Source organism: Phalacrocorax carbo, chromosome 12, assembly GCF_963921805.1.
Source record: "Phalacrocorax carbo chromosome 12, bPhaCar2.1, whole genome shotgun sequence".
Lineage (NCBI taxonomy): Eukaryota > Metazoa > Chordata > Aves > Suliformes > Phalacrocoracidae > Phalacrocorax > Phalacrocorax carbo.
Window position 1 is genome coordinate 15,450,732 of NC_087524.1, and position 144,179 is coordinate 15,594,910.

Genomic DNA, 144,179 nt, shown 5'->3' on the forward strand with positions numbered 1-144,179 from the left:
CCTAGAGTCAGAATCTCTCTCTTTCCATTTATGGATAAAGAGACTGAACTTAGATGCCAGGACTCTTTACCTGTACCCAATCCTGCTGTCAAATAAGATGGCACTCACGGGAAGTTATGCAGTCTTCATGCTATCATCCCACAAAAATAAAAACTGAAAGACAGCTGATCAACAGTGAATAGTCAACAGTGACATCTAAACCACTACCAGCAACATTCAGTAATTTCAGCTTACTGAACGCATGCAAGAAAACTAAAACTTATGTCAAGGATTTTACAGTGATAGCCCAAGCAATCTTACAAAAGTCTTGGCGATAGTATGTAGGCTTATACTCACAAGTCTTATTGCCTTCACAACTTTAAACATCAGGGAATCACTGACAAAAACCCAGAAGTTTAGATTCAGAAATCTAAGAAGCAATCCTAGAGATAAGCCTGGTCACTTTTTTATTATTATTTTTAGACATAACATGAAAGCTACTAAAAATAGCAGAAAATTACCATCTTTGTTCCTTATGAGGCAAAAGGTATTTTCTGCCTTTGGGCTAAGTCCTGCTCATTTTGCTGATGGGAAGTAGAATTTTAAATCCCAGGGATGGATATCTGAGAGAGTAATTTAGAACATGGGTCTTTGGATAAGAATTTTGCCCAAGTATTCACTACAAGATTTTTCCATGTGTTTAACTGTTATTCTCATGTTTTAAAATGTTACAAATCTTAAACCGTATTAATGAACATGTTTCTATGCAAATTTTGCAGTATAATAGAATTACATCACTATCAGTACCCTATAAATAATCTTTGGTTCTGCTAAATGCTAGAAGCAGACTTTATTGCCTCATATACTACTCTTGACCACTTAATTAACTACCACAAAAGCTAATTAATTAGACATCACAGCCTCTAATCATTCTGGAATTTGGTCTATTATGTTCAGCTGGAATATCCTCTTTCCTCAACGGACCCCCTAAAGTTTAGATGAACACAATAAAGCACTCCAGGTTTTTCATTCTCATCTTTCCAGATACTCAAGGTTAGGGTGGGAATATTTACTGATTTTATCACAGATTTTCCCTATTTAAATCTCTCTTTATTACAATTGATATTTTTGTGAGCTTGGAAGGCTTCAGCCTGTTTCAGTGTTAGTGTACTAACATTTTAACATAACGCTGCCAAAAAATCATTCTTAAGAAGTCAAGAAGAATTCCGGCAGCTTAACTCAATGACTGCCTACTGCTGATACATCACAACAAGCATGTCACACACATAGGTATTTCATGAAGCAACTTAACAATTAACTCAAAAGCTGGTCCTCCAAAATTTTAAACTGTTGTCAACAAGATGCAGCCAGTCTGTAAAGTCAGCCTGTGTATCGTGGTGGAAAGAAAGTACCAATGAGAAACAAGCTGATAAATTGGTTTGACTAATCATTAAAACCCATCTAGTATAATCGTTTTAGCTGATCTCGTTTAAGTCATTCCGTGAAGCTGCCAAGAGAGTTCAGGGACAGGTCGATCTCCTATTCGCCCCATGCAAGGATCAGGCAGATAAAATCCGATCAGTTACCTGAGCATTCTTGCATTTATATGTAATTATTCCTTGTTGTTTTAAAGCTTCCATCTGGAGGAAAGAAATCTGTTCTGCTCCTGACCTTTTCAGACCTCATGTCACTGTATTTAGCTTTAACAGATGGATTCTACGGATCTGATATGAAGACAGAAATAAAAGATTGAAAACATTAAAAGACTGGAGAAGTATAGAATCATTAAAGCCTTGAATCATTGCTAACTGCAGGTCAGTGGGTGAATCTTCACTGGATTCATGGGTCATTGATCAGGCCTCACAGCTTGTTCCTGCCCTAAACTGCAAAAGAATTAAAAAGCCTCTATTAAGAAGGTGACTGGCACTACCTTCCTCTGATGTGCCAGTCGGTGAGAGCAGGAAGGGCTGCTAACACACACTGTATCTCCAAGGTCATGACTACTCCTAACAGACAGCTACAGTCTAAAATACGTACCAGTTCAGAGCAACACTCAGATCTATTTTATGAGCACAAGAGCAATTGCTCTGAGCAGTGCGGATTTCTGCAGAAAAGCAGAATTCTTCCTATCCATGCATGTCTTTCCTTCCTGTTGTTGATCAGACTGAGTAAATCAATCATAACTTTCTTGCAGATTCATATACAAAACACTTCAATAAAGGGGTTTATTCTTCCTCCATGAAAAAAAGACCCCTGGAAAAATTACAACAATCAATGAGATAATGAAAGAACTTCCCAGAACAATATACACATGAGCTAGCTAGTCACAAAGAAAGTTAGCAACTAAACTTTTGCAACAGGAACATTCAGCTTGGATGTGCATTTTATGCTTAAGGACTAAACTGATGACAAATCATTTCTGAATCTTACAAATGAAGAGGAAATTCAGAGCAAAACCTGATTCTCTGTCCTTGGTTCAATTCTCTTTGTCTACTTTATGAAGATAAACTGCAAGGCAAGATGCTTGGATTGATGAATGCTGCAGACTCATATAACCCCACATAGTTTGGAGTAACCTACAGCAGCATGAGTTTCTGGGCAGATTCCCAGAACAGTACAGTGCAGAGGAAATTTGCTTGTAGAGCAGCCTGTCCTCCCACATATCCATCTTAAGATGCATGATTTATATACATTTTAGGCCATTTGGTGTGCTGCAATATGTGGATATCATAAAGTAGTGAGACAGAGACAGATTTCAGTAACTGTCTTAAAAAAAAACAACACAAAAACAAACCCACAGAATTATTTTCACGTTTTTCTGCATTTTATAACTGTTTTCATCATTTGAGTAACTCCTCATTGCAGCTTCACCTTTCCAGAAACTGCAGTTTAACAAGTTAAAAATGTGTTTGGCGTGTACATTTTTTCATTAACTGATCTGTATGTTATAACATGAACAGCAAATAACACTTTTCAGTGTGCAACAGAAACCAATCACCTACTCTTTCAGACATACATGCATTTCTGAAAACTGCTGAGGATCTGCATATTTTATGACAGCAGACACCAAGGCAAACTACATATGAAGACAGAGGACAGATGCAGAAAATTGTGATTTGGTAGTATCGAATTGGTAATTGGTATTACCAGTGCACATTGGCATAATGCTTCATTGGAACTATCTGGCAAAAAGCCTGTGTACTCTCATTGTCACCAACTTTACAAAAACAGTCAACATCACTAAAAGAAGGCTAAAATTCTTTTGGACTGCAGGAAATTATTAATACAGAAAACAGCAAGCATTCTGCTTCATGCTTTTTGACTCCAAGTATCAATGAAATAGCTCTACATTCCTAATACAAGGAAAACTAACTTTTCAAAAAAATCATATCAAAAGAAAAAAACATCCCTTCTAGAAATTACCCTGTGGGCTTGCCACCCAGCCAGCCACTGTCCTGCATGCTAAGGTCTTTTTATGACAATGTAATGAAAATTGGATGTACACCACAAAGCCAGGAAGTAGATCAGGCAAGATCTTGACTAATGTGATTAATTTTATTTTCTAGTTAAATTTTCTCCTGAAGGAAACACATGTCCCACCATTACCTTCCTATTTTAATATTAATCTCCTTTGAAACATAGGAATATTGTCTTAATAAACTATGTAACAAGACTTTTAGCTCTCCCTATTTGGAATGTCTTGTTGCTGTAATAGTTGTCCTCATTGAAAATTATTTTTTATTTAAGAATTGGAATGGAATTACATTTCAGTTGTTCTTGCTCTCAGAAAGTACAACTGCCTCAGCTGTCAGTTCCAATTTTCTACTGTTTTATAGCTACAATTTTGCTGAATACAACAGAAGATTATTTGTTTTCTCAAGAGCTGAATTTCTTTTGAGTTGTCTTTTGGATCAGAGATAAGGGCAAATTTAAAAAAAAAAAGTGTTTAACATCATTAATAAGACAGGATTCAACTGTTTCTTATTATAGTCTTCCTGTTTTAAAAAAAAAACACACCCTATCATTATATTATTACTACAGCTATCAAGTGATATAATTTTCTTTACTGTTTCCGACCCTTAATATTATTGAGCAGCATTAATCAGTTGTCTGTTATTATCCAACTGCTCCCTTTTACTTCAGCAGTGGTTTAATTCCATAGAGGCCAAAGCAATTCCTGCACAGTGACTTTTATGTAAATAGGGAACAGTTAAATCCATCAGCTTAAACTCAGAAATCTGAAATCTAGTTGTAAGATCTGAAATGCAAAAATCAGATTCATCTTAGAATAAAGAAATCTAGTAAATTATTTCAACCTTTATCAGTCTATTGCTTTGTGCCATTTCTTGGTACAGCATTTTGAAATCCTGATTTATTTAGACAATGATCAGCAAAGTGTTAATGTTTGAAGGGCTACTTTCTCAGTTAGCATAAACTAGAACAACTCAGCTGAAGTCAAAGTGCTATTGATTAACCAAGTGAAGATACCCATTTTAAAAAGCCAATTCCCCAGTACCTTCCTTGATGATCCCATTTTATAGTCACTAGCTGACAAGACACCTAAAACTGGCCAACCATCAGAAGCACATGGCCATGTGTGAATATGGACAGTGTGCTTCTAAGAAATTTCTAAGGTGAGGTCAAAGGAAAACTATCTAATCTGGTTTTCTTGTTGTTTTTAAGAAAATACTTTTACTGCAGTAATGGTGAAATAAAATTTTAAACACCTAGGATATTTTTAATCATTGTGGAAGCATTTGATGTTTTTGAGGGTTACTCAGGGTGTTCTGATGGAGAAATTTAATACACATTAATAATAAGGAACAGGTTTGCAACAGAGAAGTAGAAAAGATTTTATTTATGGAAGGATCTGCATTTATTCCTTCTCCTTTTCATATCTGGACTGCCCAGTGCCTGGTTTCTGGAACCAGTGCTGTTTCTGCACCAGTGCCTAGGGTTTATCTGGGGAGGGAGAAGGACTGCTAATGATCTCTCAGAGATAAATGAAATTGCTGATTTAGTCAAGCTCATTCTTGACCTTGACACAAGACGGGACAGGCAAAGGGAAGAGCTCAAAATAGAGCAAGTAAAAGAAAGGAAGATCAAACGAATGCTCAGGTCTGGCCAAGACCCCCCCCCCTACATTCAGCTAACACCTGGCTGAGTTAGAAAACATGACCAGCCCAACCTTCCTGTTGGAGCCGATTGAAGCTGTCAGCTCCGGGCTTGTCACCCACTGCATCAGGAGGCCCCTGGGCTGCCACAAGAGCCCTAATTAGGCAGAAATGGCACTTCGGCAACTGACCCGCCAGGACCTTTGGCAAAGCATTTAACATCATTAGTTAACATTTTTATTAAAAAAAGTGTGAATGTAAATGAACAGCCAATGCATTTCAATAGGGTTTGTCGGTGGCATTGCACGCCCCCCCACTCTCCCAACCACACACACACTTTTTTGCATGAATAGTTCACTTGTTTTCTCTAAAGGGGGATGGGGATGTAGAGAATGTTTTTCCAAGGGAACTAGACATATTCAAAGCAGAAGCAAGGTCTTAAACAATCAGACACAAACTTCTGCCTTTTGGGGAGTGTGTTGGTGAGTGAACAAACAATTAAATGCAATCTTACCTGCAACATGCCTAAGGGGACATCTGAAAGCGAAAGTATGCATAACCCACTCTGGAACACAGAGATACACAATCACATATTCATCGGATTGTTCTAAGTGTACTCATTGTATTTTTGTTCTTTTCTATTACACCCAAGAATAGGTACCTAATCCAGTAAGCTTGCAACCCTCTGCTGGAGCTATCAAATGCTACAGGAATGTAAAAGGATGTACATCTAAGAATGTACCGTCCTCTTCTTTCCTTATAATTTCTTTAATTGTTGCAAATTATCTTTGACAGAAGATTATAAAAAAATACCACTCAGGAATATTAGGAACCTACATTAATTAAGTCTCCCCTGGCAGCAATTTATGTGTGAAAAGTTATTTATTCATACAGAAGACTATGCTGCCTTGAGACAGTTTATTAATACTCAATTTTTTCCTGCAGGTTCTTTAACTGAAGAGTTTCCATAATTTACCAATACTTGACCAAAAGCCTGGCACAGTTTTTTGGAGATAAGAGACACAAGAAAATTAAATCATTACTGACATACTTTTTAATAAAGAACTGGACAGGACTTGGAAGGGTGTCCAGTCCTCAGGTATTCTACATCTACTTCCCATGAACATGCCCCAGGCCATGTTCCTTTTATTTCCTTTGAACCCATTAGCTCCTTCTTCCTCCAGTGGCAGCTACAAAATATAGCACTGCGGCTGTTTCCTTAGGCCATATAAAGACACTGCCACCTTAGGGTTTGGAAATTGCTGCCCCAGTTTATAACAGCCAGATGTTACCAGCAACACTATTGTTCCACCAAAGAAAAGATTTTTTCATTTGTTAGGAAATCATCCCATTACATCGTAGCTGCGCAGACTATCACTTATGCCTTCTAAAATCAAGTACAAAAGTAATAAGAGATTAAAACAGATCTTCCTCATAACGTGCTTGGGATGAAGGTGCTGAATGAAGATGTTGGTTCAAAACCCAACTCATCAGACTTGCTCTGCAGCCAATGGAAGGTTATCCTCTTTCTCAGATCCACGTATTAGAAACTGAAATAACAGTGTTGCCATTTTCTCACACACTGGCATACCCAGAGGTTCTGGTCCCTGACTGTTTCCAAGCCACATAAATGCCATATTAGGGGAAAAAAATGCCCTTGGCATTGCCCTGTTCATTCCATTTGTTAAATAAGCCAACCCTCCCCCTCAACGCTGACCTCAGTACAAAGTGAGAAGCACTGCACTTCTATACATCACCTGACAGGGAAAACCAGAAGACCATACCTTCAGGCTACATCAGATGCCTCACAAATCATCAGTTCTGTGACTGAGGTACAGCAAAGTTTGTATTCAAAAAGCCAGAATAAGGCTATACCAGGACATACCTCTACCCCACAGTGCAGATGCAACCGTTGTTAACCTGTTGAGTTTCTTTTCAAGAAACTTCTATCTTGTGTTTGTGCTATGCCTAGTACAAAAAGGTCTAAATAATAAAAAAGCTCTGCGCTAATAATATTCATACACAATAACAAGATTTGTACAGGCAGAGAAAACAAAAAGAATGTTACACACATACATGGCACACATGAATATGCTCACACACACAAGGACCCTCCGTTCACAGGATGGGGAAAACCCTCTCCTGTGTAAATGCTTTGGGTTCTGTAGATTACGTCATGTAAGTTCTTACCCTCTTTGTGTGTGTGCGTGTATGTATACACAAACAAGTGCCTTGATTCTCTTTTTAAACGAGTATGTGTAGCCTTTGAGTACACTCCAGAAACATTAAAACAGCCTGGTTGTCTAAATATAGATTTTTAAAGCACAGTACCAAGTCTAGAAATCCATGTAGGAAGCCTGGCTTGGTCTTTTGACTCACCTGTGAGAGCAAGTGAGCAGCTAACTTAGGCACTATTCAAATCATTGTTTACCAGTGAATTAAGGAAAATAAAATCCATACCTTTCTTTCCAGAGCAGAAATAGGAAGCCATAAATATTAAAAAGATGTATTTGCTAACAATAATCAGAGGTCATTAGCTTGAAAGCAGTTTTAGCAAAAAGAATAAATGCTCTTTAGGAATTGCCCAAAAAGCTGAATCATACAAGGCTCAGAAAGTTGGTAACAGTGAGGTGTCTATGTCTGACCCCTTTTCCCATCATGTGACTATTTTCCAGTCCAGTTCTTCAGCATGGCTTCTCCCCTCCTGCCGGGAACTAGAGGGGTGGGCGAAGGTGACAGCTTATTGAAAAGCTCATGCTCCCTGCCTAGTTTTGGCACATTTTCTGCAGGTGCCTCGCACTATAGCCACAATAGGCTCTGGAAGAGAGGATTCAGGCCTGTCAACAGCTACAGGAGGCAACTCCACAGCTTTGTCTTACAGGCTAACTTCATTGTCTGCTGTTCTGAACCCTGCAGCACAGGCACCCGTTAATGAGATGAGCCCCTTTTTCCTCTGTTTGTTCCTCCCTCTGTTTCTCTTGCCTTTCTGTAATGGTTTAAGTTGATCGTATTGGTTCCTTTCTAGTGGGGATTGCTCCAACGATCAGATAAGATAATTGCCTGTAGAATACTGCTCAACAACAACTATTACTTCCTTGGCTGAAAATGTCAGAGCAATTGAAAGCTCTTAGTGAAGTTCAAGAACAAGGAGGAAAAAAAGAAGCAGCTCCTATATATGGATGTATCTGTGTATATATAGCAAGTTTGCAGTGGCCAGCTCTCTGCATGATCTTGCTTGATAAGCACCACTTTCAGCATATTTTATATTTTCATGACTTTATTTAAGAAGCTAAACAACATAAACACACACACCAATTCACATAAGGAAGTATTTCTCTCATTTACTTTGGTTTTGTATGTAATTTACTTCAGCTTTGCAGGACAACATTATATAATTGCCTCTTTTGCATTTTCCCCACTTCCTATTCCATTTCTTAGAAACCAAACAAATGCAATTTCATTTTTAATCTTAGAATATTGTCTTTTCACAGAAGATGCTGTGGAAAAGCCTGGAATGGCTTGAAGGAGTGGGTGGAGGTTTTGAATTAGTTCTGTGAGTGTAATGCCCATCTGATTTAGCCACTTGCTACCAACAGTGACTTGCCAAATATTCAAACAAGACCATGTTTTGTGCTCTGTAGCTTTATGAAGTGACAGCCGATAGAAAAACGCTATACTAAGAAAAGGTCATGTAACTATCACACTCTGAATCTAGGTGCAATTAAAAAAACTGAAATAGTCGGGCCAGTATTTAATTCATTTCTTTAGCTGAAACACATGCTGTCACTTTTAACAAACACATGACATTACGCACTGATGAACAATTCAAGAGTGCACCCAAAGACATCACGCTTTTTATCACTAAAGTGTGTAGGCTCTAGAGATTTTGTATGAAATCAAGATCTCCATTTATTTGACTGATGGTACAAATAAGCAAGAAAAGCCCACACTTGTAAAAATTTACTGAGAGCAAAATCAGAAAAACTGCATAAAACCTCATCCTTTATCATTTTCCGAATCACATTTTTTCTATACTACATAGCACTGTCAGCAATAATACACCATCACAAAGTCATAAGTCTCAAATCTTTTTACCACAAATTCCATAATGAATAAATAGCTTTTGGAAGCTTCTTAGAGTTTTGCAAAAAGGATGGAGAGCTGGATCAGCATCTGGGTCACTACAGGCTATTCATATGTTGAGCTGCTGAGGAACCACCACAGGGAAATTCCTTATTCTTTCGTAACGAACTCCAACATAGGCAACTACATGATGGCTGTTTTATGTAGTATCACAAGATTACAAGCACCCAAATTAGTGTGACTGATAAGATACCTGGAGATATCCAGGTGCCAATCTTGCAATATAATTGCACCAGACTTATACTAGTTCACTTACATGAAGCAGAGAACCAGATGCACAGGTTGTTTATACACTGAATTTCAGAAACTGAACTACTATTTTAGAGCTAATTTCATGGTCACATTTTGTTATACAGAGCTACCTGCAGTAGGGCTTGCTCCCTGAGAGGCTGAAAGAATTCTGGTACAGGTTTCCAAGTAAGCAGTGATTTCTAAATTCCGTTATATACCTCTTCAGAATCACTTTAAAGCTTTTGCTGGATGATACAATGTTTTACAGCAGTGAAGCAAAAGGATTCAGCAGATGTGTGAAATACCATTTCCTCTTACTGTTTTCACAAATATAGTTTGAAAACTCGATAATTGCTATAGGCTCAATTTTTTCAAATACACAGTCCCACAAATAATCAAAAAGACAGTGGAAATTCTATCTGAAACTTGAACATCAAGAACTGTGACATAGGGAATGGAGAATAACTGATCTCTGTGTCTGAAGCTTAGGCCAGCAGTCTGACTTTGGAGCCCTTGACAAAAACTCACACTTCTAGAGAAAAGCTGGAAGTGGTAATTGCTACTGATGCTTGTCCTGAAACAACACGGCCTTTGAGTGAACTTCCATTAAAAAGCAGTCTACTGCAGTAGCTTCACAAACACTTCATGGTAGTCCTGAAAAAATGACCATTTATAAGTAGGAAACACAAAAGAAAAGCTCTACAAGTAGCCAGGGAATTTAAGATGTTCCTGTGGTCTTTTTCTTGCATGTCATAGTCAATGCTCACAGAATATGGGTAGAATTAAAACACAAAATTTCTAATTAGGAGCTATGCTGTTCATTAAGATATTCTGCTGCAAGCAGGTAGCAATTCATCTCAAACTAAAGCCTAAAAACCTTTCAACTTGTAGATCATATGCAAAAAACAATGCAGTGTTTGGTATACACAGGAGGTCAAGAGCAGATGATCCAATAGCCCTTTGTGGATTTAAGCTTGTAAGTGCTAGGACACCATTTAGCTTCAAAATAGAGCAATAGTAAGAACTTCTTAAAATAATTTGTTATTTACTTCTACACAGCTTTGCATTGCCAGAATATTGTTCTAGGTTGTGCGTGATGAACTGCTTCCATCCCCGTGAATGGAGCCAGTAACGGAGTATTAATAAACTGGCACAGTCAAAAAAAATTAAGGTTTTACACTCTGACAAATACAGTTGTGTATATTTGGTACTACACTTGGCTTGATTACTAGACATCAGCAGCTGACAATAAATACATCCTCTTTCTTTCTTGAGGAAAGTGGTGATTTTTATGATGGATGTTTGGACACATTAGGTGTACTGATTGCTTTCTGGCTGAAGCATGATGAATTTTACATACCATCCTTCTCGTTGTTTTAGGTATATTTCACAAAACATACAATTGCAAATGCACTTTCTTCTTCCAGTTCTAAGTGTTTTTCTGTCAAAAAATTCTGTCTGTTCCTCTCCTCATGTTGCTTTCAAAATTCAAAACCTGACTAGACATGGCCCTGGGCATGCTTGAGCAGGGAAGATGGAGAAGATGATCTCAAAAGGTTGCTTCCAACCTAAGTGATTGTGATTCTGTAATTTACATGATAGAATAGCTTCAAGAAAGAAAGATTAAGTTTTGTGAAAACTCATTTGAAAGCCATATCCCTGTGCTCTAAGGATCTGAAACATTGGGTTAATATTAAACAGCATTTTCTTCTATACGTCATCATGTTAATTACCTTACTTATTTTGTATATTTCTCAATCATTACATAGAACCAAAAATGTTTTCCAAAACCAAATCACATTCAAAGCCAGAATATTTCAACATTTGCCCACATGTATTGGATTCTTGAAACTTGTTTTTCAATGTTTAAAGAAGGAAATAAAGGGAGGTTTTGTATTAGAAACAGTCACTATCTCTATATCTGCATCAGCCACTGCTTAATTTCAGAAAACAGGGATATTTGAAACCTGAACTCGTCCCCTTTTGCAAATGCACCATCCCTGACTATTTCCCCAATAGTCACATCTTTTCCAAAACACTGCAAGTTCCACCAGGCTGACCTCATGTTCATAGATCTATTTAATTTCAAGCTATGGATTTACAAGTCTCGTCACCTTTCAGTGGAAGTCAAAGGTGTTCAAGCTCACTCAAAATCTGCTGCTTTGAGACCAGCCACACAACTACGTTATAATACAATTCTATCGGTACACAGAATTTATAAAAACAGTATTTTGTGGATGAATACACCCCAAGCAGTAATGCCAGTCAATAGATTCTTTTCCTTCAAAATAAGGTATGTTTCATTGCATCAGCTGGATATTACTCAAACGTATGGCTGAATATCTTATATGAAACTGTGAATATTATCTATTCTTTAGAAGTCATATTCTGAAAAGCTTTTCAGTTTACAGTCACATCCAGCTTCATAAATGTACATATTTTTTAAGAATAGGTAGGAGCAATTTTTCCTTTTTTTTTTTTAAGTGAGCCTTGAACTGAAGAAAACTATTAAAGATAACAATGGAAATAGAGAAAATAGACAATTTTATGTCCACAATTCACACAGCATTTCCCTAGCCTCAGGGGAACTATTTAAATCTAGCAAAAAGTAGTATCAAAATGGTTGTAAATATAATACAACTTTCATACAAGATCTGAAAATTTTGGGGGTTTGTGCAAAAAATACCAGTAACAGGAAGAAAGCTTTTTGAAAAAATGACATTTTTTTTAATTAAGGAAACCTAAGTTAGTGCAATGGGAAAAATTATGTCAGTTATAAATTCATACGATCTTATGGGCTTATCCTGAAATGATAGTCAAGCTTTTGCTCCAGATGGTGCAATAGTGTTTGTGACATCCACTTTGAACTGCAATCTAGTTATGTGTCAAGCAGGAGAGTCCATTATTCACAGCATCAGTGCTGGGGAAAGAAGGTTAAAAGTTCAAGACATGCCCCAAGTGATTAAGGTTGTAAAAATCAGGAGATATACCATGGGGGAAAAAAAAATGCCATTCTTCCTTTTCTTCCATACTCAGTTTGTCCCCAGAAATGTGTTTAAGCAAAAAAATCACAGGATGCAGGAAAGCCCCAATTCTCAAGAGTAATGTAAAAAATACCTTTTTATTTGAACTCCTAAAACCCCTCAGCTACCAACTTCACTTTTCCTAGAAAGAAACAGAAAGGATTCTCTTAATATCTGTCAGCAAGTTACAGGACTAGAGAACTCAGTTAACACTATTTCTCACTCATTGCTTCAACTGTTACATACTTGTAAGTAACTTGGATTTCAAACTTATTTTTCATGTATCCTACAGATTACCCGTTCATCTGGACTGGTCAGGTTTAACTTCTCTGTCATGTAAGCCTTTGATCTGCTAACCAGTAACCGATAACCTACAGATTGCTTCCAATGGCTCCAAAAGTTTCTGTATTTGGAACTGCAAGTACTGCTGCTCAAATAGTTGAGCAAATTTAGGGGGTTTCTAATCCAGTATCAAAGGAGAGAAGACGACAAAAAGCCTGAAGGGTAAAGCTAAAAAAATATAGATTAAAAACTCTTCTGCAAAATTCTCCATAGTGAGAGTAATGAATTGAAAGATATATTTTTACAAAAAAAAACCAAAAAACCAAAAACAAAAACACACCCAAAAAAAGGTGCTTTAGTGCTCAGAACCTTTAAAAAGATATCAAATAATTCTTTTCAGAAAAGTGTCTCATTTCAACAAACAGGTCAGTAAAGTAGAAAAGATTAATTCCCTTCCAATATGTTACCTTTTCTGTCTGCTGTTTGAACTGGAGGTTCAAACTAGAATATCAAGAAAACCATTCTGACCACAAAAAAAACCCAGAGGATGAACAAGAATAAATTCTGCTGATTTATGTAAAAGGTAAGTTTTTCTTTAACGGTAACTACCTTGCCTCAGAACTAGAAAACTCAAATACATGTTGCCACTTTTCCAGCTCACTGTTCATCTCTGAGTTTGATTGCTGGTTTGTATAAATTGCAAATATATTATGGCCACGTTGCTACATTATCTTTGAAATTATATGAATGCCTCATATTCAGTGGCTGATGTATGAGCACAAATTTTTATTTTCATGTCATTGAAAATATTTAATATGAATTTCACAAAGCCTGATAACATTCAGACTCTGCATATATTTGTAAGTGTACTAACATTTCAGAGTATGATGTTGACAATACACTGACAAAAGTCCCTATAATCCATCATGCCAGGGTCCCTGAACTAGGGAGGCTTCAATAATTCCTTAAAGCTCATAACAGTTACTTCAAATGCATGCATCAAGAAATCACATAGTAAACTCCTGATACCCGAGACTAAACTTAGTGTTCACCAATAACCTGTGCTTTACATTAAAAAAAAAGTTCTACACACTGCGGAAACCAGTTATATCACAAAAATGTGAGGTCAATCTTCTGTAAATTCAAAAATCAGCTCAAAAACATCTTTAAATACTGTGTCTTCCAATTCACCTTTAGAGTTAGAATCAAAGCCTATCAGTTCTCACATTTTAGCGCAGCAGCTCCTCTGGAGAAGGCTACACTCACCCTCGCACAGCAGGAGCTGAAAAGACCCACAGGAAGAATCCTCAAACTTTAGAAAGAAGTTAGTACTGAAATCCACTCAACTTGAAGTAACCTTTGGAGCGGAGCATCATTACTCAAGGTAAATGAACTCTCATATGAATACTCTGGAAATTAAAATGATAATGCTGGGGGGGGGGGGAGGGAAAGACCTACATAATTATTAGAAAGTTCCTAATACCCAGTATACATATTACTCAAGTTCCTGGAAGTTTTTTTTATCCACAGTGAAAGCCCAATCTACACATTATGTTCAGCTAAGTCTCAGGACCTAAGCTTTTGTTTACTCTTGTATGTAAAGTTTTACTTTGATTTGTTACTGGAGTTTATCCTTCACAGAATACAGAATATCAAGAATGAAAAGAAACACTACAGAAACATGTTTGGTGTAAAAAGAAAAAAAAAAAGCTTTTTTTATTTAGGAAATTAAAATGCCTCAAATCCAGTAATGTACTTGTACAAGAGTATTTCTAATGCCAAGCTAAAAAGGTAATCCTGATTTTATTGGAAATGTCATGCAGTTTTTATGTTCTCAGACTTGACTTCAAAGAATACCCTGCCAGTGGAATGAGCACACAATACTCTTCTGTGAAACCCAACAAGAACGCAGATGGCAGTGAGACCATGATCTTAACTGATCGGCAGGACAAGTTTATATCTTTAAAGCAACGTTTTAGAACAGCAAAACGTAAATGCTTTATGTGACACTTAAGCATGCTGTATTCTACTTGGTTTTAGAGTGCCCCAGATTAGCACCACATATAAATACTCAAGTGAGAGATGAAGCATCTTGCAAAAAAAGGAAGGCGCACGCAATACAATATCATAAATGAGGAACAGCTGATCTTAATTTACTTACTGGCACTAGAGTTACAGTAAAGGCAAGAGGTGAACAAAAAATTATGTGCATCTGCTCTCAGAAGAAACACAAGGTCCATTTCTCTATCTACCCAAAATACTATACGATCTAAAAAGATTTTGGGAGAAAATCTGTTGAGAAGACATCAAAATATGGTGTTACTGGACACCCATAGCAAAGTAATGACTGCAAGCTTATACAGCTGGTTTTGTACATTTTACATGTACATGTTGATATAAATGAAATATCTTCACTGTTTAAAAACAAAAAAGAACTGCTATAGGGTGTAATTTGTGCCCAGTCATTTCTAGAAGGCCAGAGTCACACTAATCACAGGCTTTTCCTCACTGGGTTTGTTCCTTGGGCCTTGCTACATATACTTTGATTAGAGAGTTATTAATTACACTTTAGCCTGTTAGCACCATGGGGCCAATAAAACTAAGAGAAATAGAACTAAATTCTTTTCATTCAACACAACTGTTAACTAAACACCAATTAATTACACCCACACAAGCCTAATGAAGATAATGGGGTTGCAGAGAGTTCACGGATGGTATGAAGTGGCTTGCAGTATCCTAACCTTAATCAGTTAACTACTTCATAACAGGTAGGATCACAGGATAAGCCATCCTACGTGCTTACAACTACTATTACTGTTAATGGAAATTGCATGGCCAAACAGATAATTCACAGGACATTCACTTGATTGTGATTCACTGGATTCAATGACAAAATGACATCATTTATCATTGATCAAAAATGATAAATACTTGAGGGGAATCCTTACTAGTATTTCAAGGGGTTTATTAAAATAAGAGTGTGCAGTTATTAAATAAACTAGGTATCAATCTGCTTAAGCTTTCCTAAAGGCAAAGCCAACAAGTTTCTTTTCCCAGACAACTGATCAATACCCACAGAGCAATACGTGAAGCTGTTTCTCCATTATGCATTTAATTCCGGCTCTTTAAAAGGCAGAAGGCAGGAAACTGACTCAGAGGCACTTGAAATGGATTAGAAAGTACAGTTCTCGCATCAGGTTGCATTGTCTAGCGTATGATGATGCTCTCAGCACACCACACCAGCACTGTTACCTCTAGAGGTATGTTCTTCTGGGAATATTTGATTAAACCAGAGCTTTCTGGGCTAGGCACGTGCATGTGACACTGATGTGGGACTACTCCACTACTGTCACCTGGCCCGCCGACCACACGAGCCCCTCTTGAGCCGTAACATTCCCAAAGGAGCAGCCAACCTGTTCTGAACGGGAAAAATCTAACGAGATATTCGCTGCCCGCTCTCCTCAAGGAAGGGGTAGTGTCAGTTTAGAAACTTCTTCTGAGGAAACAGCTTAAAAAAAAAAAAAAAAAAAAAAAAAAAAAAAAAGAGGGTTTAACTCTCTAGAGAGGTACCTTACTATTTCTGAAGGATGTGAAAGGAAAAGAAAATGATTCAGTAGGGATTTTTCTTCATTATCACCCAACCTAGAGAAGCGAACATACAATGAGCAAAGGTCTACACATATTGATTTTAGAGCTGAGGAAGTGTGCAGCTAACAGCTTTTTAAGTATCTCCATTTTCAGTTACTTCAACAAAATTACCAATGAACAGTGTAACAAAGTGAAAGTTTTTGTAGCAAATTGCAGGCTAGAAATGATCATTTAGGTTGTGAAACGTTTCTTTTCATTGAAAGTAAAGGGCTTTTAAACGCAGCAGAGTTACTGGGGCATTTTGCAGCGTTATCCTCACTAGACATTTCGCAAACCATAATCTGTCTCTCTTTCAGGACGATAATCTTACACAATTTTGTTGTTCAGAGACTTTTAAAACTAAAGAGTACCTGCTCCAGGCATTCTGACTTGGAAGACCATAACCAGCCTCTGAGGGAAGCGGGAACACCGCACGGCATTAAGAAAACCAAACCGAACCAAACCACCCCCACCCCCACCCCCACCCCGGCTCTCCAACCGAGCCCAGCCCAGCAACGCAGCAGGGGCAGAATGATCGTTAGCGGCTCCGGGGGAGCAAAGCGCCGTTCACCGTGGGCCCCCTGGCCGCGACGGCGGCGCCCTGAGGGGACACAAGCGCCCTGAGGGGACGCCGCTGCCGCCGGGGCGGGGGAACCAGCGCGGCTCTCGCGAGAGCGCGGGCTGCCGCCGTCGCCTAGCAGCGGCCCGGCCCGCAGCCGCTGCAGCCCCGCCATGGAGTCCGGAGGGCGGCGGCTGCGGAGGCTCCAGGGGTCGCGGGAGGAGGCGGCGGCGTACTACCGAGGCCACCGAGTGCCGCAGCGGCTGGAGGAAGCGCTCAACGCCCTCTTCCCCCAGCGCCCCGCGGATATCTACGGGGAGCTGGTAGCGCGGGGAGGGGAAGCCGGGCGCAGGCGCCGGCTGCGGCTCCGCCCGAGGGAGAGCCCGCCGCGGCGGGCTGAGGGGCTGCCGCCCCCGGCGGGGCGAGCGGTGCTGGAGGGGGCTCTCCGCGGCGAGCGGCGCCATGCTTCGGGGGCGAGGAGCGGCATAGAAGGGGAGGCCCGCCGCACCGGGCCTTCCCGTAGCCCGCTCCCAGTTCTGTGCTCGCCCTCGGGCGAGCGGGGGCTAATGTGCGCCCTGGTGCCGCTTGCCCACCCCAGGGGTTTGATAAACCAGCAGGTTGATGCGAGGAGCACGATGTCTCTGTGATTAAAATGAAGCTTAGATAATTTCCTGCGGGCTCGGGCGAGGTCTGCGATGGCTTTGTGTTTGTGACCAGCGGCGCTTCGGCACCGGGCCGCACACATCTCCGCAGCAGCGGGGCTTCTTGTCCCGAGCTGGCTGCTCGCCTCGGCCCAGAAGCGGAGGGCGCGGGTGCAGGGCCCCGGTGAAGCCGCTGCTCGGCACAGCGGCGGCTGGGGCCAGCCGCAGCAAGGCACTGGGTGCTAATCACACTGCAGCTGTCCCTGCAGAGCACACGGGCCTCAGTGGAGGTGTCAAGAATCAGACCGATTTTATCTGTTCCCAGTTGGCAAAATATTGTAGGCAGCAGTCCTAATGAAACCTCCATTAGTGGTGATACTGGAATTGCCAATGCTGCAATAGTGAGCAGCTCCTGGAAGAAAATGGTCTCTAGTATGTTCTTTGATGTGAAAGTGGTGATGGAAATTAAACATTTCATTACATCTTATACCATCTCCAAGTGTTTCGATATCACCAATGGAAGGGACTAGGACTGGTAACACCTTCCCTTGCTTTGCTTGGTTTGGCAGGTTCCTCTTCTATGTAGCTATCAACGTTTCCATGTTTTCCCATTCAGTTAGCCATGGTTTGGTGACCCTCTCCAGTACCAGACTTGAAACTTGTAAGGAAGTATGTAGTAAACCTCAGGTAGCAACTTAATCCTTTTTTTAAAGCAACATCAGTGTCCATTAAATACAGACAGAGCTACAAATATATTCCTATAGTTGGGTGATGACAGCTCAACAGGCCCATTAAAGATCATGTTGGAAGAAGTGAGAACTCCTCCTGCCAGAAGTCCAGGTGTTCACCTTTCTCATAGGGCTCAAAGCTTGCTAACCTAAAATCCCAGATTCCCCATGGAGTAGTGACCCGTAGCTACATCAGCTGACTTGTGTCCTGTTACTAGGTGCAGCATGCCCACAACTCCTTAAAATTGTGCCTTCCTGGTTAGCTCAAGTTGGATCCAACCAAAACAACACTCCTGATTAGGAGAGTTTGGTCTTCTGTTAAATAACCCTAAAACAAGTATGTTTTGTAAGAGAGGAGTCTACAAAAGGTGCAGTTATCATTCTTAGTGAGGAGTTTGCTGACAAGCTTCTCTTCCTTCCACATTAAATCTTCTGCTGTGAAGATCTTTAATATTGCATCAGTTGAGTGTTGAGACACGCGAGCCGCTGTACACGTCTTTGATGAAGCAACCTTGAAACATTATTAGGTATCCAGGACATTAAGTCCATTCTATACCCAAGAAGTGCGTTCTGAAAATACTTCTTGTTTTTCCCCTGTCTGCAACACATACAGAAATTTATGTGTAACATTTCACATGAGAACTTTTGCTGAGCAGGAGGATTTTGGTTAAAGATTGTTTCTAGTATTTTGGTGGGGAGGAAAAAAAAGCTTAAGAACTACTTGTTAATGAAAGCATGCTACAGGAATTTTAATATAACATTAGGATCTAGTAGAGTTCTGTATGCATTTCTAAGAATTTTTCCTGTCCAGGATCTATCTTCTCTCATGAGAGAGAAGAGGCATGTATTTTTTCCAGATCTAATCCACAAACAAAATCACTGTTTTGTAGCAGCTCACCGCACAGGGGAGGTGGAGGCTATGTGAATTCTAATAGAAGTGAGTTTCATGAGTAGCAGGATGGCTGTTTTTGTTATTCAGTGCAAACCCAAGTAAGCTTTGGACAAATGCCTATTTTCTAGGAGGATTAAGGAGATTTTGATGCTCACCACTAACTTTGCCAAATAAAACACATGTTCATCTAAGCTGGATGTGGCTTTGGACTTCTATGCTTAGATATGGGTTGGATCTGTTCCCTGGAATCTCATTCTTAAGCAGATAATATAGGAGTAAATGTGCAGTATAACAAGTATTTTGAATACTGGGATGTATAAATGGATTTGCTCAATGGTGGATTTGATTTAAATATATTTAACGGAATAAAAACCTCTTTGCACAGAGTTTTACCTTTAATGAAGTTCTTTCTCCTTCATTTAAGGCTAACTACTTGTCTAAATTTTCAAAAGCTCCAGTAATATGCAAATTAGTTGGAAGAAAAGTTCTTGATGGAGTTGGTCAGCCAACATTAGAAGTGGAAATATACTGTAGAGTCAAAAACTATGAGAAGGTATGAGCTGCTTCTTCCTGATTTACTTATTTTAATAAGACAATATCAGGGAGAGGTACTGTTCTACTCACATCGTAAGGAATATTTTATTTTCCATCTTTAATGAAAGGGTATGAATCCCTGTGACTCAACAGTTGAGTAAATAGTGTTGTAACTTAGGAAAAAATCTTTCATGAAAAGTTAGAGGGTGGCAGCAACTATAATAACTTTATTTTCCATGAATTAGACAATACTTTATTTTTTGAGTAGGATGTGACAGTGGATCTTTGTATATTAAATTTTTGTCTGTCTTAATGATCACACAGCTTTTCCTTACACCCCATATCTAACCCTGTAAGTTCATTTTCATTTTACATTTTTCTTTTTTTTATTATTTTCAGAAACTTATATTTCTATTTGTGTGACAGTGCTTCAGAAAAATATAGTACAGGTGAAAAACACAATACAGGTGAAGGCACTTTTTTTACACTGAGCTAATAGGCCAATGTGGGTGATAGTTAAGTCAACCATATCTGTCTGGTACGTCCAATGCACAGCTGATGGTGCATTTCCATCTCTCCTCCAATCTGAAATATTCCAGATACTGTCTTTGCAACTCTAGCTATCGTGGAGTAATTAGTTATACTTTCCCTCAGTTAAACTATGGCTCACTTCATTCTTGAATTAAATATCATTTCATAGATATTCACAGTATGTAAAGTTAATAGTGTTAGTGCAGGCAACTCTGTGATATTTGTAAATGGTGTCTTTATTAAGTGAATTTTCTTAAGAATCGTTTATCCTTCAGCAGTACAGAAAGATATGCTTGAATTACCCAAGTGAGACAAAATGTAACTGATCATGAGGGATAGCATTAAGCATGGACGCTGATGAGTCATAGTGCACCAGGCTACCAACAGCTGCAGTAAAAGATGTCGTAATGACTGTATGGTCTTTAAAATAACTCCATTCTAGTATGATAACAAAATATATGCATCAAGCAGATCTGTCAGGAGGTTTTTGCCTAAATAGTTAGAATTTAGGTCAAGAAACTTGAATAACGTGTGTGATTACCAAAGTATAGGAGACTAGGAAAAAGGTGCTGGATGAAAAAAGACAAGTGGAGCAAACAGTAGATTTGGAGATAGGTACTTGTATGGGTAAGGACATATACTTCTTAGTCTTCCAAATGACTTTCAATTTCCAAGTTAGAAATTAGTGTTTTAAGCCTTTTTACATTTTTTTCAGAGGATTTGTTCTACTGTAATGTCTTCTCACTCTCAAATACCTGAAAATGCTTTACCTGAAACAACTGAAGCTGATGAGAAAGAAAGAAATGACTCTGTTAACACTGCTGTGGAATGGGTGAATGAATCACTGAACACAATGTTAAGAGACTTGAAGCCCACTGAGCAGTGTAAAGTTGATAAGATGCTTGGGTAGGTCTTGCATATTATGCAAATTTTTGCATTTGAAATATAAATCATTAATTCATATTGTAAATGAAAAACAGATTATTAAATATTTTCTAGGGGTTTTTTATATTTTCAGGATATGATGTCTATCGCAGATACATTCCACTGTATTATTTCCTGCTTTTTTTCATAATTATGATATGAAAGGCTTCATACATGGCATACAAAAATAAGGGTCTCTAAGAAAAAGATGCCTGAACATGTTCACAACTCAAAGGCTCAGTTTAAGAAACTCCTTCAGTGCCAGTTTAATGCAGTGGGGATGTTTTTTCAGACAGCAACTCCACTTCTTCAGTTCACCACACTGCAGAAAGGCCTGTGTGTGTTCTTCATTGAGCTAATCCACAGAAAACATGGATATAGTTTTCAGGTCCTGGTGGAGTCTTCTTTCTGAGCAAGCTACTCCAAAAGGCTTCTTACTTGGGGCAATTAGTGTCTTTGGAAGCAGTTTCTTTAGTAAACATCCATGTTTATTTCTTCTTACAAATATTTCTTCTTGGGATCATCCCAAAGTAAAAATAAATGGCTGTATTTTTCCATTCAAAGAAATATGACTGGTTTTTATAAGAAAAAAAGATGGAAGGTAAAGGCATCACAGATGTATCTGAATGTATTTTTATGGTAACATTAGAGGAGCTACCTGGCAGCAATTATGGTTTTCTTCACCCTGGAAGCAGTAACATGGTCTGTCATCCTCTTCTGTAGTTGGAAGTGTTTCTTTCAACTGCATCACTGAGGGGAATGGCACTTTGCTATCAGGGTGGCTGTTGGGCGGCCACACTTAACAGACTGTAGAAAACAAACCTAATTGCTTTCCACATGGATTAGCTTTGGGGAATAAGGAGCCAATGGGAAAGAAATTCTTCCAATTGTAGTGAGCCTAAATAAGAATTTAATGCATTGTTTACGCTACTTTATATATCTTACCTACTTGGTTTGTCTGAATTGGGCGACTGTGACCCATGTATGGAGTTTCTACTTCGTGCATGTAATTGAAATTCAGCCACTTCTGAGGTCGCAGCCACTTAGATAATCAGTGTACAAGTGGCCTGTTGGATTAGCAACCTAGGCCAAGTTGTTGTATGTCATGAAGTTGTGACAGGATCTGTTACTGCTCATGCAAAGCAAATACATCCTTCATGCTGATTGTCTGCACAGAGCTGGCTTTCAAACCAGTATGATTTGAAAAGCATGTGCTAAGGTTTATAATACTTGCCTGTGGTTCTTTTTCTTTGATCAGCACTGCAGACAACTACCAAAAAATAATGTCATTTATTGACTTCTCCAGGTTCACACAATGAGTCAATGGTAGAAGCTCAAATATATGTCCTTAATCCATCCCTTAGCATGTTCTTTAGCCTGTATCCTGTGTCTACTTGTTACATGTCTAACAATATTTTGAGGCATTGATCTTTATGCCTCTTCCCTCAGTGAGTACTTTACAAAAAAGGTAGAAGAAAAAAAAGAAACTCAAAAGCAAGAAGAAGCAGCAGAAGCCATTCTTGCCCTTACTTCATGCACTCCATCAGCAACAGCACTACCTGGGAAGAAAAAAGCAGCAAAACCAGGTTTTACTTTGATTTTAATATTTTCTGCAATACGGATATTGGTAAAGGTGCTAAAATACTTTCTGAAGTATCCCATAGAATACTTCAGACCATGACACAGTGTCTCATGTTTAAAGAGTTTGCTTACTCTGTCCTGAATCTTCCTTCTGGTCACAGCAGTTTTTACTGCAGAAATGAGAGAGGGGCGCCAATGATTGTAAAGCTACTTGTTGTTAGAGGAGTCCGGAAAGAGGTGGTGACTTCCAATAGTGGGCACTTTCAGAGGTAGCATCTGTGTTGTAATTTGTGCAGGTTACAAAGTAGTGTAGTGGAAAGAACCTCTGCGAAACACTGCAGTTTATCAAAGTTGCTCAGTACTTGATTACTAGTGTCTACGTGTGTAACTCTTCATCCTCAGTGTAAGAGGTATAGAATCTGTGTATAGTATGCAAATTATGTATAATCTAATCTGCATATCCAATTAAGGTCCTATTAAGAACATCTTATCATGAAATAACAGCTGTATCCTGTAGTATTTGTATTTTGTTGAAATCAAAACTTGTACAGCATTCTTATTGGGAACGAAAGTAGCTGGCCAGATTTACAAAAAAGTCCCCAAAGCATATGATTCCTGAGAGTCAGACCATTTATTTGGTTTCACATAGGTGCTTACTCTGCATGTTCATGCAAGAACAGTAGGCAATAAAAATGATAGTGGGAACTGCTGGGTTTCGAGCATTTTGTCAAAAGTTACTCTACTACATTTGAAAGGGTATTAAGTTCTTTTGAAAATTTAACAAGACAACACGTGGAATATTTAAAAGACCTATTTTCTCATTGGAAAATCCAACTGTAACAGGCCTACATTTTTTTCACACTCGTTAGTACAAGAAATCAAGTATGCGTACTCCCAATCAGCTTATAAAGTAATCTCCCAAGTTGTTTATGCAAAAGCTGAGCACATAAGGAAGACAATAAAAATTACCGAAATCAAAGGAGCCTGAAAAATGATATGACATTACTGGATATAAATAAAAATACAGATTTCAGTGGCTGAAAGATCTCTAAAAGAAATGGATTTGAAACATATTTGACACCAGAGTGGGGACAGATACTTTGCTTATTTGTAAGGTCATTTCATAGAGAAAAAATGACAAGATTAGGCTTAAAAAAAAAGATCTGATTCTTTTGTAATACTTTGAGTACATACTGAAATGACATCGCATTAACTCATGTAACTGTGATACATTTTAAACGAAGAAAATATTTAGCTACTGCTTTCTGTCCTGTAGGGAAGAAGGTGGCAGTTGCAGAGAGAACGATCCCACCTGCAGAACCTGCTGAATCAGTGCTTTGTGGCAGCTTAGCCATTGGGGGAACATCACTTGCTATAGCTAAGGCCGGTGCCACCATTAGCCGCATCCCGTTGTACTTACATATTGCACTGCTGAAAGGTAATCAGGTACGTGTGATTTCTGTCATTTTGTTTATTGTCACAATTATTCTACAGTTCTGAAGCCAGTAGTCCCTCGTAAATATACCTCATAGAAAACACCCTTAAGACCACTGTCCCCAGCAGTCTTTGAGTCCTGTGCCATAATTAAAATATATGAGAAATAATTCTTATTCTTAACATTTTTATTTTCACACGGTACTCCCAATTACAGGATTCACCTAAAGAAATTACTCTGCCGCTCCCAATGGTTACTCTGTTGAACTGTGAAAAATTCTCACCTGCAAAACTGAAATTAGTGAAAGAAGTTATGCTTATACCACCAGTTCAGTTATCACTCAAACAGGTACTGTTTCATTTTAATTTTTATAAATATATTCTAGAGACTTCACATATGTAGTGTATATGCACATAATTATATAGATCTTTTCAATATAGTCCTTAGAAACTGTATTTTTCATTTTCTGCTTACTTGCAAGGCCGAAGTTTTAAGAAATTCTAACACGATCATTAAAAGAAGTAAATAGATGAAGATTTAAAAGACGACACAGGAAGATTTCAAGTTAAAAATGTACGTGTTAGTATAGAGGAAAAAAAACAGTGCATTGAAGAAGATGTAGGGGAACTGTGTTACACACATAAGAGATTTTAGTTTTATTTAGAATGTGATTTTACATTAGTAGATTATAAATAGTATCAGTTGATAAAGCATACAGAACAAAACTAGCAAACTCACAGGAAAGCAGAAAATCTGTGGGAATAAATTGCTTTAAAAAACAAAACTGTGAAGATAGAAGGGAATACAAAGCAGAAGAAAATCTATTCAAGGGGCAAGAAGGATGGATGAGACAGACTGGATCAACCCTCTCTTTTTGTTTAGCCATGTGTTGCATTGAAGAATGTATCTGCACAAGATGCCTACATTAGGGCTGTGATTTCTACTTTGTATGCTGGTGACCTGAACAAATAGCTGAGCTCGATTCTCTTTCTTTTTCCTTTTCCTTTAACTTTTCAGAAGTGTTACCAAGAGCTCTTAATAAGGTTGCTAATTCTGTACCTTTCAAAGACGTAATGCCTCCTAGAGCTCATGGGAGAGTGGCAAGCTGTTTGCTGCAGTGCAAAAAACGTAGCCATTCGTCCTGTATTGATGCGTTGTCAGCTGTGACTGACTTCTGCCCCCTTCAGTATTCCTTTACAGGCACAGATTTAAGGAAATGTGAAATGTGATTTACAAAGTTAGAATTAAACTTTTACTAACTCAGCTGAAAAGGAAAAAGAGTCTTGTGTTAAAAGCAATGGATTTGTTTAGCTGTAGTGTTTCTCCATTCCCCAATGTTTAAAATTAAGACAGCGATTTTTTTCCCCTGCTTCCTGGAAATGTTCTAAAGGTAAATACATTCAATTTTCTCAGAGTTTCCAGTTAGGAAGTGTTAGATACAGTCACAATTGTGAATAGTGATTATCATCTTCCCGCTTCTCAGATATTACGCAGACCCAGATATTGCTTACTTGCTAGATTTGGGAAGGGTTCCCTTTGGGGAAGAAGAGACCACTTTTCTTGCCACCTCACTCGGCAGCATAGTCAAATATTCCTCTTCATTCCAGTGCTACTAACCTTATATCACTGGACACCTGACAGCATTTTGTGGTTGTGAGACGGTGTTAAGGAAGCCTATAATAGTTTTTTTTTTAAGAAGACTTAATACAAATATCGGCATTTAGAATAAGTGTTTAAGTGATTTAAGCTGCTAAAATGAAATAATTTATCTTTCTTCTGAAGATTACTGTTGTTTAATTTCAGGGCATAGAAAGAGTTCTGGATATTCAGAAAGAAATGATGAGACTGTTGGAGCCTCCAGGCAAAGCGGTACAATAAAAATGTGTAATAATAATGAGATGTACTTCATTTGGCCTTTCTGCTACTATTGTCTTTTTGAGCTTAAACATGGAACATTTAGCCCGTTAGCAGGTTTGGTCTTATGGCACAGGATAGAAGATGTGTTTCTCTGACAGTCGAATAAAACATTGGCCATTTGGTGGTATTAAATTAAGGAAGATAGAGTAAAACATTGTTCTAAACAGAGTAAGACTTTCTATTTGCCTGAAGAAGTACACTGAGTGAATGGTATCACATGCTCAGTCTCACACACACACAACATGTGTTATTCAAGGTACTGCTGCTGTAGTAGCCTACCATTCTCAGTATGTCCCCGTGCTTTTTGCAAAGCAAGGTTGTTGGGTTTCTCCATGTACAGAGTGTGGATTCTAAGATCCCCTGTATTTTTGATAGACTATGTGGGAATCTTTTGAAAAACAAATGATGGTTGGGGTGATGCCACATAGAAATAAACATTTGAAATGAGTTATCACCACAAAATAAAACTCGATAGATGCCAGTAGTATTCAAGATAAAACAGAAGCTATTTCCTAACTTGAATATTCGCAATCTCTTTGGACCAGAATTCAGTCACCTTTTTTTTTTTTTTTTTAAATTTTTGGACTTTCCCATGGAATTGATTTCTTTCTTTCACTCCCAACAGCCCAGTCCTCAGCTAGCAGACAGTAAGAAAGGCAGAGCACATAATACAGGGAAGAAAGCTCCGGTAAGAAAAGAGACTTTCATTTTAAGCCTTCAACAACGTATTAACAACAGCAGGGAACCAAAAATGTTCTTAAGAGACGAAACATTAATTTACATTACCATTTCAGAAAGGTCAAAGCAAGACTTTTAAATATTCCAAATGCTCATATTTTACATGATAATTTGGATTCTTCTGACTATACCTTCCCATCCTATGGAACAATAACATAAAGGGAAAATTGCACCAGAGTCTGATCATTTCTTTCATATCAAAAACCTGGTAAATTATCCAAATGAGCATTTGCAGGCCTGTAACACCAGCAGAGAACATGCCCTTTTGCTCACGTAGGCCATAAAACTATTACCTGTAACACTTGCATATTGTGTTGTTTGCTAACGCTGGGGGCATAACTCCCCCCTCGGTCATGCTGCACTAAGTCCCCAGTTCCTGTTTGGTTATAGATAATGGCAGATACGAACCAGTAGCTAAAGGGCAGCACTCACAATAGCGTGCAGCGTCTGAAAAACCTACAAAAAACCTGACAACAGACAGACACGTGAAATATCTGCTCAGTGCAACTCTGCTTGTGGCCCGCGTCCAGGAACACTGAGGCAGACACCTCCACACAGCTGTGCTAGAGGCATTTCCCCTCTATGGAATTTGTTCCTTCTAGATGTCTTGGAAGACTCTAGTGTTTCTTGAACGTTCCATAAAGGCAATATCAAAGTTGCAGTTGAGGATAAATGAGTAAAAACGGTTTAAAAGCAGAGAATACGTTTTTGTGGCAAAGGATGGTCCATAGCACTGGAAACTTTTATTTTGCATCCATAACAACCCAGTGGCGGTTAAGAGTGCCTTTACAATCTTTTTGTAAACCAGTCTGGCCATATAAGAGCGAGGACTACATGACAAGATGTATTTCCAATGACTATTCTCTCTCTACTCGTTAGCACTTGGTTACCCCTCATTCATAGAGAATTGTCCCTAAAGTTCCTAATCGATTTCTGAGAACAAATTCATATTTTTGTGACTAAATGCAGACTGAAATGCCAGTGAAAATATATGTATTACATATATACATGTGTGTAAATAAAGTGATTATTTTTGTTTTACTTTCAGCCACGAGCCTTAAAAAGAATATCACACATAGGTTGCCTAATGACAGGATGTGATAATCTAGAACAACCGCTACTCCTAATGCAAACAGCTTGCAACAATATAGGTCTGGAGCTAGGAACAGACATGTACTTAGCAATAAATTGTGCTGCTCATGAGTTAATGGATTACGTAAGTTATTTTAAATATCTATTTTGTTGTTTTTTTTAAAAGGAATGTAGCTATTTGCTAACATTATTTATTGCATTGCAAACTCACCTAGAAGCGTCTAACTCCATTTTTTAAGGTAGCAATCAAGCAAACAAAAAGACTTGTCTCTGCAGTTTTAAATTATGGTTGCACCAGTCCTACAAGTGTAGCAGCTACGTTATTGGATTGCGAGTGCAAGGGGCCGAGACATGCCAACCTCCTTCCGGTAGCTTGGTGCAGTGGGAGCAGTGAGAATGCATGTGTTCCTCCTCCGCAGCTGTACCAGCATACTGGTGGTGCACCTTGCGTGGGCTGAGGCTCCCTGGACCAAGGCAGACCCCCATTACGGCTCGTGTCCTGCCTACGGGAATGTCTGTTACTGTCATGATTTAACTTTTAGCATTCAAATGGTATAAGCCTGCCTGCATCAGCCAGGTTTATTCCTTTTCTCTATTAAATAAGATTTTTTAGATCAGTCTATGTCAAATATAGCAAACCGTTTGAAAGGGCAAACACCTACTATGTGCCCTATTTAACAAACCATCTTCATTTCACATTGCATCTCAGACAGTTTTGAGTTAAAGTATTAGGTGGCAAATCCTGGTAGGTGTTTTTTCATTTCACCACAAGGTATAAATGAAATAATTATCTTCTATCCACCTTGCTTTCAGGGATGAAGAACAAGAAATAATTTACGCAAGTATACTTCTGTACTTCCTTCACACCACCACATGCTTATTTCTCCATTTTGTTACACTACAGCTGTTGTTTTCTTCAAACTAGCGTGACCTTTCTGTGTATTTTTGCTATGGTATGTGTGCATACCCACTACCATTGATCTCACTGTGTATCAATGCTCATTTTTTAATTCTTAGTTTTCAAGATTTCTATTTGACAAAGTTTATTTATCTCCAGCTGAAGTCCTGAAGTTCTTGCCCTTTGTTCCAAGATCAATCACATTTCTCTTTAAGCAGGAAAAGAAACTTGCTATTCCATTTAATATATCATGAGATTTTGTGTATTTGGGTGTGCTACAGTGACAAACATTCCATTATTAGTATCTTTTGTGAAAGCAGTTGCTTTCCTGACCACTTGTGATATCTGCATCCTATGCCAGAATAAGCAAGATCTTAATCAATGAATTCTCAGTAATTCCACAACTTTCTGTTACTGAGCTGTTAAAGTCACTAAAGCAGTGGGTATTCTGGCAGCGTTCGATGTGTGCCCTTAATAATCCTCATACTCTGCAGTTTGGGCTTCTCATAATGATGAGACTAGTTTTAAACTAGGCTTTTTTGAAAGGGGAAAGAGGCAAGGGAAGGCAATATCTTGTTTTTGAGCACTGAGGATGTACTCCTTTCCCCTTGCAATGTTTTCTTTATGAAAATGTGGACAAAAAAATTAACCTTTTTTGGAAGTGAAAAGTGAGATTTTCCATGCAAGATTTAATAAAAATGTAAAATATTGCTAGCTTTATGATAAAGTTGTGTAAAACTGGCAGTGTCACCTAGAAAATGCTGAAATAGATCTCCCTTGTCTGGGGAGTGGCGTCTTTCAGAGACTTTGGCATGAGCCCACTGTAACCCAGTTACTTTAGGCAGAGTTTTCTCTAACGATGTGCTGACCACCATAGAGTAAAGCAGAGAAGTGAATGTGTCCTCATTGAAGAACACACGATCCACTGCCTTCACAGAGATCTGTATGCTTACCTTAGTACTCTGGGTTTTAAAGTATTACCTTCCTTATCTTTTATGCTTTTTACTTTACTTTCTAGGTTAAAGGAAAATATGAAATACTCACTGGAACATTCAAAAGTCCTGATGAAATGGTTGACATGTACGTGGAGCTGATTAATAAATTTCCTTTTATTATTGCATTAATAGATCCCTTAAGAAAAGAGGTAAGATACCAAAGTGCAGTCCTTGAAAAACTGATAATACCATTAAGTGGCATATCACTGAACTTTTCACATCTTTACAAAACATGAAATACAAAGCTTCTATTTTCAGTCTTTGGGTACAAAAATACCACTATAAAAATGCATATAACAGTCATTTGCTTCTCTGTAATTGACGATAACTCTAAATTTTGTCTCTACTTTTGACATAATTCCTGACAGAAAATAATCCTGGCATGAACAGAATATGGGCAGTACAAGTATTTTAAAAAACTACAAGAAAATGTTTTTTTTTTCCCTGATTCTACTTGCTAAACCATTGTCATTTTTATTATATTTTCCGTCTTATGTAAACAAATAATTCAAATTATAAAATCTAATTATAAAATTCAAGTTATATATAAATGATATTATATTATATTACATGGGAGAAGCTAAAAATTAGGACACAGTTCTATATTCCTTAGAATCACTCAAAGACAAAATTATTGCTGCGATTCTTTATGGCTGAGATTTATACCCAAAGGCAGAGCAAGCCTGTCACGGCAGCATTGCTCAGCAGAGTTTTTAAAGTGGTAGTAAGATACCATGTGTTTACCACTGTGCTCAAAGTTAGAGGAGTTAATTTAGTGTGGCCAAAAGACTACAGCAATCAAGTAGAATACATTAAGCATGTTATCAAGTTATAGATGGATGAAAGAAAGATTAAATATTAGCATTTATACATAGGATTGTGTTTCCATGTGTTACAAAAAAAGAGATAATACTTAATTGTAGCAGAACCTACAACTGTACACCTAGATTCTGCAGTTGCACATCTTAATAAAAATTTGCTCCTGCTGTCAAATTGCACACTTTAGCGTCTTTAAAATAAATACGAGGGTTGTTTTCATGCACAAAACATGAAGACCATGACTGAAGGGGGAAGCAAAGTGAGGCTGTTTTTGTGAATCTTCCCAGTGCCTGAACTGATAATTCTAAACCAGATGAAGTGAGAAATCCGACTGATTTTGTCCTCATCTGGAACTTTAAAAGTTCACCTTTTTAATATCTGTGTTTACTGCTCCCTCGCTGTAGTTATCCTTGGCTCCCTGCACTGTTTCAGTGCGAATTATTCCCCGCCCCTGCCAGGGCTGCAAACTTCCATGAGGATCCTTGGGAAGAAATGTATTTGCAATATGAAAATCTGCAGAATTACAACAGATAGTGAAGTACAGTTTGAATAGCGTACTCTTAAGGGACATGCCTCTCCTCCTCCTCCTCCCCCTCGCAAATCTACGAGGTTTACCCACGCCACGTCTTTGCCACAGATAATTAGGTCCTTGAGGATTAGCTCTGGTACCAATTCAACAATTCATGGCCAGACAACAGACCGCTTTAGTGCTTAAGTTTAAACATTTGTTCAGGTGTCAGAATCTTCATTTTCACTTACATGTGGGCTTGAAATCCTTCTAGGAATGGACCCGTATACAGAGCTGTAACTGTATATCGGTACAAAAGCTCATCTGAGCCGCAGACGAAGAATCATTACTGGCAGAATTAGTAACTAGAGAAGTTATGTTTTTAATGTAAAAACTTGGTATTCTCTGGACACAAAGAAAACAAGATAATTCACAAATTTCTTCTTTCAAATGATTTATATATCCTTGTCCTTTATTTATCCTTAAATCTCGGTACCACGTGGACAGTGCATTAAAATCAAGAAACAAAGACCCTAAAAAATTGGAGCTATGCTGGAAAGAGAGCACTGTATTCTGCTGTTCCTTACGGGCCAGTCGTACAGCTCTGAACATCCTGTCTTCGTATGTGTCATTGAGTCTATGGCTGCCTCCTGTTTCATTATTTTATATTCAAACAAATATTATGACACTTAAAATATTAACTCAAGCAGGAGTCCTCTGAAGAAAACAATAGAAAATTATTTTCTATTCCATTAAAATTAAATAAATCTCATGAAGGAAATCAAAATAGCAAACTTCTACAGTTAATTTAATTTTAAATATTTTAAACTGTACATGAATGCAACTAGCTTTGATTAATTCCAGCTTAGAATTTATGTTTTCTAGAAAAATCTTAAAATCCAACCAAAAATCTGGTGGTATTTTTTTCTTAGGTAGACAGATTTAAAATAAGGCATAAAAGATAGTAGTTTTATATGAAGGGTATCTTTAAGATTAAATTCACCTTTTTTTTTCTTTTAATTTTTGCCTCCTCAATTAGGGTTTTCATTCAGCTTAGGTTTTTGAAATTCCAGTTATTTACTTGCTTGTTTACGCAGGACAGACAACAATGGAATAACATATGTTGTAATCTTGGTTCCAAATGTTACCTGATTGCTGAAGATGCTGCCACATATCTTTCCAAACTTAAAACTGACCAAGATATAAACTTACCAACGTGCAGTGGTGTTGTCCTAAAATATATTAACCAAACCAAGGTCTCAGACCTCGTAGAACTTACTGGACTTCTAGATGGTGAGTACAGGGGGCGAAAGGCTGACTTTCAAAGCTTACAAGTCAATAAATAGTGTTGTTACACCTGTAAATCCTACGTCCTTTTATTTAATTATTGCCACTTGTAATTTAGAAAAGGCTTGCCAGAAGAAACTAGAATTCATGTTTTGATTCACAAATCTCCGTTCAGGAGCTTAACACAGCATTCAAGGCTTCAGCTACGGTAAATTAATACACTGTGGATGCTTCGAATGTGGGTGCCCTTTGCCACTGCAGCTGAGTGTCATACCGCTAGAGATGAGAATTAAACAAAATAAAAAAAGATGGAGTTGAGTAATCTGAATTTTGACTAATACTGTATTAATTATTAAGAAATCCAAACAAGTCCAGAATGTTTAAAATTGCAGTTTACCTAGATTATTGAGTGCATATTATTGAGCCTTTGTGGTAACAGCACTAAGAACTTGCGCAGTTTCATGCATAAGATTTCTCTTGGTATCAATTTTTCTTTATTCATTTTTATACCAAAGGAATAGATGGACAAATTTAATATATCTAAATCCCTTCCTTATTCCATCAAAAAGCCCAGAATCACTGTACCAAAGACAGTAAATAGCAACTTAAAGATTTCATTCAGTCATGATGGTAAATTCTCTTCTATAGTGAAGAAAAATCAGTACTATAGTAAGGAGCGCATTTAAAATAACTAGAGCAGCCTCCTAGCCTGCAGAATACGTTACCAGACAGATCAGCTAGCGACAGAAATTCGGGTAGGATGTTAGACATTCCCATAACCATGCTGAAAATAAAACATCATGTTAACGTAGGAAACTAATACAGTTTACATCCTTATGAGATGGGTTTCAGTGGTTTTACTCCTGCTTGTATTTACGCTTAGATAGCCCAAAGGTAAAAAAGGATGAAAAGTCCAAACAATTTCTGTGCTGATATATAAAACATACACTAATGAAGGTTTTACACTCCCGTTATATATAGGTCAAAGACATATTACCATATTAGGAAGTCCAGATGGAGAATCTTCTGATGACAGCCTTGTGGATCTGGTAAGTACTGAAAGCTGTTCAGTTGCACAATTGCCAGAGCACTGCTTTTAACGTGAACTATTTTTTGAGGAGAAAGCCTGTTTCTGCTTGAGAAAGAAACAACATTTTACAAAATGGGCTTTTTCTAGAGAGTTGCCTTTTTTTCCCCACAGAGAGTTAATCTTTGAGTATAAAGAGAACACACAGGAAATCTGCCAAAGCAGGGAGTACATTCAGAAGTGTGTATGATCTATTTGGTTGCATTAGTTTATATTAAAAAAAATGTGAGTTACTTGAAACATTTCTGAGTAGTAATAATATTTTAGGCAAAAATCCTTAACACTAATATAGTTAGTCTTTTTGTATTAAAGCTACATTTGCAAATAAAATTTCATTTCATGCGCCAGTGAAAATTATTGTTTGCATTCGACAAATCTTTCACTAGGAGATTTTATTTCTATTTAAAGGGGGGTTTTTATCTGCAGAAAGCTAAGAATGTTAAATTAGAAGTAGGATACCATGTTTCATAATTAAGAATGACTTCACTTCCCGAACCGTGTAGTTTTAAAATACGCACTTTCTCGTTTAAGGCTGTTGGACTGGGTGCCAGGTTTATCAAGTTGGGAGGTCTTTCCCGCGGAGAAAGGGTGACCAAATACAACCGCCTTCTTGCTATAGAGGAAGAACTGGCCAAGAATAGAACACTACGTATGAGCTTCTTTCTTACTTTGTTTTCAGCTTGCAATGAATACGAGAACAAAGATTGGAGGGAGAATGATTGAAACTGCACCACAGGAGGGAAGCGAAATCAAAAGACTATAAATAAGCGCTGACAAAAAAACCTAGGATAGCACATGCCACAATGTATATTGTTGTCCTAATGGATTATCTGTTTACTGAATGTTAAAATAGACCCCTTCTTGAGGAGTAGCCTACATTAAGCTTTTTTCCAGAATTAATTGGTTGGAGTTTTGAAGCCCACGGTGCAAAAGGAACAAAACAAAAACCATGCATATAACACGACAAAAAGCTGACAAAACGGAATTTTAGGCCAAATACCCCATCTCCCTCAAGCCCCTAAACATATATAGCTAACAAAACTTCATTTCACAACCCCCTTTTGTGTGTTACATTTCCAGCAAAATGTGTTTGGAAAGCTACAATTGCGTGGGTAAGCACTGAAAACCCAAGAGAAACCGAAGTTGACTATGCACATTCAGCCTTAGCCACTTGCATGCATCTGTCTGCATTTCAGGATCTGCAGCTTCTTTTTACACTATACTCTACTCTGTTAAATGCTTAACAGTTCATTAGAACCACTTCTCGCTTGTTCAGGTATCAATCAAGACAGAATAAAGGCATACAGTCCGAGGGGGAGGCAGAGAGACAAGGAGAGGAAGAAAGGAAGGAAAGGGTTTGCAAGAATTTATTGTGCTTAAGGAAAATGAAGGAGAATTAAGTCATTTTACCCTCTTGTTTCTACTCATTTTCAATCTCGTATACGTAGGACAGCAGCACTTGACACGCACGCTATAGAACAAAGTTGTTATTTAAAAAAGAAATTTATTGAAAATATTCTGATTGTTCAAAATCTCCCCCGTATAATCATATATAATCATTGTACAAAACAGAGACAGAAATTCTTCTTTGCTAAGGCAGTAGTTCCACCGAACGCATTTTTCAAAAACAAGACAGATAAGTATGAAGAGCTATGAACTTTAGCTGCCTCAGCAATATTAATATATTCCCTATTCAGATGGTATAGTCTAAACAAAGAGCTCGAGTTTGACAAATATTTAAACCTGTATCTATCTCATAAAATGAAATAGCAACAATTCCCGAAGCCGTTAATCGTTTGGCAGAAATAAAATCCAATAACTAAACCAACAGCAGGGAAATACTGAGCCAGCACGTCCGAGCTGCATACCAAACTCTCCATTCGGCTGGGCTGCGAGCTGCAGAGCACGCTGGCGGCGGGCTGAGGAGCCGAGGGCTCCGCCAGAGGCTGGCAGCGGGGAGGCGCCGCTGACCCGCCGCAGCCCCCGCAGGAGCGGCCCGCGGGGCGCGCGGCCGGGCCCAGCAGCGCCGCCACGGCCACCGGCCCCCCCTCGCTGCGAGCCCCGGGGCGCACGGGCGGCTCTGCCTAAGCGCAGCCCCCGGGCCGGTGCGCGGGCGGGCGGCCTGCGAGCCCCGGGGCGCGGGCCGGGCCCTCGCTGGGGGCGCCGCCCGGGCCCTCGCTGGGGGCGCGGGCCGGGCCCTCGCTGGGGGCGCGGGCCGGGCCCTCGCTGGGGGCGCCGCCCGGGCCCTCGCTGGGGGCGCGGGCCGGGCCCTCGCTGGGGGCGCGGGCCGGGCCCTCGCTGGGGGCGCCGCCCGGGCCCTCGCTGGGGGCGCCGCCCGGGCCCTCGCTGGAGGCGCCGCCCGGGCCCTCGCTGGGGGCGCGGGCCGGGCCCTCGCTGGGGGCGCGGGCCGGGCCCTCGCTGGGGGCGCCGCCCGGGCCCTCGCTGGGGGCGCGGGCCGGGCCCTCGCTGGGGGCGCGGGCCGGGCCCTCGCTGGGGGCGCCGCCCGGGCCCTCGCTGGGGGCGCCGCCCGGGCCCTCGCTGGGGGCGCCGCCCGGGCCCTCGCTGGGGGCGCGGGCCGGGCCCTCGCTGGGGGCGCGGGCCGGGCCCTCGCTGGGGGCGCCGCCCGGGCCCTCGCTGGGGGCGCGGGCCGGGCCCTCGCTGGGGGCGCGGGCCGGGCCCTCGCTGGGGGCGCCGCCCGGGCCCTCGCTGGGGGCGCCGCCCGGGCCCTCGCTGGAGGCGCCGCCCGGGCCCTCGCTGGGGGCGCCGCCCGGGCCCTCGCTGGGGGCGCCGCCCGGGCCCTCGCTGGGGCGTTCCAGTGATGGGGTGGGCGCTGGGCAGGTGGCGAACCAGGGAATTCCGTGGTGAGGGCAGGGAAGGGGCGTCATGGGGCTGGGAAAACCAGCAGTGGGAAGAGAGGCGCAGCGTTAGTTACGTGGGCTCGCGGACAGTTTTCAAAGGCCGGGGCAGGGACGAGGCGCAGCCGGGTGATGGGAACTTTTGCAAGAGCACCAGTGCAGAGGAGGACGGGCGTTCAAAAAAAGGGCAGCAAGGCGAGGTGATAAGGTGAAGGGAATGCAACAACCATCCCGGCTCGAGCTGCTGTGCACCGTGCCCTAATCCTGCAGTCAAAGTGCAGGGCTCTTGCTCGTTTTTCCTAAGGACCAGACTTAAAGGTGTTCAGAGACTTGTAAGCATCATGTGGCATTTTAAAGAAATCTGAGCGCACCAGAGAACATTACAAGAAATTGGATTACAGCAAACATGAGTTTCTTTTTTCTCTTCTATTTCAGGTGAAGCACATCTTGAATTTGTTGCTTTTGCCGAAGAGTCCCAGCCAGAAAAACAACTTTCTGACGTAATTCCTCCCCCAAAGCAGGACTCCTTGCCGCCGCAGCGCTCTCAGCCAGCCCTGCAGGTTCGCAGCCTGTCTGCTCCGCCCCCGGAGAACAGCACGCTCACCTAGGTTGTCAACATTAACTTTTGGATGAATTTCTAAAAAGAAAAAAATTATAGTAAGAAACCCATATATTAACCACTCTTTAATCCATTTATTTTCAAGCACTTTAGCTACACTTTTTAAAAAACGTTCAGATACTAGCTCCTCTTTTCCCAGGAGACCATTGCTTTCAGCTGCAACCAAGTTAACTGAGCAGCAGCTATAGTTTGAAAATACCACAAGATCCTGTGCTGCACTTACAAACTGAGAAAACAAATACCTCTGTGTTAAGTCCAAAAAGAAATGTTTGTTTTGGGAAAGTCAGAATCTCTCTCCATACAAAGAGCAAGCTATTGACAAACAGTAAAAAAAAACATTTACAAAAAACAAAGGCCTTGACTGTTATGCTGCTCCATCCCCCCACACACCCTCAATGCTGCTCTTAGATCTGGCCTACGAGGGAAGTTCTGCTCCAGTTCTAGCTAGCTATCAATACAAGCGCATCCGCGCAAACCCCAAATGTAGGGCACAAAGCTGTAATTGGCACCCCTGGGAAGCTTGCTTCACTCGGAGGCAGGGAATAACCAGGCAAGGTCTGGGAAACTTGTCAGGAGTCTTTTTAATAAGCCACAGTGAAAAGATAATTTATGTCCCAGGTAACAAACAGTCTAAGTAAAAGAAACACTTTTAAAAAACTTCGGGGTTTTGTATAATTTGAAAATTTGAACAGAGAGTACAGCAGCAATAATTTGAGGAAAAATACATGTATAAAATGTTGCATCTCAAATTCAGTGTAACAGATACCCAAGTGAAAAGTTAAGCACCAGAACCAACCGCCCCCCAGAAACAAAGATATCCATGAGAGACAAATTTCCCCAAGTTTAGGAATCATATGTAGTTCAGCAATTAGATCAAGTCCAAGATTTTCTTAGCAAACATGCAAAAAAACCACCAAAAAAGATGTGAAACTACCACACTCGTTACTATTGTTTTATTTTTAGGAAAAGCACCAGACAGTTGCATGCAGAGCCAAACCAACAAACGTGGAACATTCATCCTTCAGTACTATCACTGTTTCAAGTCATTAAATAAAAAGTAATCCAAGTGCATTCAAGTACTTGACCACCCAATTTCAGTTGCACCGATCTTTAGGTAAATCCCTGATTACATTTGTTCGTTCATTATAAAAGAATGAGACACTGTTGAATTTAAAAAGAGACCACAATGGAATGTGAATTGGCAGCACAGCAAATCAATTATGTACCTATCTCACTGTCTTCATAGGAAATAAGGGCTGAGGGAAACTGGGATTTGTGTCATCAAATACAGGCATCTAAACTGTTATCTAATGAAGGAATTAATGCCACCAGTGTGTGCCAGGTTCAAAGCAAAGCCTTATTTGTTAGGGCTGCGAGGTTTCAGCTGGGAGTCCTCAAAATGTTGATTCCAAACAACTTGCAATCCCAAAGGTTCTCCGTACTTGCGGGAGCCCAGGATGACTTATTTTTTGCAGCAGCAAATACAGACTGCAGTTGCAGCCTGTCCAAACTTTGCTCTGTAACACTGGAACAAAAACCAGGAGGGAAGTCCTCCTCCGAAAGCTTTTCATCCAAATGAGAGCACCAATCTCAACCCACAACCTTCTGACTTTGGCTATCGTTACCAAAACTCTTGGTACCAAAGTGACACGCTGCACTGCCTCTGCTTTTCAGCCTTTGGGCCATCCATCCACTGAGGGGTCTGAAACTGAAGGGTTATGCTTGTGCTTCTCATTTCCTCAAAAGAACATGCGTGGAAATGGCAGGAAGGAGACCTACAAGATCTTGGTTTAAGTAAATATCAAAATACTTCTAAAACAATGTATTTAAAACCCGATTTTTTCATTATTAGTAATACCCTCACCCTAAAGCTGATGTGCGTGTAATCACCTTCACAGGGTCTAACCCAAGCAAGGGCCTTCCGGCAAGCATCAGAACAGACCGTTAACAAGGTATCTCTTCTCAGCAAAAAAATAATTAAAAAAGCCTTTTCAAATACAGTTTTAAAGAAAACGTAACTGACAATATCAAAGAAAATATTAACCAGACCTGCGAAATCAAAATGGGAGAGGGACTGTGTGTGATACACAGTTATTTAACACTTTAATGCATGTAACAAAACCGCATACAAAAGACTATTTCAATCTATATTATTGAGCCTGGAGTACAGACCGCAGCCCCTAGTAACACACCTAAGCCATTTACATGTCCAGATAACGGCTCCCGAAAGTTACAGACTTTCAGAGTAACAATTAACAGTTAGAACTGTCTGTTTCTTTTATTTTCTCAGCATTCATTTCTTTATGCAGCGGCTCGCTTTTTTCTTCTTTCATTTTGTTCTGATTCAGCGTGTTTTCAGACGTCTGATCCCCGCTGGTAGAAACAGGATCTAAAACTACAATGGATTCTGTCTCTTTTTCACTGCTAGAAGCTTTGCTTGTAAATTCTGTATGACTAGTTGATCTAAAGGAAAAAGAATAAATATATGAATACAGATAACACGTCACACATTTAGGAAAAAGAATATAAACATACAGAAAAGCATTTCTACTATTAGTAGCACGTACGACCAGGACCAGTCTACTAAAGCAGTGAGTAGATGTCTATAGATTTGCAGCTGTTACATACGGATAGTAGTCCACAAAATGCAGCGGTCGCGTTGCCTCTCCTGAATCATTTGTTAAGCTAGCAGTGGAAGATATTTAACAGGAAAAACAAACTTACAAAGCACTGAAAAAATCCTTAGGCTACGAAAGAATTAGTTTGAAGTCTTAAGAATTTATTTTCTCTCTGCTCGCCTTGGAGCTGGAGGTAGGTTCCCCCATGTGCCCCAGAGCAGCTGCACCCAGAGAAAACGCCACCTGTTGCCGGGGTCCAAGGCTAACAGGACTGGAAGGAGAACGCGGCTGCTTCCCCACACCTGCATCCCCCGGCAGCTTGCGCAGGGCTTCCGCTGTCCCCACGCCCCAGCGCATGGCAGGGAGGCAGCGGCAGCGCAACCAGATCTTCCGCCGCGGCTCGGCACCAACGGGCTGCTGGTGGTCTCACTGGGAGCAAGTGCAAATGATTGCCGAACGCTCACCTACTGGATTTGCTGAAATACAGAGGGCGTTAGACCTACATTCTGTACTGCAGAAATGGGGTTACGTCTTGATTGCTTGCAGTGCAAGGATTCTTACAGATAAAAAGCCCTCTGAGCGGGGAGAGAGGAAGGAAAGGTCAGAGATACTGGGGTTATTTGTCGAGGCTGGCATCATGCTCTGAACACTAAAAGCACTTGTCTATATTCAAAAGCTTTGTTCGAGCGTTGAAAACGTGCAGGCAAACCCTGAGATGAGCTAGAATGCACCAGCAGAGAACAAGGCAAGCACGGGGAAAGCACGACCTGAGCAAGTCACAGACCAGGGTGTTTCCTTTGCCATCTTCACGCTGCCGCTGGGCAGGCAGGCAGGCAGGCAGCTTACAAGCACAGGCTTGCACCTCCTCCTGTCAGCCCCTGTGCCCGAGGGTCCGTGACCAGGCGTGCTTGGAGAGGGCACTCGCCCCTGGGTGCTCGCCCATCTCTAGGCGGGGCCTTGCACAGGGGTACGGACACGGCACAGACGTCCACGCCGATACCGCTGCAACCGCCAACCCAGACAGGTGCAAAAATCCCGCGTGCAGGAAGGTCCTACATGCAGCAGCGGGTGCGTGGCTCTGACCTCCCGGGAAGCCTTGCTGTACAGCTGCTGAATGCAACTGCATTTGCTAGTCCAGAGCCTTTTTTTCTTTTTTTTTTTTTTTAATTTTTCACGCTTACTCGTAAGGAACAGCCCTCCATACCACTAAGATGACACCCTTTAAAGGAAAAAGTAGAATCGGCTGGAGGCCAGAGAAAGAAATTCAGCTACCGGATCCATCTGCTATGAACTGCTCTTTATTGTGACAGTCTTTGTCCTAGGGAAAATGACAAAGAAAAAAGAGGTCACCCCCCTCAACAATTAGAGCACGGGGTGGAGAATGTACTGGCTCCCACCTGATGGATGGGGAGAGTAAATGTACAGGTTAAAAACAAATAAATAATCACGGAAAAAGCAGTTGTTGCACTTTCCATTTCAGAAAGAATTTACTTAGCTCGCTACTGAAGCGCTGGATATAGCAAGTGAAATTCCACGTTCAAGCTTTAATTACAAGAATTGTCTCTAACATTAGAACTTCGGTATAAGTTAATTAATGCAGAAATTGGCGCTAATAGATACAGTTTTAGACTCATTTGATTATCATCAGAAGCTAGTGATTTCATAAGGAAAATAATGCTTATTTTATGCAGAAGTTGCCAATCATTCCAGAAAATACAAGGTGGGGTATTTTGAATGTTATAGCAAATTAAAGTTTTTAAAGCAGTGTAACCAGAAGAGGGTTATTTTAAAAAGTGCTACCTCTGAAAAGCTGATTGCCCAACACTATAAAAATGGTCAAAGCCATAAATGCCAAGTTCATTTTTATTTCACTTTGGAGGTAACTATCTTTCAAATCCCAACAGCTGGACTATTTAATACAATCTGGTGAATCAAAGTATAATTCTTCACTGGGCTCACAGTGGGGAGTCTGCATTAGTGTATGGCAGCATTCCAACAACTGATGCACAGCCAAACGCTCTGAAGTCTGGTTCATTTATAACAAAAATGGATAAAACGGCCATCATATTTACCACCTTCAAATAACAGAAAAATGAAAGATGTCGATATAAAGTAGTTTAATGGAGAAAACCAGTGATTAAATCAGCGTTTCAAGCATAAAAATAAGAATTACTATTCAGACTTCGTTGCACTAGCATTCCCTTCTTTAAATCCTTCACACTGTTGCAGCACCAGCCTGACGGTGCTGCTGTTACAGCCAAGGTATTGTTAAAAATTATTAACCCTATTTATCAGGTATTCATAGCTCGTTTTCCATAGTTTGTCAAGAGCAGAATGCAGGCATAATAAAGTTTCAGTTCAAGAATGAACGTAATTTTGGTGCTCCCTTTCAAAAACCAGTTTTTACTGCTACAAATAAAGCTGGGAAGCAATTAGTACAGATAGAGTTAGCCACAGTTTTGAACAATTACAAATTTATCCAGCCAAGGTATTTGCATTTAGTTCTATGCAAAGCTCTTTCCTCATTAAAATTGTTGATGTTGTTATCAGTATTCCTGTTATTTGTCCAACCATATATTTAAGCCAGAAACTGAGAACCTAGTTCTTTTGTACTCATTCATACATAATTGTTCTTAAGTCTGCATGTATTTTTATGACTAAATGTAAAACCTGCACTGTGAAATCCAGATTTAGATGATAAATGTATTTTAGGTTAATTGGATGGGATATGCAAAGTCCCATACAGTACTGAGAAGGCCTGCTTGTGACATGAGAGTATCAAAAGCAATATATTCTATTCATACGGTTACAGAAGCTACACAAGCTGTAAAAATAAAGGGTTATACCTGACGGGCCATGGGTGAGCTAGTGCTGCTGTGCCCTTTGTAAATAATTTACAGTAGGAGTACACAAGGACAAAATAAGGATTGGGTTGTCAACTGAGACTTGGATTTTCTTTGTTTCCTCTGGTTAATATTATAGCCTTGGTATTATTTAACCTTGCTCGGTGCTCTCTTCATGAAATCATTGTAATATGTTTCCATTAGAAACCAGAATTTTATGTAAATGTCATGGAAAATTTTATTGGATGAAGTCCCATCCAATTTCCTAAAAAAATATGTAAAAGCAGAAGGCTAAAGGAAACCAAACAAGAAGCACTGTAGGAAAATCCATGGTTTTTACAGCATATTTAGAAAATATTGGCAAAAATCTATTCCAGCAAAGCCTGGTTTTGCAAGCATATAGTATAAGCATGGGAGACACCACGTAGATACACTGCCTGGAATCTGAGCTGGTACAAATGAAGTAATTTCTGCCACAAAAGCCAACACTTAACATGGCATCAAATTAGTATGCTCTGTCTTTCAGCGAGCTCCCTAATCTAGGAAGCTGAACTAGCTGCCATCTCTCTTCATAGCACAATTGCTTTCAAAACCAAAATAAAACTCTACCAGTGCTACTCCTTCCTCCCCCAAAAATGAGATTTGAAGCTGTAAGATAATCTGGCAGCTGTTCACCATCAGTTGCTTATATATAATGCTTAAAAACCATGCGCACATGCCAATTATAGCTTGGCATTTGCCTACCTACCACCCAGCCTGACCCCAGCATTCCCATTTTCCTACAAGATCCCCATAACCTCATGCAATGAAGTTCGTACTCCAACTGCTATGTCCTTTCCAAACTACCGCACTAGGAGGGTTTGCCAAATAACAGCAGCTCAGCTGTCCCGCCTCTGACCTGGATGAACCAGCCTGAAAAGGAGAGAGGGTCTCAGCTCAGCAGAGTGCCACCGCAGTCTGTTTGCTGCGTGCCAGACCACAAGAGGTGAGTCAATTTTATCCTCAGTCAAAAACTTTTACCAAGAGTAGAAGCTGTAGATGAGTTTATTAAATATTGCAGAATTTTTAACAAGGCAGGGGAATACAACAGACAGGACCAAAGGCTAATAACTGAACAACAGTAAAAAAAATACACCAATTCCAAGTCTTGAAAGTCTTCAATGAACAAAAAATTCCACCACACTACAGTATTTGTCAAAAGGAAATGAGAGGCAATAAAAACAGTGACACTAGTGAATTAGTCTGTTGGTTCCCTCCTCTGATAGTACCAGTACTAGACATCCGTGAAAGACGTGCAAGAAACCTTCCCCACTTTGGGAGCGCCCCTGCTAAATCTAGCTGAGCAGAAAGGTGGTCAACATAGCAGCGAGCAAGGGAACTGCAGACAATCTTCAGTATGCTGGATCATGCCACAGGAAATTGTGCTCATTTTTAGGTGCTTTATTTTGAAAATGCTTGAAAAGATTGGCAAATTCATTTAAATGAAGAAGCTTGGAGAGCTTCTACCTGCGCTGTGAGAGCACACGAAAAGTACAGTCCAAGAAAAATGTGTGACCGTAGCTTTTAAAACAGTTAAAATTGAGGAGACCTCAAACTTCCAGAACATCCCATTGTTTTGTTCAAAGTAAATTGCCCATGTTGAAGCTGCACTGGAAAACCTTCGCCGCTCTGTCTAACTGAGGCTGAGCTGCTTCCCGCAGAGCTGGTAGATGATTCAGGGGTACTAAGATTACAGCCAGGAGAAGGAGGACAAATCCTTTAATTGTATAAAATCATCAGATTAAGACTAACCCTCTCTGTGGTTCACTCTGTTAGCGGTGAACTCTGCTGCCCAGAAACAAAATGTTTACAAAGTGCTGGAAAAAAAAATTCCCCCAAAACCCAGGGGCAGAGCCAGACACACCTTTCCCTTCTGTGCCTGCCCACTGCAGGGAGTCACAGGAACTCTCTTTGCTCCCAGGGGAACTAAATTGTCACCTATTCTCTTCTAAGCAATTGTCACGGAATTACACTCATGCTGGGTTAAACATTTGGGAAGAGATTTGCAGAGGAAGTTACCTGAATGCTGAGGTAAGGCCTCAATTTCTCCATAGGACGCACATTATTGATGTCTTCCCCCTCAGCACCACCTCAGCGAAACTTCACACATTCCAAATCATCTGCTTAATGGCTTCAAACCCTTCTTCCAACAGTCTTCTGCACTGAAATAACACCTCACCTAGTGGTCTGAAACCCAAATTCTTCTTCCAAAGTAATCTCTCTGAGCGATCATCACTTAGTTTGATTACAGGGAAATTGCAGAATCATTGCGTTACGGCCCTTTTCCACAACCCCTCCTTTGGCAACTCACATGAGTGGCCCAGCTGATTCAGCTGGAGGCCAGTGCTCTGGTAACACGTAACCACAGGAGTAACCACGGTTTGAGTCCTACTTCAGCGAAAGACTGAGTACTAACCCCGTTAGTACTTGGGTTAGGTCGTCACTGAGGACAGGGGGAGGATCCAGGACTTTACTCAATGAGCTGACTTCTGTCGCATGTTGGTCACAGATACATTTTCAAGACTGGGTCTTTTTCAAAGGCGTGACCTTCTTTCTCCATGAGAACAGGTGTGCACAACTGTTACTCAACATCAATAAAGAAGTAGGAACAGGGCTGTTCACAGTTAAATGTGTGTATTACCTCCTCCTTCAAATTACAAGCCTCACTAAATGGATGGTGCAGGGAAGAGAAATCTCATGCATGACTACTCATAAGGTTTTCTGTAGGAAGCTGTACATAAATATCTAGGTGGAGAAAGAAAGAATAAACACCGCACTGCAAGAGACACCTGGTAATTATGAGACATGCAACCCTCTACTGTGCTGTAAAAGGTTGCTTGGCTGCTGCAAACAGCTGAAGCAGGTCACACCTTTGCAAGGTTTCAAGGAATTGCAAATGATGAGACAGCTGCATCCTTTTGCCTCAGGTATGAATAAGGAGAAGAGAAGCCACAATACATCTTTTGTATGCCTTTGTCATTTAGCGTATCTGGACAAAGCAGCGTACTGTTTGTTTAGTTAACACCGTCTCCTTAGGAAATAGTGTGGTGCACCAGCAGCAGATGTTTAGAGGGAAACAGCCTATGCTTCACACTGACGTCCTCATAACACACGTTTCAGCCGGGTTATTCACCGAGCTAGCTCTCATGTGGCCCCCAGGCCAGCCATTACAGGCTGGATCACGGCTTCTGGTTTAGTTTCACTCATCCAATGAATCCAGGGATCCAGGTTATGCACTAAGACCACTCCAGGATACAAATCAAAGCAGAGCAAATAGGGTCAACTGGGAGATTTGCTTTAGAAGTGCTCTGCAGATCCAAACTAAACAGCTAGCATGGATGTACCCAGGCAAGCCCAGAAAACTGCCTAATTCCAGAGCCAAGTTGTCAGACAGGTTAGACAAATGAACCCCCTTCTGATGTCTGCTTCAAATGAGCCCTGTTTCAAAGCAGCGCTTACACACCTTGGAGTCTGGAGGCTGCTTCTACTAACCATTGCTGCAAACACGACCCAGGAGAAAAAAGAAAAGTAATTGCACTTCGACATGGTATGAAACCTCTAGGTTATCTCTGCTCCTCCCTGCCAGCCCAGCGGCAGAAGAGTATGAGAGCCCCAGCACCTGCTCCCTCACTGAAAAACCATCCTCAGCAACGAGCCTTTCCAATTAAGCATGTTTACATCAGTGACTTGGCGCAAAGAAGCCCTGCCGCACTAAGGAATCTGGCCCACCACATTTGTTTTAATGCTTTAAACAGATAAATTGAAGTGAAATGTGTCTTTTAGGATGTCACTGAATAGGCAAGCTGAGAAATAAATTGAGCTTCACATATGCTTTTATAACACATAACAACTGTGACTGTCAACACAAGATCCTTTTCACTGTCAATTCACCACGCATTCTGCAAGACCTTAGGGCCTGCAATTATTTCATTTCCTTTCTTGTAAATGCAATCTCCACTTAGTTTGGTGGAATAAAGGTAGACAAAAGGTGGTAGGAGTTGCTGTATTTTCTGATTAAGGTTATCTGTTCAAAATTGTAGAAATCCACAGACTACAAACACAGTATTTTGCAGGAACAACCTCACCTTTCTATCAGGGTAGCAGTTCAAGAAAATGCAATGGCATTATTCATGTCAAATCAACTGTTGAACAAATCTTCATCTTTCTGATTAAATTAACATGAAGATTATCTTTCTTCTAAGGACACTTAAATGAAATAAAAGGGGAAAATACATATGATTGAAAAAGGCATTCTGCTTTTAAAACTCGGTGCGAATTAAATAAAACTGTAGAGCACAGAAGGAAATTGGGCTCTTTATCCATTCAAACAATAAATGATAGAAGTACCTGCAGGAGAGTGAAGTAAATATCAGTTCATAAAAATTGACGCAAACTGAATTTCCAGCTCATTTGTCATGACTAACTCCTTTGAACCAAGCAACGTAGACTTGCTACAATTGGTACGGGTGGTATTTTTTAACTGATAGAGCAGGAAAATCAGAGGTTTAATTAGCCATGATTACAATATTCTGCCAATCTGATTTGTCTCATCTATTTCCTTTTCTTGAAGTGACAAACTGACAAACAACCTGGCAAGGGAACTGAAGCAAGTGCACGGCCTAATTTCAAAAGGAGCTTGGTATTGTTGTAAAACAAGCCAATCCTCCACGGGATCTGTCTGAAATAAATATTTCTGAAGCAGGTTTAACTCTCTGATGCTTAAGTGGCACCTTGGGTCTTCAATCTGTCGTGACGGAAGATTCTTCTGCCCATCTGTGTAAATGCAGCACTAACTGCAATTTTTTTTTTTTTAAATCTTGATCTTGAGATTTCAAGGTAATTCAGAATGTCTACCAACAAATATTTAAAAGTAATAGTCAGGACTTGTTTCATTCCAACAGAAACTGCCCTGCACACCTGTATACAGACCAATATGACTTACATGATTCTATTTTTTTAAAATATTGTGCTAGAACTACCTTTTCTAAAAACCAAGAGTTAACTACGTAAGGACCATCCCTCTTCTCCTGAGGATATGAAAAAGAACTTCAACCTTGCTATTCCTCAAAAACTCTTGAGGAGTTGTTTTTTTTTTCCAGCATAGATGATGAACTTTTTTTTGAAGAATGTTCACAGATTTTACAGGAAAAGGACTTTATTACAGAGAATTTGATTTCTACCTCTATGTGAGATTGCAAATTATTTGAGGAGTCAGTGGTAAACAGCTGCAGACTGTACATTTACCCTGTTAACTAAAATTGATATCAAATCACTTTCAAAATGCACCAGCTAAACAGATCTGGTATTAAAATATATCTAGAAATCCATATTCTACTTACTGTAATGCAGGCTTGGAGCCCGTGACACCCTTAAGCTGGTTAGAGTCCGAACCTGAGTCAGGTACTTTGGAACCAAATTCTGTCTCCAGGTCTTTCTTGTTCAACGCTGCTTGTGCGGCACTGGCTCCTGAACCTAGCACAGGCAGAGATTTTGATTCTGATGTGGCCAAGATTCCGGTGGGACCTAAAACCCAAAGGAAGTTTAATACTTCTGTTATCCGGACTGACTGGTCTAGAAACAACACATAAGCACAGCAGAATTCAAGCTAACTGCAGAAATCAAAACAGAATTTTAACGAACAGTATCCAGGGCAGGGGCAGTATCAAATACCGTATTTGCAGCTCTGCTCTCCCCACCAAGATTAACCCTTTCCTGCACCACAAGCAGGGCTTGCTATGTTGACACGGTTGTGCACGCAAACCCCTTGCCTCCTGGGGTGGTAAGTCCTGCTGCCCACGCAGCACTACCAAGTCACAACTTGCCAGTGCTCTCCCAGCCTGAAGTGCAGCTGGAGCACGAGCCCGGCCAGTGACAAAAAAGCCTGTGCTCATACTAATGAGTAGTCAGTTAACTGTCTATCTACAAAGTCCAAGCTAAAACCATACAGTGACATTAAAACAAGCCACATCTGCATCGACTATGGCATGGACTTGTACTTGCACAGACCGTCCTTCTAACCAGTTTCTTACAGATGATGATAGTAAAGCATAGCTTAAAAACTGCAGAGCCTTGGTCTGCAGAGGAGGTTAATTCAAAACATTAGTCCTAAACCCTCATTTCTCTGGTTACCATTACTTTCAAGATTATTTTCACAGTAGGCTCAGACTACTAGCTCCAATAATAATGTCTGAGCTCCAGGCAGGACAGAGGAACCTGTGTATATAGAGCTGTGCGTGCAGAAAATCCCGACAAAGGCATCTCTTGGAGCAAATGGGGATGAAAAGCGACAGGTACGACGGGGGAGTGATTCACTGCAGAACTCAGCACAATTCTCCGTAATGGCTGAAATGGCAATGGTCTGGAAGAGAAAGTAAAGCTTCAAGCGTCACTTAGTGCAGGGAGAGGAAGAGGACTACGAAGGAGTCCAGCCACTTACTGCCACTGTCCTGGTCAGTAGTCACTTTCCGGCGCCGCAGAACTCGTTCCAGCTCAGTTTCACTGCTGTCTGTTTCAAGGGACTTCAAGCTTCGGGAACTAGTGGATTTGTTCAATGTTTCCTACAGCAAGAAACATGCATGAGCAGCTCTCTGAGGATATATGATGCCTTGCCAAACATCCCATTTGCACAATGTAAGAACCTTTTTAAACAGCAGAAAAGCAACGGCAGTCCTATACCAGTGTGTGAAGTTTGCTCTTTAGTATAACAGAGGGCACCTGGGGCTTGGCTCACGACTCCTCCCCTTACCTGGATTTCCCGCTGCAGGGAACCTTAGAGGGTTGATATCAGGCTTAAGAAAGATGCTCTGGACCACTAATGAACAAACCCTGATGTTTGCAGGGAACTGCCAACTTCCTCCATCTTAATATTTAAAGGATCTTAAAAAACTACTAGAGCATTACCATGCCCATAATTAACCTCTATTACCAAAAAGCCAAAGGTCCATACTTCACTGCTCCAGCATATTTTATATTTTAGCACAGTCCTGTGTTGCTGCATCCTGGTGTGTACATATATCTGCAGAAGTCAGTATGGACTAACTGCAACTGCAGCATGTTATTATATCCTATAATCGTGCTGATCTGGCATAAACCTGAGCCTGTGTTCATGGTTTCTCTTACACATAGGATTAGACCTCAAGTTGAAGCATTTCTTATGCATACAAAATAGAAATCCATGCTATGACTGCCTTGTGCCAAGGTCAGGATTTTGTATCAGCTAAGCTGCAAACCCAGCAGCACTTTTCTTAAGAACATCAAGAAAGAGACTTTCATCAAAGTCTGAAACCTCCCAAAACTCCCCACATTTTTAACACGCACATAGTGCATACTGCACACGTTTCCCAACTGACAAGAGTCAGGTACTAGATCAGCACCCACTTCACTACAAAATTTCCCTAAAAATGTTTAAAATACAACTGAAAATTTGGCATCCATGTGCTATTTCATCCTTCCTCTGAGTATTGCCATCTTTAGGAATCCCCAGGAATACCATTTATTCAGCCTTCCAAAATGTGTCGTATAGCATCTATCCAGAGCGTAAATAACATATTCTTAACATATTTTGTTGGCAAGCGTATAACTTCTGAGCAGAAACAGCAAATGACAAAAAGAAATGGCATCACAAATTGCAAAAGCTGTACTACTTTCAGCTACTAATTCTCTACCCCCACCCAAAAGTTAAAATCTTTTCTCTGGCAAATATTTGAAATTGAATTGAGCAGTTCTTATTAGAGTTCTCAGTTCTTATTTAGTTTCTATATTCTTATTTAGTTTCTATATGAAATAGATAAGTGTATATATATACACAGGCATATTATATACATACACACATTTATTATATTAAAATGTGCACGTATCTAGTGTATATATTTTCATATATTTATATATGTATGTATATACACACACACTCTATATATAACTAAATATAAGATTTCTTATTACTTATTCATGAATAGTATGCTCCAGATCTGTACGAATGTACATGCACGAAAGCAACTTGCACGACAGAGTCGCTCGAACTCTGCAATTTACAGAGCATAGATGTGTTTTGTTTGTAACAATTATATGGAGGTCTACATGAAATGCATAATTAGCATAGTAACAACAAATGTTTACTCCATCATATCCAACCCCCACGTTTGTTGTCTGACTGTGCATAATGACTGGTCTCAAGAATAGACTGGAATTGGATTTTATATTGTTTGTCTTATAATGCAAATATCCTGAAGGGCTCAAAAGCAACAAGCTAGATACAGAAGTACAGTGACTGTGGGTTTCTTCAGTGGGTACATAATCAAGTCTCCCCTGATGACAGTGATACAGTATCAAAGAAATAAAACAGCTATTAGAAAACGAAAGGGCCTTCGGCAGGACCGTTGAGCCCAACCCTCACTTGTCCAAACAGCACACCATATCAAACTATTCATGTACTTACAAGTTCCATTTAAAACAATCTCTGTGTTGCATTTTATTCCTTTCCTATTTACCTCCACATTTAATTACGTGTCACTCTAATTAGAGCTTGGCATTAAGGTCGGTAGGCTCTCTAGATCATTTCTTCCCTTCCCTGCTTTCATGTGACTGGAGAACAGTAAGTTTAACACGTCATTGGTGCCACACTCGTGATTTTAAATCACAGCGCAGGCTGTGGCTATGCTCTGCTGTACTGTCTTGCATCACCCCACATAATACTGAAGTTATTTTTATAAGGCCTGTTTAGGTGACATCATGGATGATTAGAATGATTAGCCTTACCTTCTGTGGAGTGGTTGTGAAGCATTTTGCTTCGATATGGGCAGAATTTCACAGTATTTCACGTTACAAAGGTGAAATTTCCCTTGATGTGCCAAATTTCCACTTCACCTTTAAAAGCTTCAGGGTCACAGAAGTCAGGGAGCAAGAACTACAGCTCCTTCTGACTGTTTGATACAATTTTAGCACTTGTGCAAAAGAAACAACCGGTTAACTAAACGCCATATATGAGTAAAGGACAGACCAGCAGCAAATAACACATTGCTCTGAGCAAGACCAAACACACGCCTAATGTTTTCAGTGATAAATGGGTATGTGGACAGCTATTCAGAATCAATTTTTCCACATATAAATGTAGACAGACTAGACACCTCTTGCTGTATTTAGGCTATTTCTATGCTGACAAGAAACTTGGTGCCTCAGTAGAGAGCAGGAGTTCAAACAGTTGAGAACCCTACATCTACTGTACATGCAGTTCAGGGTTTTTACTTTGGACTAGATTTATTCAGCTGCCTCTCCCTCCCCCAGCATCTCTGCTGCGAGCACCTGGAAAGTTTCCAGAGGATCTATGGCAGGTGCAGGCTATAACATCCCCTCTAGTGGTACAAATCTGGAGCAGAGTTAACAGGCTAGTTTTCTCCAAAATAAATTCTGTTAGCAAGACCAAAACCAGTCTTTTACTCAGACCAAAGTCAGAACTGGAATCGGAGGGTTCACTCCAAAAATGCTCTACAGCTTCAAACCAAAACACTAACGCAGAACTTTCAAATACTCAGCTGTTTTGCACAGAAGGCCCTGTCACCTCAATGAGAAGAAACAACTGGAACATGCGCTACAAGTTTTCTTACCAGAATCCCTTTTAATTCTTTCATTGCACTTTCAGAAGGCTTTGGTGTTTCTGGCTGTAAACAAACACAACACACACATGTTAAAAAACACAGGAAATGGACCATGACAGACTGTGCTAGAAGACAGACATTGTACAAAGGTCTACGGCACAGGCGTGCAGTCATATTATGTTCCTCTGCTCTCTCCTCTCACGGGCACGTCACTAACGTTCAATCTATTTTTACACAGGGAAGGGACTTAGCTTGTTACAGTGAATTGCAGCCTATACGTATAGAAAGATTATGCTTTTGTGAAGATGGTAAGCAATATTTTATAGTACCCACATTCATGTATTAGTGCTAAGTGTTGCATAAAAGGAAGAAATACTGCTAAATACAGCCTACTCAATCACCCTCTTTACCCAACTCATTCATTCCCTGTGTTCTTAGTTTCTCAGTAGCTGTTTGTTTACAAGATGCTTGCTTTCAGTTCCTTTCCATGTCAAAGAAACTGGGCTTCTATTTACTTATTGTTGGCTTCTCTTCTTTTTCTGTTCTTCAGATATATGCAGCTGTAATTCATTTTATTCAAAAATCAAGCAAAGCAAATGAGGTGAGTGAAGCAAATGTATTCTTTTGAATGTTTTATAGAAAGCTTGATTTATTTTCAGTGTAAATTACTGTACTTAGCTGATATTATTGCTCCATTATTTATTCCAAACCTTTGTTTTAGGTCTGCTTGACTGGTTGACTGGTCTCAGATGAACTCCCTTTTTAATTCTGTCCATCATTTCCTCAACAGCTTGTCTCTTGAGATCCGTAACTTCTTCACCTGTTCCAAAAATCAAAGAACATATCATATTCCAGAGATGAACTACAGAGAAATAGTCCAAAGGAAAAAAAACATGGTAAACAACCTCCTAAACAGCCTGCTTGGCATATATAGCCAGTTACCATAATCATAATTTAGTTTTAATGATGAAATGGCATTTGCATATACGATGTACTTAGTTATACTCCCTGCCTGTATGTGTGATGCGTATTGCTCATGTACTATCCAAATCCATGCTTTTCCTCAGTTTTATTAAAAATGCAAATGATAAGCATAAATACGTAGGCTTATTTTTCTCCTCCTAAGTGGGCTGTTCACAGGGTCTTTCTTACCACTGCCTTACTCTTAATTCTACCCACCACAGAGGCACTTGGCCTTACACTACATACATTTAAAAGGTGTTCCCACTTTCTGCACAGTAGAAGAAACCAGCAACCTCATCTCTAGTTATCAGGAATTCTAGTTTCTGAATTCAGCACTACTAGCAAACTTTCCTATCTGCTGAACTGTCACAGGCTCTTCAAGGACAAAATGCCAATCTACACACATTATCATAGAATCATTAAGGTTGGAAAAGACCCTTAAGATCATTGAGCCCAACCGCTAACCTATCACTGCCAAGTCCACCACTAAACCATATCCTCAAGCACCACGTCTACCCTTGTTTTAAATGCCTCCAGGGATGGAGACTCAACCACCTCCCTGGGCAGCCTGTTCCAATGTTTGACAGCCCTTTCGGTGAAGAAGTTTTTTCTAATGTCCAACCTAAACTTCCCCTGGTGCAACTGAGGCCATTTTCTCTCGTCCTATCGCTTGTTACTCGGGAGAAGAGACCGACCCCCACCTCGCTACAACCTCCTTTCAGGTAGTTGTAGAGAGCGATAAGGTCTCCCCTCTAAACACCCTCAGCTGCTCCTTATAAAACCTCTAGACCCTTCACCGACTTCGTTGCCCTTCTTTGGACACGCTCCAGCACCTCAATGTCCTTCTTGTAGTGAGGGGCCCAAAACTGCACACAGTACTCGAGATGCGGCCTCACCAGTGCCGAGCACAGGGGCACTATCACTTCCCTGCTCCTGCTGGCCACACTATTCCCAATACAAGCCAGGATGCTGCTGGCCTTCTTGGCTGCCTGAGCACACTGCTGGCTCATGCTCAGCCAGCTGTCAACCAACGCCCCCAGGTCCTTTTCCTCCAGGAAGCTCTCCAGCCACTCCTCCCCAAGCCTGTAGTGTTGCCTGGGGTTGTTGTGACCCAAGTACAGGACCTGGCACTTGGCCTTGTTGAATCTCAACACTGAGGAACCATCCAGCCGTGGACTTCGCAGTGCCTGCAGAAGTTTGGAGAGAAGCAGGACCCAGATCCTGTTTGGGAAGTGCAAAAACGTGAAGTTCCTGTTTGGGAAGTGCAAAAACTCAGTGCTATAGGCTAAAGCACCCAGGACTGAAGAATACGCCCCACTTCCACTGTGTCTCTTCACTGTGTGTGGCTGAGCAGATATTTCCCCAGCTTCACTGACACAGGACAAGTTGATAATGCCCCATGGCGAGGCCTATATGCAGCCCATTACAGGACTAGCAAATGTGTCTTGTATTTCATATGGGTTTAAGAACCTTGCTGAAATGATACACCAACATCTGAGACACCATTAAAGAATACTGTACTGCATTAAAGGGCAAAATTTAAATACCACGAAAGGAACCTGCTGATTTGCAAGAAAATCAGTATCCGAACTGCAAAATATTCAGATGAAACAGGCAACTGTGTGATGAACCTAAACAATACCTGTTAACTTCTCAGTGTTCTGGATAACATAACAAAAAACACTTAACGTGCCATACCAAAAAGGGAAAATAAAAGACTACTTAAAGCAAATACATGGAGAAACTCGGTTGACACTATTCAAAGCTACAGTGTTGTTCCTTATACAACAGGAATTTTAAATATAATTTTGCTCTCTCACTTGTCAGGGTACTATTGATGATTCATAGAAATGCAGTTTCTGTATTGTAAGCTGATTTAATGTCAGGCTTTAATTTCACAAACAGGCTATTTCAAATATAAAAGCTTAATTGGTGGTATGGGATAGAAACCACTCACTCATTCTAAGTCCTTAACAAGGGTCAAAACAAGCCTCAAGTTGGATATAACAACTCGATCAAGAAAGAACTTTCCCCCTTTTTTATGTTTATTTTAAGAACAGCTCAGCTATTAAGAGAAGAAGGAGTTTATATGTGATTGAAGAAAGGTCAGAACTGTTAAAGTTTGCTAATAAATAATGAAAGAATAGGGTGTAGAGAACTTACAGCGAATTTTATAGTATTTCCTGCAATCACTGTTTGTAACAGTCTCAACAAAAAGGTGTAATCAAAACATCTAGGATGCTTCAAGGTAAAGAAACTTGATAAATGAAGGCAACATAATTGAACTTTTACTGAAAGATAAGATTGACACTTCATCAGAGATCTCAGTACAAGGTCACTTCTCTAATTATTTTACCCAGACCAACAACCTCATTTCTCTCAGACTGGTAACCAGTTCCCAAAGATTCCCTCAGGGACCTGCCCAAGTCAGCCCGTTCCTCACCTTAAAAATGGGAGTGGTAACACTTCCTTTCCCCCACTTTCTGCCTGTCGGTCCCATCCAGCCATGCTTACATACCACTACAGTCCGCTAACAGCAATTTTTTCTTTAACAATTATATCCTATACCTATAATTTCAGCCAGGTTTCCTTCTGCAGCCCCCTTCTTTGTTTAAGTGGCAGCAACTGAGTTAAGCAATTCACTGCAAACAAACTCCTGCTGTTTCAGAAGCGAGAGAGACACAGCGAGGAAAACCTTGGTTATGTAACTGGCAACACTTGTCTAACTAGCTCTGACTCTTCAGGCACTCATGATCATTTGTAAATCCATACTTAACTCCTGTTCTCAACCTAAGTTTCCAGCTTCCATTAACAACAATAAAATGCAATTTCAGCTGTTACTTTGCATGCAGAGCCACCTTAGCGCAAGATTCTGTTTTGTTTTAGGTTTTCAGCATTATTAAAGGATTAGCATTAACAGTCAACTCTAAGTGGTAATTTTGTAAGATATGAATTGAGGGATGAAAACTGAAGCATTTAACAAAATAGCTCTGCAGAGAGGCTCTGGATGGAAGAAATCACAAACAAGCAGCCATTTGGAAGTTGGAAACTTCCCTGCATTATTCTGTGTATGACCTGTTCTCAGCTTAATGCTTGTCAGGTTTGTTCTTCTGGCTCTTCCAGGAAACCCGAGGAAGTGCAAAGCCCTGGACACACTGTAGCTGCAGCTACATGCTGTACAGGGTAGAGACACAGGCCGAGCCTCTCAACGCTGCTATAGTGCAACTGCTACAGGCAGTTCCAAGCTGCCCGCGTGCAACTCAACAGGCTGCACAGAGTCAGTGTAACCGCACGGAGCCTAAATTAAACCATCCTGTCCTTCCCATCCACCCAACCCAGCTAAGAGCTTATCTCGTCAGGTCCTTCTGTGAGCCTGAAATAAACATGACCACCCTCTCCCCAAGAGGAAAAAAAAAAATTAACAACAACAAAAAAATCTTTCTGCCACATCAGTGAATGAAATCAGCTCAGTGACGTATCTGATAGGCGTGAGAGCCAGAAGTAGGAAGACAAATTTTTTTCAGTTACAGCAAGTGCTAGGTATTCCCTTAAAGTTTTAATCTGCTGCCTCAAAGATTGTTTATACTAAAATCCATTTGGAAAAAATAAACTGGATGCTGATCACCAGCTCAGCTGTGGGGGCACTGATGGCTATGAGGGCTATGCAAATTTGCTAGGGATCTCAAGGAAGCTTGGAGTACCAAAGCTACAATGCCAAAGATACCTATTCCTATCTCAAAGCACATATGACTGCGCTGCAATCACATTTCTGGACTTCAAGGCCCAGGGACACGCTGGGACACAGACAGCAGTTGTTAATGTTGACAACCAGAAGCATTTGCATCACTCTCTGTACCCTGTACCCATGGGTCATTTTCTCTAGCTTTATCTGCAGTACCTAGTGAATAATCCGCATGACTTGGGAAAGGATGAGCCATACCTGACTCCTGCTGAGGAGGTTTCTCCTTCTTGCTCACGTTGGTGTTGTGAGATCTCTTGCGAATCATTGACATGAGAGACCTTTAGGGAAAATGAAACTGCAGATTGTCATTCTGTCCTGTATTACACACTGTTAGAATGAACTTGAACATGACACACAAACAGCTTGCTTACACCTGATTATACAGCTACTTACAAAAGACTCATTTAACAGTTCTTGAATGCAGATGTATGTACTGAATTACCCCCCACAATGCCTCCCATCAAAATGCACCAGAGAAATTTATTTAACAGACATTAAGCACAAATCAAAACACTCCAAGATTTGAATACTAAAAGACAGTGTCTCATTGTGACACATGACAAATTGAAGCTGCTCTGGCATAATAAAAGGAAGGAAGAGCTGTAGATATTGAAGCAAAGTATTATTCTCCAGAGGACACTTAAATATGGTGATCAGTATCTCCTCATCAACTCCAAGTTTGTAATCTTCTTAAAATGTCAAATAATTATCCCTTCACTATAGTCAAAACGTACAAGTCCAGCCAGGCAGGGAAACAATTCATCTTAAAGGCCAAATATAAGCTCCTGTGCACATCTGATGTGTCAGTGGGGCCTATCATTCCCTACTGAAGATTGCTCCTTACGGAGTAGAACGACCTCCCTGACATAAAGGGTCAAAACCTGGTGCCAGAAAAAAGCAGCACCCAGTGCCTAGGCTCTGAAACAACCTCTGTGCACATAAACGTCACAGTGCATGAAGGAAATACTCTGATTTAGCTACTACAGGGTTTAAAATTAATAGTGTTATCTATTCCAAATAGTAAAGGGCAGAAACTTAAACAAAACAAAAAAGCCACAACATCCCCACACAGTTAATTCACGCTACACATTAGTGAGAAATAGGCAAGCAAGCCAAATGAGTTAATAGATGTAAAAGGAGCAAAAGACCAAACACAATTGTTCAAAACATGTTTACTTTAGATTTCTAAAACAAAGCAAAATGCACAAAGGGATGAATTCTCCCTGCTAATCATCTCTTTTCATATTTTTAACACAGCAGTTAGCAAGACTCTTGTATGTAATTTCTATTACAGAAGGTTAGAAAGTGTCAAAGTCCATTTATCTTTAAAGCCAAGCAGACAACATGAAGATTAGCTGAGTTCCTAAAATTAACTAAGCGCACTTTAGAGCTTAGTTAATTAATTTGGGTCTAATGCCCAATACATCATATATTGGTCAGCCTCTTTTACAGTCCTTTGCAAAAACCAGGCTTAATTTTGATAATTTCACCCAAAACTGCTTGGTGATGAGGTAGTGGTTTTCTGGTTTTTGTTTGGTTTGGGGTTTTTTTTTGGTTGGGCTTTTTATTTCTTTTTTTTACTTATGCAAGCAATTGTGGGAATGCAATGGAGTCTGCATTTTCATCACCGGTATCTGACAGGAAGGGACATGCAGTAATCCAACATATCTTTTGGTTCAGAGGTGTTTTCTTAGCAGTAGATTCAGACAAGCATTTCACAAGTCTATAATTACAGCTATAAGGTGAATAGAAAAAAATAATATCCTAAATTTGGAGGAGACAGGTATCCCTCCTCCTCCAAAGTCACGGTCTATACAATTCGTTAGACTTGGCAAGGCAGGCACGGTTCAACATCAATCAGGGTGTTAGTCTGTTGGCAGGTGAGGCACAGAGTGTGTCCTGCTGGTAAAGAGCCCAAGACAGATGGAGAAAGCCTTTTTTTCTTTAAAGGCACTCTTCCTGCTTAGATGCAAGCTCATATAATGTGTCCTGCCTCAGCAAAGCATTAATGCTGTGACCCTTGATTTAGGCACTTACCGTATAGGGTTAGGAGGAGGGGGAGGAGGAAGAGGAGGAGGTGGCGGTGGTGGAGGAGGTGGTGCAGGATTTTCAGACTGCTGTATTCGTTTTTGAAGTTCATCAACTGCGCAGGAGCAATAAAACAAACGAGAGTGAGTTCTTGGTTTCTCATATCTGCTCTAAAAAACCAACTCTGATGGTTTAAGCAAAAAAGCTACTAATTAACTAAAAAACAAACAACAAGATTAAACCACACAACTGCTATGAAGTCCTGGTTTTGGCAACATTTTCTACCAAGAACCACGTCCTACATGCACAGTATTCTCATTAAACCTGTCACCTCCACCCTGAGTTACTTTTGAAACTAAAATGACACTCACTCATACAGGATCCTTCATCTAAAATGATAGAGCAGGGAAAAGTTTATCACATTCCTGGGACGGTCTGTTTAAGGTTGCATTTGAGAATGAACTAAGAAGAGATGAAAGAAGTGAACAATTTCAGCTTCCAGACTTATCTCCATCTTCCAGATGGTGTGGGTTTTCCCCATAAAAATGGCCAAAACTGGGCAGTGGGCAGAATGGATTCTTTGTCTCCTGTTTTTGTGTCAGATATAGAATGTGGAAATTACTTTTTGGCACTTGAAATGTTCTCAAATGCAATTAACTGGGGAAGGGCAGAAACAGAAAAAAAATGTCTTAAATTCCTTCTAGTTACAAAAATTTTTAGCTATTGTTCTGAATACAGTAGGAATTATGGCAGAAGTACAGAATACGATTTCCAAAGTGGATATGGTTCTTTGTTCTCATAATGATGGATTCAAATTAAAATTACAATCTTTAACATTTACTTTTAAATTTAAAAAGGAAAAAAAATTAACTGAGTGACTTTAAATTCCAGGTACAATCTTTATGCTGATTAATTCCTTCTGAAGGACAAACAAGACTGGAAGGAAAGAATCTACTGCAAGGGTTAGATCTTTTCCAAGGCAGCTGAGAAGAACTCATAAGCTGTCTGAGCTTATTTTTAAGGCTGGGTACTGTAAAACTAACACAAAGCAGGTCTTCCAAGCAAGACTACTAACAAGCTTAAGGATAATCCTCTTCTTATGGATATGTTTCAGAAAAGCATGGCTATAGTGAAGTCTTAACTAAGGATAAGGACTTTGGCGTCCTCTGACGGGGGCTCAAATGCTTCTCTGACCAGATATCATACTTAAAACTAGCACTTCCTTAGGCCTTAAGCTGAACGAGGACTGAAGGCAAAGGCACATGCAAATAATTAACCATAGTCCCACATTCCCTATTGTGAGGCCACACACACCAGGGGCCCTTTTTAAAAATAATTTTTCAATAAAGAGCATGAGGTCAGAAATTTCCTCATTCAATAGATAGGATGCTGCAGACAAGCTAGGCACCATCCTGACAGCAATAACTGTATGAACACCTGCACTGCAACAGTTTTTCCCTTTAACTGTTCTGTGAATCTTTTCTGCCCATATACTTTGGGAATTAGTTTAAATCTTAGAGACAGACAGACAGACAGACAGACACAGTAGCTAGCAAGGCTATTTCCTTCCTTTCAGTCATCTGACATGGAACAAAAAATTTGACTACAAGTAAGAGGTTTAGACATATCGTTCTCATGGATATGAACCACAAAAGCCCACCTGATTTGTTTTGCTAACTCCCTTTGTAGGGCTCTGAAGGCAGCACTTATGTTTTAAACACCTGTTTAAAAAAAGAAAAAAAGAAACACCTCCCCCAGACCCTCTCACATCAGCAGAAACTGTTTTCTCACATGTCAATATGAAGGGGTAAACCATATCTTTATTTTCACTGGTGTCTTCTATTGCAAGACTATTAAATGGATGAGTAGCTTGATAATTATGGGGTATTTTTGTAAAATTCACAGTCTGATAAATCACTCGGCATCTTTGCCAAAAAAAAAAAAAAAAGAGCAGAGTTATCCCATTTTATTTATTTTGAAACTAGGTAAGAAGGTACATTTCGACTGAATACAAAGAATTGTGTCTTTCAGACAGAAACACATTCACATGTATATGTCCATCTGTAAGACTCAGGGCAATCTAATAACAGGATTTTTATACCTTACATAAGTTTTACAAGGTTATTCTTTCACACACATTCTGGACACCACTGTTCTGTGGTTGGAGGCAGTTGCTGTTCTTTGTCTTGTGAAGCACAGATCTGGATCTCAGCTACACAAAAGCTGTTGCTTCTGGGGTCTCAAATGTACACAAATAATTCTATCAGACGTGCAGTACTCACAACCCTTCTGCAGTACCTCTAAAATGAAAGTCATGTGATTTTACCTGAATGCTTTAGGTCTCTAACTTTTTCTTCTGAGTTCTGACACTTAAGCTCTAGTTCCTTTTTATCTTCTTCCAAAAGTTCTAGTTGCTGTTTAAGACGACTGATCTCCTTATGCAGTCCTTGATTCTCTAGCTGCTCTTCCAATTCCTTAATCTGCAGATGGCAAACAATAGCATTCATTACAATAAAAGGTATTTTCTGTCCTTCCTTCTGTTCTTCATCAGAAATACAAGAACATTGACATTTTTGTTCTCTTACAGACTGCTTCCACTGACAGGTTGGTTATTTAAACTCCCTTGTCTCAACACATGCAGACACCTGGGGAAGAATTATGGAACATCAGGTTTAGAGGCAGCATTCAGGTGTAGAGTAGCAATGACTTCCCAGCTCCCTAAATATATACATTTTGCTCTAGACTTCAAGGAGCCAAAGATGCAGAGATTGTCCATGAACTGGGAGTTATTCTTGCAAAATACTAATTCAGAAGCATGTGAGATTACATATAGTCTTAGTATTGCTGCGTTGATAAAAGCACAGGAACTGCCTACCTATTCCTAGCATTCCTCTATTGCCAGAGTTTTAAGAACAGGCCTCACAGCTAAAGGAAAACGCGTTTTCAGGCTCGTATGTGAAGCAATGGTGATTCCTCCCAGTTAGTGATTGACCTAGTCCAGTTTCAAAGAATGTATCTGTCTAGATCCTAGCACTTTAGATCCTATCACAACACTTTGCAGCATTCACCTAACATTTCCCTGCTCCAGTGTGCCTGGCTCTTCCCCACGCATTTCATCAGCAAGTGACCATACTACTAATGTGAACTGCCTGCCTCTCACCTCCTGGTCTTCTTAGCTTATCCCCCAAAAATACCCTTTTTATTACTCAATGTCCAAAATATTTTCGTGTGATCTCTTCTGCACTTAATGGATCTTGACTTAATGCTTGTAATTGCATTTTACTGACATCCAGAAAAAAATGCTTGCCTAAACCAGAACCTTCAGGCTGAAAAACCTTCAGGTTTTGTACTCATGCCTTACCAGTGACCCAGAAGAAGGGAATCACACTCTTCCCTGAAGTTTAGTTCTTAGTTTGTGACTATTATGGGGACAAGATCTCAAATAATTCTGAACATAACAAATACGTGACACTCCTTAAATTCAGGAGGTTTTCAAAGACTTCTGCGTGAGATGAAAAGTAACCCGTTTTACCTTTTGTTGGTGTTGAAGCCTCTCTTCTTCTAATGTGTGGGTTAGCTTAGCATTGTCATCTAAAGCCTTCAACAGCTGTTGATCAGGAGCAGAATTTTGCAGAAGCAACTGACTTTGCCTTTTCATCTTGTTTTGTTCAATAAACATCTGCCAAAACAAAACCCACCCCCCCAAAAAACCAACAGTTAAGCACAGCCTAATGCTATCCTGGGAAAAGTGGCAATTGGAAAGAAAAGGAAGGCATTAACATCGTGTTAATATGGTAGGGATAATGAGGAACAATGTGACGAGGAAGGGGAAAGGAAGTTGGAGAGTAAAATTTGCAAGGGCTAAGCTGACACTGAAAGGAACCAGGTGTTTGCTGCTATACCTCAGTTACTCCTATGTTGGCAGCATCCAGAATTTAAATGCATCTCTGAATTTTGTTTCCTGGAAATGGGAACAATCTAATCTGCTCCCTATCGTGAGCTCTGGAGATGAAAAGAACTCTCGGGTGGAGGAAAAAGTACCTGTGAATTCACAGGCTACCTTCCTCAAACACATCTGCAAATCTTGGTATAAAACCCACTTATCTGAGGGTTACCTGGACATATTAATGATGGAGAGTCTTCAGGAAATGAATTTCAGTCAGTCCATATTTGTGTAATCAGTGTATGCTTTTGCCCCAGGAAAAGGCATTTTAGAGCAATTTCAGCCTTTTAGTTATGATCCTTGTGTTCTTTCCTCTTCCCCAGTTATATTTTCGATATGGGGAATGAATACATTAGGGGGAAAAAATCAAATAGTCTAGAGACTTGACACTGATAAAAATACCACACAATTCTTTAGGCTTCACCTAAGAGGTGCAGAGGCTGTCAGCACATGTAGTTTCTATAAGACAGATCTGCTCTTTCCACACTGTTTAGGAACTCGGGGAAAAGAAAAGATTGCTTCCTGCCAAAAAAACCTCCTAGTGAAATTTACGCTGCATCTTGATCTCTCTTTCGGGCAGAGGGCTGCCCCCAGGCAACAGGGGCTTTCACTCTTGACAAACTCAGCTGTGCCTATTATTAGAGCAGAAATAGGGACTGGGTCATGCTGAGGTTTCAGATGAGTGTGCACAGGTCAGCAAAGCATGGCACTTATGGCAGGAAAACAAAAAACAGCCTGAGAATGCAGACGCTCCCTCAGACTGTAAAAACACTGTTGTTTAGCACAGCAAAAGCAAGAAGATATTTTAAGGATAAAGTACTAGAAATACAAAGAATTCCATGAGATCTTTTCAGGTTCCCATACTGTTTATTCACAAACCAAAATTACAGACACAACATATGGTTTCTGCCCATCCAGTGCTACTGCAATGCTACGTGATTTCTTTTTTTTTTTTAATAAAATTGTATTTTAAAGAAATATCAGCTGATGCAGATTCATGGCAAGCATTCCACTCAGGGCTTTGCACAGACACTTCAACTGAGTCTTCTTAGCAAGCAACTCTCTCTCTAGCTGTAGGTACAGACCCAGAAGCCTGCTGACTGTGCTGAACTTTTAACTCACAATGCAGCCTGCTTGACCCTGCGTGCCAAGAAGAGTCAATTGATGCAGCCTTAATACTAATAAAACCTACAATGAACACTTCATTGGGCAAAGCTGTGCCATGGGGGTAGGCAATAAAGGACTGGAAGTATTCAATGAAGAGGAAACAATGAATACAGGCTCTAGTACTATACTTTGTTATAAAACAAACAAAAACAAATTTACAATACACAGGCCACTATGGCGCTGTGCAGATGTGGACATCAGCTCCCTGTCCCAAAATTCTGCCAGTCTAACCAATTCTGCTTGTGTTACCTCACGCTAGTAGGGTTATGGCAAAAACAGTTCAAAGGCAAAAGAAGTTCAGAATCAAAGCTACTCCCCACCACCTGTAAAGGTTTGCCTTGTATCACAACTCATCTATTTGATTAACATATCTTCTTAAGAGAAACAGCATCTTTGAAACATTATACCTTAGAAAGGCCTCTGAATCACTGCTAAAGAACCCAGTGCTGCCTCAAAGCCCCCTGCTTTCCTATTAAGTCAGTCAAAAGTTATTTAACCCTGACAGAAACATCATCTCTTTAGATGCCATCTTGAGCAAATATCGTAGTTTACCTACTGTGAACTTTCAAAGCAAAGTGAAAACTTGGGCTTCATTTTTTTGGAATCTGAAAAACAGTTTGAGGTGATAATTCCAGATTTTTGTTCCCTGAGTTTCTGCTACTAAAACCAATAGAACAGAGTTGTTCCAGCCTGGGGGAGCAGAAAGCTGCCAAAACAAGAAGAAATCAAACAGAGCAACTTGATTTCTTCAACTTGAGCAGATACTTCACCAAATGTAGAAAATTCATATTCACTTTGTTTCACAGTCCTCTGCAATAAAATGGAAAAAATCCTTTTGAAGAACTGGGTGAAAACTTTTTCATTCAGAAATCTTCACATGAAGTCCTGCATTTTCAATTAGCTTTATAAATTGCTTTCACAAAATTGCAAATACGTTCCTGCTTAGAACATATGTGAAAGTGTCTTCACCCCCACAAAAAACCTTTGTTGCTTATAACTTAATGATGCCATCAGATACATGGAAATCAATTTCTCATAAAGAGTCCCATCCATTTCAGAAGTTACTTACACATGTCCTTGAAGTACCAGTATATTCCAAAAGGAAGAGACAAAACTAGACAAGATGTTCACAGCAGATAAAGCAGAAAGAGAGCTGATGATGAACTGATTGCAAGTTTTTGAGACGTCGCTCTGGGTGTTTGACATGTGACAAAAAAGACCCTTAGAAATTAATTTTAGATTAAAATTAAAACAATCAAGTCCTGCTTCAGCAGGGCAGAAACCTGACTGCCTGCATAAGCCTGAATATTAATTAAAGTGACTGCTGAAAGGGCAAAACAGCTACTAACAGGATTATTTGGACTAGGTGGAATTTAACCAATTGATGGATTAGTTCCGACTTTGCCACCTGCTAGACAATTATCTGCAGAGTATCCCAATCAATGCTAGAAACATAAGTCGATGCTGGAGGAATCTACTGAAACCACGACTGCAACTAAAGGCAGATCACAAGGGACAGCAGTTTGTTTACACTTATTTTAATTTTTAAAATTTCCAAGCATTGTGCAAACTGGCTACGTATCTTTCCCCAGAGTTTACAAACAGAAGCTCCAAAGCGCAGAAAATCTGGGGTTTGGCTACCTTCCATAAGCAGAGTTTGCACAAAAATTGGGGAGGGGGAAAGAGAAGAGGGCAAAATCCTGAAAATAATAGAAGTTTTTCCCTTGACCTTAATGAGGCCACACCTCATTCTGAGACCCCTGCTCCAACCATTACCCTACAGAGCATTCGCTGCAGCTGGTTTTTGTTTACACCAGAGCTGGAAAAGGAATTCTTCCTCATTAAAAAAGTTAGAAAGCAACTCCGTTAGTGTCAAGTCCCTGGGAACTTCGAATCTCGTTCAAGTAGCATTCAGGGTATAACTGGGTGCTTTCCAACTAACTCCTCTCCCAGGGGCAAAATGAGGCCAAGGGAAATGTTTTAATATCCATACGTTGTTACATTTCCATCTGTACATTGCCTGGGTACTCACTATGTGGAATAACTTTTTTGTCTTAGCTACAGTTTAAAGGGAGAAGAATGTCTCAATACAGCAGCCCTGTTACAATAAGGTAACCATTCGTTGCATGAAGTAAAATAAACATCAGTAGCAAACACTACCCACTACGAATAGAATAACAAAAGGTACGTAGCAAGGCAGAGTCAAACTTCAGAAGTCTCAAACAGAAAAGAGAAGATCAATCAACTTGACTTCAATCCTTGGCAGCACTGCTACATCCCCTCCACACCCTAGTTAAAAATCAGTAAGTCATCCTGACAGAGTAGTAAACTATTCATTTGCATTTGTCATAGTTTAGAGGAGCTGATGTCTTTTGCATTATGTGTACCCTGAAGCCTTACAGCCTTGTGTTCAGACCTAATATAAGTACCTTGGCCCTACCTCTCTCAAATCTCCCCAAAAGAGCAGAAGGATTTTATGTGATGGGGGGACAGAGTGATGTTGTCTGATTATGGCTTGACAGCGCACTAAGGGGTTCTAAACTCAGGAATTATTCAGTTTAAAATATAAATCCAGGTATGGATTTCAGTTCAGGCTAATCAGGAAAAATATATACATATACACTCTCTAACTTTGTAACTGCTTAACTGTACTGTATTATCAAGGACACCTGGGCTTGTGGGCTTCACTGCATATAAATATTACATCAGGATACAATGGCTATTGGGGTTTTTTTGATGGAAGAGTTAAGAAACAGTCTTATTAAAACACAGTAAGAAGCACACCCATAGTTTGGACATTGACCTAGAAATGCTCTCTGTACCCTCAGGCTCAATGCTGTTCGTCAAGCAATGATATCAGCCTTGTATGAGTTTCAAATCCCTTGTAGTTTAGTGGATTCATAGGTGTCTGCAGTGCTACTCAGGAAAAAAGCTACAACAAATAGATGGGATCTGCAGCTAGGACGCAGTCCAGAAAACTTTCTGCAGCACAAGCTTAATTTTAAGTGCATGTGGCATTACTCTGACCTGAAAATTTTGTATCTGGTGCTTATACTTTTCCCCACCTGGGAACTACTTCTATGGAAAGCAACTGTCATGTGACATCAGACAGAAAATTACCCAAATGTCTAACATCAAGGGCATGGAGGGCACAGAACAAGACTCTTCTTTAATTAAAAAACAAAACAAAACAAAACCAAAAACCACAAAAGCAAACACACACACACAAAAAACACCAAACAAAAAACCCCAAAACAAAACAACAACAACAACAACAAAAAAACCCAAGCGTGAAGCATGGAAAACCAGAGTGATGCATTTCTGGCAATGTATCATGACCTTCATAGACTCCCTCCTTGAGAGGGGCCAAAGACTAACCCTAGTTGGATTTTCAAACTGCCACCAAAAACTGAGCAACACGATCATGAAAAAGGACATATGCATAGTAATAGGCAGCCAAGGTTCACTCCCCACTCTCCAGATGATTCATAATAGTTTACAGCTAATATTTTTGTTGAGACCTGCATCACTTTTAGACTAATAAAGATACAATACAGTTGCTTTAGTTACCTGGCCAACTGCCAGACAACTTCTGAAGGGAGAATTTCTAAAGAGCTACAAGATGTAGCATTAGTAAGTTTTGTGACTCAAGAGGTCTAATTTACTCAGAATGGGGGAACTGGAGTTAACCCTAATTTCTTGTCCATCGTTTGCTTCTCACCGCAGAGGTGCCTGGAGCATGTGTTTTGAGCGTGAGAAAACTGAATCCCTATCAGCATTGTGACTTCCTTAAAAACACGGTATTATTTATTTTAACAGCCTCTTCTGTACAAAAGGGTTTGTCAAACTACAGCACTCATTCTTTGCTTATAAGGCATAACTGCCCAAGGCCCAAAATAAAGGGGAGACAAAAAAATCTCTGTTGTTACTTATTTCTTTGCTTCCTGCAGTTAACAGTTTTCTTTTTTCCCTGGAAGAAGTATAGTGATACATTCTATAACACTCACAGTCTTACAGCATTTAGACATCATCTAATATATTCAGAAACAGATCATACACCACATGAAAAAGGAGGAAACCTCTCCACTTTTTTCCCCAATAGATTAATTTCCTGAACAAAAAAGAGAAGAGGGGTGGGTGGAGAAAGAAATAGAGACCAAAGAGAGAGTTTCCTAGAGCATACATCTGTTACCATTTCACAAGCCTGTTCTTGGGAAAAAGCCTGATGAAACATATCAGTGTTGCATCATGCTTCAAAAGCGGTAACATTCAAGCTCAGGAGAATTCAAGTACTGATCACTTACCATGTCTCTAATTATTCTTTTGTATCAGGAATAGCGTGGCCAGCAGGAGCAGGGCAGGGACAGTGACCTGTGCTCGGCACTGGTGAGGCCGCACCTCGAATCCTGGGTTCAGTTTTGGGCCCCTCAGGACAAGAGAGACACTGAGGTGCTGGAGCGTGTCCAGAGGAGGGCAACAGAACTGGGGAAGGGTCTGGAGAACAAGCACGATGAGGAGAGGTTGAGGGAACTGGGGGTATTTAGCCTGGAGAAAAGGCGGCTCGGGGGGACCTTATCACTCCATACAACTACCTGAAAGGAGGCTGTAGTGAGGTGGGGGTCGGTCTCTTCTTCCAAGTAACAAACAACAGGATGAGAGGAGATGGCCTCAAGTTGCACCAGGGGAGGTTTAGATTGGATATTAGGAAAAATTTCTTCACCAAAAGGGTTGTCAGGGATTGGAACAGGCTGCCCTGGGAAGTGGTGGAGTCACGTGTAGATGTGGTGCTTAGGGACATGGTTTAGTGGTCGACTTGGCAGTGCTAAGGTTAATGGTTGGACCAATGATCTTAAAGGTCTTTTCCAACCTAAATGATTCAATGATTCTATGATTATTTCCAGTTCAGTCAACTGGACTGGATATTAATTATCTTCAGATACCAGTTCCTGTTGAATCCTTGGTAATGCACAGACTGTGCAGTATCCACTCACAATGTGGCACGTTAAGGCAAAAGTCCTTACAAATTAACCCAACAGGTCACAAATGCATCCGAGGAAGAGTTCATGTCATCAAGATGACCAAATCCACTGCACACAACCTCATGAGTAGTGCAGACATCTGTTAAGAATGACAATAATTTCTCCTTAGTCTTATGATAGACATCTTTTATCTTTCAATCCAGGAAGATTCAGCCCCGATTAAGCCATGTCAGTTTTACACTGGCCCAGGTACAGGGTGGTGGCATTATGAGGTAAACAAGTTAAATGCAAACATGTTGTCTAATAGTTATGTAGAAACACAGACATAGGTATAGTATGCTGTTTAATGCATCTGTAAGTATTGAGAATTGGAGGGAAAGTTAAGGAAAAGATGAACGATGCACATTACAAATTCACTCTAATTTTTTTAATCCATTTGGATCACAGCTCCTCTGAATGCAGCCTTTCAACCTCTCAAATCACAAACTATTTTACAGATGACCATAAGCATTTGGGAAAGTTTTTTTTTTCCAGTTGTGTTTTTTCGGAAAAAGCCTACGCTAGCCTCAAAAGCGAGAGGAACCCCAACAAACCTGCTCAGAAGTTTGACACTTCATTTCTATTTATCCAAGATACAGAGGGCAAAAAGCAACAACTCAATGCTAACTTAGAGAGTGTGCTGCCTCTTCTCCAGGAGGTTTCTGGAGTAACTTTAGGTGCAGGGGTTGTCTCCATGCCAGCACACAAGACAGTAATAAACCGTTCACTTTACAAAATATTGTTGCAAGGCACGATGTATGCTTAACAAACCATTTACGCCAGATTATTTTGTTAAACTCCTGGGATTTTTACATCACTAAGACTTTCAATTTACTTCTCTCACTGTGTTCCTCCCCTTTTGGCTTGCTTTGGCTGTATGTATTGTATTTTGCTCATCTTTGTGGAAGAGTGCTTTTCAGGGATAGCCTCTATATTACTGCGATGGCCTTCAAGATACTCTCTGCCTTCCTTTGTTTTCTTATAAACTGCTCCACAAAGAGCTGAGAGATCTTAGTGTCTCTTAAAACATGACACTAGAATTCTGGTTAAGCTTGCCAAGATTCCCATGTTAACAACCCTGTTTTATTCAGGTAGGTACAGATTCTTCCATGCTCCCGCCCCTTACACACTCTATTTATTTAGTTCTTTTATGCAGATTCCTGTACCTTTCATAATGGATTGTGACTCACTTCAAACCCTCTTTCTTCTTCTTTCCCCCTCTCTACACCATGGCTGACAATATTTACTCAGTTTCTTTAGAACCTCTAAGAGGCATGAATTCTAATGTTTGAAGTTGGATCATTTTTGATTAATTAAATATATATTATGGTGGTGCCAGCAGCATGACTATAATTAAAGCTGTATTGGATTTTTTTTTTTAATCAAAAGCTCTGATTTTCAAGTGTTCGCTCACTCCTATATGCACTTGCTCCCTCCCTCTCTCGCTCCTTGTCTTTCCTCTCCCCCCCATCTGCATTCGCTTCTGCACACACGCTCACCCACCCATTAACTCTCACACCTGCATTCCCAATTGCTCACGTTCTGTGGCAAATCTTCCTCACTTTTCAGAAGGGCAGGATGCAAAGGACATCCCTTCAAAAAGCAGTCCATGCCAGTCACTCATCTGGTCTCCTCACATCACAGCTGCAATGCAACCCCAGGAGGGCAAAGCTAAAGGATGAAGCCCTGCTATGGGGAAAGGTGTTCCTCTGAATACATGGGCCAACTTCCCCATCAAGGCAAGCTTCAGATACCTCAGCCCCTTAGAAAGACAACTGGCCCACCACCAAACAATCCCCTCCACAGGCAGTAAGTTCATATTTCAGTGAGCTAAAAGCATACACATCTAGGCTGTTTGAGATGTCACAAACAGTAATATGAAACACTAAAATGTGCCATTCTAAAGTCTATGCCGTGGTGCAGCAGTGACACCCACGTTACTCGGAGCCTATTTCCTTTCTCAGAGTCTTCCAAACAAGTCAAAGCACAAAGCACTGAACACACGGTGTTGCCCTTTACTCAAAGGTATTCCTTGTCTCAACACTGCCCAGCTTATCACAACCAACCATGTGGCTTCTGCAAAACTCAAGCAAAAATCCAGCAAGATTTGTTTTTTCCAATAAACATTTTATTGGGACAGAGAAAACGTGGCTGATGAAAGAAAGAGAAAGCAGAAAATCCCTGCACACCCTTAGCGTAACCCAAACAGCTACTGTAACCACATCCGAGAAACCTCAGCTCTCTAAATACAGCTGTGACCTTGTAGCATGATCCATGTGAGAGGATGCTCATACAACCTCACCCAAGAATAAAGCTCTGTTGTTGTGGATCCAACTGTGGGCCGGAGCCTGTCACTCTAATGTCTCCAGTCACTCAAGGGACACCATGAGTGTGAAACCAGGCCAACAATAACAGATTTTTAAAGTCATTTGAAAAGCTACCAGTTCCCCAAACACAAATGAGCAATGCCTTTGCTGTCACATGCTCCTGTATTTTAAGAAAACTTTCCAAAAATCCTTCTGAATAGCATGATACAAAGGGAAGAGAAGAGGTACACAAAGGAAAGACTAATGCAGGCCTGAAGCTCACTGTTGTAATGACTCCACTTTGGACTGCAGAACTTCATGGAATGAAAAGACCCAACTAAGGAGCTACACTGTCAATCTGCAACAACAGGGGCCTGTATTTTTGGAAGAGACAACAGCAAAATAATGACAAAAACCAAGCAAGAAGTACTTGTTTGCAAATAATCAGCATTTCTTTGGCTCTGTACTTAAGAGCTTGCCTGTCAGCTTGTTATTAAAATACAAAAAGTACTTTAAATAACCTCTTTCAAAATGTGTAGTAGTTTGAATATTACAGTTATGAATCTAAACAGAAACAACATTCTGGGCCCAGAGTATCAGATGATACTCTTACAATCTGAAAACCAGCTTAACTATGCATTTATAAATTACTCATTTCTGAGAGATGCAAGACCTTCATGTACAATCTTCTGTTGTCAGTTAATGAACAAAAGCACATAATTGTTTTGTACTTCAGAAGATAAAGCAAAACAACAGTATGAGACTCAAGACAGATACGGTAATAACGCATGCTAAGTGAACACGCTAATCACTCTTAGAAATTTGTTTTCTAAAAAAAAAACCACCAACAAAAACCAAACAGTTCTGCAGATATTACAGTCAACCAACACCACTAATAAAACAGTAATGCCTGCACTGTCTCAGGAGGTTTAAAAAAAAGCTGCATTAGAAATCTAGCTATCATAAAAGTATGGGAATGAACAAATCCAGGTATCCTAAAATTTAAAAATTGTTGCAAGAAGGTAACACTTTATAGCACGTATTGGTGAAAGTCTTTAAAAAAATCCAAATGAGTACTTAATAAACATAGGCAATATTTTGTTTAACCACCCTTGGTCACTAATAAATGCCTCTATCTTTAATAAATTTGAATGGAATTTGCAGATCTCAATTTTATTTCTGAAATAAATTTTATTTCTGAGCCTTTGATCAAAATGTAAATTGCCCAAGGGCACTGAAGCCATGGCAAAAGGGGGAGTCCAGTTCTGCTCAGCAAAGGAACTTGGGCTCCATCCCACAAAGCTCTGTAGAAGTGGGGTTTGGAGGAGGCTGCTTGTGTAGCCTCTGATTTCAGAAATCACTCCTCTTGAGTGATTTCCCACATCTCTTGACTCTAACAGCATCCTGAAAAGTCCATTTCTATACTTAAAATTTGGGAGTTCACATGACATTTTAATAATTAGTAAATAATTTGCATTTCTATAATTTCTTATTCCTTTGGGGAGAATGTGTCAGCTGCTTTAGCTTTGCCTGAAGCACAGTTACATTTTCAATACATGGCAGACACACTGACAACAACAGACAGGAGGCTGCAGGCATGTATATATATACAACCTACATAAATTTAAATTTACTTAAATTACAAGTTGGCTCATCAATTTATTAAAGCTTCAGCAGTGGAAGCGATAAGCAGTAGTTTATCTAAAGCTAGGTTATACCATATACCTGTATGAATGAAAGAATCTGCCAAAGCTTAATACACTTGAATTTGCAGGTACCTTTATCCTTTAGGTTGAGCACCCAACCCTGTTACCTAAATGCAAACTTTCCTATTAACAGAAAGAGAAATTGATCTGTACCTAGAAGTTACTATATTTCTGCCAAGTTAGCTCCTTCAATGGGTTTCCCAAAGGGTCAACGGTGTGACCTTGCAAAGGAAAGAGCAGCAAAAGGTGGAATGAAGAGAAAGAGAACCAGTGCCCTTGTCCCAGGTGCCCTGAAGTTCTCCAACCTTTGTACATGGCACAGAGAGAGCTCTCAGGCATGAAAGAATGAGCGCGAGCAATACCTGGGTCTACTTCCTCATCCCTAGCTTCCAAATTTTCAAATTTGTTTACAGCTTATCTCAACACCCACTCCCCACCCCCGCAAATTACTTCATTTAAAATGTTGCTATATGATTCTGTTCATATACAAAACACTCAAATACCCTGCAAAAAACCACAAGATTAACAGAACACAGTAAGCATACTCACTCTTTTCTACACAGGTTCAAAATGTACACGTCCTTGCTTACAATCGCTGACTGAATGCCTTGGGATGCACAGGAGTTGTCAAATACTTTTTTTTTATTATTTTTTGAGAGAAACAGCAGCAAAGACAAAAAGCAAAAGAGCTCTCTATTCAGACAAAGCTGACTTTCTGAAGGCTAAATATCTGCTTGCTGGCAGCCATGGTTTCAAAATCCCAAATCCGCTTTTGTATCAAATGTTTCCCTTATTTACAATATTACAATACTGATGACTCATGTAATTTTGATACATTAACAGTTTTCTTTAAAGCTGACCTCCCTGAAAAATTATTACTTAGGAAGCCCAACTTCTATTAAAGAAAATATTGAGGCATGGCTTGGGATAGAAAAGCTTGGAAATATAACCCAAGTGCAGAGCTCTCAAAATCCAGAGTGCAAACAGAAAAAGCACGAGAGAAAAACCAAAACAAAAATAAACTCATGATTTTATAGGGCTTTGTTCTATCAACAGAATGAAAGAGTTTGTCAGCATTTTCTAAGGCAAACATTGCCAGTCACAAGCATCACAGCAACCACCAACCACTCCATAATACCACCCAGTAACTTATTTTATTTGGTAGTTTACACCTTTTCTAGAAAATGGAAACAATTTTTTTCAGCCTGAATGCTCCCTGCAGTACGTTATTCAAAAAGCATATTTTAAATAGCAGCCAAATTTGCACAAACCTCAACTAAGACTGTATTTTTCTTTTTTTGTGAGTTCACGTATTATTCAGGAAAAACACAGTGCTTCAAATTATATCACTACAAAGGCAGCTAATCCTTCCCAGATCCAACCACTACATATACCACAGTGAAATGTCGTGGCTGACTAAGCCCATTATAAATTTAAAGCCTCGCTTTAGAAGGTGAAAGAGGTAAGACTGCATGGATAATTCTGAAGTGCTTTATAAATGCTGTTGAAATCGTAAACCCATTTTATGGATGAAGTACAGATGTAAGCTAAGTAGTACGTGGAAATTCAAAGAGATCTATTGTACAAGAGCTGGGAATTGAAATCAAATCATCTAAGCTGGTAGTTTTTGCACAGTTACAATGTCTTCATTTTACAAGATCTTCTTCTTGATTACTCACCTCTTGTGCAAATGACTCTGCTTTCTTCCGCAAGTTCTTTTCCAGTTCAAAGTTTACATGAAGTTCTTCATATTCCTCTACTGCCAGCACAGACACTGTTTATAAGAATAAAACAAGATCAGAAGTAAAAGTGGAATGGATCAAAATAAGAAGAAAGTACTGATTGATTTACCCAGGTAAGCTGTTATTCCCCAGCACCATGAATCCTTGAATGAAGGTGTAACCTAGTTTTACATTTTCTCCTACAGTCCACTTCGCAATATTTGTCCCGTTTGCTCTAAAACCCATGGTATATAGCAGAGATCATATTTTGCCTCTTTGGGTGTAAGCTACCAAAGCCTCAGGAGGGCCTTGCTGAATCTCTCAAAGATTACTACATTATTTTGGAGGCACCTGTATTTGCCTACCTGGTTTGAGTGAGGCTTGATGTACCCCTTTACAACAGAGATTCAAAGGAGCCTCAAGAAGAAAGCAGTGCAATTTTGTGTTGCCTCTATTTAAACTGTGCTCACAAAAGCGAGGCTCATATGGCTGACTAAAGCAAACCATGGTGCATGCTTCCCCAAACCATTCTGAACAGGCCTCACTCCAGGACAGCAAGTATCATTTGTAAGTAGTCAAGTAGTATTTATTCTTAACATGTCTCAGTAACCACCTGCATTCTCTTGGTAAGCTTTAACACTTACTGGCTGAAGACCAGTTTGCTGGATGATGACACTGGATTTCTAACACTGTCATACACAAGCTCCTTGGTTTTTTGGAGACAAGCATAACAGGTTTTAAAACCATGTACAGTAAATGGTACTTTAGACAGCGGGATACATATCCCAGCCCACCTGACTCTCAAAATGAGGTTAAAAAACAACAACAAAAATCCCACACACCACAAACAACCCACACACTTAGAAAGATTTAAGATAAATTCAGCAACTCTGACTGACATGTATTGATTACACAGCTCCAAGACAGTGCTGCATAGACACAGAATATAGTAGGTACTGAATAGATACTTTGGTAGCTTATTTCAAGCATACAAAAAGACCTTGCTTTATGCTGTCTGTGCATTAGGACCTAGCCTGGTATAACTCCTTCCTGGAAAACAGGCAAATGTGAAATAAGGGGTTGTTCTTTTGATCATGCTTAGAAAAAAGAAAACTTTTTCATCTACCATACTATCACATCAAAAGCTTCTTCAAGCTGATCTGTCTGATCAACCTATCTGAAGTTTGGTGTTTTAAGAGTCGTCAAGTACTGCCTGTCATAAGCTTAAGCAATGCAGACACACGGAAGAGGTAAGAGATGAACACTTGGTAGAAGCTTACAGGATATGCCTTACCGTACCTTGGCCAGACCCATTGTCTGCCATTTCAGGAAAACGTGAAACTGCCAACAAGACTTTTCACCAAACCATTTTTAATTTTACAAGGCTAAATAAGCAACAAGAGAAAAGGGCACAGTAATCCAAGGCACTAAAATCTTTCCTTTCCCCTCGAAATTTTTTTTGGGTCAGCTATTTCTCATGTGGAAGCACTCGCCTTCATTAAGCAAAAGCTTTCCTTTTCTGAGGTGTATCTATTTTCAGACTTTCCCTGCCCTGGTTTTACCTCTCACCTCTTTCCAGAAAAGTCCCTGCTTTCCTTCCATAACTTGAAAATCCTATTTACCTCATTCCCAGCACCCTTGCCTTTTCCCCACCACCCTCTGAACATAAAACAAATTTTTCCCAAGCTCCCAAGTCTTTAGATATTCAAAATTATGAGCTGTGTCCCAACTAAAAGGAAGGCTGATGTGATGATTTTGGAAAACAGGAGATTAAGGTTTAAACTCCATCTCTGTGAAGGACTGCCTTCCTGCCCTAGTCTGCCACTTGTGCTACAGAGCAAAAAGTTTTCTTATTCTCCCATTCAACTTGCTATCTATGCTGTCACATTTTCCTGGAGTAGAGATAGTCTAGAATAGTCCATGTGTTTATGCAGTGCCTGCAGCAACGAGGCCAAGTGTCCAATCTGGACCACAGCCACTGTTCTGTAACCTGTTCTTTGTACTACAACATAAAAGCTCTGAAGCCTCTGCAAAGGATGTAGCAAATTGTTCGAGAACCTGCTGAGACCACAGACCTCTGTTACATTTCTCCAACAGTTTTTGCTGCTTATTAACTTCTGCTGTCAAAACAGCCTTTTCTTCTTTCACTTTATTCACCTAGAAAAGTACAAAGAATGAATCAGGGTATTTTAGTTAGCAGCATAAGGCAGGTAGCAAGACATAATGCAAGCAACGTTTTGCTTTCAGTAATTCTGTTTCTTAGGTTTGGCTTAATCTTAGGGTTTCCAGTGAGACGGAAAGTACTTTTACCGTAACTTACAGACCCCATAACAGATGGCATTAAAGGGTTGTGAACTAATCCCTCACATGGGGCTCCCATGGCCCATTTGCGTGGCACGTACAAGTCACAGCTGCAAATATAACATCTTTGGAACCTTTCAGGGTAAGCACTTCATCGAAAAGTTACTAGCTTGCCCTTCACTGTTTGCTTTTTAATATAGTCAGGCTGCTGTTTTGGTTTTTTTCCTGTGCTCTGTTTATTGTCTAAGAGCTGTCAGCTGTGACTTTCTGAATCCAAGTGTTGCATAGACAGGAAGAGCCACTAACTCCTGATTTGTATCAGTACATGGCTTATCCAGTTTTCAAGCAGGAATGAAACTCTGCAGGCTCAAAAAGCCAATTTGCTGGTCTAATTACCATGACAGCGCACTGCCAATGGCTAAACTCAAGGATATGCTCAATGAAGTAGCACCTGTGATTAAACTGGACATTCTCCAGAAGTATTTCTTGCACATCCACAGGTTTAAGGAAATTAAAAAAAAAAATCCCTGCAGGCTGTGATGGGTGAGGGGCTGTGAGGAAGGGGAGATGAGAGTAATAATATGGGCATTAGAACAGATCGTGAAAAGTCACGTGCCAGCAACCACAGCAGGCTGGACTCTGATGTAGAAGGCTCCTTCTAGGTGTATGCCCTAAGCTCTCCATCACGTGGGCAGGCTGGCAGGACTTGCGATTAGATAGTATTCAATTAACTTCACAACTGAACGTTTTTAGCAAAATTAGATACAAAAAGTACTGACTACACGCTAACGTGGTCTCGCCTTCCATGGTACGATACATACTTCTTCAATTACTTCTACAAGTTTGCACCTCAGGTTTTCCAGTTCAGTGGTTAAGGTCTTCTTTTCCTCATGGTCAGATATGATTTGATCTCGCAGCTCTACAGTTTGAGGAAGGAAATGAAAATATATTTTATTCTTGGAAGAAAACAACAAAGGAAATGTCATAGCAATGCAAGTACAATTGAGTATGAAACACCTCAACTGCATACAAAGCATCAGTTGTATTCAAGGTACATCCTCAATAATTTAGGAACTTGCATAAGTGTCAAGTAACAGATCTATGAGTGGGTCCCAGTTTCAGATTTACTTTATTGAGGTAAGCTGCCTTGTTCAGTACTGCTGTCTTTATTTGCATTCTGAATGATTCATTTCCAGCTATACCAGGGCCAATCCTGCCACCACAGAGTATGCTCAGTCTTACTCAGGAGACTGTCACATCGCAGAGACTCTAGTACAAAGGTAGCAGAAAGCAATTTTAATAGGCGTCCTTTAAAACAAATTAATGCACTTCAATTCTTTTTAGATCATGAGTTCTTGTCACAAGGGAAATAAACAAAACAACAGGCAGTTAATACTTAGGAGGTTTTCACTGAAGAAATTGTCCTGAACAGCTGCCAATTTATAGTCTTTGTAACATTATGTGAACAGAGTCAGAATATAACCTTTACTGATGGAAGAGCTAATGCTTGTAATTTTCTCCTCAGAATTTTTGTTCCTTAATTATCAAAATATGAAATAAATTAAATTCACAATGGAATAAAACATTTGATTATAATCACTTCTTAACGGGAGATCAGTTTGCATACATAATATATCAAGGTTTAGGTTAACATAACACCACAAAAATATAAATTTATTGATATATATTAGCTTTCAGTAAGTGCTCTCATTCCCCACCTGCTTCCAGTATTTCATAGCACTGCTGTTCGTTGAATACCAGCCACGAGTTGAGAAAATTGTTGCTAATCAATTGCAGATGATGATGACATGCTGGATGTCATTCTGTTTGGTCTCATGTCTTGAAAATGTTAATTCTACCACAGGCCCCCGCCCCCGCCCCCCCCCCCCCCCGATTCAGGAGCCTCAGATTTATTTTCCTCTAAATTAAAGGCACACGTATTCTAAAGTGAATAAAAAGACCTGTTTTCCTAGAAGATTCTTGAACCAAATTGTGTTTTATGGATTTGTGCTTTCCAGTAAAAATAACGGGGGGGGGGGGAGTGGCACTGAAATTTACAGTAACTGGATTAAGTCAGGTCTTACAATGCATATATCAACCTCATTATCCAGAAAAGAAAGCATATCTATATACCTAAAGCCTTATAAATGTGTACAAGAAATGTACAGATTTAAACAGATGTAAAGAAATTTCAGATACAGGGTGTGCACTAAACTGCTTGACCAACACAGTTGAGCGTTAAGACAGAATTTTATCCCTTAAATAAATGAGAGGGTGTTAATCAAAGAGCCTCAGACTGTACTACCTTATCTGATATCCTTACAGAAAAGTGGTGGGAGGGAAGGGATAATTGCAAGAAACATCTAATATGGTGAGAAGGCTAAAAGACTTCCAAGATCCCCAACACAAAACACAAAAGTTTGGAATCATAAACACGCAGAGAAGAGCAGATTTCACCTTGGGCAACACCACGAAGTATTAAGGAGAGTTCTGAAAACACCTCTTTCATTGCATATGGTCTTTCACTTAGCAGGTAATCCAAGATGTAACTTCAGATTTCTCCCTGAATACAAATGCCACGCAGCTTGGCTTAGGCTAGAGACACAGGCTAGGGATACAGGCTGTCATGCTGCCTTTTGGTACATGTTGTCAGATCACTCTGCTACCATACACACGCACACTTTCTCCAGGCACAGGGATGGAATATCTTTAAATAGGATGCCAATGCTTTTAAAAATACTCAGCACTTGTAAAAGTAAGGTCATTAACATTTAGTAATAAGGCCAGAGAGAGGAGCAGAAGCCAGGAGTTCTAAATCCTTTACAACATGCCATATTTTGTTCTTTAATGAACTCTTCATCAAGACAGAAAGCATAATGCATCGGAGCCTTTCTAAAATATTTCTCTAATTTGACCCTGCCACCCTCCTAACCACGTCCTCTTATCTGCAGCCAGTCTTCACTCTCTTTAAATGTATCCTTGACATTTTTCTACAATAAAAGACAGGAGGAACTCCAGAGTCTTATTTTCAATTGAGATGAGTTGCATGCCGTGGATCACACCGTTCTCTGCCTCTTTTCCTACATCTATATGATAGAAAACTGTATTTTTTTATAGAAGGGTACTATGACATCTTATTTCTTGGGTGGGATTTTTTTAAAGCATTGTTACAACAGCTGTTCTTTTTTTGCAACGATACTTTGTACCACATCACTGAGGCTGCTGCATTCAAACAGAAAACAATTAACAAGGTCAGGCTGAAAGTTCAGGACAGTTGTACTTAGATATCATATGCTATTATAGCTTACTATCAGAAAAAAAGTGAATCACAATCTCTCTCTCTGTGTCACCAAATGCCGAATGGGGGCATTCGCCTTTTTTGGAACGCATACAGAATCATGTTGACTTCATCACAGAGTGAGGTGAGAAAGCAGGGTAGATTTTGGATTACAGAACTATGAACTGCCTTTCAAAAAAGAACCCGAAATTTCAATAAAGTGTGTATTTCTCTTATCAATGTATTTCCATGTTTCCAAGCTTCGCTGTTTTACCCAGTACAACAGTCCCTTTTTAAGGTGCTGTTTGGTAATAGCTTTGGAATATGAATTAAGTTTGTACACACAAAGATACATAATGGAAATAGAAATGGAGAGCCCTGTCTTACAAGCTTTGAAATACTGACATTGCAGTTGAAGCAATACCAAGGTCACCTTGTCCTTCTGCTTAACTTTTACTTTGTTAAGGATCTGCAGAAATATTTCTTTTACCAACTCAGTAACATTGAGCTCCCTCAGCTGTGTAGATCTCATTTTCCTCTTGCACTGTAACTTACTCTGCAGGCTGTATATACACCATATATATTACACAGTATCACTCCAAGCCTACTATGTTCCTACAGTCTTTCCTGGAAATACTCTGATGACTGTAGCAAGGTCTGCTGTGACAGGACAAGAGGTAATGGTTTTAAACTAAAGGAGGGTAGATTTAGACTGGATATAAGGAAAAAAAATTTTACTGTGATGGTGGTGACACACTGGCACAAGTTGCCCAGAGAAGCAGTAGATGCCCCATCGCTGGAAACATTCCAGGCCAGGCTGGACAGGGCTCTGAGCAACCTGATCTAGTTGAAGGTGTCCCTGCTCACTGCAGTGGGGTGGGACTAGATGACCTCTAAAGGTCCCTTCCAACCCAAACTATTCTATGGTTCTATGGCTACTCTCAGAAGCATGACTTGGAGCCAGACAGATCTCTGGTCCAAACCAATATTGCCATTCTTTAGACAACTTTTGCCTTGTACAGTGGCGTAGGCTCAGCAACAATGCTCACCTTTTATTTGCTGCTGACAATGCACAGAATTGCATGACCCAGAGTTAGCTTCTGTATCTGTGGATGAATCATCTTCGTCGATGTTAATCTCTTCAGTGATAATTTCTGGGCCCAGTTTTGCCATATAAAGCATACTAATTCTCTTCAAGGTCTTATTTTCTTTGTTCAGCTGAAAGTTGAGAAGCACAAACAGTAAGAAGCTAGTCAGTCTGTCTTTAAGCTGCTGTGCAAGAAAAAAAAGTCAACTGTATTTTTTTTCTCCCTTACCATTAAAAGATCTAACAAACAAAGATGACAAAGTGACATTAGATTAAATGCTCCATTCAACATTAAAATGGTCTGAAGACAGGAAGCTTGTAGTCTTTCACCTCTGAGGAAGCTTGAATTAATCCACGGCCGCCTTTCCTCTCTGGTACTTCTGACTAATAAATACCTTGTGTAGGTTCAAATCAAATCAAATCAACTACCAGGCTTACTTAATGCTACTGATTCCTTGTGATAGCTGCTTCAGCTCCTTACCCTTAAGCACATACCAGTATCAACAGGAGCCCTAACTGAATGACCTGAAGAAGGGCCGGTGCTCCTGAACGCTCATCTGGTTTTGCCAACTATATCATTTGGTCAAATAAAAACTCTTACCTCCTCCTATGCCCTTATTCTGCCTATAAAGTACAAACACCCCAACTATTGTACTCCCAGTCACAGCAGATGTACCTCAAAAGTCTTTTCAATTATTTCCAATTCTTAAGAATTATTACTAGTACAGTCAATGTATGTAAGATGAAAGCCATAAACCAATTCTTTATGGGTCAAACCACAAGTCAGAAACCACTCTGGGCTGGATGCTTAAACGCATGACTGGTTGGTGGATGACACAGAAGAGGTTCTGTAATGCACCTCCACCTTGATCAAGGTGCCAGAAAAAACTGAACAACAGGGATGGCTGCAAATGTTTCGCTGTTACCATTTCTTTCACTGTCCTGCATCTAGACACCCCGTGCTAGCAGCTCTCAGCAAGCTTGCTACTATCTCAGGGGTGTTCAGGCCTATGTTGAGGGGACTGGTGACCACCCACCAGCCAAACATGCCCTGTATTCAGGTCTAAGAAGGACATTCATTTTTCTACTAATGATGTACAACATGCTGAAGTCAACATGCACATCCAAAGTCCAATATCTACCTTGAAATAAAACACATACTGAACAGTTAGGCTGACCCTGAAGTTTTACCTAAGCAATCTTCTTTGATCCCCCCCTTTCCTCAGCCCCCCGACTACAGGAGACTTACTTAAGTAACAACTTCATCTCATTCCCAAAGAATGAAACTGAGCAAGCGGGAAGGGTGGTGTAAGGAACCTTATTTAGTCAGCTCACAGGAACAGACAAATCAGTTTTGGCAAAGCAGTCCAATGGGGTAAGACTAGTCTTTGAACTGCTTCTCTATGTGCATTACAGGAGAAGTGCAAAGAAGAAAAGTTACATAAATATGTTCATTTTCTTACTTATATGCTGATTGTCTATCTTATGAATTCTAATATAGTGTCATTATGCAAACAATTAAGTAAATACCTCCAGAAAGTACATTGCTAATGCATCTAAATTAAACTGATTTCTTGCTGGTGTGATTTTTACCATATCTAAGGATGTACTTTGGGCGGGGGATGGGGAGGGAGGGGAAAAAAAAAAAAGAAAAAAAAAGGCAGTCAGCATTGCTAATGAAATTTGGTTCGAAATTGCTGTAATCCATTTTCTGATGAAGTGGCTCAGATGCATTTTACACAACCAAAAATATATAACAGAGAGATAAAAACATTCTTTAATAATAATGCACTTCTGATGAGATGGAATATAGAAAATTACACACTTGCTAAATTCATCAGACTAGACGCAATCAACAGAGCAGCAGAGGTCACCTTTCCCCTGCCCTCGCTTTGCTTTCATAAACAATCACCTGAAATGTAATGCAGTGGTTGACTTTTTCCATTTGATTTAGACACTGAAATGCTCATTATTGTTTTATATCTCATGCAGGACAGTTCTAAAACTTGTTTTCCATTTAACCTGAATGCATATAAAAACTAGATATCAAGATACCAGTCCATGACTTACTGCTCCAAAACAAAAACTAAATTAAAATGCTTATTTTTTTCTTTAAAAGAATGAATTGTATTTGGATCTTGCATATAACTTACAGTTTTTGCCACTTGAGAACAGTTTCACAGATCTGCAAGACTACAAAACATATATGGGACATGTACGTAATCTCAAGTTAAAAAAATAAAAATAAAAAAGAAATCAGATGAAACAGAATCACCATCATTCTTCTCACCTTAGAAGCTAGAGCCTCAGCACTTTCACGGCACGTCTTCTCAATTTCAAGATGGTTCTGAATACAGTTTACTTCCTCAATAACCATGTGAGAAACTAGGGGAAAAGTTTAAAAATTAGTCAGTATTTTCCTGCATTTGACACGTGCATTTGACACATGCATCCCATAAGCAGAAACTTTACATCTTTTTCTGTTAACTTTCTATGCAAGCATTTCAAATACAGGGAAGTACGTACTTAGATAACCAACATGGACAGGAACTGTTTAGAACATTGAATATTTGGTTCATTGCTTTAAGCAACGCTCTCAAGTCATGTCTGCAGCATTAGAGTGGGAACTGGAGAACTGAGCATAAAATTATGGAAGTAGAAGACCAGCAGGAGCCTCCCTGACCATCACCACTCACCATCTTTATTTCATTACCACTTGAAGAATCAGTCAGACCACTAGGACCGACCCTTCAGATTGCCATCATAACCCTCTTGAAAATTTGGTATGGACACCTGTTTCAGAAGACTGGAACCTTGACATTTTTAAACAGCAATGTTAACTCAGGTATCTTACAAAGGTTATTTTCACCTTCCAGTCTTCAGGTTTATAAGGTATTTTAAATACCATCACACTTGCTAAACACGCTGTATGAGAGCAGCTGCAGGATGGAGATATAGCACAGGTCTGGGGCAAGTTTACTAGGAAATGGAGAAAGGATTTAAGTGACCCAAGTCTCCACATTTTGTAGTGCCTCCTACAGCACAAACTCCACTGAAGCCAAATCATTAGCATGGCACAGTTCCTTCTTCTGGTTCTGCCCCATCAGCTTCAATGCTAGCTGCAGCTGCTGGGATACCCCCTGATGAATGCAGTCCTGATGGAAACTCAACAATGCTTGCACTGCCCCATTTCTGACAACCTCAGCTGAATAACCCAAGTTCCATATTACTATATGGCTGTAACGTCTGAATTGTTTATTTGAAGTCTCTTTGTGCTTGAGCACACCCTAAAATAAGCACCGTGGTCTCACACCCTGCTTTCACAGTCCTACACAGATTCAGACACCAGCACAGACACATGGCCACACACAGTCTTCCATGAGACCAGGGCCGAGAGCGAGCTGCCTGACTGCACCTGTGCTACTGTATTTGATGTCACAGCTGGAAAAGCAAGAGACTTTGCACTTACAGAATCCCTATTACCACAGTGGGTCCACATCACTATACCAAAGATATGCAATATTCCTACAGTGACCAAAAAGTTATGGAACAAATCTTATTTTGTAACATAGAATACCAGTGTGGGTTAGAGGACATTTAAAAGCACAGATGCGTTTTGGCATGCAATTCCTCTCAACTTCCAGCAGTACATGAGTACTTAACAAGTGTTGAAAGTGATCTTTTAAGTGACAAACTTCAAGTCGCACAGGGGATCTACAGCAAAGCAGGAAACCCAACAACAGTTTCCCATTTCTCAGGCTAGCATCTTGCTCATTGACGCAACTCCTCTTTGGCTCCTGGCACCCTTATTCATCCTAAGCAGCGGCCTGGACCCTAATTCTGCAAGTCATTTCATGGCAGATTCCTTTTCAGCCCAGTGTCAGGATTTCAATGTGTAGAAAGGACTATTCGCAGCTGAAAAATACTTTGGAACTGGAACAAAGCTAGAAGAATATAGTGTAAATATGGAGGAGGACTTCTAGTATGTCCTTTCATTTTCATGAAGATAAGCTTTAAAAACTAGTGAATTCATACCACTGGGTAGAAAGTCCCTCCCACCCTCTTCCAAGACTTTTGCCTAAAAACTGAGGAAAGATACTTAAGTTCTCTTTGATATTCAGAGGTCATCTTAATGACTGCAAAACAGGACTTCAGGACAGCAAAAAGCAGGCTGTTAACAAGTGGTTTTATGCAGCTTTATTGATATTTAGTCAACATTAACTAACATTTTTGTTAATGACATAGGAAACGAGCAATGCATTGGAGTTTGCTGTCCAATCGGTAGCTGCATGCAAGAAACAAGTTCTACAAAATATGAGCGGGCAAAAAAAAGAGCAGGGCAGAGTACTGGGAAATCTTGGTTCAAAAGTTATTTTAACATGAAGTGTTCCAACAACAGAGCAACCACATCTCTCTCTTTGGTTGTCTTTTTATTTCCATTTTTTCAGATAATTTGGAGAAATTATCTGCTCCAAGCATGCCGTACCAGCTGCTGCATTTAATTTGAGAAAGGAAAAGCTTCAGGTAGCACATTTCCATATTTCTTCTGGTTTTATTCTACCTAGCTCTGGGAATTTGGAGTAATGAAATGCTTTGGACAGGATGAGGGAGCAGTGGAGATACAGAGCTGCTCCCATTTTACAGACAGGAATCTAATGGCCTCAAGCAAGACTGAAGTTAGGAAACAAGGATTGGGCTCACATGGCAGAACTAGGGATTACTCTTGGTTCATTTAAACTTAATTAACCTGCAATTATGATTAACTCGGGAAAAAAATCTTTCCAAATTAAATACAAAAATATATTATTTCCTAAGTCTGTCCAAAGTTCTTATTATGTCAATATTAAAATTCATAAAGCAGCACTAAGTGGCCTGAAACATCTCTAACCTTGACAGTTTTTTTTCAGGGGTAATAATAATCTGCAGCAAATGCAGGCCAACCAAAAACCACTTAACTAATTAGTAGTTGCAGTCACCGAGAAAACATGAATCAACACTGTTATTACAAGTGGCACATTTGAGTGGCATCTAATTATGACTTGATGAGCACGATACTTGCATTATCAACATTACTACTGCATCCCATCAGGGACTAAAAGCCGCTGATGGCATTGACTGCGAGAAACTCCCACTCAATGGTACTGCAGCACCCAACAATCTCCTTGGCAGGGGCACCCTCACTAAATGACATGTTAAGCGTAATTACTGGTAGACATTGTAAATAAACAGGATTGGAAGTGAAAATTGTACCAAGTGCATAAGACACAATCTGACACATTGGAAGTGGCAGCCTTAATTGAGAGTTTCTTTGACTGCTCAAGATCATTTCAACTGCATTTCTCGGAGGACAGTGATTATAACTGTGGAGACAGACGGCATAATGGTATCAGCACTGCTGACAGAGCAGTGAATTAAATTGTATCTGCTGTTGTGTGAAAGCCTTGATGAGAGGTACAGATCCTTAGTGGTCTTATCATTATAACACAATGGTCATGTTGTCATCAACCTTGCTGGCTCCAATTGAAAAGAAATGATTGTGTGTTGAAGCTTTCCCCCCCACCACCACCTTCTATCTCTTGTGCTCAATAGAACCAATTTTCAGAGAGCTATGAAATCACGCAATAGGGCCTAAAATGCAGCTGCTTGGCATACAAACGGGGCCCCATTAAACTGGAATCACACACAATATGTGTTTATGCCAGGAGAACAAATAGAAGCTGAGTACAGGCCAAGTTTATTCACAGACACAAAGCCGATGTAGCTCTTCATCAATATAATTGCCTTTTATATTGTCGTTTAAATAATGGGCTCTATTATTGCCTTAAAATCCTAATATTCCTGGCATTTTATCACTATGTTTACAAGGTATGTCCTTTAAAAATGTGAAAGGAAGATAAAAGAAACCTATAAAATTTTACAACATCAAATATTACTTCAAATTTTAAGTCTTAACTACTTGACATTTTCTGCCACACTCTGGTATTCCTTGTATCATAACAAAAACAAAACAGGCTGCAATTTTTTCCAGAGGAATTAGACTTCTTAGAGAATATTCTTGCTTCACAGAACAGTTATCAAAGATCATTTAAGGCAGAGGATGATTCCTGTTGATTTTAGATTATTTTCCATAATTGTATCATATGAACAATTATAAAATAGAAGTGAGCAAATTCCTCTATTAACACAGTCACACGAAAGTACAGACCATGTGATTTCCTTCTCCTGCATTAACTTCATCCACATTTCTGATGCTTCATAGTGCAGTTCACCGTACTGGCACAAACCAGACAAAACAGACCACAATCCTATTGTAATTGTCTCTTCTAAGGAGCTACTCCACTAGGATACTTCCACTCCCATTAGATGTGCTTTGTTGCTTCCAGACACCATACAGTTTCAATAGAACCATTACCATAAAGGTGTAAAACTGAATATTGACGTTCTCACAGCCCAGACAAGACAGAACTTGCTTTAAAAATTATCAAGAGACAGCAGTTCATCCGAAAAACCTCTATTGGTGTGTCTAGTCTTAATTTTACTCCTTCTTCATGAAAAAAAATATTATCATCATTAACAATCTCAGCAATAGGGTCAAATCCCCCTCAATCCAAGCATATATGATTTTAAAAGTCACTTGCAGAATCCAGGTGAGATAGAGCCAGATTTGTACCACTGTATTTTCACCACTTTGCACCTTAAGAATGGCTACCTGTGTTGGAGCGTATAAATGCTGTGACAGCAGTTAGTCTGACAATGGTCAAAGTCTCACCGGATTATCTCCTTGAAATAAGGCTTTGAAGGAGAAAGAGCAAGTGGACCTGAATCTCAGCATTCTTAACACTGCTGTGGAGTACGCAGAGCAACTTTCATAGCTCTCTACAGCAAAAAAAATCCCAGTAACATTATCAACTTACTTTTCTGAAACTCCTCCAGTTTTTTGACAGCCTCATCTCGTTCTTGCTTGATTTTGTCACACTGTAGGAGAAGAGAAAATTGAAATGAAACACTGATCCCAGTTATTTAATTAGCAGTCAGTCACAACATGCAAAATCAACAAAGATCAATTGCTGGCACAATAACATACTGAAGCCTATCAAAGCATCGTTTCTTTTTGCTCTCAGTCATGTAAGATTGATGGACACTATGCGTAAGAAATTCATTACCCAGAGTATTTCCTAAGCAAACTGGCAGGAAGTACTTGATTTTAGGTTTCAATTCAGAGCTACTCCGAAAATATTTCAGAAGTGCCACGTTATCCAAAACTGATGTAAATAGTCATCCATGTTCCACACAACAGCGAAAGCAATACTTTGTATGTAGGAATATGCTTTAAGTCTAGCTTCTTTAACACAAATAGACTTGGAAGAGAAGCCTACATTGCTATACCTACCATGTGCAAGGAAAACCTCAAAACCATGCTGTTCAGTTTCACAGCATCAAGAGCAAGTTTCAGCCTTGAAAAGGGGAGGACACTCATTCTCCTACTTTGAGGATTTCCCATTACCCCAGTCTTATTAATTTTGGGGTTAATGCTAATACTACACAGGGCTGCAATCACTGATCTTATGATGGAAAGGTTTCTTCAAAGAGAAAGAATAAAACAGACATTAAATAGACTTCTCTAAGAAAATCCCTTCTATAAGCAACTGAAAGAACTCAAAGAAATGAGTCAACTTCACAAGAGACACAGTCTGTGATTAACCATGCTGTGAAAAACACATGACCCGGGGGGAAAGTATGAGTGGCACACAACGTGTCTTACACACACAGCATACCAGACATCCTTCCTCACACGCAGCTGTGTATGTTCAGAGTAATAAATCACCGCAAGACCATGAGTTAACTTCTGGGAGAGATCTGTGTGACTGAGTTGCTTACAGTGTAACTGCAATTACTAGGATACTGGGAAAAAAAAACCTGAAATGATTCTGCTCGATTTTCAGTTTTTCCACATGAAGACCCACTTTGAGTTAGCTGGAAAAGGAGCCTGCTGTTAAGTAACAAGAATGGGAAAAGCGCAATTCAAAAGCAGCCAAATTCAAGAGAGTCCTTCTATCAGCTCCAGAGGATCCTGGATGAGGCCCAAAGAAGGATCTGCTCTTCAGCACGGAGAGGATGCCATTGGTGTCGCCTCAGGGGCGGCCTCCATGGAGGCTTTGGAAGCCACTGCTGATGGCTATCTGTGGGAGCAAAAGGAGCTGCACTCAACAAGCAACCACTTCTCTCGTGGCACTGGGGTGATGAGGCAAGGACAACTGCTGAGTAGGGACAAGTCAGTCCCTAGCTGCTGTAAAGGTCTGTGAAACAAGGAAGAGCTGCAGAAGGAGCAAGACATGCTGAGCAAGTGGCACCGGATGAGGACTCACCGTTTCATCTGGTCCTGTTAACAAAGGAGCTGTTCAGAGGATCTTGCACAGGAGAGGTGGGGAAAGGAAATCTGTGCATGAATCTTGCTGCCCTCCCTCTCAGTTTCCTCAGCAAAAATTTGCCTTACCTTACTGGCAGAACTGCAGTCTAGGAACAGAAGGCAGTAAAAGACGCAGAAAGATTTTCTGATTGTTCCTGCAGAGCACAGCTGTGCTGCAAAAGGGGATCAGTGTGAGCTGTTGCCTTTTTGTATTTCACAAGGGAGACACTGTAACCACACTGGCATACTTCACCCACGGATTTTTCTGCATGCTGCAAGCTTTCAGCCCACTACACATTAAGTGAGCAAGCGCTTCTAATGCTCTGTTTAAAAACCAAAAAGATTAGCATTTTAAGGATCTGGTCCATTGCCTGTGGAAGTCAACAAGACACTTTCCTACCAATGGAAACCTTGATGTAGATGATGCAGTACACTCCCTATCCCAATGGTTGGAAAAACTCCCTTTGAAATACTCCAGCAACATGCTCTAAGGCATAAAAGCTTTCCCTCTGCGGCAAAACGGAAAGTTAAATGACCTATTTCACTTCACCTTGAGTGTTATTTGCAGAGAGTGCTCCATTTGGACCACGGCAAGCCGACTGTTCTCCTGATAGCTACACGTTTCTCTGCACAATCAGGGTCTGTAGGTTTGGGTCTCTGCAGAGTAAATCCTACTCCCAGTTGCAGCTTTCTGAATATTTTCCTTTTGCTGCTACTGTGCTTCAGAATGAAAGAACAGGAAGAAAAGGAGAGCAGGAGATTGTTGCCCTTGCTGAAATGATCAATGGAAAGCACTTTGCCTTTTGTCTTGCAATCAAACCCGTCAAGCAGAGCTGTTACAAGTCCTACCAAAAAAACCCTAATTTATCTCCAATTTAGCTAAGAATTAGAAGAAGTTGAGATTGTCTTTAATTATTTGTTCTGTTTCAAACTGGAAAGTTATGCAAATAAAATATTCATTTCCAGCAATTAAGTTTCATAATAAAAATATATTGTCACCCCTTAAAATAAGTTTACCTTTAAAACAGGAAATTTTAAAAATACCAAACTTTAGCAGTGTTAGCTGCTCTCAAAAAGCTGTACAGAAGCCTTCAAAATTCACAGCCACCTCACTTTTCAAAAAAGCATTTTGAGGCATATACAGCAGAATTGTTAATCTACAAGAATATCACTAATCCTAAATGTTAAAAGGCAAATACTATATTACTATAAAATCTACTGTTCACTTTTCATATCCAAGCACATGCAACTGTTGAAGAGAAACTGTTTCCAAGTATTTGCTAAGTCTCCCCTTGTCAGTATTAACAGATATCTCCATACTCAAGAGTACCCTCAAATGGAAAAAAAAAGAGTTGATAACTCCTAGATTGTCGGTCATTTTTCTGTTTTTAACTTTATTTTGTTAGAAGTTCCAGCTTCTCTGTAGAGGAAAATAAGCATTTATACCATTTATTTTACTATATTTTTAATATTTATATCACCATTACCCCAATAAAAATCAAAGGTAATAGACAATAATCCCATTCCAGTCCTGAACCAGCTATAGGAGTCAACAATAATTTCTTGGCAAAAGACATTGCACCTATATTTTTAGAAACAAATAAATTCAGTTTCCAAAATTTATTTTGTGAAAAACTCCTTACAATATTTCACCTTTGCAGGAGGAAGTTCAGGAGCTTTGCCATTCCCACTCAATTTCAGAGTTTTGCCTTCTAGGGACACAAGATACGCAGCAATACTTTCATTTCTAGCACAGAGAACTGATACACTGACTACTTACAAGTAAAACACATAAGTGTCAAAGATCGGTGTTCAAACCAAATACTGCATAGCGAGTTGACTACCAGTATGTGAATTTGGCCTGTACTTGGAGTTTGCACAATACCGGGACAGTACTGTGCCACCACAGGAACCTGACACTACAACGTGATGTTGGGAAATCGGTGCACACAAACACCAGGAAGCCTGTGGATATACTGGTCTCCGCACACCCACTCCCACCAGCCTAATAACTCTTGGCCACTAATTCTGGGGAAGCCTGGGTTTCTTGTCTATTCTCTTCTAGCAGGCTTCTTTTTTGCCAACTGTTTTGCACATAAGCTCCTACTGACTTCAGTAAAGGGCCTTCAAAGGGCAAAAACAAGGAGGAGATTGTTCAGTCCAGATATTAAGATGCAAGAAGTTCCCGTAGTAGCCATATAGTCAATTAAGCCATTGCTAAGTAACACAAGATACATTCTTTCCCATTTAGACAGATTGTGAAATTTATGCAGATTTAATGCTTGTTCTAAAATTATGAGTTTGCTCAAAAGTATCCTATGACATTTGTGGTACTCTGCTTACAGAAAGAATGAGCACGTCATCAAGGCAGAATCCCTTCTCCATCCCCACGTGGTGACAAAACATATAATCCATTCTATACATGTTTACCAGAGCAAACACCATGAACTATCAGAGATACAGTATTACACCTACTGCTTTGGAAAGCTGTCTTAGCTTCCCCCCCCTACTGGCAGCATGACAAAACACTGTCAAAACCAGTGTTCAGAGTCATTTCTGTCTGATTAGCAAGTAGTCAAGTATTTATTCATGATCTGACTCTGAATACGTCAGAACTGCATATTAAGTTACCTACACTTGCGTGCAACAGGATGTTAGTTATCTATTTTTGGGGGACCAGTATGCATGCTTAGTTGGCTACTCCAATTAAAAGGATGACCTAAGAGAAGTAATCTCCCAGTGTCATTTTTGCTCGTTTTTGAAAGTATTTAAAAATACTAATAAAAAATATGCTTGCACCAATTTTGTCAGAGAGCCCACCAGAGGTCTCCAAATTGGCAGTTTGGCAAGGCAATAGGGAAGAGACACTGCAGACCAAAGATCTTCTATTTTGCTCCAGAACTTTCACGGTTATTCACATCCTTTTGAGCAGCGGTGCTTTGAACAATGTAACCTACGTAAAAGTCAATTTACTTTCTAATCTTAAGAAAAAAATGTGAAACAAAGACCATAAGTTTTCAAAAATTAAAATTACACCTTATTTTAAGTTAGCTGCCTGTTATGCACCAATTCCATGTTTCTAATATAAACTAGGATAATTTCTCCATGACACAGCTCATCGTTCAGACCCATACAAGTGTACTGGTGACTTGGTAACTTTGAAAAAAATTCCACCAACTGAATCCAAAGCACATACATAGAGTGCTGTCTGATTCCTGTGTGGTACTTCCCACAAATAATCTACAAATCTTTTTCTAAAAAAAAAGCAATGCTCTCTTTCTCCTGTTGACGCAATTATGTGACCACAATTGATACAGAGGAAGCCCTTTGCTTACACTCATACTGACAGACAGTGGCAGAAAGTGGAACAGAAGTCGCCCACAACTTCCCAGCCCCACAGGCAGAAATAGCCTGTGTTATACTTCCTCCAAGATCAGGTTTGATCCTGCAAAGCATAAAGCAAGTTACAAAGTTAGAGAGACTAACTCAGCCTCTCTGTTCAGTTCGGGAATACCCAGCCCTGCAATAACACGAGGAATCATTTCTTCCACTATCGGCACTGTAAGCCAACATAACCATGAACTCTGAATCAGTGGATTCTTTTTTCTGTAAAAGAAATGCACTTAGGGCCTCACACTTAACCACTTGAGCCAAAGCACTTAAACAATTAGGCAGGACTGCTTATACAAGCACACCGATTTGCAGGATGAAGATTCTTGGATGAAGAATACTTGCGTAACAACTGAAAATCCTCTAACCCTGAGCACGTGCTTAACTAATTTGCCTGACTGGAGATATAATCCCCATGTGCTCAGTGTTGGAGGATTTTCAGTTGTGGTGCAAGGATTCTGAAAAACATCATACCAACCTTCCAAAGAAACACACAAGTGGCTAGAGATATGCAGTTACATGAAAGAAGTCTTGTGAGGAAGAGGAGCAAGGAATAAAGAGCAGAATGCAAGAAACAACCTCAGAACATGATTTCACCTCAGTTTTGGCAACAAAATTTTTCATTGGAATTGCCTTTGAAGAAAAAACAATTTTCAAAATAAAAATGCAGCTCAAGAAAAGCCTCCTAATTCCCCCCACCCCTCAACCTAAACAAAGCTTTGTTGAAGAAAGACCAAAGCTAGCAAGACTTGGGTTCAAGGCAAAGCTGGGGGGCCCACTTTTCATGCAATTGGCAGTCCTGGTGTGGAACTCCTCACATGTGACGGAAGCCAACAATCAGCACAGGCTTGGGAGGCGGGACAAATTTGAGGAAGAGAGCTGTGGAGGGCAGAACACGCAGAAACCACATGCAGCTGAGGAAGTCCCCAGGCTGCAAGTAGTTTGGAGACTAGAAAAGTACTCTGTGGAGGTGTTACACATGCTCGCACACTCCTCCTTCTCTGCTGCTGTCAGTGACAGGTACGGGGCTAGATGGACTCTTGGTCTAATTCAGTTTCATTCTCCTTTTCTTCTGAGCACTAGGAGGTGAACTGCCACAGTCCTCCAAGCAGTGAAAATAGAGGACAGATTTCCTGGGACATCTGAGGCTCTGGTGTAGGGCTGCAGAACAGGAATGCAGCAACAAGCACAGTAACAAGGACAAGGTGGTCAGTGGGGAGCAGGGAGTGAAGCACAATATGCTGAGCTCTGTGGAAATACACATAATCATTGCTGAAGCATAACATGAAGATAAGCTTCAAGTTTGCTTTAATAATGAGAAAGTAGTTAAGGACAAGGTCTTCCCAATGCAGCCCTGAACTGCAACATTTATAACAACTGGGTTAAACTTGACCCTTCAGAAATGACTTCACAAAAAGCTAAACTAAACCTCCATGCCTTAGCGGCTAACAGGGATTTGAGAAATAACATGTTTCTTGCATCTTCAGCTCACCGATACTGGAGAAAGGAGAATCTTCTGCTTACAATACAGTGCAGCACTGACTCCTCTGCCCTCCTCACTACCTGGAACTGATAAGAGGCTTTTACTGGCCACAGTTTCTTTTGGCAGGTATCTGCTAAAAACCTTTTGCACGTTGACATGGATTTATGCAACACAACACTGCCATCAAATCTCTCATAGTTCTCTGTTCCTGTTGGCTTCCTCGCAGAAAGCAGGTGTGCTGAATGAACAAGAGCCATGGGTGGGAAGAGCTACCTAACCAAATGTGCTTAATTTTACTACTAGGAAGACAATGTATCATAATTAAAATAAACAATCTAGAAAGAGGTCATTATTTCCTACTCCAGTATCTCTGAACATTAAAAAACGAAGCCTGCAGTAATGTATGACGTTCAGCCCATATATTCAAAGCCTCTTTTCAAGTTGCACAGGCACACAGATTTCACAGAAGGATATGTGATATGCTGCAAATCTGTTCTGTGCTGCAGTACCATTCTGCAAATTGAGATAAGACATCCTGCTCTCCTATTAAAAGTTGGGGGGTTTTGGGGAGATGGGACAGGGAGAAAGACTTTAAATACCTTCAGAAATCATATTCCTACACTCTGAATTTTCAGAAGGGCTGGGTGAGGGGAGGAGTTGTTCTAATTTCTTTTTCATATTGTGCAAATCAAGTTGTAATAATAAAACAAGGTTTAGGTCCAAGAGAAACAAGTTTTCCTTAGAATATCTAAACACTTGAGTTGGTCTATGCTCACATTGTAACCACATGCAAACTAGCTATAGCAGCAATCATTTTATATATATATATATTTAGAGCAACTTTTCTGGAGTGGGGCAGCTAGGATAGCTGCTGGGAGTTGCATTCATTGCTCCTCAATACCTATAGGTATGCAAGTAGTATTCTATGAGTGACACTGTTGTAAGTAATCAGCTGAGCTCGCAAAAGCAGAGAAGAACCTCCTATAGCCGATAAGGTATTCTGACATTTAGCATTTTAGCATTAAAGAAATAATCAATAGATACAAACCTCCTCTTTCGTTTTCTTATTCTCCGCTCTAAGCTCTTCATATTCACCAATAGCTATACAAGAGGGAAAAAAAAAAAGAAAAAAGTTAATATTGCAGCACCTCCTTTACACAAATTAGCTCTCCATTTCATTCATTTTAAAGCTCTTCTGGCTATTTACACAGATGTCTTAAATAACCTGGATCATAAACTTCATTAATAGCCTATGGACGAACTGGATATCCTTTTAGAATTGAAGTAATTGGAAAGTGTCTGAAAAAGATGGTGGCTCCCAAAACAATCAATTTTTGATCAATGGAGAGTTAAACAACCTTATTGATTGAGTTCAAAAATTACAAGGTGAATGTACTGGCTTGCAGTCACCATTTTAAACCCACACTGGCTCAGGTTACAGATCAATGCTAGATAGCATGGTTAATGCAATACTGTTATACATACGTACCTCCAGAGTAGCTGAGCACCTTTATTTATTTATTTGTTCGTTAACATTTTCTTTCAACAAGAGTCTATGAGAGATGTTTGGTTTTTTTCTTTAAACTCCATGGTGGAGACATGAAAAGATTGTATTATTTACCCAAGATCACACAAGAACTCAGCTGCAGGGATCAGCAGGGAAGGGATCAACCTCCAGGATGCTGGAGGTCCGTTGTTTCAAACCAGTAAATAATATGCAGAAACAATCAATCAGCTATCAATTAAGCTTCCAGTTTACTGTGTATTCTTGTGTGCCCTTCTTAAAATTTTTATTTTACTACCTTAGGAACTTGCCATCGTTGCCCCAACTTACCAGTTCTATCAGTGTGTCCCATATGGGCTGTTTGGCCTTCAAGGCCACAGAAATTTTATTGTCACTAGGAAGAAGCTGAATACCTCTCCAAACCTTAAAGAAACAAACCTTGCAAGAAAGGAACACTTTTCAGTCTTTAAGATGCATACTACGTGCTGATGCAGTTCCTCTAAGAAAGGGCACCTAAAGTGAAACAATGTTATTTCCTACACAAAAACGTAAAAGCTATGTCTCTAGATCACTGTTCCACTTCTAAGCCATTTACCTGTTCCCTTTAGGAAAACAAGGGAAGAGATTTCTAGCATCCAGATGCAAGAAAAGGAATGAAAACCCTATCAACAGATCCAATTCAAGTTTATTCATACTTGAAAACTGCTACTGTTTGCTCACCCTTAAGGCAAACTCATACTCACTATTCTTTATAAATGACTGAAAAATGTAAATGCAGATTTGCCACACCCTTGACAGCTCTCCTCACGTGCTAGGTGAACCAAGAACTCTGAATCGTCAGCCCTTAAGGCATGGATATAAGAACAAGTTACTCAAAAACAAGGATATGAACTTACACAACACTCCAGCAATCCCCAGTAAGGGCTCACATGTGTAAGACTGGAAATTAAACTGCCTGTTCAGGGTAGCCTTTCCCTCTTTTAGTGCGGATGGTAATCCAAGGCACGTTCACCATGGAATGCAAACAAATTCATCAGCTACTCCACACTGTGCTCACACAGCACCTTCCTTCAGTGCCTTTTTACTGTGCCCATCCCCTTACTGTCGCTGCAAAACTATTAGTTCTCCCTTCAATAAAGCTAATACATAGTAAGGATCTGCTATCTTAAAACAAGATTGTTCTTCATGGATGGCAACCTCTAGATGCTCCCATATGGATCCCATTATTCAGATTTTTGGGTATGGATTTATTAACACTAAATCTAATTAAGAAACTGCTGTTTTTATCAGGCCTGGATACAGAAATAATAATTAAAAAATGGCTACGCACATTTTCTGCTATATATCAGATTCTCTGCGACAGCAGAAGACAACTTAAAAGTTATGAAGTGTGACTGGGAAGTTGGTGGGTTTTTTTTCTTTGTTTGAACACTGGGAGAGGGGGTTCTTGGGAACTTTTAAAACAAAGTTTCCCAAGTGTTTTATGTACAATGAAGTTTTGATGCCATAACCTTCACTGAAACACTAAATGGCATAAAGGTGACAATGACCTCTGCTCTAAAACTACCTTGAAACAATTAATACCAGCAGCACCAGGCAACACTTTACATGTTCCAAATCTCATGTAGATTATTGAGCCTTAAAGCCTCTTTGATAGATTAGGAGGTACCATTGCCACCCATTTATAGACTGACAATCCAGAAATCATGCTGTATGAGGACTTCCCTAAACCTCTGAGAGACAAGACTATTTTTTCTCCTTCACCTGTGAAGGCTCTCACACAACATACAAGACAACAGCACCTGAGCACCTGAGCATCTCCAAACTTCTTACATTTCCCCTTGCCTCAACAAGATTATACTATATATAAATTACCCTAGAATAAAGATATCTCTTTCCAATAAATTAGTGGTGAATGAAACAAACAAGTGAAGGTGCTTACTCCAGGTGCTACTAAAATTCCAGAATTATATTAAATCCTCTCAAAGAATCAATATTGTAGCATGCATTTATAGTAAAATGCCTACATTGTACTCATTAGCCTCCAGTGAATCCCAAAGAACTGGAATAAATACATATCAGAGAACTCGAGATACTGTTGCTGTCTGACGCTTACTGAAGTTTATCCTTAATAGAATTATTCCTGATATACAGCAGTGTTATATAAACAATTTATCAGGATACAAACCACATTTCTTTGCTTCTGGCTATCTTCATGCAGTATGAGGGCAACACTACAACTTCACTTCAAGAATAAGGAGAGGAAAAAGCTGGAAAAAGAAGAAACTAACAGAACATTTTGGGCTATAGCTCTTAAGCCACCCAAAACATATTCCCAGCCAACCCTGCTCTTATTGTAAAAGTCAAACCACAAAGTAGCCAACGTGAGTGAACACAACATGCTCCTTCCTAACATGACCACGCTCATTCACCAACTACTCACTCCACAGCTCAGTTGGCCAGAAAGGACTGTCCTGCCAACACGTATCCATGTACTTTATCTGTATTGAATTAAGCAGTTAACTTTGTATACAGAAGCTCTTTTAATTATATCGTAGTCTTTTGATTTTTAGTTGTGAACCTGTGTCTCCTGAACCTGGACTTGCTAACAAATGATGTGTATTATCTAAATTAGATGTTTTATATATTAGATATTTATTATGGCTAAAAAGCTCTTATTGGTAAAACAAGGTCATAAGGGTAAAAGTATATAATGACTATAATTCATAGTGAGCAACAGAAAAGACACCTTCATTTACACAGAGTGAGGTGGTGAGACTCCTCCTACTCTTTTTATTTCAAAATTCATCAACCCCTTTTCTAAAGCAGTATATTAAAAAATAAAACTTAATAAAACCACCTTAAAAATACTACATGCATATAGTTTAGCATTTATATTGTAAACCAGGGTGGCCTTCAAGTAGATTGAGAGCCCCTCCATGCCAAATCAATGAGTAATGCCACTTCAGCATCTCAAACCTACTTATTTAACCAGAAAGTAAGTAGAGCTGTCAAAGGAAGGAACTGTCATTCCACTATTTATTCTTCTAGACTACGGACCAGGCATGCCTTTAATGGTACAGAGAAGAGAAAGAGCTGACAGCAGAAGTAGTCCTTCGCTCTAGATGAAACAAACTATCCTAATGAAGTAATTTTTTGTTGGTAGAAGTTATCTAACACCTGGCTTTTTGCAAGTTCTGATATGTAAGAAAGAGAATTACCCCTGACAGCAACACTGCACTAGAAGCTTTAATGGCACTGCTGCCACCACCCTCCTCATCCCAGTGTACCTGGAACAGGAACAGTCAGGCCAAGCCTGTTGTGCAAACCATCTCTCAAATAGCCACGGTCTCCCTACAAGCACAGCACGCACAAGACCTGCGATTTGCTGTCAAGAGTATAAACAAAAGTGAGAAGGGCTCAATTTTTCTCGTTACCCATTTTAGTCTCAAAGATCCCTTTCACTCAACCCAGTCAATCTCTATTTCAACGGGATGCAGTGTGGCATCGGCAGCACCAGCCACATGCAAACTACTCCAAACCGATGCCTGGGCAGCATTCTTAACATCTCCTGGGCGTCCAAAAAAGAGATGGAGTTGAGGAACAAGCGCTAATCAGCTTGTGTAAAGGTGAAGATTAGTGATGGCATTATATCTGCTACTTTACAATGACTCCAAATCTTGAGTCAGAATACATAAACCTGTTACTAGGCCCTAAGCTTACATGGCCAAACCAAGCTTTTGGTCACATACCAGCTGCACTAGCTGATATCTACAAGGTTCAATTACCAAACAGTTCTTAAAAAAAATAAGCAAAAATAATGTGTGTTTGTATACAAAGGTAAGCGTTAAGTACAGATACTATAAGTCAGACCCTGCATCTGTGTTCCCACATGCTTTGATTTCACTCAAATCTGTAAAAGTGTGTACAAATAATTTTTTTAATGAGACCCCAAATTTGCATCCTGTGGTCTTACAGCTTCCTGGAAACTGGACGGGGAAATTAAACACACCACTGCCTGATACAGCCCAACCACTGAGCTCACACCAAAAGATTTGCCTTCACACGTTTCTGAAAAACAGGTACAGTCCAACACAAGAAGCAGAAGTGGGAAACACTTTTAAACTCTAATAAATTAAGAAAACATTCGAGTAGGATGGCTTCTGCTGGGGAATGATGACCACTGTGTATGAATACCCACATACACAGGTTACACGGTGGGGGGGATGGGAATAACCTACAGGGGGAAATGGAGCAGCCAACAAGATATCCTACCCTAAATGCAGGAATTCCTCTGGCCATAAAAATTACCCCTTTGCCACACAGGGTAAATTTGTCAAATCACATTAAGAGGTTATCAAAAACATATACTTAAGAAATACTACTCTGAGATATTTATGGCAGATTTGCAGTCTGTTCTTTAGAAGATACACAGTATTCCCTTATTCAAAGTTTCCAGCACTTTATTCTTTTAAAGAGATCAAACAGATCATTTAAAAAAATAATGATACTGAGCCACAGTGCTTAAGACTAGAAACTGAAAATAATCTCATTTCATTAAATCCAGCCAACAAACAGATAGGAAGATAAGACCTTTAAAACTTATGGCAAAAATTCATGCAACATAAACAGGTTCAGTATATGTGTAGTTAACAGGAGTTGTTAACCACTGTAATTTAGAAAAGTGACCAGAAACATGACTGTGACAGTGGCAGCTGAAGTATAATTTTACCTCGTTCATAACTCCAGAGGTTTTGGTTGCTGACTCCTGTTTTCAGCTGAAAAAAAAGTGTCCGCAGCAGAAGATGACTCTCTCCTTAAGGGCAAAGTACCAGCAGTGCCAATAAAGCTAAACAAGGCAATCTCCCAGGCAGGTAACTAACCGCTGTTATGACGCAGCTCTTAGTTGGTTTGCTACAGTTCCTTCAGGTTTTACAACCAACCATTAATAACGCAAGATTTTGCCCACTTGATTTTGTTTTGTTTCAATTTTAAGTTTTACCCAAAGGAATTACAAGTGCCAGTTGAACAGAAATGTGCACTGCTGGAAATATCACTTAGAGTACAGTTAGGTAACACTAATATCTGTAGCGGATCTGCTTTATCTAACACCAAGCCACCTCAGAAAGCTATTCACAGGATTAAAACTCAAAACAATACTTTTAAGTCCTAAATACCATCAATACAGAGATCGTGTTTCTTCATGATGCTCACCTTAAACTTGGTAATGGAGCAACTGAAGAACGATCAGTATCAGGTATCTGAGTCTAACATAGAGGACTTGGAAAATTCAGCATGGGTGAAAGATGAGCATATCTTGCACACACAGAGCTTTGGTGTCCTTTTCACCATTCAGAGCTCTGCCTAACAGCCAAGTGAATTTGCTCAGACACCAGTCAGCATCACAGCTGCCACTGAGAACTGAGCGGGCAGCTACCAAAACCTGCCTCAGGTTCAATCTACTGACCTTGTTGAGGGAAAGTACAAGCAGTAGTTGAAACGTGACAGCAATCAGCCATGTACATTGCTGTTTGCCTTCCCCTCTGCCTTTCGCATCACTTCTCGGGCAATTTAGTTACCTGGTGCCAGGCAAGCTTATCAAGACTTGGAAAGCACGTACTGAAAGAGAAATCAAACAAGGGCTACTGAACAAACGTTCTCTGAAACCCCTTCAAATCAAAGGGTGTTTTTCAGAAATCTGACTACAGACCATAATGTTACAGTAATCTGAAGCCATATGCCACTTTGAATGCAATAAAGGCCGGTCTCCTGAAAAGCATGGACACCCATTACACCAAATATTCAGAGACTCCCATTTTCATGCTGCCTCTGTTTAACAGAGCATCCTAAAATTACTTGAGGAAAATTGTTAGTATCTAAAATAGTCTTGTTTTGTTATCAATAAGAATGGAGGGGAAACTGTATATTCAAACTTACAGCGTATAAAGAGGAAACAAATTTACTTTTAAATTACTTTTAAAAATTGTTACTACAGTAACAGCATCTAGGTCATTACTGTTAAGATAACTTTATGCATCTTATTACCTTTTCATCACTTGGGCTCTTTACATTGGGCACATCAGACTTGTCAGTTAACATAATTTAACTACTAATTTAACTATGGTGTGCTACAATAATTTTGCATTGGTTTAGATGCCAAACAGCGTATAGAAGCGTATTTTCAAAAGTTCTCCACTGGCTAACTTTCCGCCAACCATACAATCACAAAACACATTTGTTAGCCTCACAACAACATACTACAACCCCCATGTTTGGGGACAAACATCCACCAAGAACAGTGCCTTACAGGACAGGGTCTGCCAAGTACAGTTTTTATTTCAACAGCGTAAGTGGATCTGGGGCAGCCAGTCCTCAAGTTACAGTAACTTTCCCTTGAGCTAATTGCTGCAGTCCTGTAAAGTTTCATTAGACATTAAAGGGTACTCAGCCTCCTGGAGCAGAAGACTTTTAGACGTTGGAACTGAAGCCCCAGCCTAACCAACTCCAAAAGGCTCAGGTTTCTTTGAAGAATAACCCAACTTGCCTTTTTTGCAACCGATCATTGTCATTTTAGCAACTGTCCTCTTGGCACAGACAAATCCTCTGGAGCCAACAGTACTGGAGGGAAGCAGTCAATCAGCAAAACACCCCAGATTTTTAGCCTTATTTTTTGGTCCCATATTATCAAAACACATATCTATACGATTATAATTAATTTTATACCCACTAAAATCCCTGTAAGTCAGAATCTATCCACTGCAGCTGGTAATAATGGATTTACAATGTTGACTGTACAGGAATAACCCAAATATGAAGTGCCAAAGCAGGTCATAAAAGTTCATAAATATCCAGCTAAAATTTGGTTAAGAAAAGCTTCTGCAATACAGCAAAGGTGACTGAGTGCATTTATGGTCAAAATTAATGACAGAAAAAGGGGCGCTGATCACATCCCCATAATTTCACTCTTCTACACAACTTTGTCCGACAGGTCCTTTCCAAGCAGCTCCTCCCAGGCTCACGGCAGACCAGAAGGCAGCTGTGGGAATTACCAGCTGCAGGAATTACCAGCTGCGAATTACAGCATTGGTACTCTGCACCTACTGCACATGATGCTGCGAGACAGGAGGCACGCCGACCACTTGATGCATACCCACAAGAAGGTGTCCACAATTCAAACAGCTGGTAACGCTACTTCCTCAGATGCTGCCTACCTATTTAACCGAGGCAGAAACTCTGCTGGGCTAACCTGGTTCGGGGACAGACCGCCCAGGGAAGTTAAAAAATGGCTGCGTTCTCCACGCCCCTTCTTACAAAATATGAAATGTTACAATATTTTTATTTCTAAGCCGAACTATGCGCTCATGAAGCTGAACATCTACAGATCTGAAGGACTGGACTTTTCCACAAAAGCATCAAGAGTGCTTCGCAGAGGGAACCAAACCAACCCAGGCCAAGTGCTTCCTTTCACTTACTCTGGAACAACAGAAGGCTCTGCAGAAACTTATGGCTTATCAGGGCGAGCCCCGAGCTATCGGCAGGAAGTTTGCACACTGATGGGCAGCGGTGCAGAGGGTGTTTGACGGGTTGGGTTGGTGCTGGATTCTGCAATGCAGAGCAGGAGCCGTGACACAACGCCAGGCTAGGTGCAGCCAGGCACTCCGTGTGAAGCTCAGCTCCACAGAGACAGCGAGGCAGGCGGACTTTCACCCCCTGGAGCCAGCTGGAGATCGCACTCACCAGTACTGCCAGTCGGGGATCAATGCCAGTGGAGCGCCAGGCCTGGGGCTAGACCGAAGCCGGGAGGAAGGTCGGGGCTGACAGCAGCGACAGCCCGTGTGCCAGGAGGCCTCGGCCTCCCGCTCTCACCCCGGCGCGCCATGGGCCCCCGCGACGCCTGCGCTCACCCAGGGCGCCTGCGGGGAGGTGAGGCAGCCGGGACAAGTGCCCACCAGGGGAGCAGCCACAACGTTTCACTTCCCCGATTTATTTTATTAAGGGTGAGTTGTTTTCTTTTTTCTTTTTTTAATTTTCCCCTGCGGGGACAGAGAGAGGGGCCTGGGAGCGAGAGGGGACCCGACGGCCGGGCCGGGGGACGCCCAGGCCGCAGCCGCCCCCTGGCGCAGGCCGCGCCCGCCCTGACACGCCCCGGGGAGCCGCCGCCTCCCGCCACCCCGCAGCGGCCGCGCTCCCGCCGGCCGAGCCCGGGCCCTCGGCGGCGGCGGGAAGCGGGGGAGCCGCTCTCTCCAGCGCCGGAGGCGGCGACGGCACCGCCCGCCCCTACCTTGGTCCTTCAGGCTGGCGAGGAGCTCCAGCTGCTTCTCCTCGTCGGAGCTGTTCATCCTGCCCCGCCGCCGCCTGCCAGCGGCTGCCCCGCTCCGCCCCACCGAGCGCGGCTTCACCTGGCAGCGGCCGGCGGCTCCCGCAGCCCCGGGGCGCGGCGGGCGCGGCGAGCGGCCCGGCCCGCTCTGCTCTGCACATGCCCAGACTCCCGCGGCGCCCCAGTGAGCATGTGCGGGGTGCGGGCACGGCGGCGGCACCTGGGCCCGCGGGCGGGAGGGGCGGCTGGCACACGGCCCGGCACACCGGCACGGCGCCCGGCACACGGCTCCTGCCCCCCCAGGCCCTCGGAGGGCTGCTCCGCTTCTCAGCGAGTGGGCAGGAGGGGGAAGAGACCCCACCAAGGGGCCACCGGCCAGAGGGGACACCTGTCCCCAGGCACAGCGGGCCGTCAGGGCCTTTCCCTCCAGCCGCCCGGGCAGAGGTCTCCCATGGGGTCGGTCCCCCGTGGGCCGGGAAGAAGCCCTCCCGCACCACTCCCCACGGGGCTTTGGGTGCATGCGGTTTTAATAAGCCCTTTTGCAGGATTTGTGTGGGCAGCTTCCCACTTAGGATCTGTGCGCTGCCCTGGGGAGCAGTGGGAGGGCAGAAAACTGGTGTTTGAGTACCAAGATACAAAGAAAGCAAAAAGGTGTCAAAAATTAATTGCAGGGTTGTGTTACAGTTTGTGAGGGTCACAGAATCACAGCATGCCAGGGCTTGGAAGGGACCTCTGGAGATCACCCCGTCCCACCCCCTGCTGGAGCAGGCACACCCAGAGCAGGGGGCACAGGAACGCATCCAGGCAGGTTTGAATGTCTCCACAGCCTCTCTGGGCAGCCTGTTCCACTGCTGCCCACGATCCGAGGGAAACAACTGCGTGCTGATCCCAGTGTCCAGCGCTTAATCATAACTTTAGAACAACATGAAGGTAGAGGGCTTTGACAGGGACCCCTCTCAGCAGAACACAGTTCTCTCTGCTGTTCTCTGATGATGCCTGGGTGAAAAAGGAGGAGATCCAGTGATGCTTTTTGTGTTAAAATGGTTACCTTACTCAGCCTATCCCAAGGCTGCACCAAGTGCACTGCAGAATTTGTTTCCACCTCTTGTTTTTTGCTGAGCTTTGGTAGTGGTCATCTGAGTGGCAGCTATCTTCAGATTTGCATGGGCAAAGGTACAATTCATGCACATCCCTCCCTCCTTCTTCGGCAAACACCCACTGTTTAATGTGGCAGACAGGTCAGAAAACACAGCATTGCCACAGACGTGGCAACATTAGTTAGAAATATCTGGGAAGGAAAGGAAAAAGACCTCACTACAAAGAACTGCTTAGTCCTCCTGCCTCCCAGGCTGCATCCTCTAGTCTTCTCGTCTTGACCCAGTAAACCTTTAAAACATGAAGATACTCCACATTGATGCTTTATGGCATTATCTGTCCTAGAGGTAGTTAATAACACCTGCAGCATCCTGGAAAGAAGCCAGGAGATCCATGTGGGCTATACCTGTGTCTAGTAAGTGTGATATGCTCATCTAAGGCAAAGGAGGCCATGCAGACAAGTTCATAAGCTAATTGGCTTATTTTGAACTAGTCAGCACAAAACGCATTTAACTGTACCAAATGCACATGCTTCTAGAGGTGGAGTCATATGCAAAGAATGTGAAATTGTCTTGGAAAACGAAGGCTCTGTAGAGGAAGTGAGAGGCAGTGTGCAAGCAATTACATACGTGCTGCCAGTGAGGTACTGCAGCGAAAGAATGGGATGTACACTGACAGCGGGGAGAAAATTTCTTCTATGACATTGACAAGACCAAAATAAAGTTACTGTATCCAGTCCTTCAAGAAATGGTACAGAGGCATTTACGGAGAAAGCACAAGAGAAAATAAATTACCTAAGGTATGAGGAGAGTGCTTTGCAATGAGAGGCCTCAAACCCCTTATCTTTTTAATTGAGCAATAAGGAAACAAATTATTTGATCATGTCAATTCCACAGGAGAAAATCCTCAATACCTGAGGGCTTTTCAGCCTAGTGGAAAAGAGTCAACCAGAATCTGTGTCTGTAACCAGAAGCTGAACGTGAAAACTACAAATAAAGTCACACATCAATAAATGCCTCCATCTGAAGGAGCACAGAGGTCCTATTTAGGTCCCTGGAGTTCTGGGCTGACCTTGGTTTCTAATAGTCCCCACTTTAAGTCAGAGCACTTTTGCCAGTGTTTTACTTTCTGGCGTCCTTTCTTGGGCTGCCTGTTGGCTTCCTCTCAGCCACAGGTCTCATTCCAAGCCCCTCTTCCCATTGCTGATATCACCCCTTTCCGTTTCCAAACCAATTTCTTTCATGCAGCGCAACAGCTGGATTTGCAAAAGAGTCATTGTAGGGTTACTTATCCCTGCGCTGTGCCAAGACACAGGACATCTTCGTCTTGCAACAATGTTCTGTCTGTTGTACACAGCCAGACCAGGGCATAAAATCTCTTTGATATCTGCAGCGACAGTAAGCCAATTCTTCCATTATTTTATTTATTTCTTCAAATTAAAGTATTATGGCTCTGTCAAAAGAATTCCTTTCGATAATTTCTATATTGGAGCTTCATCATTGTTCCTATTGTTATTACTCATTTAGACCTACATCAAGGTACAATACCTTGAAAAGTAGGGAATTTAAAGCAAGGATGTCTTTGTTGCAAACACTTTTGGCTGCAACATAGGATGGGTGCCACTACAACGCTGTTCCTCAAAGGTATTAATCAGCTGTGAATCAAGTGTTGCTTTTCTCCTCCTAAGTTAGCAGACAACAGAAAAATTAACTCCATTACTAAATTTGCTAATGGATCCCCCTGTGCTCTAAGGATTTAGCATCCCCAGAACCGTTTCCCTGGATCAATGTGGTTCATTGTTTCAGGGTTATTTTAATTAAGAGTTAGGCTGTAATGCCTATTTCTATGTAATATAGTGTCTACACTGTGATTTGATAGCTGATGCTGTAAACTGTTAAGATCATAAAAGGCTTGAGCAGGTGATATAAGCATCTGACGTGGAATTTCACAATGTTTAAATAGGGATTGGGTAGCGATTGCTTCCTCCATCAAACAAAAGCAATATTGTACTTTTAACATACATAACCAGTTTCTAGTGATAGCAGTTCAAGAATACTGTTTTATCTTTTTTAAATGGGAAGGCTAAAACTAAAGGTGTCTGAAAACCTGTCCAGTATACGGTCACTACCAGTGTTGGGAAAAAAAAATCAAGGACTGAATCACTTTCTACTGGAAAATCCATGCCAGTGGATGGCATATCATGGATAATCCATGTCCTTTTTGCGAGGAAAATTCAGATGGATTCACCATATCTTTAAGGTTCATCCATATGTGCTGTCCTTCCAAGACCTGGGACAGCTTTGTTGCACACTGTGCAAAGTTTTGAGAATCACAAATGATACTTGGTAGGAAAATTGAAGGCAGGCTTGGGAAAGGCTAGAAGCACTGTAGAAAGTGAGATTGAAATTCAGCTCTTGCCCAAGTGGAGCAGTGATTTCAGCTGAGTGTCATTCTACACAATGCTCTTATGCTACACATAAAAAGCGATAATCAAATACATCAGTACAATAAGTACATCATTTCTGGAATTTTGCATAAATGAAGGTAATATGTCACTGTGAAAAAAGACAAAATCTGGAATTTTAATAAGCACATAAGACGTGGTTTCCTCCTGCTGTGCTTGGCTCTAGTGAGACATTGGGCAGAATAGCACGCCAGCTCCTGCTACCGCGCATCGAATAGAAACACAGACCTGTTGGGGAGAGTCTGCAAAGAGCCTGTGATGAGAGTGATCAGTTCTAAATGTAACCTGGCTGTGCAAGAAGAAATAAAGGATGTGTTTGAGGGGATTGTCTCCTGTAGAGAAAGCCCAGGGAAAGAATAATGAAGGTCTTGATATCATTTAGGGACTATCACAAAGCTGTTAATAAGCTGTCGTCAGTAACCACTGGGTTCGAGAATTAGTGCAGGGTTTAAACTGTAAGAGGGGAAAGCAGGTTAGGTATTAAAAATGGGTTTATTAGTGGAAGCACTGGAACTGGCTACAAAAAAGAGAGAAGGTGAAACCTTCAAAAGTTTCTGACAGGTCTAGGTGACCTGTGAGAGTCTGCCCTTCTGATAATCTGTGTCAGTGACAGGACTGAGAGCAAATATACCGCTCCCACTCCTCTCTGCCTCCAGTTCCCATCATCCACACCAAGGCTAACTTCACAAGAGGCCTCCCCTGCAAACTTTCCAACTCTTTGCAGGCAATTTTATATCTCCAGGCAGGTCCATATATACCCAGGAACTGGTGATGGACTCTAAGCTCTGAGAAGGATGGGAGAGAAAACTGGAGCTGAATGGGAATACCTCTTCCCCACTGAATCTCTCAGCATACTAATCCAAACCAGGTACTTGGAAGGATTTGCAGAGCCCTGTGTTTTGAGGGATGATTCAGCCTTCCCATATCTCTGCTCCCACTCCCTGTTGTTCACAGATGATTATGTTTATAAGCTTTATTGGAAATAACACTCTGGCACATTTGTTCAAACCCCTTGGTTGTTGTTATTCTCCTTGCAGCAAGACAGATTTATTCTTTGCATCTGCTGCTCCCTGAGCCATGGACAGGCCTGTGCAGGCTCACCTGTGGAAATGGGGTATGGCCACGGCTCCGCAGCTCCCGGGGTGAATGGAGAGAGGCACCGATAAACAAAGAGTCACAATGTAGGCACAGCATCCAGGGCAGCATCTCTGAGCAACAGTAGTGGAGGGCAGCAGCTCCAGGTGCTATCTTCAGAACAAAACATGGCTGCGGCCCTTCCTTTTGCCTGCCCGGCTGTGTGCACTGCCTCTCACCTGCTGGCAGCTGCTCGCACTGGTCACTTCTTCCTTAGGATTTCCAGAAGCAGAGCTGGTGCCAATATGCAAGTGAAAGAGCAGGTGATAAGCAAGACAGCCTCAAACTCCTCCAAAGAGACAAGCCTGTCCCTGAGCCTGCTGATTTATGAACAGAGTAGGTCTTATGTCTATCCAGAGAGAATAGGAGGGACAGCACCAAAGAGCTAGGTGCTTCTGAAATGAGGATGCCACTCCCAGAGAGGCTGTTTCTTTTGAGGCCGTATGTGAACTCTCCTAATCACAAGATAGTTTGGGACCTTCGTTATTCATCATTTCATCCTGCTACTATCAGGTTTTGATAATATTTTGGGAGGCATTTCCTTACCATCTTTTGGAATTTTTCAAATTTTCATTTTGCCGACTGCAGCTTATTACTGACTTGTTCCTACTCGTGACGATTTAGAGAGATATATACATGTCTTTTCACAGGGCTTCTAAGCTATGTGCCAGCAAACAACACAAATATTTGTTTACTTGTTAAAACTTATACTGCTTATATTGCTTGTTAAAACTTATATAGCATTCCTGCACTCTTTATGACCAGGGGTTTCTGGTATCCTCACAAACAAACATCATAAAAATGAACAAAAGCTAAAGCGGGGGGGGGGGGGGGGGGGAGCACATAAAGCATTCAGAATTTGCCCAAGATCAATATTCAGTATTAGAGTGGCTTCAGTCTTATAAGACATCTTTATAAGAATCACATCCATCTGCATCAAAACATATCTGCCATCAAATAACCAGTGCACAGGGTGGAACAAGAACAAGGTTCATAGTTTTAAGGAGCTACTAAACTAGCCAAAAAGTAAAGGAATCATTGTTTTTACTGTATTCTCTGCTCCGGAGACATTCCTTTGTAATACCTACAGGAATAGATGCTGAGGTGGGTAAGACAAGATATTCATAGCAGACAGCATGAAGGGAACCATGTAGTTGGGGCCATATCAAGAAGTAAGAGAAAAACAACAAAGAACTCAGAGCTGCAAAGGGTGAGAATCTGGCTGATATTCTCAATTTCACAGTAGCCAACAACCATATAAAATAGGATAATTATATAGAAAATGGAAGATAAAGAAAAATACTGAGAGGTTTAACTTTCTTTGTCTTCCCTTGGGAGAGATCTTAGTGAGATGTTGGATACCTCCTGTTGTTTTCACTAACCCTTGCAGCTGATGAAAATGAACAGTTCCCAACACATCTGTGTAACTCAGACTGTTGTACCTGTGAAGAATCTTACTAATAATTAGCTTGCATATCATTTTTTCAATTTTTTTCATGGTTAAGGACATGCTTTGTGCCTGTGCTCGTCGTGGATGGGACTCTGGACTCTGCAAGTTGAAAATATCACAGAATAACAAACTGAAGCAAATGCTAGTGGATTTTCTAACTCCTAAATTCTCAGAATTTAGAGTGAAGAGCTAGGAACTGGAAACAATTTTCTTGTCAATGAGGGTTTTTAGCCTGAAATCATCTAGAGACAGTAGATTGTGAACCTTTTCTATTCATCCTTATAGAATATTTTTTTTTCCTCATAGATTACTTATTTAACAGAACACCACACATGGTTGTGCATGTGGAATTGAAGAGTCTGGTACCTTAACAAATGGCTACTACAATCAGAAATTTTATATAGTTACTATCCATGCTAGAATGTGCATATTCCTCTTCCTCGTTTAGGCTAAAAGTTACTCAGACCTTTTAATGGACACAGACAATCTTACCTCTCGTGTAACTAAAACCCCAACACCAAATGGCAGAGACGGGAGCAGTGGACCTCCTCTGGCTGGGAGAGAAGAGCATTCTCTTCTGAAGCAGTGGCATCCATCAGTCCCTGCAAAGCCTAACTTAACTCTTGAGGATTCATCATCCTCCTGTTGAGGAGAGCTACCTTGTGGAAACAACTGTAACTACAGGCTCAAGTTACCCTCAGGGCATGACTACAGCCAGATGTTCACCACTTTCAGACCAGACGTATTTTGAAGGGGGGGAAGGGAGTGACAAGGAAGAATAAACTACATAATCACTGCACAGATAAACAACTATTAATAAACTAAAAAAAAAAAAAGAAATGGCAATAGCTATTTGAGTGTATAATTAACAGGATGAATAAGACTAAGCAGCGTATCTGCTGAGGTAATGTATATTTTTCCATCAAGCCAATCAGTGCTGAATAATGACTAGCATAATATATCTGGGTAAATATAAGCACTTCTTTTTTCCCTAAGATGACAACTAACTAATCAACACACATTCAAACTGGAGTATAACTATGATTAAAAATAAACAACTCAGATAATATGGATTCATTTGAAAAAAATAAACAAAAAAACATTTGATTAGAGACACTGGCATTGATCTTTGCTAGTTGTCCCCATCTAGGATGGCAACCATGCCTATCTGCACAAAAAAAAAAAAAGGGCATAAACTGATTGGAGGATAAATCAGAAGAAGATTAAGTATTTAACATGGCACTTTAAAATGCTCTAATTATGCCATAATTAACAACTCTGCATATTAAATTTGCAACTATAAAATATAACTAGGCAAATTATATCTACCCACCCTTCATAGCAGTACATCGTACTTTATGGATGCTCACCTCATATAATTTGGTTGAAATAGGTGCTTCCTCTGTCTGCAAGCACAGACAGGTGGTGGGTTTCACCCGCTGAGATGTGAACACCTGCCAACACAAGCAAGGACACATATTTGGAGATAACAGATAGCTCAGAAGTGATTCATTATGTTCCTACCAGCAAAATACAACATCTCCTTTGCTTCCAGCTTGGCAGAGTCAAATATCATGCTCTTGGAAAGCTAGAAACCGAGTGGCTCTCCAGACCTCTTTCCCAAGGTGGGGGACCCCGTTTCACCAGTATCATACTGCAGAGGCTGTGCTTCACCAGCTGTTTCAGTGGCTGGCATGTGCTCCTCTGGGGTTCTGCTCTGGTTTATTCTGTAGCTCTTTGGATAAACTGGCTGCCAGAGCAGAGGAGCGTTTGTACAGGAATATTCCTGCAAGAAACATTTTCTTGAGTCCTGTTTCTTCTTAGAAACTACATTACTGTGTTCACTCTGAGGATCTGAGAGTTGTTTTGTCCAGTTTGAGGGAAGGAATAGGCCACAGATGGAGACACCATTTCACTTTTTTTTAAAGCAGTTATAACATATTTTTTGCTGTAGATGTTACACCAGTGACCTGAGTCATGAAAAACACAAACTCTGCAGTAGCTCTGCAGCCCAAGAGCTGGCAGTCTCTCTTACAGTTCCCAAATTAATTCCCTTCGTTTCGGAACAAAAATTTTGCTTAATTTAACAATCAATTATTGATACACTTGGTGTTAAAGAATTTTTTTAACATGTAAAAGAGAGAGTTCAGCAAAGGGCCTCAGAGGCAATTAAGGGACTGGAGCGCTTCATACATGAATCATAGAATCATAGAATCATTAAGATTGGAAAAGACCCTTAAGATCATTGAGCCCAACCACTAACCTGTCACTGCCAAGTCCACCACTAAACCATATCCTCAAGCACCACGTCTACCCTTGTTTTAAATGCCTCCAGGGATGGAGACTCAACCACCTCCCTGGGCAGCCTGTTCCAATGTTTGACAGCCCTTTCGGTGAAGTCCAACCTAAACTTCCCCTGGTGCAGCTTGAGGCCATTTCCTTTCATCCTATCGCTAGGACTAGGGAGAAGAGTCCAACCCCTACCTCGCTACAACCTCCTTTCAGGTAGTTGTAGAGAGCAATGGCTGGGACTGTTCAGGCTGGAGAAGAGGTGGCTCAGGGGGGATCTCATCAATGCATATAAATACCTGAAGGGAAGGGCCAAAGAAGATGGAGCCAGGCTCCTTCCAGTGGCGTCTAGTGACAGGACAAGATGCAACAGGCAAAAACTGGAACACAGGAGATTCCCTCTGAACATCAGGAAACATTTTTTCACTGTGAGGGTGACCAAGCACTGACACAGATTACCTAGAGAGGTACCTGGAGGTGTGGAGTCTCCATCCTTTTTGATACTCAAAAGCCATCTGGAGATGGTCATGGGCAACTGGCTCTAGGTGGCCCTGCTTGAGCAGGGAAGTTGGACAACATGACCCCTAGATTTTCCTTCCCACCTCAACCAGTCTGTTGAAGACACTGTCCCTCCACTGATACCTCTGGACAGATGCTCTCTGTTCTATGGTATTCTGCAGAGGAGAGATGAGCTGGTAAGACTGCATGTGAACCTATCTGCTTGAAAGAGAATCTGATGTTCCCAACTATAAAACAAGTCACTCTACACGGTCTTATCAGAACCCTGTAAATTTCATAAATTGCCTGTGAACAGGTATCTGGTCTGCATTTTGCTCATCTGCAAATGCGTAACAGCATTTACTCCCAATAGTCCCTACTCCGATATCTTTAAACAATTGCAGTGTGTGACATGATGATAAATGACAGTAGCAACAAAGCCCTTTTTTTCTTCTTAGGAAGAAGGGATGATCTATCAGACTGCATGAAAAAAATCAATCTTAGCCATGTAGGATCTAGTATCTCTGCGCTCATAGTTTCATTATGAAACACAGGCGTAATCAGATTTTGGTGTGGACAGATGTTTATCATGGGAGATTTCTCAGGGAAAGAATACACTGAAATGTAATGAAGTGTCACTGAATACAAAAAGTTATTCCTTGGTAAGTTATTCCTGGAGCTTGCAGTGCTATTTTAGACCTTGTTCTTTGATAAATAACTAACATCTTGTCAAACTAAATAATAAAATCAGTTAGTTAGAAACTTAAGTATGTTACTATACAACAGTCAAGGTCCCTTGGAACTGATCATAGGAATGTTAATAGACCATTCATTATGCATAGCTTTTGAATTCAATGCCACTGTTATTTCGCCTACATCTTTATTATGCTGCTGTGTAAAGTTGCCTTCATAATTAATTTCTACAGGAAGGGCAATTCATTTCATTTATATTAAGCAATTTTGCAGCTTATGAGAAACAACCCATTGCCCTGCTTCCTCAACACACTTTCCATCAAGTATTTATGTGCAACTGGAGCCACTTCGTCTGTCTCTCTCAGCTGAACTTTGCATACAGCTCAACAGCAGTTGATGCTTTTGTTCCTCTTGCAGACTTGTCCATTTTCTGGTGCTTGCACTACCTCCATTTTCACTACATAATTAGGGTCAGATGCTAGTTCCTTGAATTAAAGGGCATTTGGGCTCTCCTTCCAACAAGCCCTTCTACTCCCTTCTTGCAAAACAAAGCTGTCACATGCATTCTTTAGATGGTGTTGGATTACATTACACCACTTGACCACACTTGCTACACTAAGATAATTATGCCAGGTATTTTGCTGATAAAAATCACCATGGCATTTTATTGTATGCTCTGGAGCTCTATCGATTCATGCCAGCAGAAAACTGGGCTCTCTGTAAAAATTTAGAGACAGAGACAAAGTTCAAAGTTGCTTTAAGGATTCTCACCAGGTTAACCAGCATTTCTGGAAGTCCTTCAACAAGGCAGAAGTCAAAGGACCAAGGAATAAGCAAATTTACTTCCATAAAAATATCACACTTGCCTAACTGTTCATCGTCAGGTACCAAAGAAATATATCCTTTGCAACACACTTCATTTTGCTGATCTGCTGTACCACAGGGCAGCTCCTACAGCTCACTCAAGCACTGTTACTAGCAACACTACAGACAGAGATAAGGAAATTGGGTAACGAATCTTGCACTAGAAATTCCAAGAAGTACATAAAGGGCTGTTCAGGAGAGAGAGAAAACTGCAGCTGAATTTTCCTGGAACTGAATTTGGCCCAAACTGTTTGTTGACATTTAAGAGGGCTCCCTGCTCTTAGAGCCTATGCAGAGCCACTTATTCTTGCGAGCCTTTGGCCATGCCAATGAACTTGCAGCATGGATCAGGTGGAGCTGGGGTTTGCCCTGTAGGTTCTCGGTGTTACACAGGCATTTAGAATATACAGCAAGAAGTTGTTGTGAGTGCCCACTAGAGTCTGAAACCAAGAATCACAGACAGTGAAAATGAAGAAGGACCTTGCGGGAAAACACACCCACCAGTGATTGCCCAGCCAGGCCCCCACAGGGTGTTTTAGCCAACAGATCACTCCACTGTGTCGTCCCTATTGAAACAGGCCATACAAGAACTCCTGGAGTGAACACTGGAGGTAAAACTCCTGCTTGCCACACTAAAATTAGTTTTCAGTAACCACCCTGACTTTAAAATTATTCTTGGTCCACCCCGTTTTAAAAAAGTAAGTTTGCTCTGATCCTTGGATGAGAGTATATACTCGCCAGAAGTAGTAGATATCATCTTCTGACTACCTCTGTTGCCAGAAGTAGTACATGTCTTATTCTCACTCTGCCAGTGCTTTTTATTTGTGTACTGATTCTATGTTCAGGCACGTTAGTTAAAGTAGATGGCAAATCATGCACTAACGACATCTCTGGGTCTGATCAGAAGATTATTTGGGGATTAATTATATTCTTTTTAACTAACTTCCTTCACACTCTAATATCAAGAATATTATTCATATATAATAAAATACTGTAAAACTATGTGAAAATACTGCTTTAATGCAAAAAAAATGGAGGATATATTAGAGAAAAAAATTACTCCCTACGTCGTACAAAACTAGCGAAATGCAACAGTATAGTAAGAGTGTTCTCACAAGGCAAGTTGTTTTGTCAGCTGAGTGCTTGAAATGCTGTCTAATGTCTTTGTAGAAACGGCTGAAAGAAACAACAGATGTCTCAGAGTTTTGCCTTTCATGTCTTAGTAAAATCAAGACAAGAAAGGCAAATGAAGGGTTAATCATTTTTCTCACACTGGAAGAAGTTCCTATGAACACCGCCTACAAGAGGAGGCAGCAATAACTGAAAGACAAAAAGCAATTTAGATAATGATGAGCATTAATAAACCAAAAGATTCGTCAAGAACACAATTCCCAAGGATAAAAGCCAGAAAGAAGCCAAGAAATTCTGTAAGCCCCTCATCTGAATAACATTGCGGCCTTCAGCATAGCCATCCTGTATTATTCCCCCCCAGATGTATTCAGCTGAGAAATTCCGAAGGAGATGCTTGTGATCTGATTTGTGCTGGATACTTTTGACTTCAGGCTCATTCAGACTTGCAGCTGTGGCCTCTGAGCTGCATCCCTGCTCTGCAGGGACTGAAAAGCTGTTACCTAAGTAAGGCTCAAGATACTTTGAGCATCTAGCTCAGTGTTTACAGCAGAGCTTTCCACTGTCATCATCTAAGATGTCTCCATCTCCTACTTCAATCAGCTCCCCACACTGCCTTGTACGTGAAACAGCAACATTTGCCATTGTTGATTATCTGTTGAACAACAGGAAATATTAAAATCTGCTTTGCATTGCTATGGTAGCCACTTACACTTTGCACTACAAGACAAAGCAAACACCCAATCCCTTATTCTATTATTTTCTCCTTCTGTTATTGGAGGAAGATGGATATGTAATTTGCATTAGCTATACAAAACATCTCTTGATAAGATGAAAACACTTAGAAAAAAATGCATATGCAAAGTGTGACCCAAGCAGTATTTCTGAGCCTGTATTTCAGCTCTGGGAAGAGTGAGTGAGCGCACTCTGGGGACCAGACATTCAACCAACGCCCCTCATGTGTGTTACTGTGCATTTGGCATCACACAGCGCACCAGAACGGCTGGCGGTTGCAGGCAGCACACCACAATGCTGCTTGTGCTGCCCACTGCACCACTCACACTGTGGGTCCCTGAGGATGCCTTTTCCACAAGTCCCGCACCTCCGTAGGCAAAGGGCCAAGTATTAACCTCTGAATCATCCCAGGCTCTGTACCGCAGCACTCAACAAACATCAGAGAAAAGGTGCCAAAGCAGGAGATCAGACTGTTCTGCAGTATAAGACACTTAAAGAAGATGCAGAGAAATCCAGCTGAGATACTTAAAATAATAATCCTGATTTTGCATTCCTGAGCTGAAATTCTGTAGAGGAGTTCACACAGAATAAGTTAGCTTTGATGTTAAAAATGTTACACTTCAAATAAAGAAAGTGAAGAGACAATGTTTCTTTCCTTGGTTGTTTTCATTTAAGGCCTCAATCCCAAAGTGTTGACACCCATGGGTTGTGCTGATGCTAAGTGCCACTGAAAAGCGACAAAAAACAGTCTTTCAACCATTCAGTGAATGATCTCATATGTAATGCTACAGGCACTGAAAAAGGTTTGGTTGGTGGGTGGTGTATGTGAACAAATCTTTAAAGGCGGCCACAGAACAACTGAAAAAAGAAACAAACAACATATAATTGACGAATTTTTGGATACTCCCTACAAAGGTACTTATACACAAGCGCATGGGAATCAAAACACTTCTGTACCTCCTGTAAAAGGTTTCAGACTAACTGTAAAGCAGGTCTAGTGTCACGTACGTGTTATTATAAGGACTGGTTTGCTTTTGGTTATAGCACTGCCAAAAATATAATTGTAAAATCATTAAGGTTGGAAAAGACCTCTAGGATCATCAAGTCCAACTGTCAACCCAACAATACCATGTCTCCTAAACCATGTCCTGAAGTGCCACGTCTACACGTCTCTTAAATACCCCCAGGGATGGCAACTCCCACCACCTCTCTGGACAGCCTGATCCAGTGCCTGACCACTCTTTCAGTGAAGAAATTTTTCCTAATATCCAATCCAAACCTCCCCAGACACAGCTTGAAGCTGTTTCCTCTCATTCTGTCGCTAGTAACTTGGGAGAAGAGACCAACACCCACCTCGCTACAACCTCCTTTCAGGTAGTTGCAGAAAGCAATAAGGTCCCCCTTCAACCTCTCCAGACTATAGAATTCAGTGGCAAGTTTCTGGCTAAAGCCAAATTTTGGAATCGGTGCGACCTGGAGATGGGCAGCAACAGCCTTTTTGCCTCAGGAGGATGAGGCGGGAGATGGCGTACACTGAGGCTGTGGTAAGAAGGATGAGATGGAGTGGGTGGGAGTGAGAGTCTCTTCCAGAGGAGAGTATGGAAAAAGGGGGGGAAAGCAGATGGAAAAACAGGTGACTTGAGGGTCAAAAAGGGTCAGTGGGGTCTGTAATACTGTGACCCATTACTCAGCTGGAGCGGATCACATTATTTCCAAGCATCAGATTCCTCCCTGGCCCCACAGCTGATGATGGAGCCCACTGGCAATGTGGTGGGGTCTCCGTACTGCAGTGAGCCCCCTCCTCTGGCTACCAACCTCTCCAGACACTAGCTTTGAAAAATTCATCCTTGGTGATCACTCATGTTGGTTCAAGACTATTCCTACCTGCCTTCTGTCCCTCCTCCTCGTCTTTCGCATGCTAAAACTTAGCAAATAGCATCCAGAAATGTAACATGAAGCACTACCCAGCTGTGAAGCACTTTCAAGTTTGTCCCCACAGCAAGCCTGGATTGTCTTACTTTATTGGTACACTTGAGGATGCAGTCTTTGGTATGCCATCACATAATTATTTTCCCTCTGGGACCCATCTTATTCCTTCCACTGCCATTACTGATAGTAGCCCTGCCCATCTTGTTGCAGGAGCTGGAAGATGTACAACTAAATGCCAGAGCCTGTCAGACGTAGTTAAGGCCACATTCAGTTAAAGGCAGTATTTTTTTAAAAAAAGTTAAGATTACTGTTTGTATTATCTAAAAGCCTTTATATTGTTTGTTAACAATTGAGTTCCATTTTCTACACTGAATGTGAAATTTTTTTTCCCCTGGAATATGGGGAGTTAGTCTAATTTTAGGCCTGGCTTTATGGCACAAGGTAAAAACATCTCTCCTCTTGGTCGTAAGCAGTTGTGAGTGGGGACTAAAAACAAGACCTCTGAGTCAATCAAGTGTTACAGCTATTTTCACACTTTTCAAAACAAAGCATGCCAGCTTGAGAAGTCACAGGTAGAGTAAGAGAGCACCATGCCTTGCTGCTTACAGAAAACCTGTCCTGCTTCCTAACACATTAAGAAGAAATACCAGGAGGGACTTCATTTCTACAAGAGCTGCTTGAGCCTGAGCGTGGCACCACGATGCCTTGATGTGGAAGAGCTACATTTGAGCACTGAAACCACAGCATTAACTAAGCAGGTGACGCCCCCAGGGTACGGTAGGAAACGGTCCCACTTTCGGCTGCTGGATACCCTGCAAGAGTAGTCTCTAGAAGAGTGCTTCATACTCTTCTGTACATCTTGATCCACTGCTTCAACACATTTGCATTCTCCATTTAGGTTTTCCGATATTTACATGAAATACCCTCAAACTTAATACACAGGTAGATTGCCTTCCCAAAGTCTTTGACTCAGAATCATACAGGAAGGGTAGCCAGAGCAATGCAATGGCCATGTCCCCTTTTTATTTTTGAAGTAACTTGCATTTGGACCAGAACATTTGCAAAGTTGCCACTGCAGAAAAATCAGTCCCTTTTCTGAGAGGGTTTGCACAGCTTAGTAATACTGGCAAAACTGCTCTGATGTCTGCTGGGAAGAAAACACCGCAGCTCCTGGGTGACTTGCCTTCCTGGGCCTTTCATTTCTGGAGCACCCAGTTGAAGAAAAGCCTTAAAGACTGTGATTTTCAGAAAAAGCCAAGCGTTTGTCAACCCCAGGTCCTCTAGGTGGTATTATAAGACAAACACAAAATAACTACCCTTTGAGGATGGTAAGATAGGTGCTCAACTTAGCAAAGAAAAGCTTTGGGTCTGAGTACTCTAAACAAAGGCTCTAATCTTGACAATTTGTCGCTGGAGCAGGAATTTACAGCAGCAGGTGCAGGAAGAAGGGAACAGGGAATGCTGCAAAGGGGGCATTAACCCAGCTATTAGCCCAGGCTGCTGTAACACGCATTCCTGTCTCATGACAGGATTACAGCTACAAGTCTGAGCAGCTTCATCCCCTACAGAGGCGGGAAGATACAGAGGTGCTTCATTCTCTGCTGTCACCGAAATCAGGTCACCCATGCCTCTGGCACTGCTTATGTGAGACTACTGAGGCAGGAGAGTGATCCCTACGGTTAGTGCAACACCACCAGCTCCAAGGCGTTTACAGACTAGCTGTTGGAATAGGTACAGCGTGGCTTTGTCGCAAAAAATATCACACTAATGCTTCCATCCTGGCTGTGGGTGCCACACTGAATGAACTGACCTATGGCCACACCAGCTTTTGAAGAAACCAGTCTCCCCTCTGCCAAACACACACGCCCCTGAACCGCTCTGGAGGCAGCAGAAGAGCCAAGAACAGACAGTGTTTATTGAACAGCAGATTTCTTTGGAACAAATATTTGGCAAAAAAATACTTTTACATTTTTACTTCCTACAGTGCCTCAAGAATTATGTCTAACTAGCATGTGCTTATTAAACTAGTAAAGGCGGCACTCTGGTGTGGTTAGTAGAAAACACAGGCAATTGTGTATCGCGTGGGACACAGTCCAGCTTGCCTAGCTCATCTTAACAGCCTGTTCTGCCCTGTCATAAATGACATCTGACTTTTAGAAAGGAACGAGCTATATTTTATGGAATTAAGGGCAGATCCTCTGACCAAAACCATTGGCAGGAAGAGTCTGGAAATGAAGGCGGCTTGCGGAGGTGAGAATTGCTGCCCATCTGGAGAAAGCTGGCACTGCAGGCCTATGAGATCTCCAGTTCTGGCTCTGGCATAAACATCAGAGTTAGCTATAAGTCTCAAGCCCATCCGGGTCTGATAAAGTCCTTGCCATGCACCAGTGGTGATTTACTCCCTAGTCTTACTCTTTCTGCTGAAGAACAACAGACTGCACTCAAAAAACACTATAAATTGTTCCACCCGCAACTCATTTATACAATTTACCAGTGCTGACAGATGCTAATACCTTTCTGTCTCCTTCTAGAAGCTATTTACATCAGCAAATAAATCTTAACCCAGTCTTAGCTGGCGACCTAAAGATTAGCAGTTTGAATTTCAGCCTCCTCTCTTATGCTGTCCCACCAGAACACATTCCCACACATCTAGAGCTACTAAAACCCAGTCACACTTTGAGTAAATATAAATTTTCTAGCTCTGCTGCTTCTAATGCTCTACTGCCTTTGTCTCTGGTGTGGACAGTTAGTATCTCAATAATGCTTTTGAAATGTGTCTTAGCCTTGAGTTCCAGGTTAAGAACCAACAGGCTTTTGTCAAATATCAGAAAATCATCCTCCCATCAAGAACACAGGAGGAAAGTATCTTCAAAATATGCAGCACTTTCTAGTTCTCTGATGAATAGGATGAAGCCAGTTGCCTCATAGGACTACATCAAGTTCAAGGTGTCTACAAATGGTCAAGTAGTAAAAGTTGGACAGAACTGTATTAAAATTGAAGGGGGGGGTGGGGGGGGGTGGGGGGGAATATCAGATAAACAAAAGACCAGATCAGGTCACAGCAGGAATGAGAGTTCAACTAGGTGGGCAATATTTAGCACTATTGGTACTGTCAATAACCGCCTCTGTTACTGGTCTTCCATCTCCTTTTGCCTATCTGCAGCCCTTGGACTTAAAGCTCTGGGCCTTTTGTCCTTGCTCTGGCACATTCAACACATGGGATTCATCACCCTCATAAGGGTGGCATCTGCTTTTAACCATGCAGGAGTTCTATAAAGTGTTGTTATTTTTGCTCCAAGAGAGGAGAGCTACCAGCACAAGTCATACAGATGAACTGAAAGATTTTCAGGATTAATAGGTCTGAAATATTTCTGACAGGTCAGTTAAAAGATGCATTAAGGCAGAATATAACACTCAACAAGCTCAAAAATTGCTTTTCTTTCCTTGACTTCTACCCATTGGAGCAAATCCTGAGCCACCAGGTCAGCTTGTTGACATACTAGGGCAGGAATAACTGAAAAATACTAGTAAAAATACATCACAAAACTCTGTAATAACACTCTGTATCTTAACAGTACTGATATTTACAACAGCTGTTCTTCATAAGATTGCTCAGTATTCAGGACAGCCAAGAACCCCATTAATTTTAGATTATTCTTACTTAAGGTATAAGTGCACCTCTATTGATATAAACTTGGAGAACTATGTCCTGAGAATGAAAGTCAGGTCTACCTTCCATTAAATTAAACCAAGAAAGCTGACTGCAATAGAGGACAGTGCCAGAGAGCCTGCTGTTAAAATATTAGTGTTATAACCAGAATGAGCACCTTCCCATTTTGCTTTGATATAGATCAGGAAAAAATCTAATGCTGTATTTTCAAGTGAAGAGAGTGGTAGCAGACAGCTTGGAGGAGCCACCAAAAAGTCATCAAACATCTCCTTGCCAAGTTGCAGCAGTGGTAGAAGAGTTGTTCCCACCTCCTGGTGGTGGTGTGGATCAGGGAGGTTTGGGCTCTCAGCCTCCATCCCATGAGCTGCAGCCCCAGGAAGGGCTTTTGGGGCTGGTGGAGTCTTGCTGGACTGGAGTCAGGCCTATGGTCTGATTCATTAAATAAAGGGCAGTTTCTGTACCAAGGCCTCCGGACCAGTAGGGAGGTCTGAGTATGAGACCTTCCCACGTGGAGACAGGGAGTGACCCAAAGCTGCCTTAATTATCTAAGACAACTGTATCTTAACAGCTGCTTCAAACAGGAGTCACCCCTCAGCAGCTGTCTCTATGTGAGCAGGGACACTGCAGCACTTCATCCTCCCTTTGCTCATAGACAGACTACACAGTCATGCTTGAGATGGTCAAGCTGTTGATACTTCCTCTCCCCTAAATGACACCACTTATCCTATGCAGCCAAGTTTACTTTTATGGCATTATGGAATCCCTGGACACTTTTAAATATAAAGACTGCATTGACTAATGCTTCAGCCAATATTACACATATAGAATTCAAAGTTAACTGCATGACTGATTCATACTGAAGGAGGATGGCCTATTATCCATCTTGGGAATAAATGTAGGTGCTACATAAACACACTTAGCTGCCAAATACAAACTGGATTATGGCTTTATTCTTATATAAGTAAAACAGCAACTCCCTCCCATAATGGTAAACAGGAACAATATTTAAAGGACCTAAAGTACATGATGAGCAGTCTCAACCATTTCACAAAAGCAAATGTAATAATAGAGGAAGAGAGGGGTCTTATAAAAATATTATAATGAAAATGGCATTCAGAAATCCATTAGCAAGTGACTGTGCTTCATCACAGCACTGGGTAAGTATTTTAAATGTAAGCAAAGATCTTTGCTTTTAAAATCCTTAATGAAGATGTAAAGTACTAAAAGCCACCAGGAAGTCTTAAAAAAAAAAAAAATGAAAACAAGACCATGCAACAAAGCTAACACCTTGGTTCATAATGGATTACAAGTCAATACTGTTTTTCTTGCCTACATTACTGCAGGCTACCATTATCTGAGTGAATGATACTACAAAACTCACCTACATTTTTTTCGTTGGCCTCCTCATTTCTAGCAGGATTTCCTGCATTTATTGATCTCCCTGATGGGTACCATAGCAATGGATGAAACAGGACCATTTATTTAAACTGCCTTTTATTAAAATAAACAAAATACATTCAGGTGAAAACTCAGAACACTAGGAAAAGATAAAATAGGTACTAAAAATGGTAAGGAGAATACTTGCAGATGATTGGCTTTTGGAACCTAGCTTAAAGTCTGTACTTTTGGCAGGAAATGCCATATAATCTGTACATTGGAAAACTCTCAACTATTTTTAAGGAGAAGGTTAGTATTTACTAGGTGCAGAACCTCCTAGTTGGGCAAGGGCATCCTATATTGTGTAGCAACATCTGGAGTTCAGAGCGTCCTAATGTAGATGGTGAAGACACTGCCACTTAAAGATTTCTTCAAAATGTCTTGCACAAAAAGGAGCTTTTTCCCCAGAGATGTATGCACTTCAGACAAAACCTGTGATTTTTTTAATATTTTTTGACAAGTGTTCACCTTCTGTCATTTTGTTGTCAGGTATGGCCGTAACAGGGCACATTGTACAGCCACCAAATGTCTTTGAGGAATGCAGGGGCACTTTGCAAGGGCAGAACTTCACTTCAAACAACTCATTCAGGAGCATGTTGCTTACTCTGGCACATCAAGGAAGAAAAAATGCCCTGGAAGTTGCAGAGCCCTGTAGTTTACCCTTTGCCAAGAAACGAGGTGCAGAAATCCAAGCTGATGCATCATATTTGCTAATGCAAACCACAATTAAAGGAAGAATGGGTTCCAAGATAGGTGGATTCTGAGAAAAGGGTATTTTTAAGTCTGCATCCTTTGCTTTCATATCTAGAGTGTCTTCTGCAGCAAGAACAAATGTTGTGCCTGAGCTAGTAATACCGTGCAGCTCTCCTCAATAAGCCATCTCCCTCTGCCGGGCTTGAACCAGTGCATTTGTGCTACAGGTCCTGCTTAATTCACATTTCACATGCAGGGAGGTATGCTGACAAGCACTTAGGAAGGATGGGGATGGCCCACAGCCAGAGAGCAAGGCACGTCCCTCCACGTGGGCAAGTATTGCTGGCATGGCAAGTTCCAGCTCTCATCACTGGCCTGTACAAGAAACATACCTATTTAGTGTGAGTCTTGTATCATCAACTTACTGGTGCAAGGGCACTGTCTCAGCTCCTCTGGATATTGTACTTTTGTTTGCAGGCATGCACAGCCTCCAGTACATTACGCTGCTGGACATGTAGAGAAAAGCAGTCGTACAACCAATAACTGAAAGTTAACTGCTTGGCTAGGACTGAATTCCAGCACTTTTATAATGTTAAATAAAATCCCTGAAAATCAGTTGTAAACCAGTCTTCAGGTCTCATCTTTGGCCATCATTCCATCAGAAGTCTGGCACACCCCTGGGCTTCTGGGTCACCTTCTGCTCCTGTTTTACACGTTCTGAGTAGGAGTGTGAGTAGCACAGCCTCCTTGTACCTGCTTTGCAGTGCAGAAAAGGTTAATGTTCAACCCTAGATTGAAGCAACCTGGCTTTGAGCGCTCAATTATCTTAGATACAACCAAATACACTTTTCTAATGTGAGAGAAGCTGATTTAATAGCACACAGCTGCATAAGGGATGAGTGATTCACTTCCTTATGTCTGATGGAAAAGAAAAGTCAATTTCTTAAGCATAAAAAAAGTTCATTAATTGTGGGATTAAAGAAGAGGATCTTGCATTTGAATAACAGAGAATGCAGCAGGCATGCAGGGTAGTGAAACTACTGTTTATGCGCTCCACAGCTTTATGAATGGCATAACAATATATAGACATTGATTTTATAAGTTAACATAATGATTTCATACACAGTAGCTATTTTAAAGCAACGTATTGTTTGGTTTTTCTGTCAATACGCAGCAGTAAGCGGTTATTTGCTGTCTCCCTGCGCAAGAGGGGAGTTGGTAGGAGTCTTACCTTGAAGTCAGTCGTAACACTAATTTTTAAGTGGTTGGTAAGAGGCCCTCAGATGTGCTACTTTGCTTAAGCCTTGTCAATGTCAGTACACATTTCTTTGGAGACCTGAAATAGTTCAATTAGTTTTTCTCTCTCCAAGCCTCAGTTTACCTTTACAATCCAGATTTTGAAGTCAGGACAGGAAGGCAACTTCTTTTTCTCATGCACCAAAGCTCATTGTATGCAGCCACCTCTGGCATGATCTTTTGCTGTTCAGGCAACTTGAGCCAGCAGAGAACATCCAGGATATGCTGTTCAGCTCCACGCATCATCTCACACAACACGTCTCATGCACTTACCAAGATTCCTTTCAGGACCAAGTAGACACTACTCACACTTGCTCTGACTGCAAGCCTACTTAGATGCTGAACTAGAGGTTAGACAATATCTAACTACCTGTTCATAGCATCAGCCTTACCTTACCCCTTTTTCATGCTCATTTTGATAGAATAAAAAAGCAAAGCTCTGTTAGTGTCTCTGAATCAAAGGCTCTCCGTTTCCCAAACTTCTAGCCATTTACTCACTTGCCCCATTCCCCTCCTCCATGACACCACACAATCAGATGCTTTCTTAGCAGTCAAACATAACTCAAGTGAAACTAGTTCAATTAACTGCACAGGCATGGTGACTACTCTGACTAGTAAGCTTTGAGCAGGAAGTGCTCAAAGCTTGACTTAAATGCTCAAGCTTAAACTCCTGTGCTTTATTAGGATCACTATGGGACAAAGTACAGGCTCCATCTTTTGCCTTTATGTTTGGTTTCCAGAAAGGCACTGCCTGCTAAGGACCTCTGCTTAAATGAGAGAGTCTATCCAATTCTCCAAACCCAGGACTAAGGGGACCCTCACAACTTAAGCAATCCTTTCCTACACTCACTTTCCAGGTACCCTTCAGTTTACTTCTACAAGGATTTACAGAAGTCAACAGCACAAATTTCCTAAAGATTTTTTAGACAAAAACTACTTATTTAAGATAACACAGAGTATAAAAGACTAAGGTGCAACAAGCCAGCCCAATAGTTAATAATGAAACTGAGATCAAGGTACACATACCAGTGATGCAAGGTTAAGCAGAAAGGAGCCCATCAGTCAGGCACACAGGTTACAACCAGAGACACACTCAAGCCAAACCAGGATGAACTACACAACAGCATTCCCCCTCTGTAGGGCTGCTTTATATAGAGTTACAGCTCTCAGCAAGGTAACCACAGGTGGAATTAGGAGCCAGAATTTGCTTGGTAGCCTCAGCTGGGATAGCTCAGGTCCTAGCCCAGGAGCCTGATGCTTGCCAGTTGAGAAACACAACCATGTGAGAACAATGCGGTTCTGCCCCACTTCCAGAGCTCCCTCTTTGCCTTTTCCCTCAGCTCCTGTCTCACACTACTCACTCCTTTTCTTTTTTCCCTTTTTCAGAATTTTTCCATTCTTTTCACAAAGTGGACAGGGATGAGATTATTTGGGATACAGTGACCTGCTTTTCTAAGACAGGTTAGTCACTTGATGGTTTCTAATGGTTACCTGTTCACAAGGTGTTACAAAGGCTATATCTATGTTGATAAAGAAAAGTAGTCCACTGTCCCCAAGGTCAATGGGCTCAGCCTGGCTTGTATCCTTGCTGCTTAGGGCTAGTTCCTCTTGATGGGCCATGTTTACACTACACTGGAGGTGGCTCTCAATATTTCCTAGGCACACTGTGGCCTTAGACAGAAATAATTGTATTTTTAGGGTTTCTTTTTAACTTTCACAATACCTGAAATAAAACAAGATCTGTGTTGCAGCTGACTAGATTTTAAAAATTTTTTTTTAAGTAGCATAAACCAAGACTATGTGTTGTGCACTGGGGCTGAGACATGGGGGTCTGTGAGAATGTTGGGGCCTGCAAAGCCTGTTGGGATAATGCCAGAGGAGTCAAACTGCCTGGTAACACAAGACATGCTACTTCCTGGGAGCAATCTCTGCAACAATCTGTCCTTAATGTTACCTTGGAGACTTAGCTAGAGCCTCCAGAGCAAGATGGGAAGCCATCTAAGCAATACGGGCAATGAGAGGCCCAGGTGTCCAGCCTGCTCCTTCCCTTCTTTTAATCACGTAGATGTATCCCAAAATGCCAGTTCCCCTCTCTTCAACAAACAAGGAGCACCTCCCCTGCTTTCTGTTGCCAGTCACCCTGTGAGGCTGCCCAAGTCCACACAGCAGCAGCAAATTCACCTGAAAGCCCACTAGCTCCTTTTCCATACGTCTTTCATCTGTGCTGGCCCTCCTGAGTCATTAGAACACCTTGACCTCCCAGTGACTGGAACAAGAACACACGTAATGGAGAGTCTGGCATTGTGCTTTCATAACAGACAATTTTAATGATTATACTGCTATATGGCTAGAAGGGGGGAGAAAATCTTCCTTCTTAGATATAAGAGGGAAGGAACTGCATGTCCCTGCTACTCTTCCTTTTCAATCAGCGTTTTAGGAGACCTCTCCATGCAGGAAATTCCCACCATGAGCCATGCCATGGGGTAGGTGAGACGCTTTTGAATATATAGAGAACGATGGGCCTGTTCCCCCAGCCATCACCCAGCCCTGCTGCCTCTCTCCAGCACTGAGATTTTAGGTACTCAGCATCACTTTGCTGACATAGGTTTTCCAAGTGGCCGTGCCTGATGATTTGGGGGCAGGAGTGAGAGAGAAAGAAGCATTGCCCTGCAAAGCCAAGAAGGGTGCTGAGGGGATAGAGGGTTGAGAAAGGATGTATGTTTTGAATCCTGGCTTCATGGGGGAGACTTACCAAATCACCATGTGTTCAGCTCTAACAAGATAGTTGGTTATTTCTCATAGGTTACATACATATCGAACCCAATTCTTTCCTGAACTGGGTTATGTGAAGCCCCATGATTTAGTGGATGTTGTACATCTCTCTGAGGAAAGTGGCTGTGTGGTGGGACAAAGACTTGCCATCCTCTGAATGGGAGAGGTGTTAAGAAAATAAGCATTTAAAGAGTGAATTACTTGTGCAGACCAATGCAGCGAGTGTGTGTGTGCAGATGTATGAGCATCTGTGGGCGTATGCACCAGTTGGTTCTCTCTGATGCATTTGATGGTTTAAGTTATACCTGCCAAACCCCAAGCCTGATCCTTCTTCCTTCTTTGAACAGCCCTTGTCCTTTTTCTTTTAATTTGCAATGACCCTTCTGCTCTTGGATGATGGCAGAGAGGATTCACCATTCCAAAGCATCTTTACTTGTATGATTTACTGTATTTCACATCAAGCTGCCTACTCTTGTGGGCATTGGTAGAAACAGAGCCGTGTCTGTTCTCCCTCCATAGTGCCAGGGAATTAGGATTTCTACATAAGACCTCAGGGCCAAAAGACTTTTAGCCATGCTGGTATCAGTGGAGGTATTCTGGCTTGTAGCTGCTGAAGCTCTGGTCTGGTATTACTGGGTTAGCAAGGAGTTTGATGTTGCACCCTCAGTGGACCATTTTTATTCTTTTTTTTTTTTTTTTCTGTGAGAAAATAAAGCTTTGAAACTGCTCAAATATTGTTGGACTTGTCTTATCGTGTGTAATTTTGAAGCATTTGTTCCAGGCACACTACAATTTTTGCCATTTAGTGATTACCTTTAAATTCTGTGAAGCCTTTTCTCATGTGCCCTTGTGCAGCGCTTTGGGAGATTGTCTGATATGAAAGGCACTATTACACATTGAACTGATTATTGTTGTTTGTTGCTGTTAACACAGACAAGAAACCCTCCTGGCAGGGAAACAACTTCTTTGCTAATAAGTATTCATAATTTGTATCTCAGCAAAAGATGTAAACATATATTATCATTAAATAGGCTGTAATTTTAATTGCCTATAAATGTTATTAATTCTGATTGTGATTATTCAATAGGTAATAAAGATAAAGGATGTCAAAATTAATTAAGTACATATTCATTAAATTCAAGGTAGCTTCAGTTTCTTTATTGCACAAATACAATTAACACTTAATCTGAATCTCAGTAAGTTACATAATCATGTGACTCAAAATAAAGGGAGGATACAACCTTGGCCTTTTACTTTTTACATGGGAAAACATTAATGATGCTGACATTGGAGACAATTAGACAGTGTCGGCCAATTGTTTTTAGTCAGCTTTCTCTCACATCTGTGGTGTCTACAAGCAAGAAGGGCCATTGTTTCTGCAGGCCTCCGTCGCGCTTTGGCTCTTTGTGCAAACCGTCAATCTCTTGCTGAATATCAAAGCTGTGAGGAAATTAGAACAGACCAGCTCTACTGCACCACACTAAAGCTTAGCAGGGTGCATCCACTATGCTACTAATTAGGCAGTGGCCAACAAAATAACCTGTCAATGTGTGCTTGCCATTTCCCACACACCTGCATTTCATACACTAATAAGCGTACAGCCAGGGAGAGAAAGGGATAACTGCTGAAGTGTGAAAAATGAACAAAATATAACAATGTTTCTCTCCCCACCTATACTACTGCCAATTACCATTTAACATTAGGTAGAATCAACATGTCGGAAGAAATACAATACAGTATCTGAAACTAAAGAGGGGGTAAGAAGGGGCAAAGCCACACATAGCGAATGTATTAATGTTTGCTGCAGAATGTCGCACTAAGTAGAATCTCTCCTTATTTGTATAAACCAGGAGGTTGAAAATGATCATGATTAGGGTTCTTCTGCTCACATCAACCTGGAGAGAAATCCATATTTTAGTTACTTACCAAAAATACATGAATAAAGACTGTAGCAAATGACATCCAGCGCTCTTCTAGAAGACCACGTCCTTCATGTGTACTGGTGAGGCTAAGCCAACACAGACTGACCGAACTTCTGATCTCCCTAGTATTTACTTTCAGCCAGTCAGTTTCAAGCCTCTCAGAAACTTTTGTGCACCGTCTTTCCACCTTATAATTCCTTCATTTAAAATCATGTCAATCAGGATGTCAGTACCAGCTTGCCTGGTGGACTTATTACATTTGTGCTGTTATTTCCTATCATGAATCTTTTCCCTGTCAAACACATGGTTAGAAAACTTCTAGAAATTACTTTTCAGTCCAAGTGATAAAAATATACAAAACTGCCCTGTTATTACTATTATGAAAGGGGGAGGAGGAATGCTTATGCAGTGATTACAAACATTGTGTTTGAAAATGGCTCATCCTCAAAATACAGAAATCAGTTTCATTACAATCGTTATAACATAGCATTGCTAGGAATTCACACAACTCCCACTTACAAGCCTTTGTAAATTGCTAGGTTTCATACTATGGTAATTCGCACACCATATATTTCTTTCCCCTTTCCCTTTGCTTTAATGCCTGATCAGATTGCAAGAGTGATGATATGCACTGAAAACAAAGCAGAGCAGAAGTAAAGATATTAAGTCAGGTGCAAAATATCCGGGCCAAGCTGCTAAGGCCATTACCTCCACTGAGGATCCAGCTCAGCTGAATTCAGCACTTCAGACTTGGAGCTTTTTCGTTTTTTCCCTCTTTGCACAAACCCAAGTGGTATAAATGCAAGTTTACTCATATGAAACACAGCAATTCCCTTGTAGGACTCCCTCCCCCTCCAGCCTGATGCATACACTTAAATTGTCTTTTTTTCTTTTTTTTTTCATAGGCTTTGGTGGATCAGGTAGATGAATGGCAGAATTCCCTTCAAAAAGAGATTTATGGATGTATATCACTCCTGAGCAGCCGTCCTACTGGGAGTCTTTAATGTATAGCTGAATTTAAAACAAGAAATGAAAACCAGAAGGGCCATGCAATGTGTGGATGAAGTTGTTTTCCTCTACAAGAAAAATCACTTCATCTCAATATGTAGGAGAAATGACTATATTGTTATGCTATCCTTGATGGAAATCATACAATAAAGGCCAATATTCAAATGGTATTTGTTAGATACTTTTGAACACCACTCTGCCTTTCATTAGACTTTATCCAGGAGCAGCATTTTCAATTATAAATAAAAACTTTCTCCGCCTCTTCCCACTTGAGCTCAAGTACAGAAGGCCCCTATTTAAAATGCAGCTCCTGAGCAGGCCACCAGGCCGCCTGTTCAGCTGCCAGTGGCTTTTGTGTACAAAGATGTTAATTGGTCCTAATCCCCTCCTAGAAGCTGTTTTGGTAGCCTGACCTGGCACCCCAAAGGACACCTTGGTGTGAAAAACTAAAGGGCCCATTGAAAAGAGAGTGAAAAGCAGCACTGAGCATTCCAACACATTTTAATTTCAGGAATTAAAAAAAAAAAAAAAAAGAAGGGAGGGTGTAGCCAGAGGGGTTACGGCAGAGGGGGGCACGGCACACATCATCTTGCTGATTCTGAATCAGTCATACAAAGCTTTAGTAACCGTGAAGTAAGCTCTACAAACACCCTTTCCATGAACACAAAATAAAGCTGAGGACTGCTTATATTCCACCTTCAGGTTTGGATTCTTTTTCCATTTTGTTTTTCCTACTGCACAAACTGTGTTTTGGAGGGCTGGAGAAACCCAAATGCAACCCAAGGGTCTGACATCCCTTCTCCTGTCCTTCTCAGGAGGAGGTGGGTAAGTCCAGGCCGAGGTCCGTTTCCCTGCATATTCTGCTGGTCCATTATGTGGCACAAATAAACATTCAGGATCTGAAGTAGAGGAGACATTTTTATTAGGCACTTCCAGAGCAGCGGGGGGTGTGTGTGTGTGTGTGTGTGTGTGTGACAGAAAAAGGGAAAAAAGACGGCTATTATGGCAAACTTATAATCAAATGTGCACAAGAAATGTTAGATATAAACACTCCCCCTTAGGAAGCTGCAAAATGCTATCTGTTCAGCATGCCATTGTACAAAGTGTACATTTACAGCTTGGGTGGTAAATTATGCTAATAGAATGCACAAACCTCAACCGTGAGGTTTTGAATTTTTTGACACAGTTCACAGATCAACTTCATAGGTCAAAGGAGTTTGCCTCCCACAGCCTGATAAAGTTGAAAGATATAAAATGTGTGTGTGTATTATTATAATCTTGTTCAATGCAAGTTTCTAGATAGAATACATTTGGTATATTTTCATGACCACATTTACGCATAATGAATATTTTTCATTAGACACCGCTCTAGGCAAGGGCAAAACACTTAGGAGACTCTTTTCATGGAAGTGTTTCAAGGTGTTGAATGTAAAAACCCACTAATAAAAGCTTCCATAGCACATCAATGTACACAGAAAGAAAACTACAGTAGCAATTCGTTCACCAGAGAACAACTACTCAGATGTACTTTTTCATGAGCATTTGCAATACAAGAAAAAAAAATAAGGCATATAAAATGATAGATTCCTTAACCAGCAGAGACTTGCTGCTCAAAGAACAAGGACCCATCGTTAGAGATGGAAGGTAGGACAAAAACATGACACTCGCACAATTACCATAAAACAAACAAACCAACTCTCCGAATACAAAATGCCAAAGAAATGCTGAGTATCCATTTGGAGAGAACAGCAAAAAGTGGTGCATTGTCCTGTCAATCTCCTAAAGCACTTCTGGTGATGAAACGGTTGCAAATGAGATTGTCAGCATTTTCCATACTCATATTAAAAAAAAAAAAAAGTATTTTTTAATGTCAGATAAAGAAAGGATAGCTACCAGAAGTTAATCTTATTCAGTTATCTCAAGGTGTATTTTCAGTAAGAATGACTGATTCACTGCTCTCATCGTGATAAAAAAGTAACTCTTTCTCTGGCTTGGCACTCTCTGGGTCAGCTGCTTAAAAATGTTAAGGTAAGGTATATCTCAGAATCAAGGCCTGACCACAAAAGCGCCTTAAGAGATGGTTGGAAAAGCAGATGATCGAGCTGGAAAAAAATTCCCTCAGAAGCTGAAAAATTAAACTAATGGAAATGTCAAAACTTCACTGCATGGGTAAAAAGGCTGATAACATTCATTTTCCCACAATGTAATTGTCATTTTAAAGCATACAGGTGGATTTTAATGATTTTGGATGTTTCACAGGTTTATTTCTGTTTCAACTTACCTCTTGGCAATAAAAGCAACAGCAAGAAGGAATTCAAAGTCACTCAGGGAACCAGGGTTTGGGCAAATGGCAGGGTGCTTCCACATGTTCCCCTCTGTGAAGTGCTGGAGAAGCTGCTCAGCAAAGGCAGAGCATCTGCCTGTGGAAAAGGTGGCATATATGAAAAGTTCCAACAACAAAAAAAATTAATTGGTTCTGCAGACCTAGACCTCAGCCTCTGAGTCGTCTGCAGGTAAATCGTGCTCTGTCTCCTGAACTGAACTGATTATTCACATGAGTAAAGTCAGCAGGGCTTGTCCCAGGGTCCACTGCTCATTATAAAATAGGCCTGAAGTTGCATGAGGTAAGGCGGCAGAAGAGACTGAATGAACTAACCCAAGAAATCCTGCTGCAAAAAACTCCATGTCTCCTCCAAACTCTGCAAGCTTCTCTGGAGCTGCACAGGATAAGGGCAGAAGACAAAGTTTACCTCAAAGCAAGGGCTTTCCCTGAGAACCACAGAAGATCATTGGGAAAAGAAAAAACAGTATTTATTTTCAAGATGAGTGAAAAGTAACTGCTCTGGAGCACCAAATGGTTCTTGTTTTTCACTGGACTGCTCAGAGAAAGAGCCTTCAGATGAAGCCATGCTTATGAACTGCTGCTGGCGTGTGTGAGGCTGTGCTTTCCACTCAGATTTACTGAACTAAAAAAAAAAAATAACATGGAGAGAAGTAGCCTCTGAAAACCACTTCAGCCTCTTTGGGGAGGTGAGTGTATAGTGAATATGTCGAACTTTTTTTTCTCCCCATTCCAATCATTTCTCTCCACTCCCCCTCACATTTACAGCTCTAGTGGTATTTCAATCTAGTTAATGTATGTGTTGTAAATGTCACAGGGGTTAATCTCTACCAAGCTTTTAAGAAAATAAATCAGCATTTTGACTGATTTGATACTTAAAAAAAGTTTCCACCCACTCTTCCTTTCTTCTCGTGACATGGCAGGAGGGGTATTAAACTCTGGGTGAGCCTATAAGGAACTGTCGGGTATTTTCTGTTATCCCTGCCAGGTGGCAAAGAACCACAAGGGTATACAACTCCTTTTTGCAGGTGATTAGTAAAATAGAAGGATTCCTAAATAAGGGCCTGATCCTGCTGGGTACCGTCTGTCCCCCCTCATTTCTGTAGCAACTGCAAAAAACAGATGAAGTGAAGAATTTAAATGAAAGGGAAAAAAAACAAGGCAGAGTGTGCAGTGGGATTCCTCACCCCTGTGGAAACTTTGAGCTGCATGCTGCATAGCCTCTGGGAATTTCTAAAGTTGTATTTTTTGCCGTTGACTTTTACATTTGTGGCTTTTCAGGGACATTGGTGAAAACCGCAACCATACTCACACCTGCTTAAATCGGCTACTTGCTCTAAGTGTAGCTATGGCAGCGGGGCTGGCTGAAGGCAGGGACAGAATAGAGTTGCAGAGGGCAGCACATTCCCAGGGTGTAAAAAATATCCTCAGTCCCTTTTCTATGTATGTCAGCAACTGGCAAAACCAGGCAACCGGGAAGGAGGGTCATGGTGCTGGTGATGCCAGCCACTGCGGTGGGGGGAAGAACAGGGCCAACAGCCACAGAAGCAGCAAGCTCAGCTCTTGAAGGGTCCTTCTCCATCCTGAGCCAGGGACCCCTGCTGCGCCCTATCCTTGGCCTCAGGTCAGCTCTGGAGAGCCACAGCGGGGGTCAAAACAGAGTTGGCAGAACTGCAAAACTAACCTGATCTCTTCAGAAGGAGGCAGAATATTACTCCCATGATTTTATTGACAGAAATGCCTAGAATGATCAAACAAGTAAATAATACAGGTGTTCTCTGAACAGCCCATGCACATCAGATATATTAATATCTGCATTTTAGAAATGGGGAGGTTTAAGAAAAGACCTGGCATCTGACTTTCAGAGACAATCTGACACAAAATCAGGAACAGAACATAAACATAATGTTTAAAACTTGGGGGCTTGACACTATGTCCAGCATGCCCTCCAAAACCTGCTGGCATTGAACCCAGGGCTAAGAAACCCTGTTAAAGGAGGTGTTACAAAACTCCAGAGTATTTAACCTCTCACATGGCGTACACTGTCCCCCAGCTTAGACTCAGATGATACACAGTGGTTTCTGTGAATCAAGTAATTCCTTCTCCAAAGTCTCCATTCACTTTACCTTTTTCTGCAAAAGTTCGGCAGTATCAAAACGTGTAGTTTTTCTAAAACAGATTAAGAATGAAGTGCCAAAAAACCCCTTGTTCTCTCTAAATAACCTACATGCCCAGAAAACAGTGAATACCCAGTGAATACACAATTTAAGGAAAATGAATCTACATCTGTCCCCAAAAGCACAGCAAAGGTAGCGGATGTAGATTGGCTTCTTGTATTTGCATTTCCCTCACACAATGGGGGGATCTAGTTACATTTGTTTCACCTTTCAACTATTTCTCCAATTTTCCTTTCTGAATGGAGGAATTTATCCCTTTTTTTTCTCCCCGAGTCAATGCTGGGGAGGGAAGCAAAGAAGTTATCAAAGGGGGGAGGGTGGGGAGAACAGCCTAGCCAGAGCTAAGGCTGTAATTACTTTAGAAACATAAAGGTCTATTCTCTCATTGCTGAAAAAGGGGAATTACACACATAACTTCCATTAGCATTAATGGGACTCACCTACATAAATCCCTGGTACATCAATGGGAGAAAAGATCCTGTATAACTATAGGTACTGTTTACTCAAAGGAAGTGTGTACCAAAGCATACTGCCTAAATCAGGATAGAGTGGCTGAACGCTCCACCTCACTCATTTCATTGTCATTTGTTCCTGAAGGGCAATTATCGAGAAATTATTAGGTAGTGGCATCTTAATATCATCCTCTCCTGCCTTTTTACTTCTTGGCTGACAAACGCAAAAGCTGACAGAATGTGAAATATTTTCATAATGGATTTTTTCCGAGTTGTTTTTCTGTTACTCCCCCAGGTTAGTTTTCTGCAAACAGAGACATACATCATTTGTGTTTATCCCCCTCTGCTCTGTCTCTGTGCGTGCTTATGAAAGCTGGGCCGGTTTATAGCCAGTAATGTATTCAAGGACTTTATCTCTTTTTCTTTTCATGGATATATGAGAGAAAGAATTTGCTCTTTTTTTCTTTTTTTCAGATTGGTCTGCTGTTCAGAATGGTTAGGTGAATGTTGTGCATGACTGTCACTCCAGAGACTGCACGTAGCAAGGGGTTTAGTGTTCACTATTACTGTTACACACTGTGCAACAACATCTCATTGGGTCAGTGCAATCACAAGGAAGAAAACTGCTACCCCCAATGCTTTGGATTGCTCCAGATTTTGGAGTAGTAGGGCAAGAATAAAGACTATTTAGAGCTTTCAGGAACTACAAATCACTATCTGAAACTTATGGCTATAAAAGTTAAGCTCCAGTAATTTTATAGGCTTACCTTGGCAGGATGTCTCAATGCACTGCCAGCACCAGCACGCTGACAGGGGGCTTAAACAGAGAGTCCAGGCAGCTGTCTTGCTACTGAACAGAATGTCCCCTTTCCTGTGTTCCTAAAATATAGGTCTCAAAGTACTGAGTGGTTAAATCTCCCATAACTTTGTTTGGTTGTTTTTTTATTTCAGGGACTGTAAAACTCATTCACAGAAGAGCATTCATCTTTGGAGGAGGCAGGTATCACCCTCCCCCAGGAACTGAGTGAAGGGGAAATGCCATTCAGTGCATGCAGAGCAGGACCCACCAGCGAGCTTCCTGGTCTGCTCCACAACTCTCCTTCCTTGGTTGCTCTTCCCTAGTTTGTAGAGGGCTCGCTGGCTGCTTGGATGGCTGTATGGGTTTGGGAGGGAATGCCTTTACCACCTGTTCCAAGAAGACTTCCTCTCTGTAAGGGACTCCTTAGCCAGCTTGTGTTGCTATGCATCCCATCCGTTGTCAACACAAAATCTAAAATGAATGCAAAATTTTATGTGGGAGACCTTAGCTGAGAAAAATGTAGGTGATGCTTCATCAGAGGCGCCAAGTTTAAGTCTGGAAGCACTGCAGCAAAGTAATCCCTTTCTCTAGGAGTTATCAGTTTCTATTGCTACATGCAAGGAAAAAAGGAGGAGGAACAGAAAACAAAATCCAGACCCATTCAGGTCTGATATACATACCAGGGACTAGACTAGATGGAAAGACCGGATTTATAAAGCAACACAGCTAATGTGAGTGGCATGAGTCAGCTGAATATATCACATTTGGAGAGGGGAATAATTTGTGAGGGTCTTGCAGCTCTTCCAGGCATCTGCAGAGATCATATCAAATCTATTTGAAATGTGAAATTTCTGGTTCTGTAAGTCAAAGTCAGTTATGTCCCTGACTTTGATGAGGGCACAGTTTCACTCACTATGAAGTTACAGGGTGCAGGGATGGAAGTTCTCACTCTTGGCTTGTTTTATTCTTTGGAGCTGCTCCTTTCATGATTCCCCTTTTAATCAGATGTATCGCTCTGGCTGTTCTGCAGTCCTTAATTCTATAAAAGTGCGGTTGAGTCAATATGAGTTTTGCTTGTGTAAGGACTGCAGATGTGACCTTGCATTTCGGTAAGCCAGGCTCCGGAGGGGCAATTCACTTTCTGAGCAGCAAAGGAGGGTAAAGTGGGACCAGCCAGCAGAGGGGGGGGGTATAACTTTAGAGAACTGGTGAAAACATGGAAGGGATTTTAAAACCAAAAATCTATTTTAGTTGGAAAAGAGTGCCCTGTAAATCTCTTACAATTTACCTGCTCAGCACAGTATGCAGCCAGTTGAAGCATAACGTATTGACTTTTCTTGGAAAGATTAACTTCCCTTTTCTACTTAGCTGCCTATTTTTATGCTGAACTTCTGCCTTTCCTGGAAGATCCTCATACAAGGAGCTAGATTTTATCTACGTATATAGTGATCAGGCAGGAGGAATATACTAGGTACGCTACTTTCTTCATTTCATGTCTTAAGCATAGAAGGCTTCTGTATCAATCCTGATAATAGGCCCTGGATATAAAGTAGACTAAGTTTAATCAAAAGCAGTGCTTTAGCTAGTTCAACATCATATAAGTGTATTTCCTCACAAAAAACAGCTAACCAACCTCCTCTCCTCATCAGAAAAAAATCTTGGCATTCACAATTTGGTCCACAAATGACGTAATCCTTTCAGATGGTGTAAGATCCAGGAAACCTCCCAGGAACAGGTAATTCAGTTTGGTTTTGTTGGTGAGTATACATGCAATATCTGAGCAGAACTGTAGTAGATGCTTATTGAACATGTAATCCTTATCTCAAAGAGGTTATATATATGTGTGTATATATATAACTAGACAAGACTGGGCTGCCACACAGACCCATCTATGGGAAAGCCTGTCTGCAAGAAGAAATGAACTAACGACTAGGTGATGCTCACAGAGTAGCTCTAAGGGGATAGAGGGTCTTACTGTTATTACACTGTCAGACAGCTGTAGAGCTTTAATTAATACCTAAATTACCTGGTGCCCAGGTCCAGCGTTGTAGCCACAAATCCATCTCTAAACTGCAAGGGCTCCAAGACATATATTCAATACACCTAATGTTATTCATGAAAGGCAGTTAAGACTAAGGGCTTGATTTCTGTAGACCTATTTACTCTTCGTAATTTCCTGTTGATGTGATTATCTGCTATAAATCATTTTCTGACATAAAGGTGAAGGATGGCAGGACTGTGATGAACAAGGGGATCCTTGGGGCTGTGTTCCATGGGACTCCCCACAGGTGCAACACCCTCAAACAGGAGTGAGGGACCAAAAGCCCAGCAGCACTTCTAGTGCTTCAAAACCTGGGTTACTTCTGTACCTAAAGTTTTGAGACTGCGTAATTGATTATATCCGCCTTCCATGTTTAATTTTATCATGGGGTTGCCTCTTCTTAGAACTGAGTTCTACAGAAACCAGCCTGTCAAACCATGACATATAGCTAAAGTCTAAAGCAAATACATTCATTTAGAAGACCTCTTAAAAATGCGTTTAATTAGTTGAGTTGTGCAAAAGGAAGAAATATAGCTATTTAATTTCTCACTTATACAGCCATTTCAAGAAAGGATTTGGACCATGTGCCATATTTTCCCATAACACAAATCCTATTGATAGAAACAAACTGTGAATGTAACTGGTAATAAATGTCTTCTCTGAGAATAGCTCCTGTCACCAGACTTCTCACTGTTGCCAGCTTGGAGCCTTTGATTCCTCCTCTGAATGCATGTTTGTGCCCTGTGCATGCTACAAACATTTCTTGACATTTCTTCCCGAGAGAGCAGAACCACCTCAGTTTGGGGGTTTAACTTGCACAGGCAAAGAAAAGCTGCCCCACTTTAGCAATAGTCCTCAGTCAACAGTGACTGTGATCCCAGTTTCTGGTCTCAGCCATAATTATTGAACCATTTTTTCCTTTAGAAACACACAATTATCGAATTCATTGTAGACATACTGTATGTACTAACTTAATTTTAGCCGTATAATCTCATAATGGACATCAATGAATAGAGGATTAGTCAAAACCTATTAATAAAGAGATATAACAGGCCCTCCAATATTTTCTTTCAAATGGCACAGTAAGCTTCAAGTTCTGCTTCTAGAGCCAAGCCTAAGTACCCAGCCTGCATAGTGGGCATCGCAGCAGGGGCAAGAGGGAGAAATCACTCCCTTTAAATTGTGGATTAGAAGAAAATCTACCTCACAGGTCTGATTGCAATTTTCATTTTGCAGCAACTGCCTTGTCTTAAGATCTCCCCCCTTTGAGGTCCCTGAAATCCCCTTATGGGATGCTGTCTGAATCATAGCCCAAGCCCACATGACAGCCTGTTTGCTTTTGCATGGAAATCTGGGCTCTGCAAGGTTGCAAGGACTACGATGGTATGGGCTGAGCCACGGCTAGTATGGCACACCAACAGCAATGGAGCAGCAGGGCAACCCCCATCCCATATCAGCTGTGTATTTGCATTGCTGGATGCAGCAGAGCAAGGATACCCAAGTGTACAAAATATCCAAAGCTGATTTGTTCCAAGGTGGAGCAGGCAGAGAACGGGATACTTCTTTTATGTATGTATGAACACACATTTATGTGTTTAAACCTTAGGAGGAATAAAAGCTTCACGTAGTTCACACAGTAACTTCTTCCTGATGGCCTGATTCAATGCATTTGGAGTTGATAGAAATCATTTCCACTGGAGGCTGGACTGGAGTTGGGTGAGCTGTCTTTAAAAATTTATTTCAACACACATTGGAAAATTGTTTGGAAAATTGTGGAGTAAAAGCAGAGAAATAGCTAGAAGTGGAGACTAGCTGAACATCATCTCTGTGCCACCAGGAGTAATTTTAGCTGCCTGGCTTTTAAGAGTTAGCTAAGAAGAGAGTGACACATCCTGAGAACTATCCAGCAGCTCTTTCTAACTATATTGCAATTAAAACAAAACAAAACAAGAGTATTTTGTACAGTTTTCGTTCACCTTCCTTCCCAACACTGAGTGACTTCAACATCTGCTGAAGCACTCATGGTCCCTCACAGCCCCCACACCTATAAAGCCATTCCAAACACAGACAAGGGAATTCTTTGGGACAGTCACATAATACTGCTGAAGAAACTGTCTGCACTATCCAGCCAGCACTGAAAGTATCCAGCAGGTTCCTCCCAGCCTCAGAGAGACAGCCCAGCACCTGTGGCAGGTAGACCCTAACCCATATCCTGCAGCACAGTGATGTTCTGCCATGCACCTGAGGCCCCAGCTGGCACAGGGGCACCCCCTGCAGAGCTGCCCAGGGCAGCTCCAGCCACCTCTGCCCCTCACATCCATAGAAGAGCGAGGACAAGATGCTGAGAAAGGGACAATGAGAAGGAAGGTGGCTCCTTCAACAGCCTGTGCCGTTTCTTTCACAGGGCGTTCAGTGGATCACTGGTGATTGCCTTTGCTGCCTAGAGAGCAGACTCTCCCAAAGCTGTTTCTGCAGGGTTTGTAATTCCCTTCTCATAACCCAGAGGAGTAATGGGCAATGTCACAAAAAAAAAAAAAAAAAAAAAAAAAAAGGTACTAATCCCCTGCCCCCCCCGAAAAAAAACCAAAACCATGACATGGGTGGAGTTTTATATATATATATAGAGAGAGAGAAAGTCTGTGCTTAGTTATTTTCAGCCATTTCTTAGCTGAAATATTTCAAGGCCATCTTCAAGGACACCCAAATCCATTTTTAGCACCATTTTCTATTTCAAAGTTATACCAAAGAATCACTATCCTGAAAAAGGAATGAGCACACTAAGTTGTTGTTGTTGTTTGTTGTTGTTATTATTATTATTATTGCTTTCATGTTACAGTAGGCCATAGCAAGACTGGAGGTAGGAACCTTAAAAACACCCTACGTAAGGTCGGAGCAGGTGGAGTGTGCTATTTCCTGGGGTCCAGTGGTTGCTTTTGCGTTGTGGCTGAGGCAGCTCTGTGTAGCATGAAGAAGTGCTGGCTGGACCACAGCAGTACTTTAGAACTGCTGGCAGAGCTGAGGGGCGATAGCTGTCACTTTATTCTGCGCACTTAACTCCTATTAGTATTAATAGAGCTGCACACAAACAGTGAGAGCAGATCATGGCCTGCAGCTATTTATGGATTTCTGCCTCATGTCTTGTATTTTATGCATTGTTCAGTGGTGTCACCCATAAGCTTGCAGTCATTGTGCTTCTATTTTGACATATATAGGAGTGCATGTGAAATTTGTAAAGGCAAAAAGGAGGCATACATTTTGAATTGAAGTGTATTCTTCAATAAGGGAAGCAAATTTCCTTAAGTAAATGCTACTGCTGCACAACCCCCCATTCCAAGTCTTCATGTGGCCCCAAGAGCTGCTTTTTGTAGGCTGCTGGTGCCCTCACCATCTTGTGCAGAACTTGTTTATTTGTATTGCAGTGGCACTTAGAGCTTCCCGAGGAGTGAGGTCCATTGTGTTATGTGCTGGGCACACAGCTGAATTGGAACGAGCACTGCTTTCTGTGTGAGTGCTCTAGAGAGAGAATAGATCATTAAGGTCACTTGTTTTCCTTACAGAGGCCAAGGCAGGATTGATTCCTACATTATATTCTATCTGTGTATGTATTTTTCCTTCCCAGTTTCAAATAGCCAAGGTGCCAAGATATTACTCACTTCCCTTAGGAGAGTCTTCTGTTACCCAGATGTCTCATTCAGACAAAGTTATGCCTGAATTTTTTAAGCCCATGGTTTTTAAATTTCATTTTATTATTTCCAGACAGGGAATATTATACAGAGAAGGAAGCTTGTCTCAGAGGGAAAGGGCAAGGAAACCTCAGCCCCTGCCAGAGCGAAGAAAGGATTGGAGGAGGCAGCCTGAGTCAACCATAAGAAGGGTCCCACCAGCTCTTTCTACCTCCACCCACTTCTAGACACTCCTGGCCATGTTTGAGACAGCAGCATTGAATCCATTCAGCACTACAGCATTGTATCTATTCAGAGACATGCACTTCAACAGGGCAACCATGCTTAAAAACAGCCCCATTGTTTCTCCTAAAAGCCTCATTGAAATCTGCGTATATAACTAGCTGCTGTTTGTGAGTCAGCTATACTTGCACGTTACTGATTTGAAAGTGAATGCTCCTTGGAGGGTTATTTTACTTGAAATACAGCTTCTTGACAAAATGTTCCTCCCTCTAGAAAGATGATCAATATTGCTTTGTGAGCTGGGATCTGATAGGAATTTGTGTTGTTAAGGGCATCGAATCAGTGGTTTAATGAATCACGCAGTCCTGTGTCTCTGTGTTTGCACATTTACTGAGAAGCAGTTTTACCTGGCTTGCCCACCAGAGAGAGACACAGCCACTTGCACAGGCATACATACACACACCTCAAAATGCTCCTTTTGCATGCTGTCAATAAAACAGTAGAGGCAGTTGGACTCCAAAGAGTTACTCTTCATGGACAAGGAGGAGTTATTCTACATACTGCATTTTTCGCTATCAAGGTATCTTGCAGTAGCAGATTTGTTTGAAGTCTTAACAATGCAAGCGCAGGCTGAGAGTGCTGGCAGAGCCATCAACCAGACTTAGTAACACCTACCCTCCCTCCAGGTGATGGTGCAAATCAGAGCGAGATGAAAAGACATGATGAATCTGTGAAGCATAGTTCATGTCTGGGTTTTCCAAAGTTCTAGTTTGTTTCATTAATTGTATCTAGAAATCCTCCAAACTACAAAAACACATTATCAGACACTGTAAATTAAATCCAGCAAATAGATCTGATGTCTGAATATCTAAAGCAGTGCTCCAGCCTTCACCCCTTT

The 144,179-nt window shown here is 40.9% G+C and overlaps 2 protein-coding genes across 7 annotated transcripts; one reads left to right on the plus strand and one right to left on the minus strand.

Annotated features, from left to right (window-relative positions):
* Positions 1 to 17,072: 17,072 nt before the first annotated feature.
* On the plus strand, positions 17,073 to 37,927 carry ENO4 (enolase 4). 4 transcript variants are annotated; one of them, XM_064464234.1, is made up of 14 exons: positions 17,073 to 17,281; positions 19,644 to 19,772; positions 21,000 to 21,190; positions 22,658 to 22,794; positions 24,066 to 24,235; positions 24,441 to 24,572; positions 26,028 to 26,093; positions 26,767 to 26,829; positions 27,928 to 28,095; positions 29,888 to 30,013; positions 32,289 to 32,484; positions 33,460 to 33,527; positions 34,097 to 34,214; positions 36,856 to 37,927. In XM_064464234.1, the coding sequence occupies exons 1-14, from the start codon at positions 17,132 to 17,134 to the stop codon at positions 37,026 to 37,028; spliced, it is 1,887 nt and encodes a 628-aa protein (XP_064320304.1). In that variant the 5' UTR covers positions 17,073 to 17,131; the 3' UTR covers positions 37,029 to 37,927. The 4 variants fall into 4 exon arrangements, with proteins under 4 accessions (XP_064320304.1, XP_064320305.1, XP_064320308.1 ...); XM_064464235.1 differs by lacking the exon at positions 27,928 to 28,095; XM_064464238.1 differs by lacking the exon at positions 34,097 to 34,214 and having other exon boundaries at positions 17,074 to 17,281; positions 36,856 to 37,021.
* Positions 37,928 to 37,977: 50 nt separating this feature from the next.
* On the minus strand, positions 37,978 to 104,665 carry SHTN1 (shootin 1). 3 transcript variants are annotated; one of them, XM_064464240.1, is made up of 17 exons: positions 104,454 to 104,665; positions 95,717 to 95,769; positions 88,303 to 88,363; positions 83,679 to 83,773; positions 81,351 to 81,519; positions 77,846 to 77,943; positions 76,799 to 76,880; positions 74,682 to 74,776; positions 62,395 to 62,541; positions 61,189 to 61,342; positions 58,872 to 58,977; positions 57,033 to 57,112; positions 52,840 to 52,949; positions 52,139 to 52,192; positions 48,976 to 49,096; positions 47,879 to 48,011; positions 37,978 to 39,502 (listed from the first exon to the last, which is right to left on the minus strand). In XM_064464240.1, exons 1-17 carry the CDS (start codon positions 104,509 to 104,511, stop codon positions 39,292 to 39,294), a joined length of 1,827 nt encoding a protein of 608 aa, XP_064320310.1. In that variant the 5' UTR covers positions 104,512 to 104,665; the 3' UTR covers positions 37,978 to 39,291. The 3 variants fall into 3 exon arrangements, with proteins under 3 accessions (XP_064320310.1, XP_064320309.1, XP_064320311.1); XM_064464239.1 differs by having other exon boundaries at positions 47,879 to 48,062; positions 104,454 to 104,664; XM_064464241.1 differs by lacking the exon at positions 104,454 to 104,665 and adding an exon at positions 103,910 to 104,247 and having other exon boundaries at positions 47,879 to 48,062.
* Positions 104,666 to 144,179: the final 39,514 nt, after the last annotated feature.

Coding starts and splice junctions, on each gene's coding strand:
- ENO4 (XM_064464234.1), top strand. CDS start 17,132: ATGGAGTCCGGAGGGCGGCGGCTGCGGAGGCTCCAGGGGTCGCGGGAG. Junction 19,773..20,999: donor GAGTCAAAAACTATGAGAAG/GTATGAGCTGCT, acceptor CATTTTTTTCAG/AGGATTTGTTCTACTGTAAT. Junction 30,014..32,288: donor TAGATCCCTTAAGAAAAGAG/GTAAGATACCAA, acceptor TTGTTTACGCAG/GACAGACAACAATGGAATAA.
- SHTN1 (XM_064464239.1), bottom strand. CDS start 104,511: ATGAACAGCTCCGACGAGGAGAAGCAGCTGGAGCTCCTCGCCAGCCTG. Junction 95,770..104,453: donor CGCCAGCCTGAAGGACCAAG/GTAGGGGCGGGC, acceptor CCTCTTGTATAG/CTATTGGTGAATATGAAGAG. Junction 74,777..76,798: donor GTTGGAGAAATGTAACAGAG/GTCTGTGGTCTC, acceptor TCTTATAAACAG/TGTCTGTGCTGGCAGTAGAG.